This window comes from Hippocampus bargibanti, linkage group LG02, assembly GCF_051943395.1.
Source record: "Hippocampus bargibanti isolate YZ-2025 linkage group LG02, ASM5194339v1, whole genome shotgun sequence".
Taxonomy (NCBI): Eukaryota; Metazoa; Chordata; class Actinopteri; order Syngnathiformes; family Syngnathidae; genus Hippocampus; species Hippocampus bargibanti.
Genome location: NC_142735.1, coordinates 6,996,317 through 7,127,500, shown reverse-complemented (window position 1 = coordinate 7,127,500; position 131,184 = coordinate 6,996,317). Strand labels below are relative to the sequence as shown.

At 41.2% G+C, this 131,184-nt stretch overlaps 6 protein-coding genes and 1 long non-coding RNA gene across 14 annotated transcripts in view; 4 read left to right on the top strand and 3 right to left on the bottom strand.

Annotated features, from left to right (window-relative positions):
• rgs14b (regulator of G protein signaling 14b) overlaps positions 1-9,220 on the bottom strand; it is a 12,960-nt gene extending 3,740 nt beyond the window's left edge. Inside the window, exons 1-12 of the mRNA XM_089023021.1 lie at positions 9,075-9,220; positions 7,663-7,684; positions 7,363-7,514; positions 7,189-7,281; positions 6,873-7,016; positions 6,605-6,781; positions 6,418-6,490; positions 6,236-6,333; positions 5,369-5,429; positions 2,059-2,225; positions 1,819-1,892; positions 1,236-1,380 (exon numbers count right to left, since the gene is read on the bottom strand). Coding sequence (XP_088879147.1) covers positions 1,236-1,380; positions 1,819-1,892; positions 2,059-2,225; positions 5,369-5,429; positions 6,236-6,333; positions 6,418-6,490; positions 6,605-6,781; positions 6,873-7,016; positions 7,189-7,281; positions 7,363-7,514; positions 7,663-7,684; positions 9,075-9,119 — 1,251 coding nt within the window. The 5' untranslated portion in view covers positions 9,120-9,220. The remainder of the gene's footprint in view (positions 1-1,235; positions 1,381-1,818; positions 1,893-2,058; positions 2,226-5,368; positions 5,430-6,235; positions 6,334-6,417; positions 6,491-6,604; positions 6,782-6,872; positions 7,017-7,188; positions 7,282-7,362; positions 7,515-7,662; positions 7,685-9,074) is intronic.
• A 5,208-nt stretch (positions 9,221-14,428) lies between these two features.
• On the top strand, positions 14,429-24,804 carry arl3l1 (ADP ribosylation factor like GTPase 3, like 1). Its single transcript, XM_089022998.1, has 6 exons — positions 14,429-15,183; positions 16,116-16,259; positions 18,953-19,069; positions 19,154-19,204; positions 24,093-24,278; positions 24,387-24,804. The coding sequence occupies exons 1-6, from the start codon at positions 15,142-15,144 to the stop codon at positions 24,432-24,434; spliced, it is 588 nt and encodes a 195-aa protein (XP_088879124.1). The 5' UTR covers positions 14,429-15,141; the 3' UTR covers positions 24,435-24,804.
• Positions 24,805-27,851: 3,047 nt separating this feature from the next.
• Positions 27,852-45,146, bottom strand: LOC148901382 (soluble guanylate cyclase 88E-like). 6 transcript variants are annotated; one of them, XM_089022921.1, is made up of 19 exons: positions 42,940-45,145; positions 42,657-42,843; positions 42,179-42,319; positions 41,086-41,225; positions 40,678-40,812; positions 39,896-40,019; positions 39,696-39,815; positions 39,448-39,565; positions 38,444-38,530; positions 38,201-38,318; positions 36,550-36,679; positions 36,296-36,442; positions 35,646-35,792; positions 35,407-35,563; positions 34,510-34,619; positions 33,872-33,961; positions 33,029-33,187; positions 28,535-28,672; positions 27,852-28,459 (listed from the first exon to the last, which is right to left on the bottom strand). In XM_089022921.1, the coding sequence occupies exons 2-19, from the start codon at positions 42,774-42,776 to the stop codon at positions 28,307-28,309; spliced, it is 2,334 nt and encodes a 777-aa protein (XP_088879047.1). In that variant the 5' UTR covers positions 42,777-42,843; positions 42,940-45,145; the 3' UTR covers positions 27,852-28,306. The 6 variants fall into 6 exon arrangements, 4 of the variants coding, with proteins under 4 accessions (XP_088879047.1, XP_088879062.1, XP_088879070.1 ...); XM_089022936.1 differs by having other exon boundaries at positions 39,481-39,565; XM_089022944.1 differs by lacking the exon at positions 40,678-40,812 and having other exon boundaries at positions 42,940-45,146.
• LOC148901383 (uncharacterized) lies at positions 34,530-42,698 on the top strand. The gene is made up of 4 exons (XR_016118580.1): positions 34,530-34,649; positions 39,334-39,416; positions 39,520-39,944; positions 42,652-42,698. It is a non-coding gene; the product is annotated as an uncharacterized LOC148901383 (long non-coding RNA).
• Positions 45,147-46,891: 1,745 nt separating the features above from the next.
• LOC148901381 (myozenin-2) lies at positions 46,892-58,217 on the top strand. The gene is made up of 6 exons (XM_089022980.1): positions 46,892-46,958; positions 47,873-47,963; positions 49,947-50,110; positions 50,834-50,915; positions 51,913-52,093; positions 57,555-58,217. The coding sequence occupies exons 2-6, from the start codon at positions 47,879-47,881 to the stop codon at positions 57,736-57,738; spliced, it is 696 nt and encodes a 231-aa protein (XP_088879106.1). The 5' UTR covers positions 46,892-46,958; positions 47,873-47,878; the 3' UTR covers positions 57,739-58,217.
• rbm22 (RNA binding motif protein 22) lies at positions 58,157-62,572 on the bottom strand. Its single transcript, XM_089022966.1, has 11 exons — positions 62,498-62,572; positions 61,577-61,630; positions 61,419-61,448; positions 61,196-61,328; positions 60,999-61,099; positions 60,597-60,769; positions 59,636-59,836; positions 59,405-59,569; positions 59,241-59,323; positions 58,688-58,816; positions 58,157-58,597 (listed from the first exon to the last, which is right to left on the bottom strand). Exons 1-11 carry the CDS (start codon positions 62,549-62,551, stop codon positions 58,443-58,445), a joined length of 1,278 nt encoding a protein of 425 aa, XP_088879092.1. The 5' UTR covers positions 62,552-62,572; the 3' UTR covers positions 58,157-58,442.
• Positions 62,573-72,877: 10,305 nt separating this feature from the next.
• LOC148901379 (bifunctional heparan sulfate N-deacetylase/N-sulfotransferase 1-like) lies at positions 72,878-130,008 on the top strand. 3 transcript variants are annotated; one of them, XM_089022910.1, is made up of 16 exons: positions 72,878-73,107; positions 108,445-108,530; positions 113,294-114,252; positions 116,574-117,056; positions 117,787-117,874; positions 118,555-118,709; positions 119,598-119,783; positions 122,838-122,966; positions 123,660-123,842; positions 124,093-124,189; positions 124,484-124,607; positions 125,812-125,986; positions 126,177-126,347; positions 126,804-126,913; positions 127,951-128,053; positions 128,362-130,008. In XM_089022910.1, exons 3-16 carry the CDS (start codon positions 113,707-113,709, stop codon positions 128,479-128,481), a joined length of 2,670 nt encoding a protein of 889 aa, XP_088879036.1. In that variant the 5' UTR covers positions 72,878-73,107; positions 108,445-108,530; positions 113,294-113,706; the 3' UTR covers positions 128,482-130,008. The 3 variants fall into 3 exon arrangements, with proteins under 3 accessions (XP_088879036.1, XP_088879028.1, XP_088879017.1); XM_089022902.1 differs by lacking the exon at positions 108,445-108,530 and adding an exon at positions 100,983-101,046; XM_089022891.1 differs by lacking the exon at positions 108,445-108,530.
• Positions 130,009-131,184: the final 1,176 nt, after the last annotated feature.

Sequence of the window (131,184 nt, the reverse complement as noted above, 5' to 3'; positions counted from 1 at the left end):
GTGGGGGTAATAGGCCAATCGTTAGTCAGGAATGTAGGAACAATCAGTGGGGCCACAGGGAGGGGTCCCCCGCCCCTCCCAACCTGAGAGTAGGGACCTATCATAGCTGTGTCCGGCGCCACCATGTCTGGACATTAGGGATATATAAATGGGGCCGATACGACCAGTCAGACTTTAGTTCGCTGACGAAGCCTCTTGGATAGGAGGCGAAACGTCCGAAACCTTCACTTTTGTACAGATGACGGCTGAAGAAACCTTCTCATCAATGAGACTAGTAATAATAATAATAATACATTTAATTTACAAGCGCCTTTCTGAACACCCAAGGACACTTTACAACAAAGACAATACACAAAACAGTAAATTCGTGAATAAAACAATAAATAGTAAAACAGCAGATTAAACTAGACCATGAAGACAAGTTTGAACAGGTGGGTTTTCAGGTGAGATTTGAAAGTAGGAAGGGAGTCAATGTTACGGATGTTGGGTGCAAGTGAGTTCCAGAGTTTGGGAGCGGAGCGGCTGAAAACTCTGCACCCCATCGTTGTGAGACGGGCAGAGGGCATATAGAAGTGGAGGGAGGAAGAGGATCAAAACAACATGGTTGAAGGACTGAAATGATCGCCCACAAGCTTGAATGTGGATGCCTGGACTTTTGCCGCATTTGCAGTGTCCATGCCAAAATAAAATAGGTACCACATGAAACCCTTAACTCAATCAAATATTAATGTGAATAGTAAATCAAATGATTATTGGAAATCCGAATCGATACCCAACCCTAGTTGGCAACAATCAACTACACTTGTCCATAGCAAATATTAAATCAGAGATGGTGTACCTAAAATTATTTTTCACACAGATTTAAAATTGCCACTTCTTTATACCACTCAAGTTTCTTGAGATTTTTACTTTTCATTTTTAGGTTTTACTAATAAAAGATCACACAATACAGACTCTACCATGTGTTACCATTCCATTTGAACAGTGATATTTCACGAGAAAAAAAACCCAACAAATATTAGAGACTAAACGGATGGCAGATCAATGCAAAGAACATGAATCACATTTATGTGCATTTACGATGAATACATTTTTTAGTTGTCCAATATTTCCGGCTGGTATTACCATTAAAAAAAGTGAAATGGTAGGAACATTCTGCACCAAAAACTGGAACAGTAATGCCAATGTCTGAAATTAACAAATAAGTAATTAGCACTCCAATACCACTAATTTACATTTAAAGAAATACTTACAATGGTAATCTGGACCTCGTAAGGTTTTAGGCCATGTTTTTGTAACACTGTTGATAGGGCATCCTGTAGCATCTTGCTCGACTTTGCCATGATTCCGCCAGTCTTTCCAGTTAATGCATTTTCCAGTCTGAAACACAAAATCTCCTTAAGAAAAAGCTAGAACCTCTTCTTTTCCTTTCGGCTTTTCCCTTCAGGGGTCACCACAGTGAATCAGTGTCCTCCATCTAACCCGGTTTTGTGCATTCTCTTCTCTCATACCAGCTACCTTCATGTCCTCTTTGACAACATCATTTGACCACCGTTTTATACATTTTTCCTTTCATCCTAGCTGAAACCCTTCTATCACACATTGCAAAAATGTCAGGTGTGATGTGTGATAGAAGGGTTTCAGCTAGGATGAAAGGAAAAGTGTATAAAATAGTGGTGAGACCAGCCATGATGTTTGGACTGAAGATAGTGCCACTGAAGAAAAGACAGGAAGCAGAGCTGGAGGTAAAAAGCTCGAACACGATGTCAAAATGAGTTGAGCGAAGGTTTCAGTCATAAGTCAGGATCATGTACTCACACAAACATCACTCGAAGCTCAAGCAAAACCTGCTGATCTCTTAGTACAGAGCAATCCTGGTCCAGTGATAATGGCTGCAAGAAAACAAACAAAATTTGACTTTCACAAATGGCATCATTCAGACTTCATTTGAAAAATGAATGATGCGTAACAAAATGAAATTCAACTCCTAAAACGTGTCCTAAAACGCAAATTTAGGAGACAAAAAGCTTCTTTGACAGTTAACTGTCATGCCCTCACCTTGTCCTTGCCTTGTAGGTAAATGAAGACATCTTTTAGCGAGAAGCCTCTTTTCTCACATAGGCCGGCTAGCATCTCTCTGATGGGCAGGCCATTAGGAGTCGGAGCCAGAGAGGCACTACCATCAGGCAGGTAGACACAGCAATAGCCGCCTTCCATAACGCCAACTTCCTCCGGGGAGCGAGGACACGATTGCCCATTCTAAAGAGCATGGGGCACGATTAAAAAATAATCTGGACAATATGTTCTGTGAACCCAAACTGGTGATGTGAATAGCATTGTGATTCCATTTGTGTTTGAGGAATTTGAAATTAGCAGTAAAATCCACACATTTGAATAAACTTGAGGGAGTGACCATTTTGCCACTTGCTGTCAACTGAAAATGGCATAATAGTGCCTCAAACTCGAGTAATGAGCACTCACGACTCAATGGTTTTCTGGGCTGAGTCATGTACGCAATGTGATGTCATTTTCAGTTTTGACAGTAAGTGGCAAAATGGCCGCCTCCTGAAATGGCCGAATTGCCACTTTAGCCAGTCTGTAAATGCCACATTGATCAAATTAGAGTGTTTAGACGAGTGGAAGTCAGGCATACTTTTCAAGAATAACTGCCGTTTAACAAAAATACAAGCTGTTAAAGATAATGTCTTTATGTGATATTAGCTATATTTTCAACCACTCACACCCACATTTTACACATTGATAAAACAACGTTGGTTGTATTTACCTGTACTCGTTTTTTTAGTTCCACAGCATAAAAATTGCATAGCTCCATTAAAAAGACACTACAAGATACATTGATTTCTATAGCGCTTTAGCAACAGCTGAAGTATTATCTGTAAAAAAAATAATTACATTTGAGTGTGAATATAGATAAGATCATTTTTAAATGTCGCTACATTTTTGATGGATATTTTATAAGCTTTTTCTAATATAAAATATGTGCCACAGTTCAATAAAAGTTTGGGAAACTAATCAAGCCATTCAATCTTGAAAACCGAACTGACCTCTGCTGCCCTGTAGAGGGAGTAAAGTTCCGCATTACTGCTCGACTTGACAGCTTTATGTTCTCTGTGATAAAGAGAAGCATTGATGAGGGACGAATCTAAGATCAGATAGAAGAAAATACAGTCAGATCAAGTTCAACGATTCATATCAAAGTCTAATTTAGACAAGTAAAAGATCATACCTCCCCAGGACCCTCTTTTTTGTCGCTGTTTGATGCTCTTGCCGACTGGTGAAGTGCCATCAACTGCCTTGCTCTGTTTGAAACAGTAATGATCCTATGAAAAGGCTATTAAAACTTACATCCCGGATCACTTTTGCAAATCAATTCACTGACTTTTGATTTATCTGCTTTCCCTGCCCTTCTCATCAATGAGACTAGTAATAATAATAATAATACATTTAATTTACAAGCGCCTTTCTGAACACCCAAGGACACTTTACAACAAAGACAATACACAAAACAGTAAATTCGTGAATAAAACAATAAATAGTAAAACAGCAGATTAAACTAGACCATGAAGACAAGTTTGAACAGGTGGGTTTTCAGGTGAGATTTGAAAGTAGGAAGGGAGTCAATGTTACGGATGTTGGGTGCAAGTGAGTTCCAGAGTTTGGGAGCGGAGCGGCTGAAAACTCTGCACCCCATCGTTGTGAGACGGGCAGAGGGCATATAGAAGTGGAGGGAGGAAGAGGATCAAAACAACATGGTTGAAGGACTGAAATGATCGCCCACAAGCTTGAATGTGGATGCCTGGACTTTTGCCGCATTTGCAGTGTCCATGCCAAAATAAAATAGGTACCACATGAAACCCTTAACTCAATCAAATATTAATGTGAATAGTAAATCAAATGATTATTGGAAATCCGAATCGATACCCAACCCTAGTTGGCAACAATCAACTACACTTGTCCATAGCAAATATTAAATCAGAGATGGTGTACCTAAAATTATTTTTCACACAGATTTAAAATTGCCACTTCTTTATACCACTCAAGTTTCTTGAGATTTTTACTTTTCATTTTTAGGTTTTACTAATAAAAGATCACACAATACAGACTCTACCATGTGTTACCATTCCATTTGAACAGTGATATTTCACGAGAAAAAAAACCCAACAAATATTAGAGACTAAACGGATGGCAGATCAATGCAAAGAACATGAATCACATTTATGTGCATTTACGATGAATACATTTTTTAGTTGTCCAATATTTCCGGCTGGTATTACCATTAAAAAAAGTGAAATGGTAGGAACATTCTGCACCAAAAACTGGAACAGTAATGCCAATGTCTGAAATTAACAAATAAGTAATTAGCACTCCAATACCACTAATTTACATTTAAAGAAATACTTACAATGGTAATCTGGACCTCGTAAGGTTTTAGGCCATGTTTTTGTAACACTGTTGATAGGGCATCCTGTAGCATCTTGCTCGACTTTGCCATGATTCCGCCAGTCTTTCCAGTTAATGCATTTTCCAGTCTGAAACACAAAATCTCCTTAAGAAAAAGCTAGAACCTCTTCTTTTCCTTTCGGCTTTTCCCTTCAGGGGTCACCACAGTGAATCAGTGTCCTCCATCTAACCCGGTTTTGTGCATTCTCTTCTCTCATACCAGCTACCTTCATGTCCTCTTTGACAACATCATTTGACCACCGTTTTATACATTTTTCCTTTCATCCTAGCTGAAACCCTTCTATCACACATTGCAAAAATGTCAGGTGTGATGTGTGATAGAAGGGTTTCAGCTAGGATGAAAGGAAAAGTGTATAAAATAGTGGTGAGACCAGCCATGATGTTTGGACTGAAGATAGTGCCACTGAAGAAAAGACAGGAAGCAGAGCTGGAGGTAAAAAGCTCGAACACGATGTCAAAATGAGTTGAGCGAAGGTTTCAGTCATAAGTCAGGATCATGTACTCACACAAACATCACTCGAAGCTCAAGCAAAACCTGCTGATCTCTTAGTACAGAGCAATCCTGGTCCAGTGATAATGGCTGCAAGAAAACAAACAAAATTTGACTTTCACAAATGGCATCATTCAGACTTCATTTGAAAAATGAATGATGCGTAACAAAATGAAATTCAACTCCTAAAACGTGTCCTAAAACGCAAATTTAGGAGACAAAAAGCTTCTTTGACAGTTAACTGTCATGCCCTCACCTTGTCCTTGCCTTGTAGGTAAATGAAGACATCTTTTAGCGAGAAGCCTCTTTTCTCACATAGGCCGGCTAGCATCTCTCTGATGGGCAGGCCATTAGGAGTCGGAGCCAGAGAGGCACTACCATCAGGCAGGTAGACACAGCAATAGCCGCCTTCCATAACGCCAACTTCCTCCGGGGAGCGAGGACACGATTGCCCATTCTAAAGAGCATGGGGCACGATTAAAAAATAATCTGGACAATATGTTCTGTGAACCCAAACTGGTGATGTGAATAGCATTGTGATTCCATTTGTGTTTGAGGAATTTGAAATTAGCAGTAAAATCCACACATTTGAATAAACTTGAGGGAGTGACCATTTTGCCACTTGCTGTCAACTGAAAATGGCATAATAGTGCCTCAAACTCGAGTAATGAGCACTCACGACTCAATGGTTTTCTGGGCTGAGTCATGTACGCAATGTGATGTCATTTTCAGTTTTGACAGTAAGTGGCAAAATGGCCGCCTCCTGAAATGGCCGAATTGCCACTTTAGCCAGTCTGTAAATGCCACATTGATCAAATTAGAGTGTTTAGACGAGTGGAAGTCAGGCATACTTTTCAAGAATAACTGCCGTTTAACAAAAATACAAGCTGTTAAAGATAATGTCTTTATGTGATATTAGCTATATTTTCAACCACTCACACCCACATTTTACACATTGATAAAACAACGTTGGTTGTATTTACCTGTACTCGTTTTTTTAGTTCCACAGCATAAAAATTGCATAGCTCCATTAAAAAGACACTACAAGATACATTGATTTCTATAGCGCTTTAGCAACAGCTGAAGTATTATCTGTAAAAAAAATAATTACATTTGAGTGTGAATATAGATAAGATCATTTTTAAATGTCGCTACATTTTTGATGGATATTTTATAAGCTTTTTCTAATATAAAATATGTGCCACAGTTCAATAAAAGTTTGGGAAACTAATCAAGCCATTCAATCTTGAAAACCGAACTGACCTCTGCTGCCCTGTAGAGGGAGTAAAGTTCCGCATTACTGCTCGACTTGACAGCTTTATGTTCTCTGTGATAAAGAGAAGCATTGATGAGGGACGAATCTAAGATCAGATAGAAGAAAATACAGTCAGATCAAGTTCAACGATTCATATCAAAGTCTAATTTAGACAAGTAAAAGATCATACCTCCCCAGGACCCTCTTTTTTGTCGCTGTTTGATGCTCTTGCCGACTGGTGAAGTGCCATCAACTGCCTTGCTCTGTTTGAAACAGTAATGATCCTATGAAAAGGCTATTAAAACTTACATCCCGGATCACTTTTGCAAATCAATTCACTGACTTTTGATTTATCTGCTTTCCCTGCCTGCCGCTACCTTTTTGTCACTTAAGTTTGGGCTTCGATTTGCCACATCATCCCAGGAGACAGTGCGAAAAGGTTCTGCAGAGAGCATAGGTAAACGTTTGCCTTCTACACTTGCCAAAGTGCAGCTTTGGTAGAGAGGAGAGCGCACAAAGCGCCTGTAGCTGTCCATCTTCATCAACTTAAATATCTGCCACACACCAAATCAAAACGAGAGCAACAATAAGTTAAGAAACATTTTCATTGACTCCTTGCATAGTGTCAATGTCGTTTAAACTTACCTGTATTTGAGCCTTGTCAAACATATCAGGAGTTGGTTCATCCAAGTCTTTTTCAGCTTTTTGGGCCGTGTCATCGATGTTGATAGAGTGGGGAGCATTTTCGGACAAGTATGTTTCATAGATGGAGCGAGCTCTCACCTTCAGCTACGAATATATCAGACAGACAAAAAAACATGCATCATATCTTGGATAGTGCACTGTGAGTGTGAGTTGTCTTTTTAAAAGTAGAATCAATGATTTCCATTTGGTGGACTGCTACCTGATCCTCCGACCAACCCAATGTCATCGGCATAAAGGGAGGGAAAGTACATCTTACCTCCTCCAATGATGTAGCTGGAATCTTCTTGAACTTTTCACACGCTTGCCAGAATAGTATGTTCTCTGCACTCACCTCCGATTTCAGAAAGGCCTGCGACAAGTAGACACAGGACAATTTGCACGCCCACCTGGCCAGAGTAAAACCTCCATTTGCTTATGTGTTGCAACCCACAGTAAAGTAATTGACCCCACTGGGGTCTTCCAACAGGTTCTCAAAGGAGACAGCCCAACTTAGCACACTGTTAGCCGTGCAGGCCTCTCCGCCTGGGGTCCCAGGGAGGCTGTAGCTGCTGCCTGTACTGCTGCGAGCAGCCATATTCAACTCTGCACACAACAGCATAGCACACACACACACACCCATTTACCAGCAAGGATAAGCACAACAACAACAAAAATGAGGTTGAATCAGATATGTTCTTGTGTCGTGCATCGACTTGTTTCACTCTGCTATTAGCAGGCACATCATGCTCACCTCCGTCAGAGACTGCCAAGCTCTGTTCAAACAAAGTGAAAGATGATTCAGAAGGGGCAAGGCTTGGGTGGCACGAGACAATTATGATTTCACATTTGCTTTCAAGCAAAACCAAACTAGCGTAAAACTGTCAATGCGATAGAATGGTTTATAGGACGTGAACTGACTCACGACTGTCTGAAGTAGAGATGATCTTACAAAGAACTGTGTAAATGCCTATATGGACTGTCGCAGCTTGGAATTGAAGCAGATTTACGTGGGACAGGAGATATGAGACAATGCTTTCATCACTTTGCTGCTGTGAAATGTACATTTGTCCGTTGCGAGACTAATACATACAAAAATGTCTATCCCGACATCGATACAGCATTTTCCATCAAATTACCTGACATAGACAACGGATGGAAATGACCTTTCCGCTAAATCTGATGGAAGTATCTTGTCATGTGTTGAAATGTTGATTATTGTATGTGCATTGTTCATCAACTAAATACTGTAGATCCATTCCGCATATTAAACCCAAATATTATCCAAGGTACAGCCAGTACAGTACTAGATGCAATTAGGACATTATCTTAAAAAACATGTGCAGATTACCGATCCATGCACACCAAATCCAGCAGACATTTAAACAGCTTCTTCCCCCAAGCCATTAATTCTCTAAACAGTAACAACTCAATTTTTCTTATGATGATACTAGTGAAGCGTACTCTACCGAAGACAAATTCCTTGTGTGTTCTACATACTTGGCAATAAAGAAGATTCTGATTCCGAAGGGCAAAACCATGTTCAGTGATTTTTTTAATCTACTTGCAGTAGAAAGAAATGGGCTGCACAGGAAGAGGTTGTGACACTGATGTTTGGCTCTCCTTCAGCTTGTGGAACTCGAAATTCCCTCAAGAGGAGAACAAACTAAAGCTCACAGTGACAGCATTCGTTTATCGGTGAAGACAACTGTGGAATTATCTTACAGGAGTCCAGCAAAATATTTTCTTAAACACATCACAAGGCATCAGCTCGGGCTCGCTTGAAATGAGCCCAAAACAACACATTTTCTGCACTGCCAATGACAAGAACAGTCACATCGCACAAAATGACAAGCGCCGAGTGGCCCGTTCCAAAAATAAAACTAAACACATCCTGGTCTTTTCCATTACAAAAGCACAACATTAGTCATGATCACACACAACCTACACACGGCAGATTTTGGCAAATAGGCCATGTGCGGTTTCTCACTCTCCTTTTTTTAGTCGCAAGAGAAACTGCCCAAAGACACTTTCACACACACTCATGTTCTGTGCACTATGTCCTAACATCTAAATTGTTCAATATGGACATCTAAGGCCTCCTCAGATCCTACTAATCGAATCAAACTTAAAACAAAATACTAATTGTTAGTCTTATTAACTCACCATGTGGCCAACAGGAATCCCTCGAGAATTACCATTTTTTGCCATGTTAGCCAAGTCACCACACGTTGATGTTCAAGTACAACACAATACGATATGATGCCCACAGTGCCTAAAGACACAATGAAGGTTTCCACCTAAACACCCCAAACCTCTTCACTTAGGTTCCCCCTGGTCACTTCCTGCCTGGAAGTCTTGCCATAGCAACAGGCCACAAAAGAGGAAGTAATGTTACCATGATCACATCACACTGTTCTCGTGCAACATCTTGAGAAATAAACTCAAAGGCAATGTGTGGTGCTAATGAACAACGGACTCCCTCCAAGCAACCAAAACCATCAGAAAACCACTCAGTGTGTTTACTTTTAATTAGTTTGCCACCCGTAGCAGTTGTATTATTTCTCTCCTGGGAAATTATTGAAACTACATTTTCCTGATGTTCATTCATTTAAGATGAGCGTATCATTGAACTAATGGTATTTAACATGTTTTAAATTGCCGTAATAAATACCTCGTTTGATTTAACTACTTATCAAAATATTTTCTGCTGTGGCTAATACTGTAACACAACTTTCGTAAAAGACTTGACTATTTAGACTAAGAGTGGGAAAAGTACTGCCCTGGGACCATATTTGGCCCTGCTTAATTTTTTTGGCACATTTGTCCTGACATATTTCTTATTTTATTTGATTTCCGACAAAGCCCTGGATATTCACTGCTCACATTATCTATTTGTTGTAGTTATTTTCCATTATCTGCCAATAACCTTGGCTTCTTGGTATTTGTCAGGTTTTTTTCCTCTGACAGGAAATGTCATTAATTGCTTTCGTGGCATATAATAGCATCTTGTTTTTTTGTTAATTGATTGTGTTTTTGCCATCTGTTTTTGTGATGTCTTGCTTTGTTGGGGACCTCTTCATGCACCTTCTACGCAATAAAAAAGTAAAGACAAATGTTCCTGCTTCTATTCATATGCGGATAATATACTTTGATTATTCCCCACTACCAACTAAGATGTCAAAATGCTAAAAAGTGAATGCAAGGGCTTTATGTACGAGCCTAAATCAACTCAACAGTATCCGTTGTACAATTTTCATACACATATTAGGTGTTGACATTGTCTTATAAGCAGGGGCAGACCGTCAAGGCCTGGAAAGCCTTCTCTGCTGGCCTAAAAATATCTGAATCACGGACTGATATTTTGTCCATGAATTCTTATTGAATAATTCCAAATTGTCTTTCACTTCCTTTTTTTATCCTTTTAACTGTTGATCTGCTTCCAGGTGTCTGTTTTCGTATTTAAGAATTTAACCAATCACATTTGTCATCAGCCATCATCTGTGACCAGGGTCAGAAATCTACCTGGACGCCTTCACAGTCAGTTCTGCGGGCCCTGGATCATATAATAAGTGTCGATAAAACTGTTGCTTTAACCCAGGGGTGTCCAAAGTCGGTCCTCGAGGGCCGCCGTCCTGCCTGTTTTCCAGCTCTCCCAGGAGCAACGCACCTGATTCAAATCATCAGGACCATTTTGATGCTGCTTCAGAGCTGGCTGATGAGCTGATCATTTGAATCAGGTGTGTTGCTGCTGGGAGAGCTGGAAAACAGGCAGGACAGCGGCCCTCGAGGACCGACTTTGGACACCCATGCTTTTACCGATCAGATTTCGAGTTGGCACCCCAAGACCTGCTGGAAGGCGCTGGAAATGTCAGAGTTTCCGCTAACTATGATTGGCGAGTCACATGATTGGCTCACTAGCCAATCATAGTATCACTAGCCGCTAGTCATAAGAGCATACTCGCCAGAGCTAGCACACTGTAAAGTTGGCGAGCTGCATAAGGAAATACTGGATATTGTGTTGATTTAATAACAGTTTTGTCAACCCACACTGGCTGAAGGAGAATAAATGGATTTTGGTGGAGATCTACTGTTTAAGCCATTTTCAAGATGGACTTTTCTAGAAAAAATGGACATCATTAAGAAAGGTCGGTCAGTTATTTATTTAGTGGACTTGCAGTAAATCACAACACATTTTTTCAGTCTGGATTGATTCAGACGGAGCACTACTGAAGGCCTTGCGATGAAATCCACGGCCCACCACTGTAAATAAGTAATATGTCCAAGGTCCATTGATTTTGTTTTCTCAGCTGTCTGTTTCATTCATTGTCTTACTTCGTCAATGGCCATTTCTGTCACGACCGCTCGCCACTTGTCATATCTTCTGATCTGCTTGCGACCCATAACCTTGGCCAGTTGGGAGAAGCGATAAAGGCCCTTGAAAGCAACCATGCTGCGTCTGACTGGAAACACAAAGAGAACTGACATGTGCAAAGTGATTGACAGTTTTTTATTCTCCTCAATGCTGCTAATCAAACCTGAAATGCGCACCAGGGTGTTGCAGCAGGTGGAACAGGATAGCATGATTGTGCGAGTTAATCACCACGGCCTGAAAAACAAGTTTGATTTTTTTTTTACATTATTTAGGGTTAAAATGCCCCAATATTTGACCTGTGTCCCAATTATTCAATAGGTTTATTTTACTAACATTGTTAATTTAAAGTTTATTTGTTTTTGTTTGTGATTGTATTGAGGCAGCAGGTTGAAAAGGTCGTTAACAGATTGACTTCACCACTCTGAGATCAGGCATTCCTGTGTAAAATATAAGAACGTTTTTGATGCAAATCACATTTTCAAAGGTAGCTCTTCAGTCTGCCATGAAAAAACATCTGACCACATTTTTTTTGTAACAGTCGTTGCTATGTCTGCCTCACTGTTGTGATGTTTCGCATCTCAAATTTGACCATCCTGTATGTTTTATCTGTGGTTGTATGTTTTCCCCCAGGTTGTGGTTAGCATTACACACCTAAACTAATATATAACGAGTATACTCCCTCATCGCTATTTTGTGGAAGGCAGTTTTGAGATGAAAAGATAAAAGCAGGGTAAAGTTATTTCATGTTGCTTAATTGACTGAGAGACCATTGTCCCTTTAGGGCTGTTACACTCAAATGAATTGCTTGTATACCCTTGACATTTACATACAACATGACTTTTACAACATGCACTTTTTTTGGCTATTAAAGGCGCAAACAGTTGGAGTTTAGTAATCAGCCCCAATGCATACATTTGTGTGAATTGTCAATGTCTGCTGTAAAACAGGCGCGCTGTGCAGGGTAGTGTTCAAATAATTATTGCATGCGAGGCACGTGCATGACCCGATTAAAATAATACACAATATTGCTATCTCCAATGTTGCAATTCGTGATGTATTTTTGTGTGCAAAGGCAGCGTTTGGCACTGCGGGTTGCTTTGACTTCATGGTCAATTTCCCTTGTGGCTCCCGCTTAGTAAAGTATCTTTATGCGTGCGTGTCACTGTGGATATTGGAGTGAAGACGCCTTTAAAAATGCCTACAAATGCGTTGCACCTGATAGTTTTCGGTGAGAGCAATGTGTCTTTGCCACTTGGTGTCGCTGTTAACGGCAAGAAGATTATTTGATCATGCAGGAAAAGGAGGGCATGGAGTGAGATTTGAAGCACGAGTCTCAGTCCGAATCGTTTTGTAGACATGCCAAGCCCTTCAACATAAAGTAAAGAAAGGTTTACTCCCCTCTCCTCCAAAAAACAAGAAAGCTCTAAAAAGCAAAACATGTCAGTACAGTGTTGGACATGAAGTGGCGATGACAAATGTAATTCCATTATGCAGAAGAGACCATCTGTCACTCGTCCTTGTGTACGGCAAGGCTACGCAGCATCTGGTGACTAATACACAATTGAGTCAATTTCGACTCAAGTAATGCAATTGATCAGAGTGTAGTTGAAAGCAAATATGACAAATCAGATTATTTTTAGTCTATACACAACCCGTCCTCTGGCACTATATGCTGAAGCAAATAGGGAAGAAGACACAGAGCAAGACATGGTGGTCCCGCTCCTTTCAAACCACTCCCTGCAGCTCCACTGATATTGTTCCACTCCCACCGGTGGGAGTGGGGCAAATAGGCCAGTCGTTAGTCATGAATGTAGGAACAATCAGTGGGGCCACAGGGAGTGGTCCTCAGCTCCCCCCCAACCTGAGAGTAGGGACCTATCATAGCTGTGTCCGGCGCCGCCATGTCTGGACATTAGGGATATATATAAATAGGGCGGATACGACCAGTCAGACTTTAGTTCGCTGACGAAGCCTCTTGGATAGGAGGCGAAACGTCCGAAACCTTCAAATTTCTACAGATGACGGTTGAAGAAACCTGCTCATCGATGGACCACTCCTGTACGACTGAGAGCTTACACAGACTTTTTACAAGATGAAAAACGTAGGCAGATTGAAGGGATCTCCAAACAGATTACGTCCTGATCAATGCTTTTATCTCCCGTAAATTTTTGTTAGTGGACTCTTTCACACGAACTCAAACAGCTGCATCTTATTTAGAGCATTGCAGTTCAGGTTCTGACCAGAGATGAAAACATATGTTCCTCAAGTGCTAAAGGCTTTCCACTGCCTCATAGACCAAGTTCTGCTACTGAATAATAATTCAGGTAAATGGTTTAGTGATGACCACCTATTCTTGAAAAGTCCGTCTTGAAAATGGCTTTCACAGTATATCTGCAAACAAATCAATTTCTTCTCCTAGTTCAGTCATTGTGCATTGACAAAACCACTATTAAATCAACACAACAATATACGTATTTGCTTGGATAGCTCGCTGCAGATACAGTGTGCTAGCTCTGTCCAGTATGCTCTTCACTAGCGGCTAGTGATAGTATGATTGGCTATTGACTAGCCAATCATGTGACTAGCCAATCATAGTTTGCAAAGGTAGATTTCTGACCCTGGAAACAATTGATGGCTGAAATGTGATTGGTTAAATACTTAAATACAAAAACACACATCTGGAAGCAGCGCAACAGGGAAAAAGCAATGAAAGGAAGCTGAAAGACAATTTGCAATTATTTAATCAGAATTCATGGAAAAAATATAATTCACGTCAGTCTGTGATTCAGATATTTTTAGGCCGGCAGAGAAGGCCTTGCAGGCCCTGATTGCCCACCACTGGATTTTTTCAGGATCGATTTATTTGTAAGCGGCATATCTAATTTTACTTGCACGAGAGCTGAAATAGCAAATGAAAGAAAATATTAACTGGATGCATGACAACACGGTGTTAGTATGTACTGCAAGTGCCTACTGTAGTTTAGATGAACGCTTTCAGCACCATTTCCACAGCACCGTTGAAACCATTGTGCAACATAGCACGGGTCACTCCCACTGAGCACAAAGCTTGTGTAGTTGAGCAAATGAGCCTCAAAATGTTTTAATCCAGACACACAGGCATGCTGAGACTAATCCCACTGAATGCCCTGTTCACAGGAAGGCTCCCTAACAGACACCGAGCGGCTTTAGACAGGCAGCCGTGGAAAAGATACGCGAGATGATGGCGCGATCAGCTCCTCAACCGGAGAGGATTGGATGTGCGAATGGGTTATGAGTCGATGCGTCTGCTCAGGAATAAATTCAAGGATATAATCCTTTTGGGATTTAAAAGTGTTTGACTCTGTGCATACTGTCAATCCTCATCTTTGCTTTTCTGCATTAGCAGCATTCTGCCCTCAGCCATATGGCAGACTGTCCCAACTGGGTGATAATGTGCATGTGTGAATGTTGACTAGGTTCCTTTTGTAGCAGGTGGCTAAGGAGATAATCCAGGGAAAGCCACCGCGAAGGTGGAGATGGAAGGATGGCTTGACGATGGGGGTGGGCGGATGGATAGAGTGAGTGGCCTTTGTATGGACTCCTTGGGCTAATTCTGGCTTCCTAATCCAACTCCTGTTCGCCCTCCTCCTCTTCCTGCTTGCCATCTCCACACTTTTGGGTTGGTGAGATCGATGGCGAGTTAGACTCAAGCATCAAGCACGCACACCTTTAACCTTAGCGGGTTCTCTGAGCAGGAAGGGGGTGGAAAAAAAGAGTTTGTGTGAATCATTGAGGCGAGCCATACTGCAACGCGCATGAGTGCCCCTCACTGGAGAATGTAGCATCGGCCCTCCAGAAGAGCCAAGGATACGCGCCGCCATGGGAGAAGCTCAGAAGGGTAGTGGAGTGATCCAGCCACAGGTTAGCAGTCAGTTTTTATTTCTTAATTTTGTTGTCACTTGTTTTGATAAAATAAATGCAGCATATTTTGCTATATTTCTCTATTTAGGACGTGGTTGTTGAGATTATTATTTTTTAAATAAAATAAAAGCCCAAAACGATACTTTTATGGCCTCCCCTCATGCAATTAAAAAATAACTTTTTTAAAGTGACAGTGCCTTCGTTTCAGTAGCTCCATGTTCTGTTTGGCACACCTTAATGTAGGCTAATCACGTTACATCGTGTCTCACTAAGTGAACGGAGACACTATTCTAAATAAAGCTTGAGATTAGATCTGACAAAACAGTGCTCAGGTGATGTGTGAGCTATGTGTGTTATGGGAGTTTTTGACTTTTGGCCAATGTGTGGATTGATAGATTGAAGAAGAAGATGCATAGTTAAGTGTACTTTTATGTATTTACATGTCCAGTCGGGTTTAAGTCTAGTAAGATTTTGGAAAAAATGTATTTACATGTCCAGTAGGGTTTAGGTCTGGTAAGATTTTGGAATAAACAGTCCCAGTCTGTGTGAGAAAAATGTCATGACTCATAAAAATGTCTGAAAAAGTAGGAATAGTAAAATAATGATAATCATTCTGACTCCTATATTTTGGAACCCATTGTAAAATCTGGGGCTGTTTAAGTGAAGTGCATTTTACTGTTCTGCCCGTCACTATAGGGCACTGGAGGGGATAGATGTTTTTGTAATTGATGATCTCCTTCAACTCACCGAATGGCAATTGGGAGGTAATGTCTAAGTAGATGCAGTTAAAAAAAAGCAAATCAAACCGGTTTTCATTCATTGCTTCATTGTGAATATCTGAATATCGATACTATCCTGTTTGAATCACTTGCCATGCACAAACATTGAATGCAGCATCTTAAAGGCCTCCCCTGCCCTTCGTGTTCATGCAGGGGTTGCTCTCCGTCATTGAGAAACTAAAAGGAACCAGTGAGCAGGAAGTGCGAATAGTTCTTTTGGGTTTGGACAACGCCGGCAAGACCACGCTACTCAAGAGCCTCGCCTCTGAAGATGTCAACACCATCACACCCACGCAGGTGAGGTGACGCATGCCGTAATCTGACTGACAGCTTTAAAGGACAACCGACGTCTCCGGACAAGTTGTGTCCATAATTTGTAAAATCGCTTTAAATGACTTTTACTGAGCATATTTTACAAAGATTCCACCGCATGAAGCTATGTGTATTTTACGTTTTAAGACTCGCGCTGAATATTCCGGAAGTCTTGTTTTTTGAGTTGGTGACGAGTCCTCACCCTACGTCACTGAAGGAACGCCCCTGACTAAGAAAGGACATACCTTGCATCACCTCAATGCATTTTGCGGGACTTTGTTTGGTCTGAAAACTTAGTGTTGATCCGTGTTGATGGCGAAATTAGAAGGAAAACACATAAATAACACGATGATGGTGAATCGTTGTGTGTTGCATCAAGACTTCAACAGTGTATTTGACATTCGCTGACAAAACCTCCCAGGAGACAATTTCCACGTCGCCATCTTCTGCCTTTTTTTGGGTACTGTGAGTACTAAAGAGTTTGTCAGTACATTTCTCTCCAGATGCATCAAAATGACCAGAATAAATTCTTACGATTTGAATTCGAATTCAAACTGTATTTGAATCATATTCATAACTGGATGAGTAACAAGAAAGCATCTTTTCCGAATCTGAAGCCATTGTTTTGATTCTCGAGCAAGGCAAGACGTCTTGGCATGACACCACAAACAAGGGGGCGGGACCTTCTGAAACTGGCCACTTCCGGTTTCATCATGATCTGGTTGGCGACCAACGGATGGCGCTGTCGGCCCCGCCTGCACCTGCACAGGTGTTGGCCGTCCTGATCAGTGGCGGACTGCCACGTTCGGATTGGCGACCAATGGGTAGCGATGTCAGCCCTGCCTGCAGCCTCGCAGGTGCTGGTCGTTTTAATCAGTGACACTTAAAAGGACTCCCGGCACGACCACCCGGTGTCGGTTCATTGTTTGTTGCATGCTTTGTCTGCAATCGCATGCATTGTATGCTGTGCATGTGTTTGTTTAAACCTTGGCGGACTTTTACACTTGGTTTTCTTTTGTTACTTTTTTCTGTTCAGATGATTCTGATGTTTTACATTTTGTTCCTGCTGACCTTTATTTTAATACAATTCGTCAAACAACCTCCTGCTCCCTCCTGCCTGCTTTTTTGGGATCCGCACCCGCCATTACCACCTCGCAAAACGTGACAGGTTTCATATTGAAGCACTTTTTAGACACTTTAAGTCATTTTTATTGGTGATTTGCATTTGACTAAAAATGTCATACTGCGTGTTTTGGGCATTTTAGATGCTATAAAACATTTTTCTGATGTCAGTTAGGAAACAAAAAAGTGATGTCGGTTGTCCTTTAAGTGGCCACGAGAAGTTGGCCACCTAAAGTTAAGTCGTAAGTCGTACGAATGCAATTTATTCCTAAGGGTACTCCCGAAGTTTGTTGCAGAAAATTTGATGTGAACTTCAGCTAGAAAAATCTACATCTGTGAATTTATCAGATACCAAGCAAATTTTTATCTTCAGTCCATGTGTCATATGGGTTGCAACTGGCATGACTAACTCAAACTAATCTGGCTTGACGTTTAACTACAGTACAGCAACATTTATTGAAGGATCACGGATTATCCGATGACATAATCGAATGTGGTTTCTGATGTTGTTTTTCCATAATCCATGTTTATATTTTAAACATTTCTGCGAGTTTGTTCTCAGAACAGAGCATTGTTTGGTACACTGTTGGTATGTACAGTATTCAGTTACTGTGTAGGATTCCGAATGAAATGATCACGTTTTGGTTTGTGACCAACGGGTGGCACAATAGGGCTCCGCCTGCAGCTGCACATGTGTTGATCGTTTTAATCAGTGGCAGTTAAAAGGACTCCCGGCATGACCATTCAGTGTTGGGTCATTATTTGTTTCACCCTGTCAAGGTTGTTGTCATCTTTTACTCACGGTTTTATTTGCTACTTTGAACCTTTTTGTTCTGATGACCTTGTTGTTTGAGATTTTGTTCCTGCTGACTTTATTTGGTACAATTTGTCAAATACATTCTGCTCCTCCCTCCTACCTGTTTTTTTGGGGTCCACCACTACCTTGCAAATCGTGACAGAAATATTATGCGCTATCACAAATAGTGGTTACAATCACACAACTAAGAAAGCGTACACAGTGTAGTTCAAATCGGTCAAAAAGCCATTTGAAAAGATGCAATTGGAAAACGGATTTTCTTTCCCAGTACCAGTGAAAGATCTAATTAGCCACAAACAGATGGACCAGTGCACTCTCCCACGCAAAATAATGATTTTATTCAGGTGATCTTTGGCCTTCTAATGAATGTGCAACAAATTAATTGACAATATGGATTGAATATGCCATTATAAGACCACATTGTTACCGTGTGAGTGCATCCGATTATTTATTATTCAGGGTGGATTCTGAGCCATCAACAATATCAGATTTCAGGTCAAGTTTGGACAGCTTCTCAGATCTGTTCGTTAGTTGTTCGACAACATCAGTTGTGAGCATTGCTGTGAAAAAGCTGCCAATTAACATGGTGAGCGTTCTGGTTAATCCCTTGTCACATTCCTGCTGAGTCACAAACATCCCTTCGTGCTTTTTGAACTTGATGCCGACGTTCGTGTGTTACAGTGCATTGGCCTTTGAAAGTAAACTAATGATATAAGTCCAACGTTGTTTTTCTTTTCAGGGCTTCAACATCAAGAGCGTTGCCTCTCATGGGATGAAACTCAACGTGTGGGATATTGGAGGGCAGAGGAAAATCAGACCTTTCTGGAAAAAGTATCTGGAGAACACTGATCTGTTGGTAAGTGACAACCAAATAGGACGGGAGTGATCATGACAAGCTACGGTCACTAACATGTAAATAGAGAAATTATCTTTTTTTCAGATTTATGTTATTGACAGTGCAGACAAAAAGCGATTTGAGGAAACTGGACTGGTGAGTTGGATTTTTAGACATATTTTGTTGCAAAATGACCGGCACATTGGAACGAATGTCTCATCTGAATGCTTTTATACCTGTTCATTTTATTTATTTATTTTAAGAAATCAAAACAAGCTGCACAGTGTGTGTGCACTGCAATTTCAAGTTTGACATGCATTACACTCACCACCAGCCACTTCATCAGTTACGCATGTACAATTGAATGAGATCCATTCAGTCCAACAGCCACACACAGCATGGAAAACTGTTCTTCAGGTCTACAGCACTATAAACTACAAATCAACAGTAAATGTACTTGAAAATGTGGACATTGAATGCGCCATAATCTCACCAGTCAGTGGTTTTAATGAGAGAGCATTTCTAAACTATACCACGCTACTCAAGAGCCTCGCCTCTGAAGATGTCAACACCATCACACCCACGCAGGTGAGGTGACGCATGCCGTAATCTGACTGACAGCTTTAAAGGACAACCGACGTCTCCGGACAAGTTGTGTCCATAATTTGTAAAATCGCTTTAAATGACTTTTACTGAGCATATTTTACAAAGATTCCACCGCATGAAGCTATGTGTATTTTACGTTTTAAGACTCGCGCTGAATATTCCGGAAGTCTTGTTTTTTGAGTTGGTGACGAGTCCTCACCCTACGTCACTGAAGGAACGCCCCTGACTAAGAAAGGACATACCTTGCATCACCTCAATGCATTTTGCGGGACTTTGTTTGGTCTGAAAACTTAGTGTTGATCCGTGTTGATGGCGAAATTAGAAGGAAAACACATAAATAACACGATGATGGTGAATCGTTGTGTGTTGCATCAAGACTTCAACAGTGTATTTGACATTCGCTGACAAAACCTCCCAGGAGACAATTTCCACGTCGCCATCTTCTGCCTTTTTTTGGGTACTGTGAGTACTAAAGAGTTTGTCAGTACATTTCTCTCCAGATGCATCAAAATGACCAGAATAAATTCTTACGATTTGAATTCGAATTCAAACTGTATTTGAATCATATTCATAACTGGATGAGTAACAAGAAAGCATCTTTTCCGAATCTGAAGCCATTGTTTTGATTCTCGAGCAAGGCAAGACGTCTTGGCATGACACCACAAACAAGGGGGCGGGACCTTCTGAAACTGGCCACTTCCGGCTTTATCATGATCTGGTTGGCGACCAACGGATGGCGCTGTCGGCTCCGCCTTCACCTGCACAGGTGCTGGCCGTCCTGATCAGTGGCGGACTGCCACGTTCGGATTGGCGACCAATGGGTAGCGACGTCAGCCCTGCCTGCAGCCTCGCAGGTGCTGGTCGTTTTAATCAGTGACACTTAAAAGGACTCCCGGCACGACCACCCGGTGTCGGTTCATTGTTTGTTGCATGCTTTGTCTGCAATCGCATGCATTGTATGCTGTGCATGTGTTTGTTTAAACCTTGGCGGACTTTTACACTTGGTTTTCTTTTGTTACTTTTTTCTGTTCAGATGATTCTGATGTTTTACATTTTGTTCCTGCTGACCTTTATTTTAATACAATTCGTCAAACAACCTCCTGCTCCCTCCTGCCTGCTTTTTGGGATCCGCACCCGCCATTACCACCTCGCAAAACGTGACAGGTTTCATATTGAAGCACTTTTTAGACACTTTAAGTCATTTTTATTGGTGATTTGCATTTGACTAAAAATGTCATACTGCGTGTTTTGGGCATTTTAGATGCTATAAAACATTTTTCTGATGTCAGTTAGGAAACAAAAAAGTGATGTCGGTTGTCCTTTAAGTGGCCACGAGAAGTTGACCACCTAAAGTTAAGTCGTAAGTCGTACGAATGCAATTTATTCCTAAGGGTACTCCCGAAGTTTGTTGCAGAAAATTTGATGTGAACTTCAGCTAGAAAAATCTACATCTGTGAACTCATCAGATACCAAGCAAATTTTTATCTTCAGTCCATGTGTCATATGGGTTGCAACTGGCATGACTAACTCAAACTAATCTGGCTTGACGTTTAACTACAGTACAGCAACACTTATCGAAGGATCACGGATTATCCGATGACATAATCGAATGTGGTTTCTGATGTTGTTTTTCCATAATCCATGTTTATATTTTAAACATTTCTGCGAGTTTGTTCTCAGAACAGAGCATTGTTTGGTAAACTGTTGGTATGTACAGTATTCAGTTACTGTGTAGGATTCCGAATGAAATGATCACGTTTTTGTTTGTGACACAATAGGGCTCCGCCTGCAGCTGCACATGTGTTGATCGTTTTAATCAGTGGAAGTTAAAAGGACTCCCGGCATGACCATTCAGTGTTGGGTCATTATTTGTTTCACCCTGTCAAGGTTGTTGTCATCTTTTACTCACGGTTTTATTTGCTACTTTGAACCTTTTTGTTCTGATGACCTTGTTGTTTGAGATTTTGTTCCTGCTGACTTTATTTGGTACAATTTGTCAAATACATTCTGCTCCTCCCTCCTACCTGTTTTTTTGGGGTCCACCACTACCTTGCAAATCGTGACAGAAATATTATGCGCTATCACAAATAGTGGTTACAATCACACAACTAAGAAAGCATACACAGTGTAGTTCAAATCAGTCAAAAAGCCATTTGAAAAGATGCAATTGGAAAACGGATTTTCTTTCCCAGTACCAGTGAAAGATCTAATTAGCCACAAACAGATGGACCAGTGCACTCTCCCACGCAAAATAATGATTTTATTCAGGTGATCTTTGGCCTTCTAATGAATGCGCAACAAATTAATTGACAATATGCCATTATAAGACCACATTGTTACCGTGTGAGTGCATCCGATTATTTATTATTCAGGGTGGATTCTGAGCCATCAACAATATCAGATTTCAGGTCAAGTTTGGACAGCTTCTCAGATCTGTTCGTTAGTTGTTCGACAACATCAGTTGTGAGCATTGCTGTGAAAAAGCTGCCAATTAACATGGTGAGCGTTCTGGTTAATCCCTTGTCACATTCCTGCTGAGTCACAAACATCCCTTCGTGCTTTTTGAACTTGATGCCGACGTTCGTGTGTTACAGTGCATTGGCCTTTGAAAGTAAACTAATGATATAAGTCCAACGTTGTTTTTCTTTTCAGGGCTTCAACATCAAGAGCGTTGCCTCTCATGGGATGAAACTCAACGTGTGGGATATTGGAGGGCAGAGGAAAATCAGACCTTTCTGGAAAAAGTATCTGGAGAACACTGATCTGTTGGTAAGTGACAACCAAATAGGACGGGAGTGATCATGACAAGCTACGGTCACTAACATGTAAATAGAGAAATTATCTTTTTTTCAGATTTATGTTATTGACAGTGCAGACAAAAAGCGATTTGAGGAAACTGGACTGGTGAGTTGGATTTTTAGACATATTTTGTTGCAAAATGACCGGCACATTGGAACGAATGTCTCATCTGAATGCTTTTATACCTGTTCATTTTATTTATTTATTTTAAGAAATCAAAACAAGCTGCACAGTGTGTGTGCACTGCAATTTCAAGTTTGACATGCATTACACTCACCACCAGCCACTTCATCAGTTACGCATGTACAATTGAATGAGATCCATTCAGTCCAACAGCCACACACAGCATGGAAAACTGTTCTTCAGGTCTACAGCACTATAAACTACAAATCAACAGTAAATGTACTTGAAAATGTGGACATTGAATGCGCCATAATCTCACCAGTCAGTGGTTTTAATGAGAGAGCATTTCTAAACTATGAAAGATGCCAATAGTCCCGTTACTTATCAAAACTATGCAGTATGTGTATTTATGAGTAGAAATAAAGTGGGTATTTGCCAAGCCACGGGCTCGTCTACAACAGAAGACCCAAATGTGATTCGGAAAAAAATAATCTTACTAATCGCATTTATAAGCGGCACGGTGGGGAAATTCACTTCCAAAAGCAAAAGGCAGCGCAAGAGATTTAGAATGCTCACAATAATATGAAAAAGAAGCATGACCAAATAACAAGAGCGAGAGAGATATATAGAGAGAGAGAATTAGCTTTTTGCAGTCTCTAGAGGGTAAGTAAAAACAACAACAGCCTTGTTGCTGTTTTAAATACTAAGATGCTACTTATTTACTATTTCCGTTGAATTTCTACCATTTACGAGCATACAGCAGTTGATTGTTGTTTTTTTTAGTAATTTAGTTGTTGAGAAGCACAGTGCAGAGGTACCAGGATCAATTCCAGCTCCGGCATACTTGTGTGGAGATTGTCCTCTACAAGCCTGGGTTTTCTGTGGACTCCGGTTTCCTCCTATGTTTCAAAAACATCCATGGCAGGCCGATTGAACACTTTAAATTGATCCTTAGTGTGAGTATGAGCAGAGATGATTGTTCGGCTGTGTGTGCCTTGCAATTGGTTGGCAACCGGTTCAGGGTGTCCCCTGCCTAGTGCATGAAGACGGCTGTGATAGGCTCCAGAACCCCTTGTGACCTGTGTAGGGTGGATCAGGAAACGGACGCATGGATGGATAGTAGTTGAGAAGTACCCTTCGTAAATACGATTTAAAATGCAATGTTGTCCGTTAATAACAAAACAACTTTCTTTTCATTTGGAAACAATAGAATTGATATAAATTCCCTTATGTTTGTGGTTAATTTACTGCTATTTTCTGCTGCTAGTACTGATTCCAGCAGGCACAACACCAAGATCTCCGGGCTGAGAAAATCATTAGTTTTCATGATTTGACTCATTTTATTAAAACGGTTCTTATTTTTTCAGTAAAAGCAAAGGATGCATGTCGAATCTTAAGGGTTTTAACTACCAGCAGTTTGTTGTAAGCATACAACAAAGGGCAATTGTAAAATATTTCACCAAATGTGCATGCAAATAACAGAGTCATCCCCACTACCCTTCCTGTTTGACCGCAGGAGTTATCTGAGCTGATAGACGAGGAGAACCTCAAGGGCGTTCCAGTGCTTATCTTTGCTAATAAGCAAGATTTGGCCACAGCATCGCCTGCCAGCGAGATCGCAGAGGGACTCAACCTCCATACCTACAGAGACCGCGAGTGGCAGATTCAGGCCTGCTCGGCCGTATCCGGGGAAGGAGTTCAGGTTAGCTGGGGGTGTTGGCTTCCTTTAGTTGTATCTCCTTTTACAAAGCTTGATGAGAGTGCATCTGAAACGTTGCTAAATGCTCCCCATGCGTTGCTTCTCTAACAGGACGGCATGAACTGGATTTGCAACAACATCATGAATAAGAGGAAGTGAATCCAAACAACATGAAGCAGACAACGAGCATCATTATCATATGAAAACACACACACACACACACACACACACACACACACACACACACACACACACAAATGTGAATATTTTGTTTCTGACATGCTATTAGTGTCTAGGCTATGATAAGTAAGTTAGGCTTCTGCAGTGTTTATAATTGCTGAATGTCTCTGGGCCCTCATGTCTAAAATCCTTGTCTGGTGATACTGTCAAATTACGTAAACTTTGCTGAAATTAAACACGTAGGAACTGTTGCAGTCGGTACCATTCATGCTGTAGTTTAGTGTGAGTGTGATGTGTCTTTTGGAGATTTTTGACAATAAAATATTTCGGTCATCTTCTCTTACTTTCATTTCTTGCTAGTGTGAAATATTCTTTGTCTTAAAGGATGAGGCATATGACACAATACCATCCGTTGCTTGTGGGTGAGCTTTGGTCTATTCCACTTTACTTTGGGCAAGAGTAGACCCTGAACTCACTGGTTGACAGACAATCGCAGGAGCTCTCAGGAAGATTCATTGCTGTCTTTAAATCAAATTCCTACCTATTTACTTTCACACATTAGATGTATGTAAGTTTTGATCATAACGAAACTCAAACGCCTTCCCGCTTCTCTGTGTCAAAGAATGATGGGAAATGTAGTCCCAATTCTGCAGTCAGACCAAACTTGAGCTGTTTCTGGAGGCGTTTCTGATCTGAAAATGTGGGACAACATCATTGCAGTCTGTGAGACCGACATGTACATTGCACAGCCAGATTCCAATAGCTAGTTGAGTGCATAATAGTCTATAAATCGAGTGTATGGCTTCCACGGACAGTTAGGACAATGAAAAAAATCATTGTCACCGCCCTACCCACTCACAAGGATTTACACACTGCAAGAATCACGACAAGAGCGTGGAAAATCCTACTGGACCCTCCGCGCCCTGCTCACCACCTTTTCCAGCGACTCCCCTCAGGCAGGCGCTACCGATCCATGTTCACCAAATCCAGCAGACATTTAAACAGTTTCTTCCCTCGTCACCATTAACTCGGTAAAAAGTAATCAAAATATAACTGTGTAGTGCCTCTTTGCAATTTTGCACCACCTTGTGGAACAGCATCCCATTATAATCTTTGTAGATTAGATTAGATTAGATTAGATTAGATTAGATTAGATTAGATTACACTTTATTAGTGTTCTCCGTATTTATTTGAATGTCTGAAGGTTTGACCGTGCTATTTCCTAAAACAGCCATTTGTCTGTCGGAGCTCAAATTTAATGCATCTGTTGTTGCAATCATGTGGGGATGTAATGAGACATATGAAAGCAGTTGAACACCACATCACAGTGTCTGCTTGTCTCCAGATGACGTGTTTGCTTTTAGTATTTATTTTTCGTCTTAATAGGGAAATGGTGAGGGTGGGCGATTTTAGTTACATATTCTGGCACCAAATGGCAACATAAAGTAGAAACAATCCGTGGGTGTGTTTAACTGTTGAAATTGTGTACATGTATTCTTTCAATAACCCAAAGCCAGCTAGGTTTGGCAAGGCATACAGAAAATGGATGGATGGCTGAAAAACCCCACAATCAAAGTGTGATGTCACGTTGTCACACAAGTTTCCATGGCAACTCCTTGTTATTCTCCATCTAGCATCTTCCTCTCTCCTCCAGGCATCCCTGGTGCTACCTATTTCCCTTTCCACGTCGGTCACTTAGTCGTAGTCGCCTTCCTCAAAACAACATCTGGAATACTGGATCCCAACCCATACGCTGGTAAGAACAAAAGACACCTTCATTTGCCTTTAAAAAGATTGTACATTGCCTTATTTATGCTGAGTAATGTCGGTGAATGGTACATGTTCAACAGACGGTTGTATATTTGCTGTAGGGCTCTCGTCATGCCACAAATCTCCCACCCGCCGCCCACAGTCACCTTTCGCCCCCAGACTGCAGCAACGCAGCTTCCGTGGGAGACGGTGCACATGCAAGCGTACATTGTTGTGATTGTGGTGATTTTTTGCGGCGTCTGTCTCCTGCTCCTCCTGGCGTTCTTCTACACGTTCTGCTTTCACTGCTCCATCACCTTGACGTCAACAGACTCCCACAGCGGCACCAGGAGCAGTCCAGATCGAGAGGACGCCACCTTTAAGTGCACCTCGACTGAAGGCCTTTCAATTGAGAATCACATCTGATGATTGTGTTTAATGACATATACATGACATGCCACACTGAGGTGTCTGGGATTATTTAAAACACACAACAACCAAATCAGATAATTAGTTATAACTGCTTAATTTCGCCCTGGAGTACGTGGACAGCTAAAATGAAAGAAAAAGTCACATTTTTAATGTCCTTCCTTTTCAATCTTTTTGCACAAAATTAAATTGCATTAAACTTTTGCGAGTCTAAATGAACTGAAATAAATATCTGAACATGTATAAGTAAAGTCAATAATATTTTCTGTGTCTCATTATTTCCCAAATGTCTTCCAGTGGTGTTGTTAAGGCTCATATTTATTTTACATGGGTTCCAATGTGTTACCTTCCAGACATTACATTGCGCATTGTGCTATATTGTGTGACATCATAATGTTCCATGATTATAATACAATACACATACACAACGTTGTTTGATGGGAGATTAGCTACATTTCATTCCATTAAATCACTTTTTATTTATTTATTTATTTGTTTATTTGTTTGTTTGTTTGTTTGTTTTCAAACATACACTTATTTTAGTGTTCCAAATCACAATGCAATGTCAATTGCCAATATACTTTTTGATTTTTTCTGATATTGCATCGATTCTTATGCCACATAAAAGCTTTCAGGAGTGGACACTGCAAAATGTGAAGTGGCAAAATAAACAAAGACAAAATTATCAGGGGCTGGTGGATGGTTTGCGTGTCAAACTCACAATGTTACGGCCGTGGGTTCAATCCGCGCACCGGCCTCCCTCTAGTCTATGAAGGTAGCATGTTGTCCCCCGCCCTGCATGGGTTTTCTCTAGGTACTCTGGTTTCCTCCCACATTCTCAAAACATGAATAGTAGGCTTATGGGTCCCTTCAAAATTGTCCCTAGGCATGAGTGTGAGCACGGAAGGTTGTTTATCTGTGTGTGCCTTGCGATTGGCTGGCAACCAATTCAGGGTGTGCCCCATCTACTGCCTGAAGACAGCCGGGGTAGGCTCCAGCATGACCCGCAACCAGAGTGAGGATCAAGATCAAGAGGTTCGGAAAATGAATGAATGAATGGATAGATAGATGGATGAATGAATGGAGGATGAATTAATGAGTGAATGAATGAACAAATGAATGAATAAGGGAATGAATGAATGAATGAATGAATGAATGAATGAATGAATGAATGAATGAATGAAACAGATCAGGGATGCACACACCTTTGAAGCGAACTTGCTTTATTTCTACCGATCATACAAACGTGTTATGGAAACATTGTGAATGCGAAAGGAAAAGAATCCATGGAAAAAAATGGGCAAATCGAGCTACGGTGTTCAAATGAATCACCACGCGGTGGAAAAAAGGAACTTCTTTTAAGTTAATTTGTGTTAACTTACAAATCTGGAATAGTGGAAGTTTGATACAGTGTAAAATTATTAAAAGCATTAAATAAACATCGTTAGTTCTATCGTAATGCAATAAAATACCAAAACAAAAGATATAAATTTTGTGTCAATGTAGCCAATGTAGCGTATCACGGCTAGCACCAACTGACCAAAAGGTCAAGAGCAAACACATCTTTTAAACAAAGGGTTATGTTCAGTTTTTAAAGTCACATGCACATTGAGTCGATTACTAGCTGTGAAATCAGAGAAGGTGTTTGACTTTGCCATTTTAATGCTTGTAGCTCACGACAAAGAGCACATAGCACTCTTGGAGCAGGGGGAGTCGCATGAGCTCTCATGTGACTCCATCATGGAATCTCTACCGTCACACTCGGGTGATTCCAGCTCCAGGTGAGTGTCTTCCAAGCAGTCCTGCAAAGTGTCTTTGTAATGGGACTGCGAAAACACAGTGATCATAATTGGAAGTTGAATAAAGGAACCAAATTTTGTTCAATTATGTGTCAGTTTCACCTTATGGACAGACATTTCCTCCATCCGACATTCTTCCACAGACTCCTCCAATGAATGGCCTGAATGCTCCATTTTGATGCGATGAGAGTGAATAGATTTAACATCATCTTCATCCTCACCCGGCACCAGTGGGAAAACCTGCAAGCAAGGATACAAAGTCCAAAATAAATCTCAGGAAGTGAGTAGAAATTTAAACATAAAGTTAGCGATGTTTAATTTTTGGGGTATAATTTCGGGAACTCAATATCTGCTATAAACTTTACAGAACATTTGACCTTCTCTACACCTGTCCAACTGTTTTGTCTTCAGCATGTATTACACAATTTTCTCTTCTCCTAAAAGGAACTGAATAGAAACATTCACAACAGATATTTGATTATCTGTAGTGTACAGACGCTCCCCATCTTACGAGCATTCAAGTTACGAAAAACGGCACATACAAACATTTTTGCGGGTACTGTATGTCGAAAAATGTTTGGACAGAGATGCTGTGAATTAGATTTTATATTGTGCACCTTTTTCCGGCCGAGCTCACTTGCAATTGGCTGCGTACTGTGCTTCACTCACACGCACGCACACACAAATTCGTCTGTGTAAGCTCTCATCGATCTCATCTCATCGGTCCATCGATGAAAAGGTTTCTTCAGCCGTCATCTGTACTTCTTTGAAGGTGTCGGACATTTCGCTTCTTATACAAGAAACTTCGTCAGCAAACTAAAGTCTTCCTGGTAGTTTAGGCCCTATATATATCCCTACTGTCCAGACATGGCGGTGCCGGACTCTGCTATGAGAGGTCCTTGCTTTCAGGTTGGGGGGAGCAGAGGTATACTCCCTGCAGCTCCACTGATTGTTTCATTTGGCAGCCTATCTTTTGGATGCACTAATTAAAAATTAAAAAGGAGAGGAATAGCAGTACCTTACATTGCAGGAGTTTCTGAAAAACTACAAAGAGTCCTTTGGCAACACAAAATTCCTACTTATTTCAAACCGATAAACACTTTCAGGCAAAAAAAATAGTGCATCCAAAAGATAGGCTGCCAAATGAAAAACAAAGTACGTAATGTAGTTTATTCAATGCATTGTAAGAATGAAAATTGTAAAGAGCAGTACATTGGGGAGACTAAACAAATTCTCAAAAAAAGACTTTATCAACATCGCAGTGATAATTCTAGTGGGCCTCAATCAGCAGTACATATGCACCTAAAAGCTAGCCAGCACTCATTTGATGACAATGGGGTCAGAATCTTCGCAAAAGAACATAGATGGTTTGAAAGGGGAGTAAAAGAAGCGATTTTCATAAAACAGCTAAATCCTTCATTAAACCGATATGGCGCAGTGAGGTTCAATTTGGATCGTTCGTACAACAGCCTGCTTAGGCAAAATAGGATTAGTAATACTGATGAGGTGATACCAGTGGAAGTGGGGCAATCAGGCCAGTCGTTAGTCAGAACAATGGGAAAAATCAGTGGAGCTGCAGGGAGTAGTTCTCTGCTCCCCCCAACCTGAGAGCAGGGACCTATCATAGCAGAGTCTGGCACCGCCATGTCTGGACAGTAGGGATATATATAGGGCCTAAACTACCAGTAAGACTTTAGTTTGCTGACGTAGTGCATTATACAATACATTTAATTTCAAGCGCCTTTCAAAACACCCAAGGAAACTTTACAATAAAAACAATAAAACAACGCACATAACAATAAAACCATAAGTAAAATGATAAATAATAAAATAGCAGATTGAACTAGACATTGAAAGCAATTGAAAATAGGGAGGGAGTCAATATTGCGGATGTTGGGTGGAAGTGAATTCCAGAGTTTGGGAGCAGAGCGGCTGAAAGCACTCCATCCCATCGTGGTGAGACGGGCAGAGGGCACATAGAGGTGAAGGGAGAATGAGGATCTGAGAGACCGAGAGGGAATGGAGATTTGAAGCAGGTCAGAAAGATAGGGAGGGGCAAGGTTATGGATGGCTTTGAATGTAAACAGAAGTATTTTGAATTTGATTCGATGTACGAACAGGGAGCCAGTGGAGCTGCCGGAGGACAGGGGTGATGTGGTGAAAGGAGGGGTTCTAGTGATGATCTGGGCTGAAGAATTTTGGACGAATTGGAGTTTATGGAGAAATTTCTGATTGACACAGAAGAGAAGTGAGTTACAATAATCGATGCGGGAGGTGACGAGACTGTGAATAAGGATAGCAGCGGAGTGAAGGGAGAGAGAGGGACAGAGACGGTTAATATTACGGAGGTGGAAATAAGCAGACTGAGTTATGTTATTTATATGGGAGTGAAAAGATAGTGAGCTATCGAGGATGACACCCAGGCTCTTGACCTGAAGGGAGGGGGACACGGTTAAACTGTCAATGGTGAGAGAGAAACTGTTAGTTTTGTGTACGAGGAGATGTTCAGTTTTTTCACCGTTAAGCTTGAGAAAGTTATGGGAAAGCCAGGATTTAATTTCTGAGAGGCAAAGTGAGAGGGATGAAGGAGGAAGAAAGGCGTTTTTGGGTTTGCTGGAGAGGTAGAGTTGGGTGTCAGATAAGAAGCAAAACGTCAGACACCTTCAAAGAAGTACAGATGACGGCTGAAGAAACCTTTTCATCGATGCACACACAAATTGAAAATTTCAAGGGCTGGATGTTTAAGCGACAGACACTAAGGCTAATCAATCAGCGCCTGGCTATGCTCACGTGTTGCCAACGAGTTCAGGCCCCGATACGCCGAACTCGCTTACGATTGCCTATTTATAGTATATGGGCGGGAACAAAATCCCTCATCCCAGTTGACGCTGCGAGGAGGAGGGGCCGAGCTCGTTTTACGATTGGCTGTGTAGAATGTGTGGGCGGGAAGGAAATCCTCAGTTGACGCTCCAGGGTACGCGATCAAAACAAAAAGTAATGGTGGCACGTAATTACTGAATTACGTTCCAGCAGCTTCAGTAATGGCTTACTCAAGCCCCAAGGACATATTTCGTCGTACTACAGTAAGTGTCAATTTATTTTACGACTGTTAGAGCGTCTTTGTTTTATACTTCCCCATTCAGTGTTTGGCTTCAACATACATTCCATACAAAATATAGCACTGACGTAACTTAGGAACAAATTTACTTTACGAATGACCCCTCGGAACGTATCTCTTTCGTTAGTTGGGGAGCGTCTGGAATTGAAAACATAAATTGCCTGCAAAAGGAATATTGTATTGATCCTGAAATTTCACCCACCTCTAATATCTTTTTGGCAGTTGAGTAAGGCCCGCCATTTCTTGAGCGATGTTTAAAGGACAACCGACGTCTGCGGACAAGTTGTGTCCATAATTTGTAAAATGGCTTCCAATGACTTCTACTGAGCGTATTTTAAAAAGATTGCACCGCATATAGCTATATTTTACGTTTTAAGACTCGCGCTGAGTATTCAGGAAGTCTTGTTTTTGAGTTGGTGATGAGTCCGTATGTGACGTCACTAAAGGAACGCCCCCTGACCAAAAAAAAGACACATTGCAGCGTCCTTCCATCACGTCAATGTATTTTGCTGTATTGTTTGGTCTGAAAACCTTGTGTTGCACCTAAAAGTCGCCAGAAGAGGGTGTCCAAGCTCCATATAAGGAATTTATCAGCCTGTGGAAACGGAGGTGGCCACAGGAGGTCGCCATTTTGTGCCTCTTTTCTGGTGATCGTTTCTCCCCAATGTTGCCTCAATATGTCATGGAATAAATTCTTTAATCGATTGCAAACATGTATGCTTCAGAACTATTTGAATCATATTCATAACTGCAGGAGTAACAAGAAAGCATATTCTCCGAAGCCATTGTTTTGATTCTCAAGCAATGCAAGATGTCTTGGCGTGACGTCACAAACTGGGGGCGGGACTTTCTGAAAATGCCCAATTCACAACTCAATTTTTTGCAGATTTTGGACACTTTAAGTCATTTTTATTGGTGTTTTGCATTTGAATAAAAATATCATACTGCGTGTTTTGGGTATTTTAGATGCTATTATCAGTTGAGAAACAAAAAAATGACGTCGGTTGTCCTTTAAAGGACTTTGTATTGGACTTTTGAGGCTCCACATCGAATATACTGTTGTGTACTAATTTATATTGTAATGCAAAAAAACACGGTGCGATTGTCAAGAAAGAAGTTCATGGCCAAGATGAGGATAATAAGATTGTGGATTTTTTGAGAGGCTCTTGGCAATGACCAATCAACACATTCATAGACTGCACTCACGCTTTTTGTCATCACCTTTGCTTTCTAGCCACAGGTACATATGTGATTGTAAATATTGTTATATTTTATCAACAGAATCTACAGTGTTGCTCTTGCCTGTGCTTAAAAGAAGGACAGATTTCATGTGCACTCTTGATTGGCTCTTTAACCTGCGACCGTGTAAAAACGTACAAATGCCCAAGTCGCCGTCTAACGCGTGAAAGTTCCGTTGATTGTGTCCACCTTTCTCAGTGTACAGCTGGCAATCAAGTATGATTTTGTTTCATTCCTACCAGTCCCTCCTCGTCCCCCTCGGTGTTGATCTCTGTAATGGTGGCCTTGCTGATGGCCTTACCGATGGTTTGGGTCTCGAATTGAGGACACGCCGCTTGAGCGTTTCCATCTTTGTCCCGCTTACCTTTCAGCCAGTAGGTCTCAATCTCAACATTGCCCTAAAGGATGAGAGAAAGTAACGACTGTGTGTATATTTTTCACAATACAACTCGTTGTGTCTTTTGACACGTATTATTCAACAGATAAAAATGTTGTTTACACTAGCTAAAGATTTGGCTCATTTCGGCCTAATTGTGTACTTCATTGAGTAACAAAAGGAAAAGTTAAAACAGTTATTTTCACCTTCCTAAAATATAGGTGATAAGAGGATGATGATATAATCAATTGATAACATGTTAGGGTAGTCTGATATGAGCTCCTACCGAGGTAGCCAAATCTGTTTCCTTCGTGGAAACCCCCTTGCTGTTCCCATATTTAAACATTCATAGCTTTTCTCATGAAAGGACATGAAAAAAAGAAAAACATTTCTTATGGTTCTTCCTGACGATTGCTTTGGGACAAAAGGTGACACTTACACACTCTAAATACTAAATGCGTTCGCTGCCCACAGCCAAAACATTGGCAGTTATTTTTGTTTGAACTCATGATATGCACATCTTCCATTTGCACCAACTGTAGCCTCGGGGAAAGGTTTTGTGCTTGCAGATAACATTTATTTACTGCCTACTCTTTTTTTTCCCTAAAGTGCTCTTCACATGTCCTACAGCAATTAATTATGTTGTCATCGTTGATAAATACAGAAAAGCGACAATTTCTGGAGAATGTGTTGTTTTGATTCCAACCTTGATGGTAATGGTGCCCCTCCGTTCAAAAATAAAGTGGCTTCCTTTCAAGTGCTCGTAGGTGGCACTGCTGAGCTGGATATGCATTTCCTAATGAAGACCGGAAAAGACAGACATTCTTGGTCAATTTATTTATGTATTTGTTTGTTTGCTTATTTTCAATTACTGCTTCTTTTTTGAATACCAATACCTCGTGTTTAAATTTAGACTTTCTGTTGCATGCCAATGAACCATCACTGTTTAACTATTCATAGAACAAGATAGCGAGCTACCCATTCGGTCCTTAGGGGCTACCTGGTGACCCCTGGCCAATACAGTGCTGTCTTAATATACGACTGTCTTAAGTCACTGACAGTTTTATTTTTGTTTGGTTTGAGATGTAAACAAACCCTTAGCTCTGAACGCGCAGTAAATTTCACAACATCTGGTCACCATGAATTCACATTGTTTTCCCTCCAGGAGAACAGAAATATCACTTGGTGGTGCTAATGTGCCATTAAGATGATTTGCTGGTTGCCAGTATCCCTCACAGAAGAAATTCGAACCAAACAAAGCATAAAAATCAGTAGAAGTGGCATGATCTTCAGGCAAATGTGGATTTGTGAATATCGAGGTTCATTTAATTTTTCTATTCGTACCTTTCCATTGCTCTCCATTGCTGACGCCGTGTGGACCGTGTCGCCATGCAGACCATAACGGGGCATCTTGTGTCCTACTACACCTGCAACCACCATGCCCGAGTGGATTCCTGCAACCACAACAAAAGAGGTCCATTTACGTAAGGCTTGTTTTCATCACAAGTCCCATTATAGTTACGATTTCCTCCACGGGGGCGCTTATGAGCATAAATCACATCAATGTATAATCAATAAAGAGGTAACCGAAAACAAAATAAGTCATGTTTCAGTGTGGACCTTTTGTTTGAACAAAAAATGGAGCAATAACTTTTTTAAATGAAACATCAACAGTTTAAATACCACCATAACTAGTTTGTCTTCTTTTTAGGGAATGAAAGATGCAACCATAGCCCAATGAACACTCTGAATTATTATCCTATAAATCACTACTGGCATTTGTTACTTAGCTTCTTTCTGAAGAGCCCTTGGAGAGACTGTTAAAATGCCTCTGGAAGTTGCATTTGGACTGTGCTACTTCTTTTTTCTCCCAGTTGTTTCTCTCGTTGCACTGATATTCACATTGGTAAGTCACCTGGTGTTTCAAGTGAGTGAACAAATTTGACATTCTGCCAAAAGCATATTGCCCTGACTATCATTAGCCAAAATCTGACCCGCAGTATGATTGCTTGCAAGTGAGGTGTATGGCTAAAGGGTGTCCCAGTTTCACTCCAGTCTATGTTTGGGAACTCGAATAATGGCATAATGTTTTGATTCTGATCATTTTTATCTCAGATGATTAATTTGGACCAGGGGGAACTTCACAAGAAAAATGGTGGTGTCGTGTGTCGGATCTGGCCTAAATTTGACACTGATGGTGAATGTGGTCGAACAGAAGCATAAACGTGATATCCAACCCACCTACGCGAATCTGTATGTTGTTTCCATTTGAGGGATCTTTCAAGTGATCGATGGAGCGCACCATGTCCAATGCCATGTCACAAATGTTATGGGCGTGATACTTAGTCTTCTCCGGAGCCCCTGCGACCACCATGTAGGCGTCTCCAATTGTCTCAACCTTGCAAGGCGACAGACTTGCTTAGAGCAAACATAAACACACAAAGTACTTATAAACCCAAGAATATACTGTATACCCGTACCTTGAAGACTCTGTGCTTCTCGCTGAGTGTGTCAAACAAAGTGTACATGGTATTGAGCATGGACACCACCTGCAAGGGAGTGATGTGGCTACAAATGCGAGTGAATCCCACCACATCACTGAAAAGAATGGTCACATCAGGGAATACCTAAGAGAAAATCCAGAAGGTTTCATACGTAGTAGTATGATATATAGAAAATCATCATTATCTTTGCTAACTAACTGCTAACAAATAGAATTGGAGTAACGATGTTTAAAGTCAAATGGTGTCTCAAATGCATTTATACAGTCATATATATATATATATATATATATTTACCCTTAAAATGGCGATCTGTGACCAAGATCTGTTGCGATCATGAAGTTGTTTCAAATGATATGGCCTGTTACTGTACAATAGTGACAGATGCTCAATTGGATCTTATCTTTATTTAGAAGGAGTGCTAAAAATAAATCAACGCTTGGGCAGATGAAAAAGAGTAAAAGAGGAGCAATGGACTTTTGTGTTCAACTGTTTGTTATTATGTTTTGACTGTGATATCAGGCATTCAGATTATTTATTTATTTGTAACTCTGGGGAAATTATTTGATTAGAATGACTTGAATGTGCATCATGGGACAAGACAGCTGTTTTTGCCGTCCTTTGCTGACCTCACAAGTGTTTACAGCCGGCTCTCCTTTGCGCAGCCTCTTTGCCACTGGTTTGGGAATCATTCTGTAAAGGAGGTCATCTGTCTTTTTCATCTCATAGTCCAGCATCTTCATGCTTTCTTCGAGCTTACTGGACTTCTTTTGCTCCTGTATTCAGATAGTAACAAGATTACACTACTGTATACACTATTAATTAAATATTGCACAGCAACAGAGAGAGGTGTCATATGAAGCTTTTTTTTTAAAGCGGGAACCTGTATCAGTGCTCTTTTCAGCTCCTCTGACTGCTGCGTGCCTGCCAGGACCAAATCTCTGCTGGAGTCATGCATACTCAGGTCATTGATGTACAGTCCAGTTTTAAACATGGCACCGAGGCTCTCCATCCTACCCATGCAAACAAACACAATGAAGGACAAGGACCAACGCAGTCAATACACTTGGGAAATGTTATAGAATAATAATTAATTTTAGGCCCATTTCCAAACTGCCTTTCATTTCAAAATTGCTCAAGAAAGTGGTGCACATGCAGTTCAAATCTTTCTTGTATGACCATAACATCCTGGATGCACAGCGTCAGCTCTATTACGGGTTTCTAATGACATCTTCCTGACCAATGACTCTGGAGATTATGTATGTCTGGTTTTATTAGTTCTGACTGCAGCATTTGATGCAATGGGTCACAGTATTCTACTGTCTCGTTTGCAGCACTTGGCTAGCATTACAGGTAGTACTCTTGACTGGTTTAGGTCCTACCTAGGTGACAGAATCTTACTGTATGTGTTTGCCTTGGCTGCTCTTAGTCACGTACTGGCCCTCTGTAATGTGGTGTTCCGCAGGGCTCAATTTAGGAGTCTATGTTGTTCTCACTATACATGTTCCCATTGGGTTCCATCCTAAGAAAACTTGATATTTCCTTCCACTGCTATGCAGATGACTGTCAGAGCTTTGTCCCACTGAGCAAAAAAAGACACTTTCTCGTGAAGGCTACTTTCATCTTGCCTACAGGAAATCAAAACCTGGATTGCACAAAACTTCAATGAAAAGAAGACAGAAGTTATACTGTTTGGTCCCAGTGGCCCAAGTACACTTTAAACTTGACCGACAAATTGGTGCTGTTGTTAAATCCAGCTTCTTTCATTTTAAGCATCTGGCTAAAATAAAACCTCTCCTTTGATATGCCAAAAACTAAACGGAGACTCATGGCCTTTTCCGTTGCTGGTCACACTCTCTGAAATGACCTGTCACTGAACATTCAGCAAGCCCCCTTACTGTACTCAAAACTCACTAGTACTCTTTGGCATTTGACTCAGCATGATTCCTACCTGATCTTGGATTTACTCCCTGGTGCTTTCTGCTATCTCTGTGACTGCTTTATTTTTTGTATAGTAAGCGCTTTCTCACCGCTTCAGCTGTTGTAAAAGTGCTATATAAAATTTCCCCATTGCGGGACGAATAAAGGTATTCTGATTCTGATTCTGATTCTGAAATTAATATGTATTGTATTGTATTGTATTGTATTGTATTGTATTGTATTGTAATAGGTTTTGGGGAAGTTATTGTGAGGATGATTCTTTTATTTTAACCAGTAATGATGTCTTTTTTGGTCACATTTCGTATTTTACAGAAGAATGTGAATGTTTTGGTAATGTTCTCTGTGGGGAAAAAACTCGCTGTTGCGAAACAGTCTGATTACAAGCTAATTAGCAGTTCATTTCATGCCTGGCGAGAGCTGCTCGAATGGACCCTTGAACTGATTCCGTGCCCGGCCTTTTAATCGCACGCTTACTGTGGCAGTCCTTGCACTTCATGTTTCGCCATCGCAACAAAAATGTATTCATAAGAGGTTTTGTCCTTTAGTGTGCACTTATTTGTCTATGTGTGTGAGTGCATTTATGTAATCCTTACACAGGTGTTCCAAGAAAGATGATCGACTCCCACTCAGGCATGTATCGCATTTGTCCTTTCAGTTTAAGGCATCGACTCCCGTCACCCCAACTCTCCATGGCATTGGCACTGTTACCATCTCAAATAGGAAAGTGATGATATGCATGTTAATATGCAAGAAAACTGCTGTTTTGCTAGGACTTCCCGAAATAGCTGCTTTTGTGTGTCCACTCTCGCATTGTGCAAAACAGAAGAGATCAAAACCTTTGTAATCGTCTCCAATGATGGACTGAAAAGCCATAAGCTCCACATCCACATCAGCAGATCGATTGGCATTTTCATAGTCAGAATCTGTAAAGTACAAGATGGAGTTTCAAAGAAAACTGATGACAACTCAAAGCCCGCTGTGATTATAGGACTATACACTGAATTCCTGCCGGTATGAACACGTTTTCTTTTGCAATGGAGGGAGAAACCTTTGTCACACTTTTGGCAGATCTTGACCTCTTAGTAGTGAATGAATAAAATCATTACTTTGATGCCATTTTGTGGCATCTTGGTTCCCAACTTTGTAGGATTGAAGTGAGTAGATTCATTTCGACAAAAGTGTTTCTTTTTCATTATCCTGTGGCATCGGCATGTTATCGTTCACAATTCGGAAGGCGTCAATCACATCGGGTTTTCTTGTATTTAACTCATTCACTGCCATTCCCAAATTTATCAATAGCAATAGATTATTGTCATTTCCAGACCTGCATTTAACAGCAGGTCATTTTATATTGTCACATTGGAGTTGGGCTGACATTGTTTTCTAGCGAGGAACTGGTACAAGTGGTCAAGCAGTAACACTGTCTCTTTGGAATTGCAGTGACGTCTCCGACATCATTTGCAACCGAAAACCTTTTGAACCCTTCTCTCCTTGGAGCAAGACTGAAATAAATAAAGTTAATAAAATACATTGGAAATATATTTTATTGAATTGTAAACAACTTATTTGGGAAGAAATTTCCATATGTGTTGATTATGTTGACGAATTGTCACCAAATTGACTAACTAAATTAAGAAATGGTTTATTACCTTTTAGTTTTGACAACATGCAAACAATGATTAAATGTGTTTTCACAATAACTGTGCCGAATTATCCTTCAATTTAGGAAGGATCCATCAGCCCATTTTTCCTCGTCATTTACATGGTCTATGTGTGTATGGCGCTTAAGTGAGCTTGAGAAAACCACATGTAAGTGAGCCCTTGCACAGCAGACACACACCCCTGCGACTGTTTACATGGCTTCCACTCTTACTCTGGACTCGATTGTGAAGATTCCTCTCTCTTTTCACAGGTTCCTTGGACATGATCTCAAATAAGTTGTTGGGATGGGAGATGATCTAGGAACCCACAAAACAAACACAGCACTCTTACATCGTAGTTGACTCGTCCATTCAATGCCCAATTAGTCACGTTGCTTGGTACGACCACAGGGAGGGAGCTATGACCGCAGCGAGGGAGCTACATCACCATATTCCACGTGAACTCCACCAGGGGCCGAGCAAGCAAGAAGGCGTCATTGATCTTCTTTCCATCTAAATCAGGGAAGACTGTCGAAAGTCCTGAGCCGACATTGTGCACCACCATGTCCTGGAGATTCAAAGCAACTATTGATTTACAACGCAGGATCATTCCAGCGTATCAGTGGGGTCCACACCTGCAGCGTTTACCTGTCTGAAGACGATGTTGAAGGGAAAGACCTCAAAGAAGAAATCAGAAGTAATTGGCAGAATCTCCTGCTCTTCTTCGTCTTCTTTCATGATGTAGCGGTAAGCGGAGTTGTCAAAGTTGAGCCTGAACGGAGATAAATGTATCACCAAAGTAGAGTACAGTATTCTCCTTCTAAAGAATATAGTGGTGGCAAGGAAAAGAGTTGGCCGTTAAGACGTGCCATGCGTTCAATAAGACTGTTATAAGTGAAAATTTACACAATCTGAACAAACATTGGTAGTTGCTTGCATTTGACTCTACTTATCCCAAATGGCATGTAAAGCAAGAAGTCAACGAATTGCTAATCATGCATATTTGGCAGGTGTTATATTTTTTTTGCGATGCTGGTCCAACATGGAACGGTTTGAGTGTGCAAAAACGGTTGGAGGCGCTGTACTGTGCTGAAACATTAGCAATGACATCATCGATGAAATGACTTTCATCATATTATAGCTAACTCAAAAAAAAAAAAAAATAATAATAATAATAATATTAATAATAAAAACCTTTGTCGCCCTAGCGCCAGTATACTTGACTATATATTTACTTCCAGTTACAAACTTCAATGAAGCGGTGGTTTGTCAATATGTGCCTTAAAACTCGTTGGTGACTCTTTGAACCAAAGTCAGAAAATACAAGGACGGATGCAACATTCAAATTTCACGCTGCTTTTTTCACAACCCATAGCCAAAAGCTGTACAGTGTTTGCATGTGGTCCTGGTCTGCGGGTCTGCTTGCCTACCTCATGGTGACATGGGAGTAGTCCCCTACCATCTGCTCAGACAAGACCTCGACATGGATGTCAGTGTCATAGAACTGCTTGCCCATTTGCCTCAGCTGACCCATGGCATAGTGCAGATAACCTTTGCGCTTACTCCTGCGGATCACAATGGGAAATGGAATTCAATTAACAAACCGATTTTGTGGGTCCTGGGTGATGCCAATTGGCTGCTGCCGACAAGGGACAAACTGCACCCACATTTTTGGCCTGTGGGCCTAAAATACTGACGGAATCAGTGATGGACCTTCTGTTAGTCTTCCCCCTCTTCTCATTTCCAGCAAAGTCCACAACTCTATTTCGTATTAATCATTTTATGTTTCAGAAAGCAAACAAAAGACAAATGGATGAAACTCCATTAAATCCTCAGACCTGTAGTGGAGGGTGACTCCAGTGGCAGATTCTTCCTGGCAGAAGAAGGTTGGGGGCTGAACCTTGGGGTAACTAAAACGTAGATACTCATGAAGGTTGTCAAGGCCATTGACAAAGTCACGGACATGACGGCCCAGCACCTAGGTGCAGAAACATAATTTAAAATGTCTGTTTAGTCCAATCATACACATATCTTTATCCAGGGTGGCAGGAGGACAGTTGCTGATGAATGTTCGGCACGTGAGCAAGGTCCACGGCATGTTGCAGATTACATTTCGGCGCATGGCAGTCTGTTAACAACAAATTTTCACCGTATGACTACCACAACCACAGAGCTACTAAATTTGAGAATTTAGCAGATAAACGGTTCGGAAAACGAATGGATTTATGGGTATTGTACGTGAGCTACAATTCAACCAAGATTGTTTTGAGGTGGTATATTTCAGCCAGAGCTGGGAGCCGCATCATCTGCGGCGAGACGTCATCGCTTGCATTTCCCAAAGTATAAGACACTTAGACACCATTTTATGAACGCTTCCTTTTGGTCCTCGTGCCAATGTTAAGTCCATCAAAATGGCATTAAATATCTCAAATAGCTCTTTTACTCCTTGAGGAGCTTCTCAGACTTTATGGAAGACATTTGAGGCGCCCTTTCGTCATGACAGAAGTCTTCTTGCCACGCCACACCATTCAGCAAAACTATTTCATGGTGGCGGCCCCTCATCACAAACACAACGAATAGGTTTGTGAGTGGCGCGATGCGCCATGCTGAGAGCAGTGTGAAAAGAGCTTTGGAGTCGATGCCATTAAAAGCAGATAAGATATGTTATTATAGGTTGACATATCGAGTGGTTAAGATCATATATTGATATCAGAGAAAATATAATCATTGGCAGTATAGTTCACAATCAGAATTGTATCATATAAACTTGAAATTAAGAGGCATCATGGGATGTATTGTGATTCACAATGTTATCAAGATATTTCCATAGTTTTTGTATTTCTCGTTCAATAGGGTTTTCATTCAATAGAGGTTTCATAGGTTTGGCTATAAACATCCAACATACAATTTCAATAGGAGATCATTGGTTACCTTGAGGATTCTGTCATAGCCGTACTTGCCCACAAATCCAAGGAAGTAGACACCCCAGGAGTTCATCAGTTCATTGTAGGGCGTTCCTGTCACCCCGCTTGCTGCCTTTGCAATGCGAGGAATCACACTCTCACTGTACACCTACAGGTACAAAAATACACAACAGGTATTTGGGGGGTAAGTAAGACAATTGTCATGATTTTTTTTACAGAGCAAATACAGAATCTACTGCAATAAGAAATTGCCAGCTACTTCAGATTTCAAAAAATATATATACCAGGAAAGAAAAGGCCATGGGTATGGCCATTTATTTCCGTTCCCTCAACCTTCAACATTGAAGTCCACAGAATCTTTGAAAAATAACTACCAAGTTGCAATAGAAAATTCCGGTTAAGTAAATGTTCCAATTCACACAGACAGGTGGCAATTATATTTGCACCTGCAGTATAAATTTGTATAATCCATTTTTTTAGATTACCTGATGTGTGACAAAGGAGTGCAGCCTGACATCTGCTCTTTCTCTGACCAGCTTCCAGACGTCGTCCCCGTACGACTCTTTGATGAAGTCGTGCAGACTCTCACACAATAAACCATACATTATGATAAGTGAGATTGAAAGTCAAACTGCAAACACGGCGTGCTTCCAACAGTATTCCCAAAGGCACCTGCAAGTGAATGAGAAAAGTCCAGACTTCATTTAGTGCAATCATTTCAACAACCATTAATTGCACAGCGCTTGCGTTTGCCATTAACGCTGCTACCTGTGGAGCTCAGTGCTTGATCAGATTAGACACCCCAATAAGGTTTCATTTGAGAGACAACTGCACAAACTGTTTTAAAGGGCCTCTCATTACACAAGTGCTTCGCTACGGTCGGGTGCGCATTGTTCTTGTGTCAGCTGTCAGCACCTGGTGGCTCCTGAGCTCGCCACAAAAGTCATCACTCAAACACAGATGACACCAGCTACAGGAAGTTAACAGCCTTTGCCCTGTATTAGAACAAGCGTGCTCAAATAAAGATCTGAGGAGTTGAAGGGCAACAATTCTTATTTAATAGTTTGCCTGCTGATTTGATTTTTTTTTCCCCCGGCTTGAATGACACCGCATTTTCTCTCACAAGCCGTGGGGCTTTCTAATAAGGGATGGTGGTTTTGTAGAGCTGGGGAGGTGCAAAATCAATATCTAATCTCAACAGAGATAAAAAGAAAAATGTGCTTTTTTTCTAAGATGTCTGCTGTGCTCAATGAATCAATCAGTGCCAGTACATAAAATACGCCTTTAGGACCAAAAGATTCCACAAAGTGAGTCTAACTGTTTGAAACTACATTTAAAATGTCTGCAAGAAAAACAAATAAAGGATGTGATTAAGAAGAATTAGAAATAAGAAATTTTGAATGGATCCACAGAGTCTAATTGGGTCACCAAAGAGGGCAGACTCAATTTTCTCCAATGTGAGACGAATCAGTATCAGAGTCAGAATACCTTTATTCGTCCCACAATGGGGAAATTTGCAATCCACAGCAGCAATTGAAAAGGGATGGGGTAGAGGTAATAAAGGTAATATCATCTCATCTCAATGACCACCCTACTGTTTGTCATTATATTTTGTACTTAAAGGTGAGATGTGATTACCACTGCCCCCATAAGGAGTTGAGGATTAGAAAATGAATGGATGGATATTTTCTCTCAGAGTGTATCTTCACCATAGTTAATAGACCTGAGCTGAACTATGAGACAGACTATGGTGCTTTCTGACATATGCACATGATTTTTTTCATAGTAAGAATGAAACCGTTATTAACAAAGGGCCTCCTGTAGGTTGATTAATACAAAAAGGTTGTACATCAATGAAGCTGTCAGGTGGCATCAGTGGAGAAATAGAGTGACAAAATTGAGCTGATGTATTTTGGTGAAGGATCGTCTCCCACCCCAGAAAAGTGTAGGTTTGATCCGCCATGTGTTGTCATCAATCTCTGAGGGAGAAGTCACTGGGAAGTGTTTTGAGCTCTTTGGAGGTGGAAATGTGTTACACGATTGGAAGATCATTTACCAAGACCAACAAAAGGATGTCAGCCCATTACAATTGCTTGCCATTTGAACTTTACAGAAACCATCCATTCATTTTCTAGAACTGCATGCTTATCCGCCTTCCCAGCTGACTTCAGCACAGACCACAACATCTTTAGTGCTCAAACAGTTTTTTTAATTGTAATTTACATGTAAAATGTATTACATTCAATTTCAAATGCACTTGAATTAATTACAGTCTGTTGGATATAATATAGTTTAGATTAACATCTGCCCTGCGATTCCTTGGCAACCGGTTCAGGGTGTCCACCATCTACTGCCCGAAGACGGCTGGGATAGGCTCCAGCACCCTTGCAACTCTAGAGTGAGGAATGCGCAGTTTGGAAGATGAATAAATGAATGAATGAATGAATGAATGAATAATGTCCCTTCTAGCCAACTAGCTCTCGTTCACACACCGCCATTGGTGTCATCCAATAAGTCACTGCCTCACCGGAATTGTTGTACTGTCGCACCAAAACATAATCATAACAACAGTTTGGTCAATGAAGTCAGCAAGGAACCAAAATGACACCGCGGTTGCATCATGAGGGGAAAAAAAGTTGTGTCTTCAAGTAAATAAGATCTAAGAGCAGTTTGTGCAATTTTACCGCAATTTTAAATTGAAAACAATTTCTTCTGTAAAAAGTGCTGAGGAATAATGTGAATAAAGAGCTGTGAGTTCTGAATAAAAATCTTTCTACTTCTACTCTCTATTCCTCCATCACTCATTTTAAAATAACCCGGTGAGCTAAGAGACTGAGGCATTTCAGGATTGGTTTTATGTCGGCTATTCCTTCTCTGTATGGGCAGTGTCACATTGCTGTGGGGAGGCTTCCTATCCCGATGCGAGATAAACCCCGCAGCCATCCACATCAGCTCTGATACCCCCCCCCCCCTACGCACACACACACACTCATACAGACAGACGACAGGACACTCAGGTAAGACGGCAGATGCAAAATTATTACGGCAAAGACAAATCATTAATCATGGCCTACATACTGTAAATATTTGCTTTTTGCAAGAGTTTGTTGTGTTTACTAGCATTGCAATGTAAGTGCAACAAAATAATTGTGATGTTGAATGGTAAAAGAGAAATGTAATTCGTCAAATGCAATTGCAGGCACCTTTAATGCAAGATGAATATTTCGTTTTATACCATGCATGTGTCCTACTTGTAAAGATAGTGACGAGCCAAACGGATGATTAAATCACAGGATCAAAAGTCATATTGGATTTGATTTGGCTAATGAAATCTATTTTGGAGCACCAGTATTATTGGAGGATAACATTAAACAAGGGTGGGTATCATGTGTTCAAAAATCCAAAGTTTTGTTACTCCATACTTTATAGTTTGCTGATGGACGTTGTGTAAATGATTTTAGTCCATGAAACTACGCTTTTTTGCCATAAATAACCAAGTAAAAAATCTTTGTTGATTTAAGAATATGCAAGTGTATTGAATTATTCCAATTTAAAAATATAGCGAGAACAAATTCCAATTGTCTTTTATTGTACAATAATATCTTTGACGGAAACGGCACATTTACAATACAAGTTCATTCACAACTACTTGTTGCATCACACCCTCTCAAACTAAGTCGGAATTAAATTGTTCCCCCTTACATGCTCGGATATGTCAGTTTTCATACAAAAAATAACAGTAATGTCAGGCTCCCCTTGCAACTGATGTATGCTCTGAGTTCTTCTTTATTATTAAGCTGTAGATTCATCCTTGCAATCAATACATGTCATCAGAACCATTACTTCGATGAATAAGTGAATCAAGAATATTGATTTCGTTTTGCACTAAACCCTGCTTGGTTTCGTTATCTGAGTCATATCTCTTTTAATTCAGAGGGACATGATGTTCATGCAGCCAGGCCTGGATGATGTCACCAAGCAGAAAATGTTGCAGGCTCAGATGTTGTCTAATGAGGCCAGAGGACGTAAGTAATGAATCTGACACTCTTTCAAATGACCCACATAAACATCATACTCTGCTTGGTGGTACAAGTAATGTAAAGGCTGCTGCTCACAGACACGACAGAAGTACACAATTAAATCTCCAACGCACTGCCGTTTTCTCCAGAAATGAATGAATGAATGAATGAATGAATGAATGAATGAATGAATGAATGAATGAATAATGTCCCTTCTAGCCAACTAGCTCTCGTTCACAGACCGCCATTGGTGTCATCCAATAAGTCACTGCCTCACCGGAATTGTTGTACTGTCGCACCAAAACATAATCATAACAACAGTTTGGTCAATGAAGTCAGCAAGGAACCAAAATGACACCGCGGTTGCATCATGAGGGGAAAAAAAGTTGTGTCTTCAAGTAAATAAGATCTAAGAGCAGTTTGTGCAATTTTACCGCAATTTTAAATTGAAAACAATTTCTTCTGTAAAAAGTGCTGAGGAATAATGTGAATAAAGAGCTGTGAGTTCTGAATAAAAATCTTTCTACTTCTACTCTCTATTCCTCCATCACTCATTTTAAAATAACCCGGTGAGCTAAGAGACTGAGGCATTTCAGGATTGGTTTTATGTCGGCTATTCCTTCTCTGTATGGGCAGTGTCACATTGCTGTGGGGAGGCTTCCTATCCCGATGCGAGATAAACCCCGCAGCCATCCACATCAGCTCTGATACCCCCCCCCCCCTTACGCACACACACACACTCATACAGACAGACGACAGGACACTCAGGTAAGACGGCAGATGCAAAATTATTACGGCAAAGACAAATCATTAATCATGGCCTACATACTGTAAATATTTGCTTTTTGCAAGAGTTTGTTGTGTTTACTAGCATTGCAATGTAAGTGCAACAAAATAATTGTGATGTTGAATGGTAAAAGAGAAATGTAATTCGTCAAATGCAATTGCAGGCACCTTTAATGCAAGATGAATATTTCGTTTTATACCATGCATGTGTCCTACTTGTAAAGATAGTGACGAGCCAAACGGATGATTAAATCACAGGATCAAAAGTCACATTGGATTTGATTTGGCTAATGAAATCTATTTTGGAGCACCAGTATTATTGGAGGATAACATTAAACAAGGGTGGGTATCATGTGTTCAAAAATCCAAAGTTTTGTTACTCCATACTTTATAGTTTGCTGATGGACGTGTAAATGATTTTAGTCCATGAAACTACGCTTTTTTGCCATAAATAACCAAGTAAAAAATCTTTGTTGATTTAAGAATATGCAAGTGTATTGAATTATTCCAATTTAAAAATATAGCGAGAACAAATTCCAATTGTCTTTTATTGTACAATAATATCTTTGACGGAAACGGCACATTTACAATACAAGTTCATTCACAACTACTTGTTGCATCACACCCTCTCAAACTAAGTCGGAATTAAATTGTTCCCCCTTACATGCTCGGATATGTCAGTTTTCATACAAAAAATAACAGTAATGTCAGGCTCCCCTTGCAACTGATGTATGCTCTGAGTTCTTCTTTATTATTAAGCTGTAGATTCATCCTTGCAATCAATACATGTCATCAGAACCATTACTTCGATGAATAAGTGAATCAAGAATATTGATTTCGTTTTGCACTAAACCCTGCTTGGTTTCGTTATCTGAGTCATATCTCTTTTAATTCAGAGGGACATGATGTTCATGCAGCCAGGCCTGGATGATGTCACCAAGCAGAAAATGTTGCAGGCTCAGATGTTGTCTAATGAGGCCAGAGGACGTAAGTAATGAATCTGACACTCTTTCAAATGACCCACATAAACATCATACTCTGCTTGGTGGTACAAGTAATGTAAAGGCTGCTGCTCACAGACACGACAGAAGTACACAATTAAATCTCCAACGCACTGCCGTTTTCTCCAGAGTTCTCCAATCAGCTGCATTTGTTCACCAGTGTTACCCCACTAACTCGGCTTTGAAAGACTACTCCCCTAAGCAAAATGGCGACTCCCATCAATGGGTTTCATGACCAGGTCGCTTCTTCAAATGCCCCACCTTCTCCAAGCATTTATCATGTACAGGAAATAAGGCGACCTCCTTCCATCTTCAGATTCCTATTTATATGCCCAGTTACTCTTGCTACCTCGGACAACAACAAATACACACTCTGACATAATCTTGAGGCTATTTCGGTGTCTCTGCGCGGCCATGATAGCATAGAGGAGGTCTATGGATTTCAATTTGGTTATGCGTGACATTATTGAAATTGTTGTTTAGCTCCAGATGGAAGCCGTGGTGGCCTACATTTCGAGTGTAAGCTCAATTCGAATAACCATTAAAATCTATTCATTAATTCAAAGCAGTCTACTCGCTTCATTTCAGCACATTTCTCTTGGCTGCACTGCTTCTAATGAATGTTTTGGATATTAGATGTATTTTTCTGTCCAATGAGGTGTGGGCTTTTGTGCAAGTGTTCCCTCTAAGCTCAGTGCATGAGCAATTGTACACTTCTCTCTTACCCTCTCAACGCACCATGTGACCCTGCCAAGCACAATGCATCCACAATATACAGTAAAGTCTCGTTATATCGATATCGGATATATCGATAGTCCCGGTTATATCGATACTATTTCTATGCACGCACGGAGAAAATTACATGCAAACAGGGTCGGATATATCGATAGTCCCGGTTATATCGATATTTTTTCGGACTCCCTTGAATATCGATATAACGAGACTTTACTGTATTTCTAAATTCATTCCTTCATTTTCAGCTCAGTTTAATCTACCAAAAGCCCACCAAACCATTACTACTTCCCTTATAGTTTCAGCAGTAAGATTTCTTTTTCTTTCTTTTTTTTTACTTTTTACTTTAAGCATACATTGACACACATACACTCCCTCACACTTAACATGGATGAGACCCCTCTGGAAGTCCAAGCATGGCCATAGTTAGAGTCCCTTCTAAGAGATTCTTTCGAGCTTTTCAGAGGCCAGGTGAGGGCACGTTTTTGTGTTTTATTAAATAACATGGTTTCCATGATTTATGAATGGTAACGAATTTGTCTTCAGTAGGACACTGTGCACGAGTATCGTCAGATACAAGGACATGACAAATAAGTATGAAAGGGCATCCCGTAATGAAAGTGAATTTCATGATTGCCATTGATTGGAAATAAAGTGATACCTCAGCTTACGAACTTAATTGGTTCCCAGAAAGTGTGTGTAAGGTGAAAAGTGTGTCTGCATTTATTTCCCATAAGAAACCATTAAATATGAGAATAATCCGTTCCCAGGTCCCCATAAAACATAATTTTCTACTAAATAAGCCTTAAAACTACACAAAATATACCTTATTTTATGTATAATAAATGTGCTATTGTATTGTTTTTAAAGAAATGAACTGTACTGTATAATAGTAGTTTTATTTACCTTTGTGATGGTCGTTGCCGCTTGATGATATCCGAGTGAAGTTGCCGTGCTTTCTCGGCAATAATACCCTCCCTCACAATGTCCCCTGCTAGCTGATTTTCGTTAATCCAAATCAACAGAAGTTCTTCAACCTCTTCTATTGCCTGAGACCGTTGCTTAGTCAACACAGAAACACCCTATGGTATCACTGTACAAAGATGAGGATAAATCTAATGTGGCATCAGGTTGGTGCCACGCTACACATGCATGCATGTGTCCCCTGCAGAGTACGCCCATGTGCAAAAATTGTGTGAATGCTTACAAAAGAACATTTGTCTTATTGGTACCTCAGGGCGGATGAATCTGGGGAAGAAGGTCAGCGTTCCAAAAGACGTGATGATGGAGGAGCTCACCTTGCCGTCCAACCGAGGCTCTCGCATGTTTCAGGAGAGGCAGAGGCGGGCTGAGAGATTCACGCTGGAGAACGTAGCCAACAGTGCTGATAACACCATGAGTGTAAGACACAGGCACACATGACTCACAGCAACTGATTCAAGCAGGAATTAAAAAAAAACATTTGGAAATGAAAAAGAACAGCCTGAGTGGGCAACGAAAAACGATCTGTGAGCTTCGTTAATGTCAAATTAAAGACCTATAAAAATCATTTTGCAAATGAACTATTTTACTGGGCGTCCCCGGTGGTCGAGTGATTAGCACCCTGACTTCCCCGTGCAGAGGTCGTGAGCTCAAACCCCGCTCCAACCTCCCTCCGTGGAGTTTGCATGTTCTCCCCAGGCCCACGTGGGTTTTCTTCGGGTCCTTCGGTTTCCTCACACATTCCAAAAATATGCATGGCAGACTGACGAAACACTCTAAAATGTCCCGAGGTGTGACTGTGAAAGTGACTGGTTGTTTGTCTCTGTGTGCCCTGCTGACTGGATTGGCTGGCAACCAATTCAGGGGGGATTGAGCCTCCGTGCCCAAAGACAGCTGGGATAGGCTGCAGCACCCACCGTGACCGTCGAAAAGATAAAGCAGTCCGGAAGATGAATGAATCATGAATTAATGAATTGTACAATGATATTAGGTAACTCTTCAGTGTCTCGCATGGCTCTTCTTACATAAAGAATCTGAGACAAAGCTTGGATAACCCTTGTCCGTTCATATTTGACCAAACTTTGTAGAACTGTGTCACTCGTAGCTCCGAGGCATGATTAAATCTAATTGTCCCCTTTTCAGGCCCACCCAGTGGCTGTTCCTCCCCCGCAAATCATCCAAAACACTCAGGGAGGAAAAGAAAACCACGCGTTCGCTATCCCTGGTAAGCATAGTCTGGTCATCCTTTAGAAGATGCTAGTCTCAATGTCCTCGCTCCAGATGAATGCTACTGCACTGTACCCAACAGACCCCACGGTGTGACAAGGGTTGATCGGCCAAATGCATATGTAACACTATCTGGAAAAGGCTCATTTTGATACAATACAATACAATACAATACAATACAATACAATACATATTGATTAATATAGCGCTTTAACAACAGCTGAAGCTGTCACAAAGCGCTTAACATGGACAACTACTCTATAGAGGAAATAAAGCAGTCACAAAGACAGTCGAAAGCACCAGGGAGTAAAGCCAAGATCAAGTCCGAATCATGCTGACTCAAATGCCAAAGAGTACCAGTGAGTTTTGAGATGGGTGATCTTGTGAACAGTCACTCAGGTCCACTCTTGAATCCCAAATGAAGGTCACCTCTTTCACGAGTTTTAGTCTGAAGTCCAAAAATTGGTGACTTAACTCCATTATATTTATGTGGCCAATGACATTTTTACACATCTCTGTGTACGTCTGTGTAAGCTCTCAGTCGTACAGGAGTGGTCCATTGATGAGAAGGTTTCTTCAGCCGTCATCTGTACAAATTTGAAGGTTTCGGACGTTTCGCCTCCTATCCAAGAGGCTTTGTCAGCGAACTAAAGTCTGACTATCAGTGGGGCCACAGGGAGGGGTCCTCTGCCCCCCTCAACCTGAGAGTAGGGACCTATCATAGCTGTGTCTGGCGCCACCATGTCTGGACATTAGGGATATATAAATAGGGCCGACACGACCAGTCAGACTTTAGTTCGCTGACGAAGCCTCTTGGATAGGAGGCGAAACGTCCGAAACCTTCAAATTTGTACAGATGACGGCTGAAGAAACCTTCTCATCGATATCTCTGTGTAAGCTCTCAGTCGTACAGGAGTGGTCCATTGATGAGAAGGTTTCTTCATTTTTACATATCCTCATTCAGTACCTATTGTAATTCAGTGTTCTTTCATCAGGACACTCTGCCCCACTCAAGGAGATTCCCCATGAGAAATTCAACACAACAGTGATTCCCAGTTTCTACTGGTCTCCATGGAGGGAAGCTTTGCGCCATGACAAGGAGCTTCTGGGATCCCTAAATGCTCAGCTGCCCTCACCAGAAAGACACCAGCTCACCCACTACAGGTGTTTCAACAGGTAAACTTTGGGAAACAGACCCCGAGACTACCCTAACCCGAATTGATTACAGACTCACGCCAACTTATAATATTCGAGTTACGAAAACGGTACATTCGAACATTTTTGCGGGTATGTCCAAAAATGTTTGGACAGAGGTGCTGTAAGTTAGATTTTGTATTGCACACTTTTTTTCCGGCCGAGCTGGCTTGCAGTTGGCTGGTACTGTGCTTCGCGCGCACGCACATAGACACATTGGCGGTTTTAAGAGCTGGCTGTTTATGCGACAGACAACAAAGTTGACGAATCAACGCCCGTCTATGCTGAAATGTTGCCAACGAGTTCAAACACTTATCCGCCGAGCTCGTTTACGATTGGCTGCGTAGAGATGTGGGCGGGAGGAAATCCGTTTTAGCAGTTGACGCTCTGAAGAGCACGCGCGTAGCTCGTTTACGATTGGCTGTGTACAGTATGTGGGCGGGGAGGAAATCACTCTTCCCAGCTGACGCTCCAGGATCACGCGATGAATAACAAACAGTAATGGTGGCACGTAATTGCTGAATTATGTACCAGCAGCTTCGGTAATGGCTTACTGAAGGCCCAAGGATATACCGTAAAGTCTCGTTATATCGATATCGGATATATCGATAGTCCCGGTTATATCGATACTATTTCTATGCATGCACGGAGAAAATTACATGCAAACAGGGTCGGATATATCGATAGTCCCGGTTTTATCAATATTTTTTCGGACTCCCTTGAATATCGATATAACGAGACTTTACTGTATGTCGTCATGCTACAGTAGGTGTGAATTCATTTTACGTCTTTTAAAGCCTATGTGTTTTATACTTCCCCGTTCATTGATATAGCACGGAAGCAACTTACGAACACATTCACCTTACGAACGACCGCTCGGAACGTATCTCGTTCATAAGGTGGGGAGCGTCTGTCCCGGTAAATGAATATGAGATCTATCTCAACACCGTACACTTCTGTCTGTATAATTTGTGTTTATTAGAATTCGTGTCATTATTAGTAGTGGAAAGAGGTCACCCACAACCTAAAGATGATCTAAGCAGCACAATCATCTGGGCTCTCATCCATGTTTCCACAATGTAAATACGTACGTATTCAGACAGCATCTGCTGTGCACCTCCTTGGACTGCAGCTGCATGATGGCTATTTTCAATCTCGACACTTGAGATGGCCCACTGGTGCTCAGTTTTCAACGCTCTAGCAAGAGACGAAGAATTGAAACCTTGGAAGAGGCTGAAATTAATCCGCACTGTGAGGAAGGACAAATATTGCTTTTTGGCAGATGGTGAACAAGACACAAACGACTTTATGACCTAAGAGGTTCTGGGCAGTCTTGTACATCTGTTTGTGTGTATGTCACCTCCTAATTTGATGTAAAGTAAGTTTCCAATGTTGTAATAACCTTTTTCAAAACAGTCGTTTGACACCATAGTTTGGCAGTATTTGCAGTTTTATATGAAATGCACAAATAGTTCACCGAAAACATTCCCCCTCATCCCCCAACCAAAGTGCACGGTGAAAGCATTTTCTTCACCATTCAGACTGACATGGTTTGACAGATCAGCTTTTTTTCCCACATATAAACTTTTTTCAACTCATTTAATAGGAATCTGGTTGATCTGTTCACTCATTTCGACTCATCTGTGTCAAATAACAAGAAAAGCTCACGTTTGTGGTCATGTTATGAGTTCAAAATGGCGGACAATGCGGCAGTGTTTGCGGCAACGCTCCTGCCATTTCAGCTCTTTTTACTATCCACGATGCTTGTTGTCTTCACAACTGATTGGTTTTCCAGAATTCTGGCTGTGGAAAAGACTTCAAAATCTTTAGCTACTCATAAATTTAGTTTTTTTTATATCTGCTCCCAGTGTTTAAGATTAAAGGGGTTACATTTTAGGGATTGGGATTTCACTGCAATTCAATGGGTATTGATTATTCGCAGGGCAACCTGACCTCTTTACATGGGTTGCCCTGAAGCAGCAGGCCGGACCTGCCCCGTGTCTTATATTTGACACAGATAAGATATGTGGACATGATGTTGCCTTTGTTTCTGCCCACCTACTGTGAAAATGAGCCCTCCGCGTTTGGATCTATTTACATTAGCCGAAATTTTGATGAAATTGTGAAACCGCCATCAAGCCAGAGTTTAAATAATGGGCAGAGCAGCTGGTGATAAACAGGTTGAGTCACCCTGAATCCCATGTGGTCTTTTGCCCCTTATCAGAAATTCAATTCAATCAGAAACCTATCCACAGTACATATTGACTGCATCTGATTGTATTGTGCGAGCAGCATTATGCATTAAAATGCAATTCATGTTTCTTTTGACTTTCAGGTCTCCCATGCCTTTTGGAGGTGCACTGTCCAGCAAAAGACTTAACTCCATTATATTTATGTGGCCAATGACATTTTTACACATCTCTGTGTACGTCTGTGTAAGCTCTCAGTCGTACAGGAGTGGTCCATTGATGAGAAGGTTTCTTCAGCCGTCATCTGTACAAATTTGAAGGTTTCGGACGTTTCGCCTCCTATCCAAGAGGCTTTGTCAGCGAACTAAAGTCTGACTATCAGTGGGGCCACAGGGAGGGGTCCTCTGCCCCCCTCAACCTGAGAGTAGGGACCTATCATAGCTGTGTCCGGCGCCACCATGTCTGGACACTAGGGATATATAAATAGGGCCGACACGACCAGTCAGATTTTAGTTCGCTGACGAAGCCTCTTGGATAGGAGGCGAAACGTCCGAAACCTTCAAATTTGTACAGATGACGGCTGAAGAAACCTTCTCATTGATATCTCTGTGTAAGCTCTCAGTCGTACAGGAGTGGTCCATCGATGAGAAGGTTTCTTCATTTTTACATATCCTCATTCAGTACCTATTGTAATTCAGTGTTCTTTCATCAGGACACTCTGCCCCACTCAAGGAGATTCCCCATGAGAAATTCAACACAACAGTGATTCCCAGTTTCTACTGGTCTCCATGGAGGGAAGCTTTGCGCCATGACAAGGAGCTTCTGGGATCCCTAAATGCTCAGCTGCCCTCACCAGAAAGACACCAGCTCACCCACTACAGGTGTTTCAACAGGTAAACTTTGGGAAACAGACCCCGAGACTACCCTAACCCGAATTGATTACAGACTCACGCCAACTTATAATATTCGAGTTACGAAAACGGTACATTCGAACATTTTTGCGGATATGTCCAAAAATGTTTGGACAGAGGTGCTGTAAGTTAGATTTTGTATTGCACACTTTTTTTCCGGCCGAGCTGGCTTGCAGTTCGCTGGTACTGTGCTTCGCGCGCACGCACATAGACACATTGGCGGTTTTAAGAGCTGGCTGTTTATGCGACAGACAACAAAGTTGACGAATCAACGCCCGTCTATGCTGAAATGTTGCCAACGAGTTCAAACACTTATCCGCCGAGCTCGTTTACGATTGGCTGCGTAGAGATGTGGGCGGGAGGAAATCCGTTTTAGCAGTTGACGCTCTGAAGAGCACGCGCGTAGCTCGTTTACGATTGGCTGTGTACAGTATGTGGGCGGGGAGGAAATCACTCTTCCCAGCTGACGCTCCAGGATCACGCGATGAATAACAAACAGTAATGGTGGCACGTAATTGCTGAATTATGTACCAGCAGCTTCGGTAATGGCTTACTGAAGGCCCAAGGATATACCGTAAAGTCTCGTTATATCGATATCGGATATATCGATAGTCCCGGTTATATCGATACTATTTCTATGCACGCGGAGAAAATTACATGCAAACAGGGTCGGATATATCGATAGTCCCGGTTTTATCAATATTTTTTCGGACTCCCTTGAATATCAATATAACGAGACTTTACTGTATGTCGTCATGCTACAGTAGGTGTGAATTCATTTTACGTCTTTTAAAGCCTATGTGTTTTATACTTCCCCGTTCATTGATATAGCACGGAAGCAACTTACGAACACATTCACCTTACGAACGACCGCTCGGAACGTATCTCGTTCATAAGGTGGGGAGCGTCTGTCCCGGTAAATGAATATGAGATCTATCTCAACACCGTACACTTCTGTCTGTATAATTTGTGTTTATTAGAATTCGTGTCATTATTAGTAGTGGAAAGAGGTCACCCACAACCTAAAGATGATCTAAGCAGCACAATCATCTGGGCTCTCATCCATGTTTCCACAATGTAAATACGTACGTATTCAGACAGCATCTGCTGTGCACCTCCTTGGACTGCAGCTGCATGATGGCTATTTTCAATCTCGACACTTGAGATGGCCCACTGGTGCTCAGTTTTCAACGCTCTAGCAAGAGACGAAGAATTGAAACCTTGGAAGAGGCTGAAATTAATCCGCACTGTGAGGAAGGACAAATATTGCTTTTTGGCAGATGGTGAACAAGACACAAACGACTTTATGACCTAAGAGGTTCTGGGCAGTCTCGTACATCTGTTTGTGTGTATGTCACCTCCTAATTTGATGTAAAGTAAGTTTCCAATGTTGTAATAACCTTTTTCAAAACAGTCGTTTGACACCATAGTTTGGCAGTATTTGCAGTTTTATATGAAATGCACAAATAGTTCACCGAAAACATTCTCCCTCAACCCCCAACCAAAGTGCACAGTGAAAGCATTTTCTTCACCATTCAGACTGACATGGTTTGACAGATCAGCTTTTTTTTCCCACATATAAACTTTTTTCAACTCATTTAATAAGAATCTGGTTGATCTGTTCACTCATTTCGACTCATCTGTGTCAAATAACAAGAAAAGCTCACGTTTGTGGTCATGTTATGAGTTCAAAATGGCGGACAATGCGGCAGTGTTTGCGGCAACGCTCCTGCCATTTCAGCTCTTTTTACTATCCGCGATGCTTGTTGTCTTCACAACTGAGTCCTGATTGGTTTTCCAGAATTCTGGCTGTGGAAAAGACTGCAAAATCTTTAGCTACTCATAAATTTAGTTTTTTTTTAATATCTACTCCCAGTGTTTAAGATTAAAGGGGTTACATTTTAGGGATTGGGATTTCGCTGCAATTCAATGGGTATTGATTATTCGCAGGGCAACCTGACCTCTTTACATGGGTTGCCCTGAAGCAGCAGGCCGGACCTGCCCCGTGTCTTATATTTGACACAGATAAGATATGTGGACATGATGTTGCCTTTGTTTCTGCCCACCTACTGTGAAAATGAGCCCTCCGCGTTTGGATCTATTTACATTAGCCGAAATTTTGATGAAATTGTGAAACCGCCATCAAGCCAGAGTTTAAATAATGGGCAGAGCAGCTGGTGATAAACAGGTTGAGTCACCCTGAATCCCATGTGGTCTTTTGCCCCTTATCAGAAATTCAATTCAATCAGAAACCTATCCACAGTACATATTGACTGCATCTGATTGTATTGTGCGAGCAGCATTATGCATTAAAATGCAATTCATGTTTCTTTTGACTTTCAGGTCTCCCATGCCTTTTGGAGGTGCACTGTCCAGCAAAAGAGTGACCCCCGTTATAAACTTTGAGGCCCAGGAAGCCCAAAACCTACCTAGCGCCATTTTGGGCCGCATGTGTTATCGACCTAATTTTAACAGAGCGCCCATGGGATGGGGAGGTTTTCAGTACCCTGAATCTAATGAACTATGAAAAAGGAGTTATTATAATTAGTTCATGCCTCTGTTAGTTATCAGCAACAGCAGGGGAAAAAAAACCTTGCATGATAAAGTGGTGAGCTGCTACACTCAGTGGTTGTGGGAGCTGAAGAAGCAACAGGATTTTGAAATTAGAATTTTCGCAGTCATGAAGTTGATGAGCACGATGCAGAAAACTGATCAGTCAAAGGCAACACTCATTTGTATAGCATGACTAAATCTCAGATTGCAAACATTGCATTTTAAAAAGATAGAAACGAGTGACATAATTCCTGATCTTAACTTTCCAGGAAATTTTACAAACTTTCCAGAAATGTACAACTCCTTTGTAACACTAACTCTAAATCAACATATTCAACTAATCTTTTTTCTGTCACATAGTTTGATTATGAATGGAAACAGATATTCAATACTGAAATTTATATTTTAATAGGTGAAAGAAATGATCAAATAAATCCTATTAATAGACTAAGTCATAACACAGTGGAGTATAATCATTCTTTAAAAAAAAGTGACAAACTGCACTAGTTCAGTTGTCTGATGCACCACAAATGCAAAATAAACATAATATCCTGCATGATGAATTTTGGAATTCTGTTCAGTCCACAGCAGGTTCTAGGCCCACAAGCAGCATGGAGCCTGGTGTGACAAAAGGGATAAAAACAAAAAACCAATCGGAATAGAGTTTGAGCCTTGTCGCTAATCGCCATGGCGTGCGCCGTGTGCAGCGTGGGCACCCATCCGCTGGGGATCCTGGGAAGGGTAGTGGATTTGACCAGGAGGTCTCATGCCAATGGGTGGAGGCATTGGTGGAGCCATGGGACCCATGGGGTGAAATATTGGTGGGCCAAAACCTATGCAAGAAACGCCCCAAACGGATAAACATTAACTTTTCATACAGAGGCTCGAATTTCAATGTGTATGGATATTGGTTGTGAGTTTACCTGGAGGAGGAGGGTTGAGGCCTGGAGGCGGTGGAAGAGTGAGGTTCATGACAGCTGGAGACGTCCCAGGGTCCAGGTTGAAGTAATTTGCAGGAGCTTCTTCATCAAGAGGCGGTGGTGGAGGTAATGCTGTAAACATTTCAGCGAGATCAACATCATCACCAATCATCCTGTTCCGACATGTCAAATACATGCAGAATTAACATCAAATCAGTGAACACATTAAACCAGGAATTCCCAAACTATAACCAGAGGCCATTAGTGCCAACATTAAATTTAAGGGTGGGTATGAAAGGTGGGGGAGGGAGAGACAGAGAGAATGTGAGAGATAAGGTGAGCGAGAGAGAGACAGAGATAAAGTGATAGATTGGATTTGCCTTTATTAGTCTCACAGTGGAGAAATTTACATTTCACACAGAGACACAAACACGCATAGCATCTGCAGTGTTCATAGCTCTTTGTGTGTGTTTCTGGTTATTTAAAACTGATTTAATGCAGAACGATGTGAACAACCTATCATTTCTCTTGCACACCATCTTTTTATTGTACCCACCTCCCGGTAGTCCCGGCACAGGATCAAGTCTAGTTCCCATCTCAGTAACTCCTTCACCCTCCTTTCCTCTTGCTGCTTGAGATCTGAAACAATTTATAAATACACATTTTTAAGAGTCTTCTGAACTGTTTCATGCAACACTGGCACTCAGAATGATATCTTACCTTCCCCACTTGACGGTGAGTCTCTGACCATTAACAATAAGCTTATTGAATGACTTTTCTGCAGCCATTTCAGCAGCTTGACGTGTGGCAAACTGGATGAAGGCGCACTGCTGCCTTTGTACAATTGTGATGGTTCGAATCTCACCAAACTGGTAAAAGAAGCCCCTAAAAAAAAGCAAAGTCAACATCCAGTCCACTTACAAGTTGTTAAAAAAAAGCAGAAATACACACTTGAGATCTCCATCAGTGACACTTTCACCAAGACCGCCAATGTAGAGGGTGGTGATGGACTTGTCGTCTGGGGGGTCCAGCCGGGGCATGGTCGAGGCCCGCTTCAGCAGCTTGTCAGCAACTGGATCATTAATGCCATAATAACGATCCTTGATATTCTGGTCAGCGAGCGGGTCATCGGGATCGGTGGGCTTCTCGTGCCTGTGAAAAAAAAACAAGGCATCAGGTGGGATGACATTTGACATTGGCTTGACCCATATACTACGTTCCCTGCTGTATCGCAGTTCATGTTACAAGCAATATTTTGTTATTTTGAAGCATATAGCCCTTTCCTACTTGCAGACATGAAACGTATGTATAGAATTTTGATTTTTGAAAGTCCACATTTACATTTACACGCCTTCAGTGTAGCACCATAATGTGCCACAACATACAGCAGTGAAAATTTATTGGTTTTTTTATGTTAATTTAGCAACAAGGTCTTTTGGAAAAGGTACCATGAAGAAGACGATCACTCCTTGGAAACAGTGAGGTACCACCATTTTCTGTTTTTGTTTCTACAGACTACAGAGAATTTATACCTGTGAGCATAGCTTTGTGCTCTGTTTTGTCCCTTGTGTGTTGAAACAAGAGTTGATTGGAGGATGATAATCACTGTAACATTTGGGTATTTCAATATATATTATTTAATTATCTGTTGTTCAATGTGTCAGTTTTACAGTAAACTTCAATTTCTGGTAACAAACACCATGGCACGCACTGTGTGAGTGAGAATGATAACCAAACGGAAAGGACCATTTTAAAACATGTTTTAAAATTCCAAAAGAAAAAATACAGGCATGGTAACTGTCTCGCAGATCATCAGTATGGGCCTGTATCGGCCAAAATAAACATTTAGTCGAGTGCCTCCATAACACAACTGACACCGCAATGGTAGTGTGATGTGTGGAGTGCCATGCACCTGTAGGGACACTCTTCTCCTCTCCTACACTCTCCCTTAACCCAAAAGGAGCAGATGTGCGGACGGTTCCTCTTGTAGTACGGCGTTGTGCGGGCTAGTTTCAGCAACATGTCACTAGAGCTGGTTGCTTTGCCGATCTGACCGCCTGGCCGTGTGCCATCCGAATCGGCGAACTGGGAAAAAGAATGAAAACAGAAGACATATGAGGGCTCAGTCAATAATCAACAATATTTCTGTTATAAATACACACATTTATTTCTAAAATCATAGAAGTTATATGTGTGCGATTCACATTGTTGTGCACCCATGAAAGCGTGGAATTTAAAATAAATAATCCAGCACTGAGAATGTATTGTTTTTATGTTAATTTAACATTGGGCGCAAGTACGATGAATCAAATACCTCTCTTTCCATGTTCTGTGTAAAGTATTCTTTGTTCACATCGGAACGAGGAATATCATCTTTAATGGCGAGGCCAGTGTCTCGAACCTGGATGGGTAAACCTGAGATAAAGACCAAACACGTTGATAAGTAAAACGTCTATGTTAAACCGTACAAACATAATCATAGATATAATAAAACCAAATAGAAACACGAACCATACTCCAGATCCAGCAGGCATGTCTGACAAACATTTTTCATTTTACTGCAAGTCTGACAGACTTCAGTCTTCTTGAAACGCATACGTGTCCCTGGACACCAGCGAAACACGGTAAAAGGTCGAGCACAGATCTGTGGGCAAAACATACAATCGGTACTGCAGTGAAGATAACATGTTTAAACTTAAGTTGCCTTTGCTGCTTTTAGAGTATGGAGTTATACCTTGCATTCTTTTCCATATTTCTCTTTGGTCTGGTGGGAGGGGACAAAAAGCAGGGAGAAAAGTGAGATTGTACGTGTGTGAGTAGTTATGAGTGCACCATAAACCATATAAAAACACAGAATGATGTGATTCATTGAAGATTAAAATGCTCACTCACCATTCGAATGTAAGGGTTTTCTCCTAAACATGTCTGACAGAGAATAGGGAAATCCTGTGAAGAAATGTGATTAGAGTTTTAGAAGCAGTGGTGGGAAGAAACATGCTACAAGAAACGTTTTATACTTTGGTTGAATGATTGATGAGAATTTTTGGGGGGCAAGATTGTTTTCTTTCATTCCCTACACAGGCATATGGAAACAAATATCTGTCCTTTATAATGTTTTGCCAAAACGGGCTTGTCTTTATTTATATATTTTGTTGGTACATGAATTGGAAAATTACCCAAAGTGCAGTTTTTATAACGTTGTTGGACCAATTTATTTAAACGACAAATGTATATGAGGAACAGTAAGAACATGTTATTCTTTGTAATTAAGTACACAGCAGTCTTATCAGGTGTACGTTTGCTCAAGTACAAGGGTTTCATTAATACTTTTGACGCAGTCTTTTTTTTTTTTTTTACAGCAGTACATCCACTTATACTTTAGTTTGTTACCACATTTATCCGGGGAAGCAATTACTTCATGAACCAAGTGAGGACTTCGTTGACAGTCAAAATTGGCAACGTCAGTCTGCTCACACTTGGCTCATTTCAGTAATCGTCACATCCACACTGCCTGATGGTGGTTAAGTATGACTTTTTCACCAGGTTGCCAACAGTCGATTGATCGCAGATAATTCTATTAAGTGGTTTACTAGTATGAAGATTCGACATTTTGGGCCACTGTTCAGGCACACGTGAAGAAAGGTTAGCATCCACATACTAGCCGAGACCATAAGTTAGCTTGCTAAAGCTAACTATCCGGGTGAATATCGAATATCGTCGTGGTGTAATGGGTCTTCTTTTCAATCTGAAGTTCCATAAATAAAATCTCCAACGGAAGCGTTAAAAGCGATAAAATAAGTGAATAAAACGTACCGCGTCTTCCCAGTTCTGTCTATTGTATGTGTTGGAGCCGAGGGACGTCGCCATTTTGCGAGTTATGATGTCAGACCGCGGTGCACTGTGGAAGTACCTCGTTTCACCGCAGCGTGTCGCCTTTCCTCAAGTGGACCTGTCCAGTGTCTACGAAAAAAGCACACGTAAATGCCTTCGCCAAACAACAAATTAAGGTTATGATTGATCAAATTCACTTCCAACTAGAAAAATATCGATATTTAAAAGGTACAATTCAAACGGCATGCTTTCTCAGGCGTTTGATAATTGGAATCTCTGGTTTCTATTCCTTGATTCGTCACAACAAACTTTTTTTCAACCTCCACAGATGACAAGATGATGGAGGGGCGGGGGAGATGTAAGAACCATTAACGAAAATGACTCGAAAGATTAAGAGAAGTAAAAGTGCTGTATTCCCCAAACATAACTTTACAATTAAGAGAATAGTTTGATGTTGTCAGTAACAGGAATGATTTGTGGCTAATGTGTATTTGTCTGTTTCTTCTTTTACTTTCGGCTTTTCCCCTCAGGGGTCGCCACAGCGAATCAATGTCCTCCATCTATCCCGGTTTTGTGCATCCTCTTCTCTCACGCCAGCTACCTTCATGTCCTCTTTGACCACATCCATAAACTTCCTCTTTGGTCTTCCTCTCGGGCTCCTGCCTAGCAGTTCAAGGCTCAGCATCCTTCTCCGGACATAGTCACTCTCTCTCCTCTGGACATGTCCAAACCATCACAGTCTGGCCTCTCTGACTTTCTCTCCAAAGCCTCTAATATGAGTTGTCCTTCTAATGTACTCATTCCTGATCCTATCCAACCTGGTCACTCCCAAAGAAAACCTCAACATCTTCAGCTCTGCTACCTCCAGCTCTGCTTCCTGTCTTTTCTTCAGTGGCACTGTCTCCAGTCCAAATATCATGGCTGGTCTCACCACTGTTTTATACACTTTTCCTTTCATCCTCGCTGAAACCCTTCTATCACACATCACACCTGACATTTTTCCATTCTCTTAGCAAAGTCAACCACGATCTGTCCTTCAGCGTTCCTCATCTGGAGTCCAAACCTGCCCATCACCTCCTCATCATCTTTGATTCCTGCGCCAACATGTCCATTGAAGTCTCCACCAATTACAACCCTCTCACTTCTCGGGATTGTCATGATCTGGTTGGCGACCAACGGGGGGCGCTGTCGGCCCCGCCTGCACCTGCACAGGTGCTGGTCGTCCCGATCAGATTGGCGACCAGCGGGTAGCGACGTCAGCCCTGCCTGCAGCCTCGCAGGTGCTGGTCGTTATAATCAATAACACTTAAAAGGACACCTGGCACGATCATCCGTTGCCGATTCATTGTTTGTTTGCTGCTTGGTTGCAGCATGCATCGTGTACGTGTTTGTTTAACCTTGGCGGGCTTTTACTTTTGGTCTTCTTTTGCTACTTTGTATTTTTTCCATTCAGATCATTTTGATGTTTTACATTTTGTTCCTGCTGACTTTATTTTAATACAATTTGTCAAACAACCTCCTGCTCACTCCTGCCTGCTTTTTGGGACCCGAACCCGCCATCACCACCTCGCAAAACCGTGACAGAGATGTTCTGTATGACTTCATCAAAGTCCAACCAAATTTCTCCTTCTCCGCCAGCTCACGTCCTACTTGTGGGGCATACCCACAAACAACATTGACACTTCAATTTCTAGCTTCAGACTCATCATTCTATCTGATACTCTTTTTACTTCTAAGACATTTCTAACAAACTCCTCTTTTAAGATAACCCCAACTCCATTTCTCTTTCTGTCTTCACCATGATAGAACAACTTAAACCTTGCACACTGAAAGAATCCAAACTAAGGCGCGGAAAATCCTACTGGACCCTCCGCACCCTGCCCACCACCTTTTCCAGCTACTCCCCTCAGGCAGGCGCTACTGATCCATGCGCACCAAATCCAGCAGACATTTAAACAGCTTCTTCCCCCAAGCCATTAACTCTTTGAACTCTTTCAACAGTAGCCAAACTGGTACTGTATAGTGCCACTTAGCAGTTTTTTTGACGACGATTCTAGTGCAGCGTGTTCTACCGGAAACAAATTCCTTGTGTGTTCTACATACTTGGCAATAAAGATGATTCTGATTCTGACCCTAAGCTTCTAGCCTTGCTCCCTTTCCACCTGGTCTCCTGGACACACAGTATGTCTACCTTCCTTCTCTGCATCATGTCAACCAACTCTCAACCTTTACCTGTCATTGTTCCTACATTCAAAGTTCCTACTCTTATATGGTTCTATATTCTTGGCGTTCCATTTCCCGCTTTTCCTCCGGGCACACCTCCCTCCTCTCCTTCTTTGACCAACAGTAGTCAATTTTCCACTGGCACCCTGAAGGTCAACAGTACCAATGGCGGCCGTTGTTAACCCGGGCCTCGGCCGATCCGGTATGGGATTCAAAGGTTTGATTCGCATATTTGTTTTGGCAAAATTTTTTACGTCGGATGCCCTTCCTGACACAACCCTCTGTATTTATCCGGGCTTGGGACAGGCACAATAAGACACTGGCTTGTGCCCCCTTGTGGCTACATTTATTTGTATTTCTCTAATAATTAATAATTAATAATTAATAATTAATAATTAATAATTAATAATTAATAATTAATAATTATAATTAATATTTAATAATTAATAATTGGTGTATTTGTCTGTTTCCAGCTTCAAAATTAGGACATTTTGGCGTTTTAAAATGGAAAAAAATGAGAAACTAACTAATAAATAATAACTGCAAAATACACCACCTCTTTTGTTTTTTTCACAACATCAGGGAAATATTGCTTTGGTGGTTTTAGTTTTGGTAGTTTTAGTAGTTTTTGTTTTCTTCTCACCACAAAGAAGTAGATTGCATAGCTATAAAAGATGTAAACTTTTATGTGCAGAGATTTGATTGGGGAAAGAGTTATGGTGTCAAATCTATAATACTTTAAATATTTGTCCTTATGTACATTCCAAATCCAATCCAATCCAATACAAATCTTTACTTTTACATATGGTATATTTTACTGTACTGCGATTTGGGAAAATGACACACTTTTGCCTCCTCTGCCAACAACATTGTCCAATATAATGCTGTTGTTTTCTTTTAGTCAAGTATTTATATCAGAAAACTATTTGAATTCCAAACGAGTAAACACTTGGTTACGGAGGCAATAGACGACTAAAAAAGAACAGGCTCTGTGGGGTGTCTGCTCCTGCTAGTTAAACGCCTCCAAGCCACGTCTGTTAAAAACAGAATATCGAAAATATAAGAAAAAGCTGCGGAGCATGTTGTATTGTGAAAGTTAAAAAAAAAGGGAGAGCAAGGTGTAGAAAAGACAGAAGACTGTTTGCCCCCGTCTGTTAATCACATGGACAGAGTCAAGAGTGTCTGTGTGTGAAATATATGGCAATATATGTATAGGCATGAAGGTGGGGTAAAAACATGCTGAAGAAGCATGCAGTATATGGATAAAAGTGAAATACAGGTCAGTTGTATATATGTTGAAATTGTGTAAATGCAAAAAAAAGGAAAAGAGCAAGAGTGTATTAATAGATGCACAATAAGCCCATCCCTTTTGTCTGCTTACAGAAAAATATCGATATTTAAAAGGTACAATTCAAACGGCATGCTTTCTCAGGCGTTTGATAATTGGAATCTCTGGTTTCTATTCCTTGATTCGTCACAACAGACTTTTTTTCAACCTCCACAGATGACAAGATGATGGAGGGGCGGGGGAGATGTAAGAACCATTAACGAAAATGACTCGAAAGATTAAGAGAAGTAAAAGTGCTGTATTCCCCAAACATAACTTTACAATTAAGAGAATAGTTTGATGTTGTCAGAAACTGGAATGATTTGTGGCTAATGTGTATTTGTCTGTTTCTTCTTTTCCTTTCGGCTTTTCGCCACAGCGAATCAATGTCCTCCATCTATCCCGGTTTTGTGCATCCTCTTCTCTCACGCCAGCTACCTTCATGTCCTCTTTGACCACATCCATAAACTTCCTCTTTGGTCTTCCTCTCTGGCTCCTGCCTAGCAGTTCAAGGCTCAGCATCCTTCTCCGGACATAGTCACTCTCTCTCCTCTGGACATGTCCAAACCATCACAGTCTGGCCTCTCTGACTTTCTCTCCAAAGCCTCTAATATGAGTTGTCCCTCTAATGTACTCATTCCTGATCCTATCCAACCTGGTCACTCCCAAAGAAAACCTCAACATCTTCAGCTCTGCTACCTCCAGCTCTGCTTCCTGTCTTTTCTTCAGTGGCACTGTCTCCAGTCCAAATATCATGGCTGGTCTCACCACTGTTTTATACACTTTTCCTTTCATCCTCGCTGAAACCCTTCTATCACACATCACACCTGACATTTTTCCATTCTCTTAGCAAAGTCAACCACGATCTGTCCTTCAGCGTTCCTCATCTGGAGTCCAAACCTGCCCATCACCTCCTCATCATCTTTGATTCCTGCGCCAACATGTCCATTGAAGTCTCCACCAATTACAACCCTCTCACTTCTCGGGATTGTCATGATCTGGTTGGCGACCAACGGGGGGGCGCTGTCGGCCCCGCCTGCACCTGCACAGGTGCTGGTCGTCCCGATCAGATTGGCGACCAGCGGGTAGCGACGTCAGCCCTGCCTGCAGCCTCGCAGGTGCTGGTCGTTATAATCAATAACACTTAAAAGGACACCTGGCACGATCATCCGTTGCCGATTCATTGTTTGTTTGCTGCTTGGTTGCAGCATGCATCGTGTACGTGTTTGTTTAACCTTGGCGGGCTTTTACTTTTGGTCTTCTTTTGCTACTTTGTATTTTTTCCATTCAGATCATTTTGATGTTTTACATTTTGTTCCTGCTGACTTTATTTTAATACAATTTGTCAAACAACCTCCTGCTCACTCCTGCCTGCTTTTTGGGACCCGAACCCGCCATCACCACCTCGCAAAACCGTGACAGAGATGTTCTGTATGACTTCATCAAAGTCCAACCAAATTTCTCCTTCTCCGCCAGCTCACGTCCTACTTGTGGGGCATACCCACAAACAACATTGACACTTCAATTTCTAGCTTCAGACTCATCATTCTATCTGATACTCTTTTTACTTCTAAGACATTTCTAACAAACTCCTCTTTTAAGATAACCCCAACTCCATTTCTCTTTCTGTCTTCACCATGATAGAACAACTTAAACCTTGCACACTGAAAGAATCCAAACTAAGGCGCGGAAAATCCTACTGGACCCTCCGCACCCTGCCCACCACCTTTTCCAGCTACTCCCCTCAGGCAGGCGCTACTGATCCATGCGCACCAAATCCAGCAGACATTTAAACAGCTTCTTCCCCCAAGCCATTAACTCTTTGAACTCTTTCAACAGTAGCCAAACTGGTACTGTATAGTGCCACTTAGCAGTTTTTTTGACGACGATTCTAGTGCAGCGTGTTCTACCGGAAACAAATTCCTTGTGTGTTCTACATACTTGGCAATAAAGATGATTCTGATTCTGACCCTAAGCTTCTAGCCTTGCTCCCTTTCCACCTGGTCTCCTGGACACACAGTATGTCTACCTTCCTTCTCTGCATCATGTCAACCAACTCTCAACCTTTACCTGTCATTGTTCCTACATTCAAAGTTCCTACTCTTATATGGTTCTATATTCTTGGCGTTCCATTTCCCGCTTTTCCTCCGGGCACACCTCCCTCCTCTCCTTCTTTGACCAACAGTAGTCAATTTTCCACTGGCACCCTGAAGGTCAACAGTACCAATGGCGGCCGTTGTTAACCCGGGCCTCGGCCGATCCGGTATGGGATTCAAAGGTTTGATTCGCATATTTGTTTTGGCAAAATTTTTTACGTCGGATGCCCTTCCTGACACAACCCTCTGTATTTATCCGGGCTTGGGACAGGCACAATAAGACACTGGCTTGTGCCCCCTTGTGGCTACATTTATTTGTATTTCTCTAATAATTAATAATTAATAATTAATAATTAATAATTAATAATTAATAATTAATAATTAATAATTAATAATTAATATTTAATAATTAATAATTGGTGTATTTGTCTGTTTCCAGCTTCAAAATTAGGACATTTTGGCGTTTTAAAATGGAAAAAAATGAGAAACTAACTAATAATAACTGCAAAATACACCACCTCTTTTGTGTTTTTCACAACATCAGGGAAATATTGCTTTGGTGGTTTTAGTTTTGGTAGTTTTAGTAGTTTTTGTTTTCTTCTCACCACAAAGAAGTAGATTGCATAGCTATAAAAGATGTAAACTTTTATGTGCAGAGATTTGATTGGGGAAAGAGTTATGGTGTCAAATCTATAATACTTTAAATATTTGTCCTTATGTACATTCCAAATCCAATCCAATCCAATCCAAATCTTTACTTTTACATATGGTATATTGTACTGCGATTTGGGAAAATGACACACTTTTGCCTCCTCTGCCAACAACATTGTCCAATATAATGCTGTTGTTTTCTTTTAGTCAAGTATTTATATCAGAAAACTATTTGAATTCCAAACGAGTAAACACTTGGTTACGGAGGCAATAGACGACTAAAAAAGAACAGGCTCTGTGGGGTGTCTGCTCCTGCTAGTTAAACGCCTCCAAGCCTAGAAAGACAGAAGACTGTTTGCCCGTCTGTTAATCACATGGACAGTCAGAGTATCTGGAGAAAATATATGGCAATATATATATATAGGCATGAAGGTGGGGTAAAAACATGCTGAAGAAGCATGCAATAAAGAGTGAAATAACAGGTCAGTTGTAATATGTTGAAATTGTGTAAATGCAAAAAAAGGGAAAAGAGCAAGAGTGTATTAATAGATGCACAATAAGCCCATCCCTTTTGTCTGCTTACAGTTTAGCTACCAACCTGTTCTCTTCAGGCCAGGGTGTCTTTGTGTGTGAAGCTCCAATTAGTAGGGCACAAGATGTTTGCCATATCGGATTGGTAATAAGCCCCTGATGTTTAGTTAAGTTTAGGATGAGGTTGTGGAGTCAAATGGATGAGGATTAAATGGTGGATCTCTTTCTCGGTGTATATGTGTCAATATTCAGGATATCCTGATGCATATTCAGCTGTGTCTACAGTCATTTACATGACAAACTGACAAAAGTGTCCGATTCATGTTTTCCTTTCAGAGTAATGTGCAGTAAAACATGTTTAGAGTAGTTCTGAGACATTTAATGAGGCGTGTGACCCTGTCTTCTCTGTCATGTGACAACCAAAGCTGTTTTGAAGGACAGCTTTGTTTCGGATTTAGCCACTACCTAATGAGAATCACCACAACCCCATGAGTCACAAGGTCAGGGGACACCAAGGTGAGCAACATCACGGTTGCTCCAAACATGATTAATCTGTGGTTGCCTAGAAATTTCAGCTAGTGTTTATATCATGTTAGCAATGATTTTCATTCAGAAACTGCTTCATTAGGTATTCATCACTGTCTGGTTAGTGGTAATATCCAGGGCTATTTTTAATACAATGCCCCTCATAGGGTAGCACAGTGACTGACTGGTTAGTGATTTCCTGTGTAGAGTTGGTATGTCTTCGCTGTACCAGCGTGAGATTACTTCAGACACTCCAGTTTCAAACTCAAAACATGAGCACGGAGGGACGGACGGATGGACAGATGGATAGATAGATAGATAGATAGATAGATAGATAGATAGATAGATAGATAGATAGATAGATAGATAGATAGATAGATAGATAGATAGATAGATAGATAGATAGATAGATAGATAGATAGATAGATAGATAGATAGATAGATAGATAGATAGATAGATAGATAGATAGATAGATATTTTAAAAGTGTTTACTTCAAACGTGAAATTCCCATTATCCAGAAGTTAAATTTAACACTGCAATGTAGCGAGTGAATGAGTCATTTTAACAGCTCTTGCACTCTAGTCTTTCAAAAGTATCATAAAATAGGCTAATCCCAATAACACTGCATGCTTATTCCCATGTAGTGGGGATAGATATACACGAACTCAAATACAGTTCATCGCGGTCAGTATAATCTCTTGACCGAAGTGCACAGATTCATTTAAGCCCCGTCAGGAATACGCACACACGCATCGTTTCTTTGCGGACTTGGGCACCAGGCATGTGTGCAACCCGGGTGGGGGTATGGATGATCCAAAGCAGTGCCCTCTATGGATAGTTATGGAGCACTGCGGGTGCAGGGAGCTGCAGAAAGAGAGGTCGCATTCTCAGATTTCCCGACTTCTCCCAGCCGTTCCACCGCTTCCACATCACCGCGGCGAACCGAGACGACATGCGTCCAGCTCGCCTCATTTCCGAGGCCATTCCTCAAAACAACGCACGATAACGTTTGCTGTGGCTCAAACCGAGGTGAGTGCATCGATGCCGAGCCGCTTAGTCGCGGTGATTTCGCACATGTTCGCCCCGCCGACCACTCGCTCTCCCAAGCTAGGCTAGCTGTGTGTTGTTTGGCGCAGGCGGAGACCGAGGCCAGCCTTCGGCCTCTCAAAGCTCCCCCGGGTTGGAAAACGGCAAGCCCGGGCAGTCGAGCGGCTCCCTTCGCCGCTTGATGCGACTCTATTTTGGAGACTGTAACGGGAAGGGGCTAGCCATATTATCGATGTGCGGTATGCGCTATGCGCTTGCATAGCGGGATCGAGTCCCCGTTTATTCCGCAATGGAGCCGATCCACCACAGACGATAACTTCGTCTTCCAACTTTGTAGCTTCTGCTGCGGTTGATTTAACTACACAGCCGCGAGACCATTGCGGTAACTCGGCACAATCGGGAGTCGCAATTGACCTACAAATGTCACCCTATCATGTCTGTTTTGCTCTCGAGAATATAAAAGGCCAAACCAGTTTGTGCGTAAATGATATAAAGGTCAACATGGCTCTCTGAGTTAGGTGGATAAACATGAGAACGTAGCGGCTGGTTTACGATTCATTTTCTCCAAACAACAATGGGGGTCGCTCAAGCATGGTAGACTGAGGTGATGCTTCAGACCATTTTGTAGGTAGCTGTAGAAATTGTTTCGTGGGATTTTGTTTAAGTAGAAAAATTCTGCTCATTCACATGGCACAATCATTGGGTTAGCTGTTAAAAAGTACAGCTATCAACAGCCCAATGCATTAATATATTCACGCTGTGTGTTTTGGCAAGCATGGTGTAATGTTCCATCGTTGTATATTTCGTTTGTCTAACAATGTCACTTTGATTTGTTTTGTCTCATGGTGTGAGGTGAGAGCACACACCTACCTTTCCATTAGACCTTATAATCAAGTATTTATAAACATTAGACTTTACACAAACAGTAAAGAGGCAGTCCAGACTTGCCTGAAATGTCTTGCCCCTAGGTGTGCATGTGTGCATCATAGAAGGATTGCAAAAAAAGCAACCACTCACACACAGGCTGTTTGCCAAAGTCCCTGCATTTTACATTTTTTTGCTCCAGATCTTTGTGTTTTACATAAACGATTTAATTTGCATCATGGATTTAAAAGAAATGTCAAAAATTATGGTGGGCTGAATCTTTCCGTTGAGCTATGTGTATCTTTGCCAAATATTTGTGTGGTTGTTCTTGCGTTCCATCTGACTGCTCACGCTGGCTGCCAAACTAGCTGTGATCTAGCATGTCGACTTGATGAAGGATGCCACAGTGTTTTATCACAATCTCTTACAGTTAGATACCTGTACATGCCTGTTAAACGTTGCAGCTCCTTGCTCATAATGCCTCGTATAAGCCCCGTAAAGCACACAAGGGATGTCTGATCAAATGGTGAAGACACTCCAGTGTCTGAAGTAAACTCAAAACATGAGCACGGAGGGACGGACGGATGGACAGACAGATAGATAGATAGATAGATAGATAGATAGATAGATAGATAGATAGATAGATAGATAGATAGATAGATAGATAGATAGATAGATAGATAGATAGATAGATAGATAGATAGATAGATAGATAGATAGATAGATAGATAGATAGATAGATAGATAGATAGATAGATAGATAGATATTTTAAAAGTGTTTACTTCAAACGTGAAATTCCCATTATCCAGAAGTTAAATTTAACACTGCAATGTAGCGAGTGAATGAGTCATTTTAACAGCTCTTGCACTCTAGTCTTTCAAAAGTATCATAAAATAAAATAGGCTAATCCCAATAACACTGCATGCTTATTCCCATGTAGTGGGGATAGATATACACGAACTCAAATACAGTTCATCGCGGTCAGTATAATCTCTTGACCGAAGTGCACAGATTCATTTAAGCCCCGTCAGGAATACGCACACACGCATCGTTTCTTTGCGGACTTGGGCACTAGGCATGTGTGCAACCCGGGTGGGGGTATGGATGATCCAAAGCAGTGCCCTCTATGGATAGTTATGGAGCACTGCGGGTGCAGGGAGCTGCAGAAAGAGAGGTCGCATTCTCAGATTTCCCGACTTCTCCCAGCCGTTCCACCGCTTCCACATCACCGCGGCGAACCGAGACGACATGCGTCCAGCTCGCCTCATTTCCGAGGCCATTCCTCAAAACAACGCACGATAACGTTTGCTGTGGCTCAAACCGAGGTGAGTGCATCGATGCCGAGCCGCTTAGTCGCGGTGATTTCGCACATGTTCGCCCCGCCGACCACTCGCTCTCCCAAGCTAGGCTAGCTGTGTGTTGTTTGGCGCAGGCGGAGACCGAGGCCAGCCTTCGGCCTCTCAAAGCTCCCCCGGGTTGGAAAACGGCAAGCCCGGGCAGTCGAGCGGCTCCCTTCGCCGCTTGATGCGACTCTATTTTGGAGACTGTAACGGGAAGGGGCTAGCCATATTATCGATGTGCGGTATGCGCTATGCGCTTGCATAGCGGGATCGAGTCCCCGTTTATTCCGCAATGGAGCCGATCCACCACAGACGATAACTTCGTCTTCCAACTTTGTAGCTTCTGCTGCGGTTGATTTAACTACACAGCCGCGAGACCATTGCGGTAACTCTGCACAATCGGGAGTCGCAATTGACCTACAAATGTCACCCTATCATGTCTGTTTTGCTCTCGAGAATATAAAAGGCCAAACCAGTTTGTGCGTAAATGATATAAAGGTCAACATGGCTCTCTGAGTTAGGTGGATAAACATGAGAACGTAGCGGCTGGTTTACGATTCATTTTCTCCAAACAACAATGGGGGTCGCTCAAGCATGGTAGACTGAGGTGATGCTTCAGACCATTTTGTAGGTAGCTGTAGAAATTGTTTCGTGGGATTTTGTTTAAGTAGAAAAATTCTGCTCATTCACATGGCACAATCATTGGGTTAGCTGTTAAAAAGTACAGCTATCAACAGCCCAATGCATTAATATATTCACGCTGTGTGTTTTGGCAAGCATGGTGTAATGTTCCATCGTTGTATATTTCGTTTGTCTAACAATGTCACTTTGATTTGTTTTGTCTCATGGTGTGAGGTGAGAGCACACACCTACCTTTCCATTAGACCTTATAATCAAGTATTTATAAACATTAGACTTTACACAAACAGTAAAGAGGCAGTCCAGACTTGCCTGAAATGTCTTGCCCCTAGGTGTGCATGTGTGCATCATAGAAGGATTGCAAAAAAAGCAACCACTCACACACAGGCTGTTTGCCAAAGTCCCTGCATTTTACATTTTTTTGCTCCAGATCTTTGTGTTTTACATAAACGATTTAATTTGCATCATGGATTTAAAAGAAATGTCAAAAATTATGGTGGGCTGAATCTTTCCGTTGAGCTATGTGTATCTTTGCCAAATATTTGTGTGGTTGTTCTTGCGTTCCATCTGACTGCTCACGCTGGCTGCCAAACTAGCTGTGATCTAGCATGTCGACTTGATGAAGGATGCCACAGTGTTTTATCACAATCTCTTACAGTTAGATACCTGTACATGCCTGTTAAACGTTGCAGCTCCTTGCTCATAATGCCTCGTATAAGCCCCGTAAAGCACACAAGGGATGTCTGATCAAATGGTGACAGTCGAACAGTGCGTGGTGAACATCGCAGCATCAGATTGCAGTTTTTGTGCTTGAGTGAAAAGGGGGAAAAAAAACCAAAATGTTGCTTTTTGTCAGTCGCAGTTTTGATTGTGTTGGTCTGACTGATATTTCCTTGAAGATAAATTGAATTGCTTTACAGTTATTGTGCCATCTCGTATTTGAAACTGCTGTGCCAAATATGACACCTGTATTTTTTCCACATCTTTGTTCCTGGTTGCCACACTTGTGTGTGTGTGTGTGTGCTGAGGGTTGAATTAATACAAAAAATAACTATGAAAAAAAGACAAAGTACAGGGCTGAAGGCATTTTTCCAATACTAATGTTGTATTACCCCTCAACTGTCTCCACTGGGCATAAACACTGAATTGTACCTCACTATTGTCTAATTTAAGTAGAGATCATGCACAACTGACATTATAGAAGATCCTGCATTAAACCGCCAGTGACTTTTACACAGATTTCCAAATTGCCCCAGCTGTGCGCGCTTTCACATGTCGATAGATCAGACTCCAATGCCAGCATTGCACACACATACGGCGTCCATCCTTCATTTCAGGTTTGATGCGACCTTTAATGCCGGAAAATTCAGATACTTTGTCCTCCTGTTTCAGACTAGTGCCGGGTGTTATTTCAATAGAAAATGGAAAATGTTAAATTTTGCAGGCAACATAAAAGGGCTTCTATCTCCCTGGAGTACTCACTCATGTTCTATTTTAACAGTATTTTCCAGGGGAATTTGACCACAAAGAAGAGATTGGCAAACAGTATAAAGTTTGGACGATCAGGAGGTAAAAGACACTGCAGGTGCTTTATAATATTGCATAAACTGAGGCCATTCCCCCTACCGGACTGTTTTAAGTCGACAAATTATTATGTTTGGCTGGGACTACATGATCTCGATTGATGTTAGTGTAAGTACATTTTAAACATCAACACAAAACTAAGTATTAGCAAATGATCTGTTAGCATTTGTAATCCTCTGGAAAACCTGGACAGTGGCATTTGAATGGTGCAAGCATCCATGAGATTATTGGCAGACAGTGAGGGTATGCACATGTGTGAGTGGCTGGACAGGCAAGCGATGCAGCTGAATGCTACAGTATGTATGCGGGTCAGATTACTGAACGATTAGCCATGACTGCCTATCCCGGCCCAAGGAAATGATTTTCCACTGTCGTAGCTCCCAAGGCAGACTTCCACAGGCTGGCGAGTCAGAGATACTTAATACCCCAGGCCCTATTATTGCACACTGCTATGCTACTCTTTGACTGGTTTACCATTGTTAGAGCCGAGAAGTCATTTGAATTGGGGTGTTTTGTAGCAAGAGGAAAGGAATGTACAAAACATGAGTCTGTGGTGGCAAAAGTTTGATTGCACCTATGGAGCTTTACCCTTTACACTTTGGGATAAATGCGTCATCAGCCAGTCAAAAAAGTGTGCTGAAACAGGAAACTACCCTTCATATTCCATTGTGACACACAAAATCTCACTGTGCGTGAAGGCCTTTGGTGGAATTTGGTTGAATTTAAGCTTTGACCGATAGCTGAAGGTAGGGGTGTGTTTCCAAGGTGCATAGCCCCTGAGGCTGGCATACATTCCAGTGGTTCCCCTATTCAAATGAGCAACTGCGACAAGGCGTCATATTTCATCTGATGGCACATGATTGCAGGTTAAAAATAGAGGGTAGTCAAAAATTGTGGTACTATCACTTATGTATTGTCTGAGGAGAAAATACATTTATATCCTTACTTTACATCAAATCGTTGTCATTTTGGTTTCTCTTTTGTAATTTCGTATTAGTTAGGCATTATGACCAACAACGACATTAGTTAGGCATTGTAGCCAACAATGAGCAATATAACCCCACACGCGTGCGCCTGCATGCGTGCGCGTGTGCATGCGTGTGCATGCGTGCGAGAAAATTCCAATGACTGCATCTGTCTGTTGAAAAACAATAAAATACTTGATAATGCCTTCAATCTGCCTCAATAATGTAATTGATTGAAAATGAAAACCAGGGGTTTCTCTGCAGTTTTAGATGACATTAAAATATAGATTAATTACAACAATTAATTACATATTTTATTTAATTAATCTCACTTTTTTATTAATCATTTGATAGCACTAGAATGCGTACTTGTGCATTATTCCACCTTTGTTCAATAAAGTGAGTGAAAGTGTACCAGTGAGTTGATCCCTAATTTTGGGCATTTTTTTTCTGCACGTTTAATGCTTGGCAAAAACAGCTGGTGCATGTAGAAAGTAATCACTGCAAAATTCAGTGACAAAATGTACAATGTTATATGTGCAGCATCAAAACTGTAAAAGGGGAAGCTAGATTTGTGGTTTGATTGTATGGTGGATTATAATAAAATAAGAACCCTTTATTAGATCATTATTTTAGATTTTAGATTTCCAATCCTGTGAGAAAAGGAATACTGCCTTATTTAATTTTCATCCCCGGTCGGCCTCTCACTGGCGAGTCCACCTGTTTTGGACAATCATTTTAGTTCTATGTGGCATTGTATTGTTTTTTTATTCACTTTATTTTCAGTTTGGCACACAGAGCTAACATAGCATAAATTACTTTTTTCCTTTAAAATGGTTGTACAGATACTTTGAATTGCATTTATTTATCCACTGAATTAAAAATATATTAATCTAAAATGTGTTCTTAATTAAAAGAAAATTACTATTCCTTCCGCGACCAAATGTATATTCTTACCTGGACATGAAATTTACTAGTTTAGGATGTTAAATAGACCATATCGCACAGCAATACCGTAAACTAAGTGTTGTTTTATTTAGGTGACAAAAACAAGCAGTCCGCAAATAATGGACTTCATCTCAGCCATGCGCGTGGACTCTTGAGGGACAGTGTGTTTGCTCTCTTGGTGAGCTCTTGTCTCGGTAATGAACCCCTTTTCAGAGATGTTGACCGGCAGTAATAAGAATGCACCACTTCACTGGAGGATATTCTAACCCTGTACGCATCATAGGTGCAATAAGTCATCATGTATGACTGATGGCACACACAAACAACTCTCATCTCCATTTTGCCATTCAGCAAATGCTTTCCCAAGGTTAGCCTTGTTTGTGGAAATGGACATTTTGTCTTTTCAAACATTGTCTTCTTCCTTTGAATGTGTATGATGGTTAAAAGGCTAATCTAATCTAAATCTTGAGTTGGTCCAAGATTATTTTTTCACAGGTTGCCCATGTCCCCTGTTATATAGCTTCTGTTGTTGGTTTTGGTCTAATGATTGTTGCTCACCAGTGTGACCAAGGGGGCAGACAGGTGGGCATGATTTGGGGTTGGGGGTGTCTGCATGTTTATCCAGTTGTCCAGTGGGCCTGGCTAAGGCCACACACATTCTCCAACTTCCTGTCCACATTAACGATTGGCATTTTTAGCTTTTCACTGCTGACTATGTTTATGTGCAGTCAATAACCCTCCCAAAACCAGATTATTTGCAGTATTCAGATTTTCTTGAATTGGGAGGTGTTGGTGCTGAGACTGGAATGATCCAAGATGGGTTGATCGAGGACAACTCCATTTTAGCTAGAGGGGAAGGGTGTTCTTGTTGAGGTATTAACACTTTAATTTGGCTAAAAAAAAAAAAAAAAAAAAAAAAAATACCTCCCTCCACCCCCACTACCCAAAAAAAAAAACATGAGCTGCAGCTAATAATGTAACCAAAAAGTGTCCAGCCAGTGCGCGACATCCCCATAATGTTTGTGCATTTACTGCACTGTTACAGCCAATCACAGGGCACACAGGGACAAACAATCATTCACTCTCTTGCTGATACCTCGGGACAATTTAGAGTGTTAAATCAGCCTGCCATTCATGTTCATAGATTTTAATAACAACTTGACTACAGTTACTGGTCCACCGTGTCTCCGTTTTGAATTGCTGAAGTGGAAACATTTGCATTGTTGCCAGTCACAGGTTTAGCTACTGGCTGCTGAAAGTGTACCCTTCACTGATCCGAGGCGCTGCCCTGTCTGTCAATCTTGTTTTCCCTCCTCCTTTATGGGTCATGTCTGATGTGTGTCCCACTGGACAGGACAGGTGTCAGAAAACCAGAGGCTCAGTACGGACATCCCAGTGGCACCCAGACTGGAGGGTGACTCGAGATTGCAAATGGATGAGCTTTGTTTTGCCACTTCTGTTCAGGATATTTGAACAGTCGTTTGTGTGGGGGTTTCGGTTGGTTGCTTCCAGTGGGATGCGCTAAAGCTGGGAGCTCTACAGTCTGACAAAGGGGCTTAGAATATATTTGAGAATAGAAGCAAAACCATTGCAAAGCACCACAGTAACATACACAAGGCCAAAAACACAAACCATGCCCCCACTGTTTAAGTATTGAAGTGCCCGGATGTGTTGAGTGAATGGGAGACACAGGTGTCTGGGTCGTGCTGTATGTGCCTGCTGACCAGAGGTCTGTTTTTCTCTTGCGGCAACTTGACCCACGCCCAGGGGCTCCATTGCCTGAGGGTGGTCCACTGTCATTTCTTGTCCTTCACTGTAGCGCTTGAGCAATTATAGAGTGTGAAACCAATTCAGAAAAATCACAATATTGGCCATTTTATGTCACAATAACCATATGTCAAAATACAGTTTTAGTTATTATATGAAACATACTATGAAAGCTTACCTTTTTCTCGCTTTATTTTGTAGGAACGTATATCAAATGAAAAATACAACCTACAGTAGTACAGTGATACCTCGATTTACGAACTTCTTGGCTTACGAACTTTCCGGTTTACGCATGTTAAATTTATGAAAATTTTACCTTGGCATACAAACTATTTTTTGGGATACACACGGAGCTGCCACAATGAGTGATGTGTCGTTCGCGAATGAGCCCGTTCTCCTAACAAGAAAATGGCACCGGCTTGTTTTGGTCTTCTATTCCCCACGCCCAGTCTTTGGTTAAAGCCACGTGATTAGTCAAGAACGCAGCAGTGAGGGGAGGTCGTTTAAACATTAAAGAGACAGGCAGACGACAGAGAGAAAGTGAGAAATGGATTTCAACTTTGATAGTTCAAAGACAAAGTGTAGATTGCAAGGTTAAAATTCCAATCAATCAGGCCAATAAATCCAATCAATCAGGCTCCACAAATAACCCACACTTCTATTGTGTCTGCTTGTATCTGTTGCTGTTGCAAAATCATAACTTCCAAGATCAACAGTAGCCAAAATGGAACTGTATAGTGCCACTTAGCAGTTTTTTTGACAACGATACTAGTGCAGCGTGTTCTACCGGAAACAAATTCCTTGTGTGTTCTACATACTTGGCAATAAAGATGATTCTGATTCTGATTCTGATTCTGATGTACAACCCAGAGCTCCTTGAGACACTTCATGCAAAAAGCTATCCATTCCATCAAGCCATCGACCTACACAAAGGTAAATAAAACGACTTTATCATATAGTACAATTCATTTCTTCAATTATAATACCATATCACATTTATTATACATAAAATAATTTATATTTTGTGTAGTTTTAAGGCTTAGAAAATTAGAAAGTAGAAAATTCTATTTTATGGGGACCTGGGAACGGATTATTCTAATTTTAATGTTTTCCTATGGGAAATTATTTTTCGGGATACACACTTTTCACCTTACACACTCTGTCTGGGAACCAATTAAGTTCGTAAGTCAAGGTATCACTGTACTTCTATATAAAATTATTTAACAAAGTCCATGAGACCAGAGGTCCCCAACCTCCGGGCCGCGGACCGGTACCGCTCCGGGGGTCATTTGGTACCGGGCCGCGCAGAAAGAATAAATAATTTACATAATTTCCATTTTATTTATTATCTGCATCTGAACTATGTATTCAATTTTCAATTTTTGAAAATTGAAAAGTCACCGCTTGCAGCTCATTTCCGTGACGAGGAATGGGTCGCAAAGCTCGCTTACTTGTGCGACATATTCAACCTGCTCAATGAACACAATCTGTCACTTCAGGGGAAAATGACAACTGTCTTCAAGTTGGCTGATAAAGTAGCTGCATTTAAAGCCAAAACGGCGCGTGAATAGCAGTGTATTTGACATGTTTCAAACATTGGCAGGGTTTTTGGAAGAGACTGAGCCCGAGCCTTCATTCCCCCAGCTGATGCACAAGCACCTGTCTTTGCTTTTAAAAGAGTTCGAGCGCTACTTCCCAGCCACAAAAGACCCACGAACTGCCAAGGAATGGATCCGCAACCCATTTGTCAACAAACCAGGTGAATCCAAAATGCCCGTGCAAAAGGAAGAACAACTGCTGGAGTTCACAAATGATGGCGGACTTAAAAGTATGTTTGAGACAACAACTCTGCCGGTGTTCTGGATTAAAGTGATGGCAGAATACCCCGAGATCGCCATAACAGCACTGAAAACCCTGTTGCCGTTTCCGACGTTTTATTTGTGTGAAGCGGGGTTTTCTGCTGTGACAGCAACCAAAACAAAACTACGGAGTAGACTGGACATAAGCAAGACACTTCGGGTGTCATTGTCTCCCATTATCCCTAGATGGGACCGTCTCAGGGGTCCCACTGATTCAGTTGTAGTGAGTTGTATTTTTCATGCGCTTTGTACTAGTTTTTGTGGTGCATCTTATTTTGAAGACACGTTTAAACATTACCATGGTGACCATAGAGCGTTAAGGGGCAGAGATATTACATATGTTGTTGTTGGCGCGATGTTACCAGGACTCTGCTAATAAAGTTCTATAAAAATACACAATGGATTCACGTTTATTATTATATTTAAAAGAAAGGGAAAAAAAACAGTTTCCATGCCTGTCGTATCATTTTATTTTGTTGTATTTATCCGCCGGTCCGTGAAAATATTGTCTGACATTAAACCGGTCCGTGGCGCAAAAAAGGTTGGGGACCACTGCATTAGACTACATATTTTTACACAAATGTACACATCAATCTAAATAAAAGAAAATATGTTTGCATCTGGGAAACGTTTAAACTTTTATGTCTTTGACTCTGTTTTAGCTTTTGAACTTTGGTGAGGCTAAAAATTCAAACTGATATGCAAGTCTTTAGAACACAACAATACCCAGAAGTCCTTGAGGCAGAATTTCTATTTGGGAGTTCAAAATATGATGTGGAGCACCATTCCCGAATTTGTTCGGGTTTTGGTTTTTCTTGGGGCTGGGGATTAAGTGCTGGTCAGACCTCTGGCAATGTTTTTCCCGCCCACGAGGGGGCAGCATTTGTCTTATGTTCTTTTGCCACCACTTGCATCTCATATTACTCTAGACCAGGGGTGGGCAAACTTTTTGACTCGCGGGCCGCATTGGGTTCTAAAATTTGACAGAAGGGCCGGGCCAGGAGCATTTGGAGGGAGTGTTTGGGCCGGAAATACTCCGAACAAGTTATGTCCATAATTTATAAAATCACTTCAAATGACTTCGACTGAGCGTATTTTACAAAGATTCCACAGCATATAGCTATAGTTTACGTTTTAAGACTTGCGCTGAATATATGAAGTCTTGTTTTCGAGTTGATGACGATCCCCATGTGACGTCACGTTTGGACCGCCCCTGACCAAGAAAGCGACACACAATGCATTTTGGGTACTTTGTTTGGTCTGAAAACTTCGTGTTGATCCGTGTTGATGGCGAAATTAGAAGGAAAACACATAAATAACGCCATGGTGAATCGTTGTGTGTTGCACCAAGACAACTATTTGATATTCGCTGACACAAATTCCCAGCTGACAAATCAGCCCATTTCCAACGGAGCTTGGGCGCAATCTTCTGCTTTTTCTGGGTGCTACATTGCTGTCATTGACGGCTCGAATTGATATGGGAGGACTCCTTGAATCAATTGCAAACATTTATGCTTTCCTCTTCAGAAGAACACGAACAAGAAAACATCTTCTCCGAATCTGAAGCCATTGTTTTGATTCTCGAGCAAGGCAAGACGTCTTGGCGTGACGTCACGAACAGAGGGGTGGGACCTTCTCAAACTGACCATTTCCGGATTCATTTTGAAGTCATTTTTATTGGTGTTTTTCATTTAAGTAAAAATATCAGCCTGCCTGATTTGGGTATTTTAGATGCTATGAACGTTTTTCTGATGTCAGTGGGAAACAAAAAAAAAAAAAAATGGTGCCGGTTGTCCTTAAAATGTAGTATGTACAAACCTCATAGCACAGTAAAAACACTACAACCCAATTTAGTAACTGTCTTTCAAATGTGAAAAATATCCCTGATCAGTTAATAAATTTGTCTCAAGGAATATGCAAGATATGGCATTTACAGACTATTTCGCAGATACTTGGAGGAGGAAATGGAAATAGATTAAAATAACATATGCACTGTGATTTATCAAGATTGCGTCTGTTTTTAAGTTTCCATCGAAGGGGCAAAGAAATCAACATTTATTGAAAAATGGAATCACTTTCAACATTCAAAACATATTATTACACAACGAAATATTCAAGCTCAATAATACCTACTTGTGTTAAATTCCGCAAAATCATAGATGGTTTGTCCTGACCGCGCGCTCAACAAACTCCTCACTGACGCTCTCGCCGTCACGCGCAAACAATACACGAGTACCGTCGCCGAGCACACAAACATAGACTACCTGCAGTTGAAATTTGCATACTCGGCTCGGCAGCCAATCAGAAGCCTGCTTCTTTCTTCCGGACTTTCGCAAGCGTTACAAAGTCGTGCAATTGCATGTCATTTTCCAAAATAGATGCACAGAACCTCAAACTAGAAGAAAGATTCAAAAGAAGCTAACAACATATGTGACGCTACAAAACGTAAATTTACATTAAACCGTGACTGTAAAGTGTACGTGAGACTTATGAAAGGGGCTTAATGGCTCGTAGGAATCAATGCAAACGTTGCATTGTGCACCACGATGACAATCGACTACTGTAGCAAAATTTACAGCCATGCGCATTTGATGTAAATTAAGCAAGGTAGCATTTGAAGTTGGTGCATTCTTGATTAAAAAAAAACTTTATACTTTGTGACAATGTTTCTTATTGGGATTGGTCTCATTTTGCTTCAAGCTGGGAAAAATGCGGCAGGCAACTTTTCAGTTATCTGCCCTGTTGTTCGCTAGCTTTTTGTCATGAGTTTTAGTCACTGTTTGTACTATAATTTGGGCAAGATCGGCGGGCCGGATTGAAAAGCCTAACGGGCCGTATGTGGCCCGCGGGCCGTAGTTTGCCCATGCCTGCTCTAGACCCACATAACCGAGGAATTAGCTCTTTTTTCTGATGAAATAAGAGAGTCTACGGCACAGGTGTCAAAGTCAAGGCCCGCGGGCCAAATCCGGCCCGCCACATCATTTTTTTCGTCCCGCGAAAGCAAATCAAACTTGATCAAACTTGAAATTCCATGATGAGTGCTAAAATCTGAGCCAAAATTTCATATTTTTGCATGTCAACCACAATAAAAGACGTTATTCTTGACTTCATATTTGAAAACGAGTTATTCATTAATTTGCTGTGCTCTATATGTAATATTTGAAGGGATTTAAACATTCTAATGGGTTCCCCAAATTCATAACGGCCCTCGAGAGCAAACCATAACTACAATGTGGCCCGCGGCAAAAAATGACTTTGACACCCCTGGTCCACGGCTTCTTATGCCTCATTGAATGTTTATGTAGTCCTAAAACTCAATATTCTCTGGGTCCTGGAATTTGTGTGAAAATGACAAAAACCCTGGCACTGGAGTGGACACATTTTTTGCACGGCGAGCAGTGAATGAGTTAATACTTGTTTTTTTTGTAGTGACGTCATACTTTCCCAAATTTTACACTTTCTTTTTTGTGTTCACCCACGTTGCTGTTCATTCAAATTTATTGCTGCTTTATGTTTCTGTGTGATGCTTTTGTATTATGATTTAAATCCCCGTGTTGTTTTGTCTGCCCCTTGTGTATTTTGCTGAGTTGCAAGCCAGATGTATGGATTTGTCCATTGCGTATTTAGGTGTTTACGTGGGTTTGGATGACTGAAATTGCAGATCACAATCAGTATTTGGCTTTTGGCTTTTGGTGATTGGCTGTACGTAAATGTCAAGGCAGGTGTCAAATGATAAGAGACATGATATGGAGAAGTGACACTTTTAAATCGTCTTCCGGGTATTTATCGTTGTATCGTCCATCTCTGCCTTCATTGAGCAGGGATCTGGTCAAGAATGTAATCATGAAATTCAAGATGCCCGACAACAAAATGCTGGTTATACATTACATAAAACAAGTCCTACTGCCGAGATTTCTCTCCCTTTCATATTTTCCATTATCTGTCGGTTTGTTCTATCTGGCCCAGCAAAGCAGGTGTTTGAAGTTGTCAAGACTGCGACTTTACTGTTGAGTCCTCAAAGAGATTCATGTGACAGGTATAGAAGGGCCGGAGGGCAGTAATATGACTCCCACATAGTCCACTGCCTTTCCAGGCTCCATCCTCCACGCCCAGCTCCCACTTTGTTCCCACACACAGCCTGTCTCCCCAATGATGTCACACTGCAGAAGTCGCCTTTGTTGAGTAGTCACCCGAAGGTATTCTTGGGCCCCAAGGAAAACTTGCAGGGTGCCGCCACAGCCCCACTCAGATCTCTTTTTGGGAATGAAGCAGTCTGAGGTAAGTCGCTTCAATGTTTTCGGCGATGGCTGCCTTCTCCACCATAATGTTCTTGTTTCAGTAACCCCTTCTGGCCGCTCCAGATGGCCTCGCCTCAGAGCAGGTTAATCATAAGCATCCACTTAATATCTGGGCAACAGAACAAACTCACAGCTTCCTCTCTTCCCTTGTATTCAATCACCCCGAACTTGTTCTCGTTTTTCTTCACTCCCCCTGTGCAATTGTCTCCGATGCTTTCTCAGTGGTGCCCCGATTTTTACTTTCTTTATTCTTTCCATTCTTGTAAATTTTTAAGAATCCATTTCTTTTACCCCAAGGCACAATGGGTGATGGCAAGAGATGCTTGTGGCAAATTAAGAAAATGTCTCCCTTGTTTGCTCCAGTTGGATGTTGTAGCAATGGCAGATTGAGCAAACAGCAGCAAAGAGAGCCTGGGGAACCGAGGGGAAAACTCTATTTCCTCTACATTCTCTTTCTTGGGATGTATGGTGGAGTATCACCTTCCCCATTTTTTCTCTTTATTAAAATCTCTTGATTATCCCTCCCCTTTCTTTACTCCTCCCCACCTCGCACACACTGCTACATGCCCTAACTAGAAGATCTCTGCTCTTTCTCCCTTGTATGCGGACCTAATTTATTAGTATGGATCTCGTGAATCATTAATTGACATTATCTAACTGCCTGTAATGATTCAGCTGCAATTCGAGTCGCTGAGAGTGTCGAAATCATTGTTGTTCCTGTAGCACACACTTGTATTTGAATACTGGCTTCTTGCAATCACATCTCATGTTCAAAACCCAAAACATGTGCATAATAGGTGCACTGTACACTCTAATATGTCATGATGTCAGAATACAATACAATACAAGGACTAAGTGCACTGAATGCAAATTAATCATGGGCAATGGCAGCAGTTGAATAGTGTTGGGTTGTGGGTGAGGGGGAAAGCTAATAGTGCTGGCAAAAAGAAAAAGGTAGGAGGGAGGCAGCCATCGCTGGGCCCATTCATCATGCCAGGCCTGCTGAGATGAGCTGGGGTCAGCCCTGCACAACACAATTACAGGCTGTCCTGGTGTGTTGTGTTGAGTGTCCACCACGTTCTGAGTATGTTCTATTGTCGTTTGTCTCCTCCGTTCTATATATTGTCAGTGTGTTCTGTTGCGTGTTTTGAGTCTCAACTCAGGGTTTGGCCCCCCTGATCTGCTGCATCTCGCTTAGCCAATATGGGTTCGTGTCTTTTTACCTGATACAATAAACAACCAACTTTTTTTAACCCGCCATGCATATTTTGGAATGCGGGAGGAAACCGGAGGACCCAGAGAAAACCCACACAGGGAGGGCGGATGGTGAAAGTCCATTAAAGTGACGTGCCAACCACTCGACGACCAGACCACCGTGATATTGATTCGTAAAACCATTAATCGACACATGGTAGATTTTTCCCATGTTCGCTGCATGACTTGTTTTTGTCTTTGCAAGAACGAAGTGTTTCCTTCAAGTAATTTGATTTGAAATACAGTCAAACCTCAGTAAAAAAACACATTTTTTTTATCAGCAATTTTAAATTAAACTATACACACGTAATAATAGAGCACGTCATTTTAAAATACTATAAAAACAAAAGTAATATTTTTTTCATAAATTTTAACATTAACATTGAACAGAAAAACATCGCTCTCTGTCACGGGGCGTGTTGGCACCCATCCCAGCTGTCGTTCGGCAGTACACCATGGACCGGTTTCTAGCCAATTGTAGGGCACACCGACTTTGCAAACCATCCTGTGGTTGCTTTAAAATCATACTCTTCAGGACCAATGCTCATATCTTTGCTTTGCCACAAATCATATCTTAGCTTAGACTGTCTCCTGCCAACTGTTTCCCATTGATGAAAATAAGCAAAAGTTTCTCCACTTCTTCTATTATTTGTGGCCTTTGTTTGCTGAGAACACAAGATCCTTTAGCCACACCACTGACTTTCTAATGTCTTTCTTTTTTAAGGATGCTTTTGATGGTCAATGTCGGCATCCCAAAGTCCTTAACAAACACAGACACAAGCACACCTGACTCATATTTCATGATCAAATTCTATAGTTTTGCACACTATTTTCCTCTTTTCTTCACCACATTTACCACTCCCACTTTCTTTCTTTGGTGCCGTAATTAGGGGCTGATGCACGATGCAAAAACAACAGTCCGATATTATGTAGTTCTCACCAAACAAGTCGACTTTTCTTCCCCCCAAAAAATTGACCAATACAAACATGTTGACTCACAATGGAACGCTGCATGAGAATAAAGTCCGATTTGCGGAGATCTCAACCAGACACGGTCACTTTTTTAATAATCTTGATTGAACAATACAAACACACTTGCTCACTATGGAACACTACACGAGGATAATGCCCGTTTTGCCAAATACGTCTGTTTTTCTCATTGAAAAATCTTTATTCAACAATAGTAATGCGTCAGTCACAATGAGACGACACATGAGGAAGTGACGTATAAGGAAGTGGAGGGGAATTGAGTGGGGCATTCGGGTGTCATTAGTTTGGTCCAACTGATTTTTGGGCGTTAACCAAGATATAAAAAAAACCCAAAATTTTTGGTTGAAAACCAAATTGGTTAAGTTCAGAGGCGTTTGAAAACCGATGTTTGACTGTACTGCCGGACATATTTGGATAAATGGGATACAATGAGGCCAAATTAACTGACCAGAAAACATCCTTAAAAAACAAAACTCTTGACTCCTCGTCATTCTCCGCATAAACTTGCTGCTCAGTAAATAGCCGGTGTACATTGGGGATCTGGCCTTTTGCTAACATTGCAGCACATTCAAATATGTCTGAAGTTGTTCAAACATTTCTAGAACATTTGAAACGGATAAAGCTCACACCCAAAGGAAATGAATCGTTTGCTTGCTCACTATGAGGTCTTTTGGCACTGACAAGAATGGAAAAGGAAGACCCATGATAGAATGATAAAATGGGTCAGAAAATGTAGAATAGCGTCTGGAAGTCATTTGAAACAATAAGATGCCTTCAACTGGCTCCATTGCTCTCACTGTGAGAATGATTCTCATTTTTGGCTTTGTTCAGTTTTGGTCTCGAGTGGCAACTTTGCATAGGTAGCATTTTTGCAGATTTTCTCTTAAATTCACCTCACTCCATATGCACATTTTTTGGAAATAGCACAAATGGGAAAACTAAATGTTTGATTTTTTTCCCACCTTTTTAAGCATACTACCTGCGTTAACACCGTAATTTCCGGACTAAACAGTGCGTCTGATTATAAGCCTCACCCAGTACATATTTAAAGGAAGCAACATTTTGTACATGCATAAACCGTACCTGTCTATAAGCCGCTTGTTTATAAAGAAAGACGGTACACAGGAAACATTTTCAAAGCTTTAATAATATACCTTAACTTTTCTTTCAAAACAGTGCAAAAGCATTACGTTTGTAACAGGTGGTGGTTAACTGAGCAGGTTAAAAAAACATGCCAGTAAGTCACTGAGACACGGCAGTAACATAACAAAATGTTAGCACTCGCTAACAAGTCTGGGTACAAAAACATACCAAGTCACTGAGACACGGAATAAATATGTTAGCACTCACTAACAGGGCTGGTTACAAAAACATAGCAAGTTGCTGAGAGCCGTCCTCATCTTCCTGTAAACTGAAACCATGGACATCTTCCTCCTGCGTGTCAGATTGGAATAGCATCAGATATTCCTCGCCACACACGCAGTCATTCTCTTTGGTTGTCGCTCTAAGTGTCACTTTCATCCTGAGGTAAAGTCACTCCCGAGCTTGTGCTGTCCCCTGCGTCACACAGCAGACCGGCTTTTTGAAACCCATTGGTGATGGTTGATTTTTTTTTGTCACACTGCTCCACGCTGTCAGGATCCACTGGCAGACTTGTGCAAAAGTTGCTCTTAGCATCACCGCTGGTCATCCAGGCCTCCCATTCATCTCGGAAGGCCACTTTAAATGCACGATTCACACGTGAAGTTATGTTAAACTTGCGTCTTACTTGGCATATATATTCGATCTGTCTCACGCATAGCTTTAGTGCTCGAGCGCCAGTAGCGGTCGTTAGAAAAAAATCATAAATTGGTCGAATCGTTGCATAACCCGCAGGATTGAAAGCTTGTGACAAAAATTGTCTCATACTCTGGAAATTACGGTATATTTGATGGTTTATTGAATAATATAGCAAATTTGAGATTGGGTTCGTATTACAGCTGGTTCCCGCTATTTGCAGGAGTTTGAAAAGCGAATAGTGAGTCAACCAGTAGTCAACCAATGAAATATGTCAGGAATTGCTGATGACTCCTTCAAAAAAGTTGATACATATCCATTTTGTTTTGCATGAAAAACCGGTTGTCAACGTCCTTCTAGCCTTTTGGTTCTGTGAATGATTTGGATATTACCAGAGATATACCAACCGTGAAACCTTCATTTGTAAAAAGCGTGTACACACACACACTAATAATGTAAAAAAAGCATCACTCAGAAGTGCCATCATTGTGGTGCTACTATCCTTACTTTTAGACACACATAAAAGGACTGTGGCGATTGACTGTATAGCAAGTGAGTAAATGTGAAGATTGTTCTACCAAAAAGGACAGAGAATTAACCTCATTCAAGTCTGCCAAATAATGTGCACTCTATAAAGTTGTATTGTTCAAGGAATGTGGGGGGTGCATTCTGTAACTATGCCAATATAACAAGACACTAGAGAATGTGAAACATTCTATTTAATTTGGCTGAATAAAAGCTCAGATATAGTGTTGACATCCAATATAAATCACAACCTAGATTGAGTGGTGGGCCCTTTACTCAAAATTAAACAATGTAGACTAGAAAATCAGGCTTGCAGATTTTAGAAATTAACAGAAACCAATTTCCAGTTCTGCCGGATTACCCAATGGGAAACCATGGCAACAAATTTTGGGTTCCATAAATGTCCATCATGGGAACCCATTTTTCAATTTCTGACTGATATTCATAATCAAGAATTCTAGTATTCTCAAGGTTCAAAATATCTAAAGAGTACGTTTTAGAAAATTGCATTGCATTAACAATGACCATTATCAGCAGATTTGTACTCCAGTTTTATCCAATAAAATATATGGACAAAATCTGTTGTTTAACACTTTTCTTGTGTTCAACAAAAGTGTTAAACAAACAAATCCAGAAGCCTCAGGAAATCCAAGAAATTTGCCATGATTTAAGCAGTACCACAATCTACAAAAAAAAAATCCAAAACAAGAACTAATATTAAGCAAAGGATTGTATCTGTAATAGATGTTAATCTGTGGAATAATTTTGAAACTGACCTGAAGACGAGTGACTCGCTTGCTCAGTTCCAAAACATACTCGAGAATAGTACACAAAAACTACACTAATCAGAATAAAGTTTATAAATTTCAAATATTTATTAAATACAATAATCAATTAGTTTAGTTGATCCATGTATTCAATGTAGTAATGACGTCCAATAAAACATTGTGAATATAGGGGAAATCGACACATAAATATGCTAGAGTGTGCATGAACCGTATTTTCCAGTGTATAAGGCGTAAAAGCCTTGATTTTCTTCAAAAGAGGACACTGGGCCTTATACGCAGGTGCGCCTGATATGTGTAGTAATATTAAGCCAGAACGGGTCTCGCAATGACTGTCAGCAGCCACTGTCTCCATTTCCTCCTGTCGAAGAAGTTGTGCATAACCGCAGCCTCTACTCTAGCGCCTTATAATGTGGTGTGCATTATATTTGGAAACCTTTTATGTATTTCATATATTTAGAAAACATTTTTCATTCATTGAAGGGTGCGCCTTATGATTCAGTGCGTCTTATTTATGGAAAAAGTTTGAAAATACACCATTCATTGGGGGTGCGCCTTATAAATACCGTAAGGAGAACACTTATTAGAGTTAAAGCTTTTATTTGAATGCTTACCTTTTCCTCTGCTTTTCTGGTTGGTGTAAAAAGAGGTATTTATATATTAATACATAAACAGGGGTAGGACTGTATTTTTGTTTTACTTTTTCCTATTCCTTTGAACATGTACTGTATGATGACTGTTTTCTTTTCCATGTTTACAATTTTACTTTGCTTTACTTTCTATCAATTTATTACCGTATACAGTATATTAGTATGTTCATTAAACACATCAAACACATTTATTGGCAATTGGATCATTGCAATTACACTGTCAACCTCTAACTAATTACCAACATTACAAAGCCGAATGTGTGGTTTTGGTCAAACACGTCAACCATATTTTTGTTCTTGTTGAATAGAACAAGACCTAATGGAGGCTGTTTTCAATTTCAGGTGACCTTTGAGCTCGTTTATATTCTTCCTCTGCGCAATAAACCCGTCTGTATTATCTTGCACAAGTTCTAACAGCGTCCCGTAGCAACAGGTTGATGGCTAAATACACCTCATGCTCTTCGTCTTGCCAAGTCGACTTTTGTGTGTCTTGATAAAGCAGTGGCGCACCAGTGACATTTCACTCTACGGTGTAGAGTGAAATGTCACAATTGCGTGGAGTCGACACAATTGTGCTGATAGCAAGGCTGTGGTGTGTATGCGTGTGCGTTTAAATATGGCTGAACTTCGGGATACCAACCCTCTCTCCACCATCAGCCCTTAAAAAAGACTCGGCTTTGGACCTTTGTTTTTTTTTTTACTGAAACTGTAGAAAGCCCTATCTTGTAATTTTAGGGCTGCATGGTATGTTCCACACAGCAAATTGACTGTTCTCGCAATTGTTCATTATTTCCCAGAGTTACGCGAGTTATGTAGATTCCCACAGTAACCCCAAGATTAGTCTCTTTTTCACACATTAGCCAACCGCAGTGGTCATTCGACACGCCGCTCACACTTGCTAGCCTTTCTCCTTTTTTGGGGGGTGCGCATCTCTTTCCTTCCTTTGGAGTTATCTTCGGTTGTCAGACCATGTCATTTGTGCAAAAACTGAAATGGAGAGCATAAGCTATTTTGGCCGTGTTATCACAATGTCAATATTTGGACTTTAAAATGATCTCCGTATAAAGTACTGTATTTTCCGGTGTATAAAGCGCACCTAAAAGCCTTACTTGTCTTCCAAAGATGATCCTGCGCCTTATGCACAGGTGCACCTTATATGTGATGTAATATTGAGCCACAGCAGGTCTTGCAACTACTGTCGGCAGCCGCAGACTCCATTTGCCCCTGTAGAAGAAGTAGTGTGTTAGGGCAATTCGCTACACGAACACATTTTAAACTGCTTATAAATGAAATGTATTATTATTATCTTTTCTATTTCCTTTCACATTGTTTTATTTTCTCGGACTTCTTGTCATCATGTCACATTCTATCTAGCTTTACATGATGTCACATCCTGTCAGTCTTTATAAAAGCTCTCCCAACAAGCCCCTCCCCTCTCCTTTCTCTTCCCTCTTGGCTCTTCTCCCCTGCTTGCCCCTCCGGGTGGGCAGTCACATTTCGTGCCGTCCCAAATATCAAAGAATCTTTTTGTTTTTACTTTTGATTGCTGCTTAATTAATAATGACCCTAACATAATGCTTAACCCTAGCCTCTACTATAATGTGGTGTGCCTTATATTTGGAAAACCTTTTCATTAATAATAATACATTTAATTTCTGATCGGCATTAATTGAAGGTGCGCCTTATAGTCCGGTGCGCCTTATATATGGGAAAAGTTTGAAAATACACTATTCATTGGGGGTATGCCTTATACTCCAGTGCGCCTTATACACTGGAAAATACAGTACCTTGTTATTCATACTAAAATTGTACTGTGGCACAAACTTAAAACATGAGTAAAAGCAGAGAAATCATAGATGGAAAAACTATAACTTATTTGCATTTTTAATTATTCAAAATGCTAATATAAAACAACACTCACTAAACGTATTTAATTTATGCAAATCCTGTACCCGCATTGCCTCAAATTTTAGGGGCAAACTATGTCCATTCTTTCTCTCTGAACATGGCCATCAACTTACTGTCCATAACATCATCTGCGGAATTCCAGGTGTCATATGTAAATACTGGCCAAACCTTTTAAGTCTTCATCTGCACACTCTGCAGTAACCGACTGGAAGCTGCATATTTCAGGACTTGCCGCTGCTTGAAAAATTAAACAAATGCATGTCAATTAGCTTTTGCTACTTTTTGTATTTCAATATTACATATACAGTAAAGTCTCGTTATATCGATATTCTCGGGAGATATACAGAATTAAATGATCCATTGATCCAGCGGTCGCAGTGCATAGGTCGTGGGTTCAATCCCCGCTCCGGCTTCCCTCTGTTGAGTTTGAATGTTCTCGACGGAGCTGCATGGGTTTTCTCCAGTCGTCACACTTTCCAAAAACGTACATGGCAGGCTGATTGAATACTCTAAACCAGTCATGTTCGACTCCGGGCATGGAGTGCCACTGTCCTGCTTGTTTTCCAGCTCTCTAGCTGCAAAACACCTGATTCAGGTGATCAATCACCCATCTCTGAAGATCAGATGTATGCTCCTGAGAGTGCTGGAAAACAGGCAGGACCCCTTGAGGACTGAGGTTGGAGACCCCTTCTCCAAATCGTCCCTCGCTGTGGGTGTGAGCACGGATTTGTGTTTGTCTCTGTATGCCCTGCGATTGGCTGGCAACCAGTTCAGGGTGTGCCTGCCCTCCTGCCAGCAGACAGCTGGGATAGGCTCCAGAACCTGCTGCGAGAATAAAGCGGGTTGAAAGATGAATGAATGAATCTACATAACTCCTGTCATTTATTAATTTCTTTTAAAATATATGCCCTGTTAAAATTTCACTCTTTCGTCCTATCACTTGTTTTCAAGGGTAGGCTACTCGGAAGGATTGCGGAACCACTGTTCCTCAATATTAATGGATGAGATAAAAATAATTGGAAATTGCACACATCAAATGGTGTTGTGTGGTACAATAATGTAGCGTTTGATTTTCCCCCACAAGGGAATCTGCGAGGAGTTTTTGAGTGACTGGGGCGTGAAGCCACTGGCTCTCAATTAGACGGATGGCAAGTCTTCAGAACCTTGCCAATGGAAAATCAGAAGCGCTGAATTAGTGATAACCACGTAAAAGAAAACATTAGAGTAGCTTTTAGAAAGACATGGTCTCCTTTTCCATGTCATGTAGTGCCTTCATCAAAAGCAATTCATATTGAAGCCTTTGGGTTTATTTGTCCTGTTCCCCCCAGTCGAATAGTCTTTCTCCATGTCTCCTACTGTTAGTGACATCAAAATTACCTAATCATAGGCTACCTGTTCTTGATTGACCAGGAAGTCATTTTGCCTGAGGGTTGGGCAATTGTTCGGCAGTCAAGTGTTCGGAACCTCTCTGGGGCTGGTGATGCAATATGACTGCATTGCTTCAAGGTGCAGGGATCAAATATTATATTGGGCTCATGTTGCCAGCCCCCGCAGCCTGCTTGAGTATGTTTTGCTGTGTTAGCAAAAATGCGTTGTCGACTAATACAGCTAGACTGCCTCAAGTGTTTTAAAATTATTTTTTGTGTGTCAGATCCTGGCCTACTGCCAGTGACAACCATAAGACTTCCCTCCCACTCCTATTGATGGCTATTAAAACACATTGCTGCATCCCAAAGCTATAATTTTTTATGATATTTTTCATACTGTCAAAAAGCCTCACCTTTATGTTTGGCAAATAGAGTAATGCCTTTAGATTAGAGTGCCCTAACCTGTTGATGTTAGAAATTCAAGGTATTGCCTGGCCAATTTTTGGGGCTTAATGCCCAAACATCATAAATAATACAATATTTTTGCATGAATCTCATGAAACGATAATCATCAAAAAGATTATATTGTTGGACAAAAACTTACAGTATTATAAAAAAATGATATCACAGTGGAAGAAAATGAGCATTATTTTTGTACATAATAGTAGGGATAAAGAAATGGGCTTTGTCAGTCATTGTGTTGTCATTTGTTCCTTTTGGCTTAGCAATGTCAAATATCATCGTCTTTATAGTTGTCTAATTGCAATGTTTTTTTAAATGGAGACCTGCTGCTTTTAATATCTTAATATAATGGCGACAATATACAAGAAGATAGATGAGTTAGTTTTGTACAGTGTGCTCCATTCAGTGTCAGAGTGAAAATTGCTTTTGTTGCTGAAACCGCAGATTTGATGGGATGGATGGCTCGCTCGCAACCACACAAGCATGAGAAATACTTTACTTTTCTGCTTTGTCTCTTATCTATATTACATACAAAATAAAAATTTCTGAGAATGCCGCTTTACCTGCATGAATGGGCTCATTATAGCACACGAAACTAATAAAAGTTGAAGAATGTAAAAGTGGCCGCTGCATAATTTTTTTGTATGCCCTTGGTAGAAAGTTTGGAGACACCCGGTGAATGTTTGAGTCCATGTACAGTATATCTATCTAGCTATCTACATGGCATACCTCATAATGTCCATCTCTTGTGTTCTTTCACGAGGAACAAATTATATTTAGGATACGTTTATTCTCTGAGGTCTCTGAGCTCCGAAATGGGTACAGCTGTATAATCTTCAGCAGAGCAGGAGGGCTCTGCTTGACTTTGCTTCTGTTATATTAAAAAAGCAGGGTGAACTCTGCTAATCTGAATTCTTCATAAAGTTGTAGTGTTGCCAAATTTTACATGCATTTTCTTGGGGGTAACTTCCCATTACGTAGAATTGCATCACAATACAAAGTATCATTGAAAGAGCGTAGTATTGTTTCTTTGAACGGGTAGTTTTATTACCCGTCTTAAAAGTTTACGTTTTTGCGTGCATTAAAATCATAGTGATTATAGATTATGTTTTCATTATAAATAGCAAAACATTTAACCCAACTTTGGGTCTGAGGAAGAACAATTGCTATTAAAGCAAAGATTTAAAGTACAGATTACCAGTTTGGCCCAGATATTGTAAATATACTTACACTATACACGAGGCAATAATATGACGTCATTTTGAGAAGACTGTTACGTAATGTTATCTTAATTGGACGTCTTCGTTAAATGAAGAGAAAAATGTCGCCTCATTTCCCCATCATAATTCCACCACCCTTCACTGTTGATGGGAAACGATAAAAACATGCCCCCTGGATATTTGCTGCTACGTATAGTTGTCTTTTTCATGTGTCCCTCAATGTTGAGCTCTGCGCACCAGCACGTCACCTTATGGATGTGTTGTTTTGAAGAAGAAATATAAACTAAATAAAAGTAGCTTATTAACCAAATTATTACAATTCTGAGAGAGTTGAGAATACGTTTCTCATCTAGCGGCCATCATCCTACTTTTTTGTGGCCTTGCTTTTCAGTTGATGGATGACATCATCCCTTCATGATGAAATTCAACCTTTTCTCCTGTCCACCTAATCAGCCTCTTGCACTAATTAGATGTGTGAGCTCAATAAAGTTTTCCTCTTACTCACTCCATTAGTTATATTAACACTTGCCATTGCAATCTTGGCATCATACATCTTTTTATCTATCCTTTTACCTTTCAGTGAGGAAGCCAATGCTTTTTCCTCCTCATGGATCTGTGTTAACCTAGTTACTGAGGCCCAGCAGGGAGGCCAATCAATTAATGAACAAAGGAGCCCCCTCACTGAGCAGTGGTGTGAGTCTGGGTGTGCTAAAAACATAGTGCGCTTGTCTGATTAGATGTTTTTTTCTGTGTTTTTGCTTTTGTGTCCACTTTTATCGTTTTTCAAAGCTACCTCTTTAGTAAGCATAAGAGCCTTACAGTACTTTAATACATCAAGCGCATTCGAGCATTAGGGGAAAAGGCAATTTATCCATGTCAAAGCATAATTGATATTACCATCTTTTTGCAATCACAGTTATATATATGATAACCGCCGCTGCAGATGCTACAGATTTACATATCACAATGATTATAGGAGTTATCAGTTTAATCATAAAGGTACCCATTTAAATGCATTTAACCTCCCGGCCACTTTATTTTATTTTTTTATTTTTTTAGCATTGCATTCTTTGAAAATGCGATAAATATTCAATTTAAAAATGGTGGGTGGGGGAACAAAAGCGTTGGATTTTTTCTCAAAATGTAAAATACATAAATTAAAATAACAAAGATCCAAATACATGAGTAAAACCACAAATATATAGGGTGCAGTATCCAAACAAAAATCACAAATACACAACAAAAATGTATTGCGACCACATTTATTTATTTTGAATACAATCAAATCAACAGTCACCTCTATCAAAGCGACCCATTACACCAATCTTAATGTATAATGTAAGTATCAAATATGATTACAGGACCCAGTAATCAATGAGTATCCATACAGAATTGGGGGGGGGCTCTCCTCCCTCCTCACCCATTTTTGTTTTTAAAATGCATTTACACTATCTACACTAAAGAGGAAACGTGGAGCAGCATTTCCGGGCCGTTGATTAAAAACAAGTCCCGGCAGGTACCGTTCTCCACCATGACTGGTTAAAAATGTGTTTGTTGCTCACCATCAGCACCTTAAGTCCTGGCTGCACCCATGGCTGATTCCATTCAGTACATGTCATTAACATAAAGTAAGGACAAAAATGTGTCCCGAGTTGTATGGTGCACCTTTGGTTCTTCATACAGTTATGCAAGCTACACAGCATTACATTTTTGGGGCTTCTACGAAGCAAGTTGTGCTTTGGCTTACTTTGCTTAATTTGCAATGAGCACACAATTGTAAGATGGAATTAGCCATTTTCATAAACAATTAATGTTTCATCAAATATTTATACACAGCAAAAGGATGAAAACATAGTAGCATTTTTTTTAAGAATCGTCATTTTCATTCATTGCAGCCCACTGCTCGTGTTTGTTCTTGTTTTTGTTACCATGTTGATAAATTATTCCTCTGTTCAGTTTTGAAAGTCTTGAAAATGAATTATGTCGAGAGAGAGGAGGACAAAAAAAGAAAAAAATCCCAAATGCCCATATTTAGTCATTTTTCTCCCTTGGCAGCAATCTAGCTTTGACAGACATCCACCCTTTTTTCGCTGCACCTCACCCACCTGTGTTGGCTCTGTCTTTCACCACTTCTTCATCCCTCCTTTTGCTCAATACATCTTTTCATCCCCTTTCCACGTCTGTTTTTTGTGTTTGTTTTCATCCCTCAGATCTTCCCCTCATTCTATTATCTTTCTTCTCTTATCTTCAGCCACTCGCCCCATCATCCCATTTTCTTAATCCAGCTAACGTCCCTATGCTTCCTTCCCTGGAGTCTCCATTGCTGTCTCTCAGCGTAAGAGATCAGGGAGCGGGCTGTTTTAACAAGCTGCTGAATAATGTAAGCGCAGGGCTATAGGCCAGGGTTTCAGTTAACCCTTTGATATCTGATCACACAACGGGTGAGTTGGACAGACAAATGATGGGCTCAACAGCAGGAGGAAACAGCCCAAAGGCCTTTTCTGCTTCCGTCTGTCTACATCGTCCAACCTTCACCTAAAGTCGAACACCCCCCACTCACACCTCATCTCCCGCTTTCTGTATCGTGGCCTTTGTAAGGGGCATCGCGTTGACATCTTTGCCCTTGTTATTCCTACCATTGATGTATAATTAAACAGGTCGAAAAGGCGATGTTTAATAATTGATTGTGCAGCAAAAATGTCATTGCATCTTTAACCTCATCATACTACTCCCTAGTATTTTTATTCAATAGTGGGATTAAAGATTTACTACTTTGCTTTTCTTTCCGACCATCGACTTCTGTTATTGCTGATTCATTGTGGCACCCAGTGCTCTGCTGGCACTGAGGAGCTGTGGTACATCTGCTGCTCCCGACCATTTTGCATTAAGTCTGTATCAGCAGTTGATTTGAGCTTGTGTTGCCAATTTTGATCAAGTTGACAGTTTTCAGTCATCAGACAAAAAAAAATCATCGCCTGCTCACTAGATCCAATTAACCCTTGGCAATCAATACAGGCTTTGCTATCCTCTAAGTGCCTCTACTTGCTTTTAGAGACCTATATCCCAAGGCTCTGGTGTATAGATCTGCAGGACTGATTGGATGCTTCTCTTCAGGCGATGGTTAGCAGGGGAGATCTTGGTATGTGTGTAGAAAGAGTGGGTGTTTATGGCTGGATAATCTTACCACTACCTGCCCCCACTTCCGCGACCGCACCTGTCAAACCAAAGTGAGCACCACATTGACACCCGTGATGTGCGTGAGAGAGCACGAGTGTGTCCGACCCCATTGATCGTCTGTTGCAAGTGCGCTGCAAAATGTTAGTGTGCTCAGTAAATCTCTGTAGAGTCTCATCAAATGTGAAATGTTACAAAATGTTTATCCCGACGGTGCATAGCACAAGCGACGTTGGCAGCTGTCGCTCTGTTGTGAACGAGCGATGCAAGACTGTGTTCATATTTTTACATGGCTAACACTTTTTGGATCGTGTTTGGGCTTGTTACCTACCACTGAAATGCCTGCACGCAGTCATTCTGTGAACCAAGGGCGTGAAGCTGAAGGGGCAAGCACGTTTGGTTGAATGTTTAAAAGAACGGTTGATCCACTTTGAATCAGTTGGTGTTGTCACTTATGCTGGAGATGTATTACTTTTGTTAAATTTGATATCTCCTGCATGTCCCGTTTTCCAGTGTTTGTCATTGAGACAACTGCAAAGACGTGCAATATATTTATATTCCACTGATGGAGAATAAGAAGTTATCATGTTTAAAAGTGCCGTGCTTAGCTGGCCAACCAAACAATAGGCCCACAGTCAAGGCACAGATGGCCACAGTAAATCTGAGTGAAACAGACCCAGCACAGTTAAACTGTTACCTTCATCGAGAAGATCTGGCCTTGGAACTCCCTCACAGGAAGGAGGTCATTAGCCAGGTTAAAAATTTATCAGTTCATGGAAGACAACCAATTAAAAGACAAGGTTTTATTGCTTACAGCTGTTGGTGCTCAGAACGTCCAGAGACAATCTTTCTGGTTTCAATCTCTGTCCACAGTGTCTGACTGTCATATCTCTGACATCCACCCAATAAGAGAACAAATGCCATTATTGTCAGTAAATAATGGTGAGTGCCACACATGAACACGTTACATTTATGCTCTTTTCATATTTCTGGTAATCTGTTTGTGTGATTCAGATTTACTTCTGTTATTTTCAAGAGTGAACTGACCGCTCTGTACCCCAAATCAATACATGATTTCAATTTTACATGTTCGGCACTGCAGGTCGACACGATCCCAGGCAGGATGACTCACAGGCATAACCAAACCCCAGCCCAAATGTATGTCTGTGTGTGTTTTTGCCATTGGGGTACGATTGACTGCAGTTGTGGAGATGACTTTGCTGGGTAGAGAGCAGGAGGGGAAATGGAATGAGCTAACACACTAGACAGAGCTCAGTTAGACCTGTCAGATCTATAAAAGTCACACATGCCTCAACCTCGGCTTCAGCACTAGAACTGCATGTTTGAGAAGCGAACAGCTTATATTGTATCTTAATTCACAGCTAAGTGAGGCATAGTGGGTCTTGAGTTCAGTTTATTTTGGGCAACCAGTGAGATAGCCAATAAAAGACCTGGCAGGCATGGTCTACCCAAGACATTACAGTCATAATTTGGTTAGCCTTTTCAGCACCGAAAAATCGAAGACTCAAATGATGACAGTGTTGTCTAGAGAAACCAAAATGCCGAAAGTCTATGTGCATGATGAGATTTATTTTTGCTACATTGGATGGACTAACACTGTTTACAGATCTGTCAAGATGCATCTCCCAGAGCAGTGCTCACTTATACAATTTTCTTCTTCTTTGGCAGAGATAGCTGAATGAAGTTGGATGCACAACCTTGCACAGCAACCAACTTAGCATAGAATGATCAGGTATAATGACACAAGTTAAGAATTAATTTATAAAATACAAGTTCACACTGTTAAATGTCAAATTCCCACAGCATAACTCACAATATATATTTGCAACATGAAATGAAATATCAGAGCTTTAACAAAACGTGAAACTAGACACAATCTCAATGGAGTTAACGAACCTGTACAAATGAGCCTACTGAAGTATAAAGTATACCATCTGGACAACATATCAAACACATCTTTATTCATTTAGCAGCGATTATGCTTTCAACTAGACATTTTCATGTCATTGATTCAGCTCTTACCTTTCATCCTATCAATCCAGGCTTCTAAAGGTTTGACTTTTTTGGCAAGGGTTGGGGATGCTTGCACTTGCGGAAATATGAAGCAGTATGGTGATCTTGATTACAATTCCTATTTGTTCACATTTTACTCATTCCTTTCACGTATTTTTTTTAAACTGTGGATTGACAGTTCTGAAAAATAACAGAAACAAAACCTCACTAGCAGTTTCAGTAGGGAAGCCCAGACTTCGCTCTGTCCAGCCCTTTCTTTCAGCTCTTCCTGGAAAATCCCCAGGTGTTCCCAGGCCATCTGGCTGACATAGTCTCTCCAGCGTGTCTTGGGTTGTCCCTGGCATCTTCTGCCTGTGGGGCATGCCCGGAACACCTCACCAGGGAGGCGTCCAGGAGGCATCGTAATCAGATACCTGAGCCACCTCGTCTCACCTCTCTATGTGGAGGAGAAGCGGCTCGACTCTGAGCCCCTTCTGGATGACTGAGCTTACCTTATCTCTAAGAGAGATCCCAGCCGGACACCCTACGGAGAAATCTAATTTTGACCGCTTGTATCCAGGATGTTATTATTTCAGTCAAGACTCATAGGTTGTGAGCATAATTGAGGGTTGGGATGTAAATGGACCAGTTAATTGAAAGTGTGGCTCTTTGGCTGAGCTCCTTTTTTTTTTTTACCACAACAGACAATACAAATCTGCATCTCAGAAGACGCTGCACTGATCCTCCTGTCAGTCTCTCGCTACCTCCTACCCACATTTGTGAACAATACTGCAATAATCTTGGAGTCCAAGATACTTAAACTCCTGGGGAAAGATCTTCTCCCGACCCAGAGAGGGTACTGCACCCTTTTCCGACTGACCACCATTATCTCAGATTTGAAGGCCCCAACAGTACAACATCATCTGCAAAATCCAGAGATGCTATACTGAGGCCACCAAAACGGACCGCTTGAATGGTTTGGCTGCGCCTAGAAATTCTGTCCATAAAAGTTATGAACAGAATCTGCGACAAAGAGCAGCCTTGACGAAGCCTAACACTCACTGGAAATGATTTGTACTTACTGCCGGCAATGCGAACCAAACTGACATCGGTTGTATAGGGACCGAACGGCCAGTGGTTTCTGTACTCCATACTCCCGAAGCACCCACTACAGAACTCCCCGAGGGACAGGGTCAAATGCCTTCTCCAAGTCCACAAAGCTAATAATATGAATACTACTACAAAATAATAATTGGATTGGATTTGCCTTTATTTATTAATAATAATAATTATTATTATTATAATTATGTATCATCATTATTATCATCGTCATAGATAATCACCCATACCTAATTTGAACTGTTTTGAAAGGATCACATTTTGCAATTTGTCCGAATATGTAATGGGATTTTTATGAATCGGATGCTGCATTCCGATTAAAACAAATAAGACTGAATTGGAATGTTGGGACTAAATTTGGGATTGTTATTAGAATTTATGATATGGTGTTTAAAAACACTGTTGCTGTTATTCAAAATAAGCAGCACTGAATTTTGTTGTCTTTAAATTGAAAATCCCTAGTGGGCTCAACGTAACTATGATCTTACATTGATCTTGGAACCAACGCTTTATACTTGGCAATAGTACAAATTTTGACTGAGTTTTGAATTAAATGATTAAATTACACCTTTTGTTGCGTTCAGATTAAATTTTCAAATGTGAAGAAGAAGAAGAAGAAACAAGTTAACAAGTAACTTTTTATATAATCCCAGACGTCTTGTGGTGGTAAATTCTGTTCAGATGAAGAGTGGCCATTATCTGATCTTAAATTTATGTGGAATTGATGATGTGTTAAAGGAATTGATTCAATAGAGTTGATTAGATTCAGTAGCAACCAGTCTGTGGACTGAAAAAGAGTGACACATCAACCAACCAGGTCTTGTAATCATGGCATAAAAGTGGATTGTTCTGCTCAGTACAACACTAACATTGATATAAGAGTTCAAATCAGTCAAAAATTCTTATTGAGAAAAAAGTCAATCAAGTGATTATGACTAGTCCGTTAATGCCATTCGTCAAATGCCTATACCAAGTTCAGATTTTCTGTGCCAAGTGCTAATACGCTAGTTCGTAGTATGGGCGTTATTTGTCCCCATTTAGCTTCTACAACTACCGCAATGTAGACAGTCATCAAGTGTATATTGTTTACATAAACCCTGCTTCAAACCATTTTCTGTTTTACCCTGATTGCTTTGAAAATAGGCTTGCAATTATGAGCACATTTTAAAGCAGTAGGAAAAATCCTATCTGTTTGGTTTCCGATGCTTAAATATGGGCAGCACAACAAGAATCTATCTCATCTCTTGTGTCAGCTCTTCCACCGCAACTTGATATTCTCATGAGAATGCTTTTCTGCTGTGCAAATCGGTCAGATCATTGTAGGCTGCCTCTTATCGGAACATGAGGTGAAGTGGGGATGGGAGAGGCATGTTTCCCCACTAAGGAATAATATCTGAAGTCTCCTTGGCGGACTATGAAATCTCATCATCATTTTGTGATGAGGTTCAATACCTATTGCTCATACAGTCCAAAATATTTCCCTACATTTCTTCCTTACGATATTCCATTTCGATTGCCTAGATTAGTCGCTGATGTGTAAACTGTAGTGGTACTCCAGCATGTCTCGGGATTCAATTAGTTTAGCTTGAATTTATCTGTGGACATCACAAGGTCTTGGTTTTGATAAAATCCCTGATTCATGCCAGCTCATCAAATCTGTTTTGGCTGTTGTGCCGCAGGTGTCAAAGATAAAATGGGAAATCGATGAGAAGGTTTCTTCAGCAATCATCTGTACAAATATCGTATCGGCCCTATTTATATATCCCTAATGTCCAGACATGGCGGCGCCGGACACAGCTATGATAGGTCCCGACCAGTCAGACTTTAGTTCGCTGACGAAGCCTCTTGGATAGGAGGCGAAACGTCCGAAACCTTCAAATTTGTACAGATGACGGCTGAAGAAACCTTCTCATCGATGAACCACTCCTGTACGACTGAGAGCTTACACAGACATAAAATGGGAAAGTGTCTCTTAACTGAATTGACATTTTGATTGGATTGGGAACACCTTCCTGGACAATGCCATGCTTATAAGAACTGCTTCTATCTACTTGCGCCTTTCACCCACCTACCCCACACAACTTGCCTTGTCCACCAGTTGTATGACTTTCTCCCATGAGTGATGTCTCTTGTCCACATGGTGAGAGAACCATTAAAATCTCCAGGCCCCAGTGGACACATTGTGCCGGTCGCTACGCTCGCACTTTGTCCTTCGCCAGCATCATGAGTTGACAGTGGATAAACAATGGGAACAAACAGTCACTCCCACCAGCATCGATCTAACTCCCTCACTGCCGCCTGTTTTTTTTTTTTTTTTTTTTTTTTTTTTTGGTCAACAAACACCACGCTGATTCCACAGACACATAATTTATATGAAAGCGCCCGTGTGCCCTCACCCCCCTTTAGCACAACTGACAAAAAAATGATAAATGACCTACCACTTCCTCCTCTTGCAACCAGCTCTCTGCGTTGGCTGTCCGAGGCACTGGAAGCCTATTTCACCCCAGAAAATACCAACAATGTGTGTTTCATGCCTTGAAATGGTACATTTTATTCTTTACAGGAAGGGGAGGAGGCAGGTGGCTGGCAAATTTATTGCTCATGGCCCATCCTTTAATTTCTACACGTAAATGTGCCACTGGTGTAAATTCACCCATGGAAGATCCACTGTATGCATGACTCTCAATTTATCGTTGACGACGACTGTCGATTGTTTTCTAATCGTGCGCAAAATAAGGCCTCCCTCTCCCACGGTATTTCTGCACTGCAGTGCCACTCAGAAGATTAAATCAAACCACACCACATCCAAAGTGGGGTCAATTATTTCTCCTTTGCCATCAGTCTGTTCTTTTGTTTTGTATCTGATGAAGTTGTCCTCCATGTAATCATGCAGATAAAATGACTGACGATTTTCACATGACAATTCGCAATTGGGATCGGTCGCTATCTGCATTTGATAATGACTTGGTGTTCATTTCTGCTCTTAAGCATCTCTCGACTGCAATTGCTTGTCCTACTGCTGCCACGCCATACAAACGTCCTCAAGATACTAATTTTCCAATCGGTTGCTAATGTTGATCTAATCTCTATATGACTGTAATTTCAGAACATCATCTCTATAAATAGACCGCACTCGGTTGGCCAACTGATAGGGGGAGGGTGCTATGTATGTGTTGATAGGACTATTTTATATATGCACATTCTAAAACATTAAATGTTTATTATTATCCACTCATTTATATCAACTCAACTTTGATCCAACAGTGTGATATGTTTTATTAATTGCATAGAGGTGATCAAGGCTATTGATGAAGGTGTTTGGCTCCTTCTTGCCGCTCTCCCCACACACCCAGAGGAGAAATATCACTGAGAAATGCCTTCATTTCACCTCTCGGCTCCACCATTCGCTAATGACCCCTACCGTGCTTGCTCTTCCTCTCCGCAGTGTTCCCATCACCCCTAAAGCTCATCCACTCAGCTTTTCCCACTGTGAGGTAATCCATTTTACACTTGCACTTCCCAGATCCTCCCAACTATGTAGCTTCTGCTTGAGCTTGACGGCCTAGCGTAGCATAAACTATTGTGAGATAAGCGGTTTTGTCTTCATCTTGGCGCTGGATATTATGGTAGACATGGTTCTGCATGGTATTTTTGTTTGGGATTGTTTTTATTTTTGCATTGATGAAATCTTACAGGATTAAATCCAATATTCGTTTAGGATGAGCACCACCTTTGCAGAAGAAGAATTTTACTGCCCTGCCTGCCTGGTTTTTCCAAAGTCGCACATAGAAAATGATTTTGTTGGAGTGGCAAAGATTTCTATTAAGGTCAAAGTGGTCTGAAAGTGTATTCAGTTTAGTAAGTTAATTCCTGCTATGGCATAAAATGAAAAACTGCAAAAGAAGTTGTGGTGTAAATATTTGCAGCTCAACTGAAGCAACTGACTTGTGCATTCAGTTTGTCAAACTGGTGTGGGAAGCTGGAGTGGGACTTTGGTGCAGTGTTCCATGCTGTTTCGCAGCCCTAAGCCTTTAATCACCGCAGTCTCAATGGATGCACAAAATGGAATGCACTTTTCTAATTGATTCATTATTGATGAATGACACGGTTGTCTGATATATAAAAAAAAACAAGTCCTCTGAAAGTAACCTTTTAAAAAGCAGACTAAATTAGGAGCATGTTTGTTTCTCCAGGTATGCTTAAAAGTGATATTTTCAATGAAACAGTAGGGGGCAGAATAAGAATGCTCTTGCTTTTAATATTTATCATGGATGGTCCTGCACCTTGACAATGGCCCTCATCATACCATATCGCATCATTTTACAGTTTCCCGGAATTCTCTGCATCCTTCTTTTCAAAACAACTCACAATTACACACCTGGCACACACTAATTTGTTCCCGTTGACAATGACACAAATAACAGGATTATACATTGCCGTTTGAATGATTCTGAATGATTTAACCGTGACCCAAGCACACTTGCAACTAAAGTAGTTTTTGTTTCAGTGTTTGTCCACCATGCACTATTCACGAATATTTGCAAAGTACACTGAACAATAATTTAAACACATTTTGTTGTTACTCCCATTTTTCTCAAAGGACAACCTACGTCTCCGGACAAGTTGTGTCCATAATTTGTAAAATGGCTTCAAATGACTTCGACTGAGCGTATTTTACAAAGATTCCACGGCATCTAGCTATATTTTACATTTTAAGACTCGCACTGAATATTCCGGAAGTCTTGTTTTTGAGTTGGTGACGAGTCCTCACCCTACGTCACTGAAGGAACGCCCCTGACCGAAAAACGGACACATTGTAGCAGTCCTTCCATCACGTCAATGCATTTTGCTGTACTTTGGTCTGAAAACATCGTGTAGGACCAAAAAGGGGCAGAAGAGGGCAGGAAAGCACCATGTCAGGAATTAATCAGCCTGTGGAAACGGGCTGATTAATTCCTTACACGGCTTTGTCGCCATGTTCTGCCTTTTTTGGGTGCGACATTACCCACCCCTGATGCCTCAAAATGACACGGAATAAATTCTTTAATCGATTGCAAACATGTATGCTTTCTTCTTCAGAACTATTTGAATCATATTCATAACTGGATGAGTAACAAGAAAGCCGCAGGTGTCAAAGCCATTGATTTGATTCTCGAGCAAGGCAAGACGTCTTGCCGTGACACCACGAACATGGGGGCGGGACCTTCTGAAACTGGCCACTTCCGGTTTCAAATTAAAGTGCTTTTTGGACACTTTAAGTCATTTTTATTGGTGTTTTACATTTGACTAAAAATATCATACTGCGTGTTTTGGGTATTTTAGATGCTATAAAACGTTTTTCTCATGTCAGTTAGGAAACAAAAAAGTGACGTCGGTTGTCCTTTAATTGGATTCATACAGCTCAACATTTTATGAACTGTTGCTTGTTTGTGAACTTATAACGAATAATGAGTTATTAAAGGGTCTCTTTTGAACCAGTGGATATTTTTTTTTATCATGGCTTTATTTTTAAGATCGTCAAGACAATACAACATTGCAACAATTTTAGATCGTGTGCTGATTCACCGTGATAGTTCAAGTTTAACTTGTTGGTACTCAACATACCTACCCGATTCTGACTTCACGTCCACATCTGCATTAATTACGAGTCAGCTGCTCTGTGGTAAGACATCAGATGATGCATAGAGCGACCGTTGCATCTAGTGGTTTTGGCAGGGGAGATCAGCAGGAAGGGCCCAACACGCATGCAGTTTCCACTGCGACCTGTGCGAAGATGTCAAAATCCTAACAATTCCGGGAGAACCGGAATATTAGTCCTGGTTCCACTAGATTCCTGCCACCGTACTTATCATATATAGACATTGAACCCCGCCTTTGAATTGTTGAATATGTGTGTCAAGGCAAAACAAGCTTGAGGGAGTCAAATTGTGGTCGGATTTGGTTTCTTGTGTTAAATAAACACGTAATTGAAGATCAGATAGAGGCGCATTTTACGTTTTTCTGTTTCAAATTCTTAAAGGAGTAGATGACTCATTCCCGGTTCACTGGCGACAACATCCCTACCTTCGAGCAGATGTAAGAGGGATCATAGAGATGAAGAGAGAGGTAAGGAGTAGGGTGGGGGGGATATCACGCTAACATTGTTCGTCTACTGAAATGCGTTCGTCTACTGAAATGCGTGTGCCCAGTCATGTATTCGCCAACATTGAACAATTTGCATACAAAATTGAATATTTTCACCCAGTGTTCTGTCCCAGTGCTTTTCGCGTCGACATCATAGTACAGCGGTCGTGTCTGGAGTTTGCATGTTCTACCCTGGCCTTCATGGGTGTTCTCTGTGTCCGCCGGTTTCCTCCCACATTCCAAGAACATGCATGGCAGGTTAATGGAAGACTCTAAATTATCCCAAGGTGTGAGAGTTAGCGGGGGTGGTTGTTAGTCTCACGGTGTCCCGCATTTTCAAGGTGGCCACGCCTACTTATTTGTGTGGCTCAAAAGCACATGCAAATCACAAATATACATATGTGAATAGTTTTGAGACAATATCTTTCCATGAATATCACCGCAGATGTTCATACGCCCTTGGGATAACCATCAAGTGTAGGGCTAAATCAGCCCAAGCAAGGCCAACGATACAGGGGGGACTGCATATCATCCAGTCACTTTGGTAAATACAGACACTCCCCAATTTACAAACGAGATACGTTCCGAACGGTCGTTCGTAAGGTGAATTTGTTCGTAAGTTGCTTCAGTGCTATATTTTCTATGGAATGTATGTTTAAGGCTTAAATAAGTATTGATGAATAGGTTTCTTCAGCCATCATCTGTACTTCTTTGAAGGTGTCGGACGTTTCGCTTCTTACCCAAGATGCTTCTTCAGCGAACTAAAGTCTTACTGGTAGTTTCGGCCATATATATATATATATATACAGTAAAGTCTCGTTATATCGATATCGGATATATCGATAGTCCCGGTTATACCGATACTATTTCTATGCACACACGGAGAAAATTACATGTACATATTACATATAACGAGACTTTACTGTATATATATATATAAAACGAGACTTTACTGTATATATATATATATATACAGTAAAGTCTCGTTATATCGATATTCAAGGGAGTCTGAAAAAATATCGATATAACCGGGATTATCGATATATCCGACCCTGTTCGCATGTAATTTTGTCCGTTCGTGCATAGAAATAGTATCGATATAACCGGGACTATCGATATATCCGATATCGATATAACGAGACTTTACTGTATATATATATATATATGGCCGAAACTACCAGTAAGACTTTAGTTCGCTGAAGAAGCATCGTAGTTTCGGCCATATATATATATATATATATATATATATATATATATATATATATATATATATATATATATATATATATATATATATATATATATATATATATATATATATATATATATATATATATATATATATATAGTTTCAGCACACTTTAAGTCATTTTTATTGGTGTTTTGCATTTGACTAAAAATATCACACTGCGTGTTTTGGGTATTTTAGATGTTATAAAACGTTTTTCTGATGTCGGTTAGGAAACAAAAAAGTGATGTCGGTTGTCCTTTAAGTCTTGTACAAGTAACCTGTATTGGTTTTGTACTAAAAAAATAAACATTTAATAAAATACGCTCTATAACGATATGTATGTGTACAACTGTGGAGAATACTACATATGTTACTACAAAAATTTTCATATGCACTGTTGTTCGTAACTCAAATGTTCGTAAGTAGGGGAGCGTCTGTTTGTGCACAATCACCCAATTCGCCACACCTCTGAATGCAATGTAACTCCAGCATTGCCATGGAAAACAGGGGCGAGTAAACATATCATGGCAGTTCTTTTTTTTTTCTTGAGAAAGGCAGTGGTTGGGTCAGGTGTGCTTGGTAAGAGAGCAGGAAGCAAACTGGCCAGTTTGATTCAATGGATTGTAGAGGTCCAGAAATCCTTTTGATATTTTGGTAAATACTATTAACCAACTAGCCTGACAATGCATGATTGGATTAATGCATTGACTTTCCTTTCAAGGCCTGGAATACTTGGCTTTATAGACACATTAACAAAAGTGCAACAGCAGTGTCAGGATGGGTGCTTATGGGGGTGGGGCGGTCGACTACATATGCCCGAATCAAGCATTGTTTACTGTACTCTGAGTTGTTAGAGCTGAGGACCAGACCCCACCTCCCTGTTATTCATCACATCTCATTAATCTTGCTGTGTACCTCTGGCCTACTTCCTTCCCAGGAGATAAAGGGAGCAGGTTTGAGCGGCCTCCTCGTCTGAGTTGATGTCATTTATCTCTCCTCTCTGCTATCACCTGCTTCTTTTTATCCAACATTTGCTTCTGTCACCAATATGTTTTCGCATCGTCATTCATCGCCGTCTTTTTAAAAACAAAAGATGTTTGCTTGCTGATGCGCATTATCGCTAATCTGCCTTTGTGTATGTGTCACAAAACGGTGGCTGATTGGCAGCCTAAAACACTGGTATCTCTGCATCTTTAGGTTTCTCTTTATTAGGGCTACATCCGAAAAAAAGTATGGATGTTGATTATAACAATATTTAACCTTTACCAAAAGAAATGACATTTTTATTATCGTGCGTTTTTTTTTTATCATGCATCGAGATAAGAAGGTTCAATGTGTTCTTTGCTAATTAATTATAATTTCCCTTGAGATTAGGTGGCAAGGCACATTTACATTTTTCTCTGACAGCTCAACTTCAGACAAAAGTATACTGTTGTAAATGAAAATTATCACATGATGTTAGAAAGCACAGATTCCATTCGCCATTATAGCAACATTGATATTTTTCTGACATACTGTGTAGCCCTATGCATTAGTTTATAGGTACAGCTGCATTTTGCTTTACCTTCACCCCACTCTCTCCAGCTAGCTTTGGGTCATCATGATCTGAAGGTCAATGCCCCTAGACAAATATCAACACTGTGACCTGGAAAAGGTGTGTTTGTGTGTTCCAACTCTGTGTATCTTGTGTCATGATATAGTCTGCTCTCATGGCCCCGCATACCCTCTCCCTGCAATTTTTAGACATGTGTTCCATGTAGCACATTAAAAAAAAAATAATTAGTTGGAGACCTTGACATATGATCAAAGGCTACAGTAGTGATGCACGTTAGATTTCATGAAATGGTTTCTCAACATGAGACGCATTGTTGCAAAGTGCCTGTTCTCGGGGGGTGGATGAAATGTCAGGTTGTTAAACAATTACTGCAGGCACATGTTGACACAGCCTCCTGGATTGAGCAGTTTCAACAAATCCTCACACATGCAGTCCACAGTGAAAATACTACATCTGAAATAATTTGTTCTAGTTCTTATTTCCTAGCAATCAGAAGTGATTTGTTTCACTGCATACGCCCATTTGGGCTCGATGGAATTGCTTTGCATCCGAACCTACTTTGTTTTTAATGTTGCTTATGGCTTTTTTCCTCATCGATGTTTAACTTTGAAAAGCATTCTGGGAACGTTATCACCAAGTGATGCAAATACAGTAAAGTCTCGTTATATCGATATCAGTTATATCGATAGTACTGCTTATTACGATACTATTTCTATGAACGCAAGGAGAAAATTTACATGCCGCAGGATCAGATATATCGATAGTCCGGTTATATCGATATTTTTTCCGACTCCCGAGAATAGCGATATAACGAGACTTTACTGTACATCGACGTTTTGTTTTTCTGAAAAAGAAATCCAGAACTTTTCTTTCTGGCATTCAATCGCCTCAAGGAAACAACTTTGTCAAATCAGAAGTTCAGCTTTGATGTTTATGTTTGGTTATGTTTTTTTTTTAATTTTGGGGAGGCGGAGGGGGGTCACCTCTTGAATAATTGGAAGAGGGTACGTACATTTTTGAGAAGAACATTTATTTTTCTAGAGTTATAGATGGATAATCAAAAATGTTACATTAGGTAGGAGTAAGTGCCAGACAATTTGACTTTATTTGCCTGGCAGAAACACAATTCTGGTATCTGGTAAGAAAAAATCTTTCATCAGATGCAGACCTGATGTTGATCTTCGCTTCAAGGCTTGGGGGAGAAAATTGCATGTCTGTTGACCTTGATCACTTCAAATGGAAACTGCTAGCTCCCTTTCCCATACCCGATAGTCTCTGTAAAACGATAATCATCATTATAGAATTCTGTTATCATCTGTGTTGTGTTTTGCTGCCCTCAGTTGTGGAAAAATCAATGTATTGATTGTAGCTGATGGGCGACATTGTGAGTGTTTTGCTACGTTGTGTGTCTGGGATCTAGCTTTTAACGTGAACCAATTTTTAATTAAGCTCCTCTCAAACAATAATAATGTTATCACTTCAATATTGTGGATTTTTTTCGGTGACTGTTAATGTTGTGGATTTTTTTTAAGTGATGACCTTGTGGTTTGTTTGTAGCGTGATAGTGAACGCTTGTTGTGTTTCATTATTAAAGTAATGATGCCCAGTCTCATTTCGTCAAGAGACTACTAAATAGGGAACTATTTTTTTCATGTACAATTTGAATAACACTCCAGTCTTTGTTTCACTCACAATGTGCATGTGAATTATGTGAAGCCTGCATTTCGTTGGGAGTTTGCCTTTGTCTCCTTGGGATTAGGTGTTTGCGTAGGGGGAATTGGCACCTCTTTGCTTTTGTGTAGGTGAGCACAAGAGTACTGTGTAAAGAACCTTCGGCATGTAGGCACAGGCAGTGTAAACTTCTCCCACAAACTGATAAACCCACACAAAAAACTGATGCCAAGTCATTATTTTTATAACAGGTTGTGCTGGATAGTTATTTTTTGTCTTGTTTTTCAGATATTCTGCTGCCAGGATGACATCATTTATCTCATGAGATCGTTCTCCAATCACGAATATTAATCAAAAGATACGAAGGACATGGTTGGGAAGCTTGCATGATGAGCAGGTGATGGAGTCGTCCATCATTTTCACCTGCCACTGACTCCTCCTGTCAGCTTTCCCTCAGAGGCAGAAGTGTGTACCTGCGATCCAAGGCCTTCCACATCTCTGCCATGGTGACATAAGCAGCGTTGCAATATGAGGGAGAGTCACCGTGAAACCATCTCATTTCTTTCTCCAGTAGCTGATGCAGCTGCCACTTCAACACTTTTTGTGGGTTCTTCCAAAAAAAGACTGATTTTTCGTTCGTGAACAGTCGCAGCTCACCGTTGTCAACCCTCCCGTGGAGGGGAGCGGTGTGGCGAGAGACGATGCTGGGATGTGTGACTCGCCTCCGTCGGCTGGTCCGTCTCCTCCCTCTGCAGATGTCCCTCCTCCTCCTGTTTCTATTCTGCACTGTCAGCGTCTTCATCTCGGCCTACTTCCTTTATGGCGTCAAGCGGGAGCTAGAGCCATCAGCGGTGGGCCTGCCGGGGGCGGAGGGCGCCTCGGCCGACTCAGATGACCTAAGGGTCACACCATCTCGGCTTTTACCGCTGCGTAGTGTCTCGGGAGGCCCCGGAGTGGATCCTGCTGGGGCCAGGACAGACCCCGTCGTTTTGGTCTTTGTGGAAAGTCAATATTCTCAACTGGGCCAGGAGATCGTGGCCATTTTGGAGTCTGGCCGGTTCCAGTACCGGACTGAGATATCGCCCGGGAAAGGGGACATGCCAACATTGACAGACAAGGAAAGAGGACGTTTCACACTGGTGATTTATGAGAACATTCTCAAATACGTCAACCTGGACGCGTGGAACCGAGAGCTGCTGGATAAGTACTGTGTGGAATATGGAGTGGGCATCATTGGCTTCTTCAAGGTTAGGACATTAACACCACAGTCTCTCTTCCGCCTCCCCCCCTCCCCTTCCCCTGCCTCCCCCCCAGCTTTGACTCACACCTCCTGCCTCCATCTGGCGCAGATGGGAGTCATGGGGCTGGAAAAAAAATGTGTGGTTCACGAACACTTAGCTCCCCTTTTCTTGTTTGGTTTATCACTCTTTATTTGGAAGTCTGACACCTTCTCTCTCTCCATCTCCATCTTTATCTATCTGTACCTTTATCTCTCTCTCTCTGTTTCTCTTTATCTCTCTCTCTCCATCTCCATCTCTATCTATCTCTTTATTTCTCTCTCTCTCTCTCTCTCTCTCTCTCTCTCTCTCTCTCTCTCTCTCTCTCTCTCTCTCTCTCTCTCTCTCTCTCTCTGTCTCTCTCTGTGTGTGTCTCACCCCTCGTCCCCCGCCATTCTTGCTTTGTTATACAGGTACTTTACTCCTAAAAACACTTTAGTCCCCAAAGTCCGTGAGCCCAAAGGCAGTTATCACATCTTTTTTTTAACTCCCGAGGCATTAAAGAAAGAGTGAGGGAACAAAGTATGTGTGGTGTGCAATGATGTTAGGTGTAGCCCCATCGCTAGCATTGTGTGTGACTGTCAAAGTGATGCTGCATCAATATGGTCAACACAACAAAAAGGCCGGTCGCACCAATGTGTCATAGAATGTTACTATTTTTTCCTCCAGTAAGCGGTTCAAATATTAGCACCATGGGTAGTTAGTATGTACATTTTAGTTTAGAAATCTATTGAAACAATTTGCATTGCGGAATAGAAAATATTCAACCATTTATTTTCAGTTATTGTACATAACATTAGTCATATCATGTTCCCGCTTAGATAATCTGAAAAATTGTGAATACTAAAACAGACATGCTGACATGTTTATGACTGACAGGATTTTTAGTTTATATTAAAACGTATAGTACAACTACATACATTTTCCTGCCAAACGAATGTCATTTAATATTCTCATCTCATCTCATTTTCCGTGCCGCTTATTCCTCATTAGGGTCGCGGGGGTTGCTGGAGCCTATCTCAGCTGTCTTCGGGCACGAGGCGGGGGACACCCTGAATTGGTTGCCAGCCAATCGCAGGGCACACAAAGACATACAACAGTCACTCTCACACTCACACCTAGGGACAATTTGGAGTGGTCAATCTGCCTGCCATGCATGTTTTTGGAGTGTGGGAGGAAACCGGAGGACCCGGAGAAAACCCACGCGGGTCCGGGGAGAACACGCAAACTCCACACAGGGAGGCCGGACCGGGACGCGAACCGCCGACCTCTGCACTGTGAAGCCGGTGTGCTAACCATTCGGCTCCCGGGCTGCCCGTCATTTAATATTTCATATATTAAATAATTCACAGGAAGACGATGTGCAAAAATGTGTCCACTCCAGTGCCAGGGTTTTTGTCATTGTCACTCAAATTCCAGGACCCACTGAATATTGAGTTTTCGGACTATATAAAAATTAAATGCAGCGTAAGAAACCTTACACTCTCTTCTTTCATCAGAAAAAAAATATTCGTAAATTATATGGTTCTGGAGTTGTATGAGCTTGAAATGCGGCTATCCAAACTACAAGACCATACATACATGTTGATTTACATAGCGGTTCAACAACAGCTAAAGCTGAACAAAGCGCTAACACTAAAAAAGGGAAATGCTGTGCCCTTGTGCAAGGGAAAAAAATTGGCAGAGTGCTTACCAGTGCTTCATCGGCAATCCCCTCAAGAAAAAACAACCCGAACAAATTCGGGAATGGTGCTCCATGTCATATTTTCAATTCCCGAATAAATTCAGTAATGGCAGTGAATGCGTTAATAATATTTCGACTCGGCAATGAAACTGGGGAAAAGCACCTACTCACTAAACTAAACCCATTCGGTCTGTATAGGTGTACCTAGGTTAGTGGAGTATTAGAATGTATGACAGTTTATTAAAAAACACCTCAACACACAAAAGCATAAAAATGGAAATTTGCATGCACGGCAATATCGATGTGAGCAACCTGGAGAATGGGAATTTTTCTTAAGAGGAATTTTTCAATGAATAAGCGCTGAACCTCTCTGTCTTTGAATGCTAAAGGACACAGCAGGGGGTTTATTCATTTTGTCTGCAGTCTCAGATCAGAGCAGATTGAGCATAGCAGGTAGAAGCTGCCTCCTGCATTCACATTTGAGAAGGCCTGACATCTCTTATTTCACACATGACGGGAGAAATCTGGGAATTTTCCCTCATACATATCTGTCCTCATCACTGTGCCGTGTGATGAATTAATGTGATTTTGCTCTTCTTTTGATCAGGCCAATGAGAACAGTCTTCTGAGTGCACAGCTGAAAGGATTCCCTCTCTTCCTCCACTCCAACTTGGGTCTCAAGGACTGCACGGTCAACCCCAAGTCACCCCTCCTCTTTATCACCCGATCCGGGCAGCCGCTGCCCGGGCCTCTCCCTGGAGACGACTGGACCGTTTTCCAATCCAACCACTCGACGTACGAGCCCGTGTTGCTGGCCAAGACCCAATCGGCGGAGAGCATTCCGTCCATGGGACAGAATGCTGCTCTGCTCCCGTCGGTGGTGCAGGACTTGGGCCTTCATGATGGCATCCAGAGGGTCCTGTTTGGGAATAACTTGGTCTTCTGGCTCCATAAACTGGTGTTTGTGGATGCCGTGGCCTTTCTTACCGGGAAGAGGCTCTCGTTATCCCTAGAACGCTATATCCTAGTAGATGTGGATGACATCTTTGTGGGAAAAGAGGGCACCCGCATGAAAGTGCCTGATGTCAAGGTGAGTGTGCAGGCGTTTGCACGTGTGTCATTCAAAGTGGAAAAACTTAATCAGATAAAAAAAATCAATTCACTTTTAAAATGTATCACACAGTAGCTGTCAACCATCTGTTTGCCGTAATAAAAAGTTACCTCTCGGTGGCGTACTGTGCCAGTCATATTGACAGCTCCTCTTCTCCATCGACTTTTCCTTTTGAATGCGTTTGTCTCTGTAGGCCGCTCAAAGCTGACAAGCCCGAACGATCACACAGTCACAGACGCTCCACGGCGATGAATATTTCAGGGACAGGGAGACAAAAAGAATTCTGAAAAGCTCCCGAGCCTGTCCCCTCGCGGTGGAACAGACCACCTCACAAGTTGAGGCAGAGGATGTAGAAAAAGTTACGGCGGATGCATCAAGTCGTCCTCGTGGGCGACGCCGCCGCAGCAAAACTTTTAGGAATATATCACACCGCGACAACATGGTGAAATGTGTGTGCTGGGATTCTCAACTAGCGAACAGATGAAATGAAACAAACGGTAAAAATCAGAGCAAAATATCAGACGGAATGGTTGGAGAAAAGTGAGTGAGACAACCGGGAGGCGATGGTGGATGTTTACTGAAAACAAGCTACAGGATGAAATATGCATGCGGGCCTGTGTGCGTCGTGATCTTTGTGACGCCTCATTAATGTGTCCATGCGCCAACTCACTCCTCTGCTCACACTCCTCTCCTCCCACTGTGTGTTTAGGCCCTGCTGGAGACGCAGAGGGAGATGCGCACCCATGTTCCCAACTTCACCTTCAATCTGGGCTTTTCAGGGAAATTCTTTCACGCTGGTAAGACTGCTTGTGTGACGAGCACGAGCATAACACTGAATAAAATAACACATTGAGAGTGTGATTTGGGGATCATAATACAGTGGGGCCTTGGTTTACGAACACCTTGCCTAACGAACTTTTCGGTTTACGAACGTTACATTTCTGAAAATTAAACCTTGGATTAAGCACTATTTTCGCGATACACACCCCCCACCACGGCTGGCGCAGTAATCTGCGGTGGAAAAACACCAAAGCACACGACTGAACAGCGCCCCAGCCGGCCTACCTTTCCACACCCCCTTTCTATGAGTGCACACGTCGATCGTCTTCAACGATACTTTTGCCGTTATGGGACCGAAAAAGGCTCGTGTTCAGCCAAAGAAGACACAAAACACAATTACAGTCGAGGAGAAGATGGAGATCATTGAGAAACACGAACGAGGTGTGCGTTTGTGGCGTCACAGGTACACCAAGTACTTACAAGTCAGAAAGCAACAGGTGTCAATTAAGAGCCATCAACGACCACTCTACATCCTGCCCCACTAACATTTCAACTATGCTGTGCTGACTCAATCACTTGTTAAATCACTCACCCTATTACACCTTCCCTTTTTCTTCCATTTCCGCCCCTATTTTTATCACTTCCTCTTCAACTCCCTTACCGTCCTCCCCACCTGCCTCCTCCTCTGACTATCCAGGATCAGATGAAGAAGACCTTGGCGATGACCTGTTGCTTTCCTATGTGAAGGAGTTCTGGTGGTTCCCGCACATGTGGAGCCACATGCAACCCCATCTCTTCCACAACCAGTCTGTGCTGGCTGAGCAGATGCTACTCAACAAAAAGTTTGCCGTGGTGAGCTGAAGTGGGACGGTCGGGTGCAGACCATGCCATTACGAAAACGAAGACTGTCGCCTGAGCGTTGTGCCTTGTTTAGTTTTCCTTATCTAATCTCAAACAGTTGACTTGAATCTACAATCACGAATATCTCAATTCTCATCCTCTGTTTCCAAGTGACCGACGAGGAAGTTGTTGCTTTTTAAACACATTGGGGAAAAAAAGTACATGATTATTTGTTTACACACCTTTAACCCTCATGTTGAAAAAAAATCACGTAGATTATGGTGTGGGTCATTTTTACCCGTACGTAAAAATCCACACAAAACAGTCAAATAATAGGTAACCGCCAGCTATCTAGCTAGCTCTCTATTAGTTATCTGGCTAGCTAGCAAGCTTTCTATCCGGGTTGAGTGAATGCTGCCGCGTGTGGCTGCCGCGTGTGGCTGCCGCTGCTCACCCTCAGAAAAACTTGGTGCTGCACGTCATATTTTCAATTCTCGAATATATTCGGGAATGGCAGTGAATGAATTAAGAAATATTCCACCGCGGAACCGAATTAGTTTATGAAAAGTTGGTGTCCGTGATCTCAATAGGAAGGGCAAACAACAATAGTTTCCATCTGACTGAAACATCGCCTCATAGGGTAAAGTTAGAAATTGTTGTGTTGAAAATTTCCACCTCTTCCTCTTAACAGGAACGACATGCAAGGATATATATATTTATAGGGAACAAGTATTTTCCCTTCTTTGTACATTTGAATTTTAATGAATATCTGTGGATTATTTTTTAGCATTAAAAATCAAATTTAGTCGAAAGAGAAGCAATCATACAACAGTGTGCCTTTTAATTCTCCCAGTGCAGAGACCTGAACCGCTTTTCTCAGCTTGTTCCCTTGACATCCAGGAGCATGGAATCCCTATCAACATGGGCTATGCTGTAGCACCGCACCATTCGGGCGTCTACCCTGTCCACCTGCAACTGTACGACGCCTGGAAGAAAGTTTGGAGCATTAAAGTGACTAGCACCGAGGAGTACCCGCACCTCAAGCCGGCCCGCTTCCGGCGAGGTTTCATTCACAGCAGCATTAGCGTAAGTTGTACATTTCTTATACACCCAGACGTCCACGAGGCCTCATTAACTCGTTACCTCTGGCGTCTCACGATCCATCAACATTCTCCTTTACCGTTTACATACTCAATCCTTTCATTAATGGTCCCCTTCTCGACCTCTTCCAGTTATTTTGCATTCACATCTTTATTGGCCAGCAATATATCTTCATCCCGTACAGTATTCTTCGGCACGCAAGATGACAGTGTAGCCTTGCATGAGACATTTGCCTGATTACTGCTGTTCAGTGTAGCGAAGACTGGAATCTCTTCATCACCAGCTGCCCCGACAAAGCTGCACTAAATCTCCATCACTGTGTTGAATAAAGTGGGGGCCCACCATTGGCGCCGTGTAGGAACCTTGCCCGAATGAAGAATTCCCTCAAATAAATGACATACAACACATAGAATGGCTTGCAGCTATATGACACTACAGTACCTGCATGTACACATCAACAATTATGATGATCGATGACACACACACACACACGCACAGCCTGTGGACAGCATTTTGCAGCAAACCTTTTAACTCATTCACTGCTGGACGATTCAACCATGTATTCAACAGTTTTACATTTGAATTTTGAAATGAGGAAAGTATTTATTGTTTTCACAATGTTATTTTCACAGGTATAGAAAAATATGCATGAAAACCTACTTGAGAACCTACTTAACTCATTCACTGCGACACATGCAAAAATGTGTCCACTCCAGTGCCAGGGTTTTTATCATTGTCACTTGAATTCCAGGACCCACAGAATATTGACTTTTGAGACTACATAAACATTCAATACAGTGTGAGAAACCTTACTCTCTTCTTTCATCAGTAAAAAGAGTTAATTCGGAAGTTATATAGGTCTGGTGTTATGTGAGCTTAAAATGAGGGCGGCTGTCCAAAATACAATGCAATACATACCCGTATTGGTTTATATAGCACTTTAACAACAGCTGAAGCTGGAACAAAGTACTAACATGGAAAAAAGGAAAATGCTGCCCCCTTGTGGAAAATTAAAAACATTGCCAGAGGCCATGCCCAGCGCTTTATCGACAAATTTGGGAATGGCGCTTTACGTCATACAGTAAAGTCTCGTTATATCGATATCGGTTATATCGATAGTCCCGCTTATTACGATACTATTTCTATGACCGCAAGGAGAAAATTACATGCGCGCAGGGTCGGATATATCGATAGTCCCGGTTATATCGATATTTTTCGGACTCCCGAGAATATCGATATAACGAGACTTTACTGTATTTTCAATTCACGAATACATTTGGGAATTGCAGTGAATGAGTTAAAGCCCAAAGGCATTTTGTTTTTGTCACATAACAGAAAATCATGAATTGTTTACCAGCTACTAGCTGAAAATGTTTTTTTTTATATATTTCTACAAATCGTTCAATTCATCGTTCAACAAAACGCAATTATACGAGGGTCCACTGTATTCAAGTTCCAAAGCAGAATAAGAGCTGAATAAATTACATTCAAAAAGTTCAAAAGGAATGAAAATAATCTTATCTCATTCTCTCCCTGGTTGACCTTCATAGCTGATGGAAAACTGTGCAGCCTCAGTCCGGTTTCTTTGTAGTCTTGGCATTCAGCGGGCCTGTGTGGTCTCTGCGCTGTCCTCCACGTCCTGGAGATCGTTTGAATGGTCTCCCCTGCTTAGCGATGATTGATATTCAGTACCCCAGACACATCAAACTATAAATTCAGTCCCATCAATTTCCATCTAGACACTGGTGCGAATAAGAGGTTTTCTTTGGCCAGATGAGTGGCATAACATGGATGTTATTGGAAGCAAACAATATACAGTGGGACCTTGGCTTACGAACTTAATTGGTTCCCAGACAGAGTGTGTAAGGCGAAAAGTGTGTATCCCAAAAATTAATTTCCCATAGGAAACTATTAAAATGAGAATAATCCGTTCCCAGGTCCCCATAAAACATAATTTTCTACTTTCTAATTTTCTAAGCCATAAAACTACACAAAATATACCTTATTTTATGTATAATAAATGTGCTGCAGTATTATGATGAAAGAAATAAACTGTACTGTACAATAGTCATTTCATTGACCTTTGTGATGGCCGTGAATGGCTTGATGGAATGGAGTGGTCGGTTTCCTCAGCATTAAACACTTGAGTAACAGAGGTTTCTTTCACCATCTTGAGGAATGATCCCTTGTAGGTGCTTTCTCTGTGATACTTGGATCTAGTTCTTCATCAATTGTGATCTGTTTAGCAGGGTTGATAGCTTTTTGTATCAAGTGTATAGATGACATGTGCGGGTTATTTCTGGAGCCTGATTGATGGGATATTTTAGCCTTCCAGTCTACACTCTGCTTTTGAATTTTCAAAGTTGAAATGAGATTTTCGAACCTTTTTTATGTTGTTTCTTTTATTTTTTGTTTTTGTTTTTTTTTGTTTCAAACTCTGTCATCTCCCTTTCGTGTGTGTGTGTGTTTTCTCTCACTCTCGGCCTGCCTGTCTCTTTAATTTACAACCCCCACCCCCACCCCCACCCCACTGCTGGGTTCTTGACCAATCACGTGGCTTTAACCGAAGACGCCATTTTGTTTTTGGGAGAACGGCCTCACTCTCTGTCTGTAACCCCATCACCCACTTCTGCGTTCTTGACCAATCATGTGGCTTTAACCGAAGACTGGGGGCGGGGAATAGAAAGATAAATGCAGTCGGCTGCCATTTTGTTGTTCGAAGAACGGGCTCGTTCACTCATTGTGGCAGCTCCGTGTGTATCCCGAAAAATAGTTCGTATGCCAAGGTAAAATTTTCATCAATGTAACGTTCGTAAACCGAAAAGTTTGTAAGTCAAGGGGTTCGTAAACCGAGGTCTCACTGTATAGGATTGCTGCCAGCAGTCCACGCTGCACGTCTCCTCATCTCAGTGGAGGGCTGAGAATGTATTTTTCCAGTTGAAAGAAAGCATTTGGTGTGTTTGTGTGCGTTCATTCATGTGTGTTTTTTATTTCATTTTCCCCATTTGCTTTGTTGACTTAATGTGTGTGTTCTCACAGGTGCTACCCAGGCAGACGTGCGGTCTGTTCACACACACCATCTTCTATAAAGACTACCCAGGCAGCCCCAATGAGCTGGACAAGCTTATCAACGGGGGAGAACTCTTCCTCACCGTTCTTCTCAATCCGGTAATTCCAAATGCAGCCTTAGTCTGACACATTTGGGAACTCGTCTAACTGGTGATGTTAATCTGAATTTAAATAAGGGGGAGAAAAATGATTGGCCGGTGAGTCATCCAGCGCTATCTTTGTGCTTAGCTGTGAGATATAGTCATCTCTTGTGTGCTTGTTCTGACTCTTACTTGTTTTTCACCCCATTTCGCACAACTATGCATCCTGCTTATCTTGCCTTTTGATCACATAAACATTTACTGCTAGCATTAAAAGTTGCAGTAGCAGTTGCATATTTGCTGTTCTACTATGTTGATCACATCCCAGCTGTTTGACTTTCATTAGGCATACGTCATCCTGAAAATTGTTTCCAGTCTGTGTCCTTGTGGCGTCTCGTCCAGTATTACAGAGAAAACCCCTTCTCCAACTGTAATTGATTTCATTTGCTCTCCGAGCTTATTATTTATGTAGCGATAGGGTTCCAATGCTGCTGAGCGTTTTTTTTTGATTCCACAAAATGAAGAATGTTGTCTTTTCAGAACATGCTTGATTCTCAAAGCGGCTGAAAAACATCAGCTTTTCCATTGTATGAACCTTTTATGAAAGTCCATGTGTTAGGTCATTTTGGCTGACCTTTTCTGACCTCCACAGCTGTTTTTTTCCATCATGCTGCTCACTCTTCAGTTCTGACAGCGACTCCTCTCCCAACAGATCAGCATCTTCATGACACATCTGTCCAACTATGGGAACGACCGTCTTGGCCTGTACACCTTTAAAAGCCTCATGATGTTTGTCAAGACATGGACAAATTTAAAGCTACAGACCCTCCCGCCAGTGCAGCTGGCTCAGAAATACTTCAGCCTGTTCCCATCTGAAAGAGATCCACTCTGGCAGGCGAGAATCCTCAGTGCTAATTTGAGATCCATTTGTTGACTTCACTTTCACTTTTGCTAGTGTAGTATTAACTCATTGTGTTTTTGAATGGGTGAAATTCAGTAAATGACAAATTGGTAAGGATGTAATTATTGGAACCTATTGTTTTAATGCAGACATTAAACTGCGCGTAAACATTTTCATTACTTTTCCATTTTCATGTTGCTGATTTTTTGAAACTATTTTATGTTATTCTTTTCGCCGCCTACAGGATCCATGTGAGGACAAAAGACATAAAGACATCTGGTCCAAAGAAAAAACATGTGATCGCTTTCCCAAACTACTTGTAATTGGCCCGCAGAAGACAGGTGAGAAGCTGTACTTCATCCCCCCCCCTACAGGTTGCAGAGATAATGTCGCTGTATCGTCTTGTTGGGTCTCCTTGTAGGCCTCCGATTAGCTTTCAGGAAATCAGATATGTATTGCTTTTTGGTGGGTACCGATTTGTTCAGGTCGGAATGCTCCATTATGCAGTTTCCTTACACAACTGTTTGTTTTCACTGTACGAGGTACAAAATAATTGGATTTTCCTGTGCCTAATCCTGATGCTCTTTATTTCCTCCTAACTGTCAACTTCTTGCTGTCTCTTGCAATCCTCTCAGGCACAACGGCCCTCTATTTGTTCCTGAGCATGCACCCTGACCTGACCAGTAACTACCCCAGCAAGGAGACTTTTGAGGAGATCCAGTTCTTCAATGGCCATAACTACCACAGAGGCATTGATTGGTAAGTAAGCATACCCAGGTCACGGTGCAATTAAGCTCTTGGTGAAAAGAGGCATTGTCAAATGAAATAGTGTCATTTTTTTTAAGTTAGACGATTCAACCATGTATTCATCAGTTTAATATCTGTCGGTGTGTCAAGTTAACTCATTCACTGCCAGACGAGCAAAAATGTGTCCACTCCAGTCCCAGGGTTTTTGTCATTGTCACTCGAATTCCAGGGCCCACAGATTATTGAGTTTTCAAACTATATAAACATTCAATACAGCGTTAGAAACCTTTGACTCTCTTACAGCAGAAAAAAGAGGTAATTGCTAAATTATATGGGTTTGGAGTCATATGAGCTTGAAAGTAGGGCTGTTCAAAATGCAATGCAGTACATACATATTGGTTTATACAGCACTTTAGCAACAGCTGAAGCTGGAACGAAGCGCTAACATGGGAAAAAGAAATGCTGCCCCTTGTGGAAGGGAAATAACATTGCCAGAGGTCTGGTCGGCACTTTATCAGCACCCAAGCAAGGAAAAACAAAACCCAAACTAATTCGGTAATGGCGCTCTACATCATATTTTCAATTCCCGAATAAATTAATTATTAATCATGAAAAGTGCAATAATTGGCCTCTATGATCATACTGAAGAATATTTACTGAACTTGTAAAAAAAAAAGGTCTGTCTTTGAAATGATGCACCACTGGCTCTTTTCAAAGAGTTTATTTTGGATATAAAAACCGACAGATGTGCCAGAGACTAGTCAATTGTTATTGTGCCACCAAGGACAATTTGATTGCAGCCTCGTGTTTAAAACTTAATTGGTAAGACAGCATGATGGCGCTTGTCTGCAAATTGTTACATTTCACAGTGAAAATAATCCAAAGCAACGCAATGATGTTTATGAGCGAATTTCTTTGCAAATGATACATTAAAAATGCAAATTTATACCAGGGAGGATCGCAACAAACGCACTCATGACTGAATGACACCCCCAAGCTCAGTTATATTTATATCTGCCCACCGCCACACATTCCCATGGAATTTCAAGAGGTTCAACGAGAACAGCATCAAAGAGAATTCAAGATTGGAAAGAAATCTTTTCCTTGTGGGTGCGTCAAGCCATGTTTGCATAGAATGACAACAGCCATGTCCACGGAGAACAAATTGCAACTGATCAACTGTGACCGCCATTAACTCCTGTTTGTGTGCTGCCAGGTACATGGAATATTTCCCTCTGCCCTCCAATGCGAGCTCTGACTACTACTTTGAGAAGAGTGCCAACTACTTTGATTCTGAGGTGGCTGCTCAGAGGGCCGCGGCGCTCCTGCCCAAAGCTAAGGTTGTCACCATCCTCATCAACCCAGCTGATAGAGCGTACTCTTGGTACCAGGTGGGTAATCCTGAAGAGGTCACACATCATTAGATCCAGTACAACATTGGAACACCTGAGCACCTTTTACATCATTAGATCCAGTACAACATTGGAACACCTGAGCACCTTTTGGTTCAATGATGAACATTTTGGCATCTCCGCTGGAGCCGCACGGTTTGTAATGAAACGATAAATTCCACACTTACAGCACCAAAGAGCTCATGATGATCCGGTAGCGCTGAAATATTCATTCCATGACGTCATCACTGCCACTCACGAGGGTCCGGGCAAGCTACGGGTCCTCCAGAATCGATGTCTGATGCCAGGCTGGTATGCCATGCACCTGGAGCGCTGGCTCAACTACTACCATTCCGGCCAGGTATGTATATGGAGTCTTTGGTCGAGCAACTAGCAGCCCTGACTGATTTAAAGAGGGGAAAAAACATGTGGGACATCCACATCACTGTGCAGAGGTGTAGATTTCGATTCCATGCCTTCCTGTGTGGAGTTTGCATGTTCTCCCCGCTCCCGTATGCCCCTTTCTCCCGGTCTCTGGTTTCTTCACACATTTCAAAAAACATGCCTGCCTGGTTAACGGAACACTCTAAAAATGTCCCTACGTATGATTGTTGAGTGTGAATGGTTGTTCGTCCATGTGTTCTCTGCAATGGGCAGTTCAGGTTGTAACTTGTATACTGCCTGAAGACGGTTGGGATTGGCTCCAGCATTCCCGAGACCCTTGTGAGGATAAACCATTAGAAAAATATATTAGAACCATTGTGGTGTGCAACAACATGACTTTTCAGTTCTAAATTGTTTGCATCATCTTTCCCAGCTGCTGGTCTTGGATGGGCAGATGCTGAAAACTGAACCCGCCTCTGTTATGGATAAAATCCAGAAGTTCTTAGGCTTAACCAACATCATCAACTACCACAAGATCCTCGCGTGAGTATGCACCAGCTTGAATCCCTGCCGCTGGAACTTCTCAGGTCCAAGTCGACCGTTGATTTGTATGAATTTTTAAATGGTTTGGGTGGAAAAGTAGAGCGTAGAGCGCCATTCCCGAATTTGTTTGTTTTTTCATGCTTGGGTGCCGATAAAGCGCCTCTGGCAATGTCTTTTATTTTCCACAAGGGAACAGCATTTCCGTTTTTTCCACGTGAGCACTTTGTTCCAGCTTCAGCTGTTGTTAAAGCGCTATACAAGCCAATATCATACCTACCAACTACTCCGGTTTTGCCTTAAAACCTACAGTTTTCATTATCCCATTCCGGGTTACGGGTTATCATGAAAATTACGGAGGGTTTCCAAGAAACACAATAAATCCAAAATCGTCAAAATAGTCACTCAACGTTAATTCAAAACACGAGAACCGGCGATCGGCACAGTGCTAGCTGTTAGCTTCCTTTAAATGAATTGTGCATGCGCGAGGTACTGGATTATTATTTTTTCTTTTTTATCTTTGTAATGGCATCTGCTGGAGAAAAATCAACAAAAAAGTGAAAAGTAAAAGAAAACTACAGTCGTTTCGTGAGGAATAGTCCCCAGCATTTCCAGGAGTTAGACTTCGCTCAAGAAAAGGTGAAAATGACACAAGTTTGAGTTTCATACAGGTCAATCTTGGCTAATAGCTGCTCATATAAATTATTACAATTCCCGTATAAAACTCTTTTCTGATGAAAGAAGAGAGTCTAAACTTTCTAACGTTGTATTGAATGTTTATGTAGTGCTAAAACTCGATAATCTTTGGGTCCTGGAATTCCAGTGACAATGACAAAAACCCTGGTACTGGAGTGGACACATTTTTGCACGTCTGGCAGTGAATTAGTTAATTGAAATTAAATTATATGCCAATACAATAGGCACATTTGATGGGGTTTATGAAGAGTGAAAAAGTAGCTCGCTGGCCAAAAATTCATTGCACTTTTTGTCATGCTGGAATGTATCATAATGAAAGTTTTTTTTTTGTGTGTGTCATGCAGATTTGACCCGAAGAAGGGTTTCTGGTGCCAGCTGCTGGAGGGTGGGAAGACGAAATGTCTGGGGAAAAGTAAAGGGCGCAGGTACCCTGATATGGACCCTGAGGTACGAAAATTTTAACCTTAACTTTCAACTACACGACATAGACAAAAGTATTTGGACTCCTAGCTGGTTAAAGTTGCGTGAAAAGTGGGGTTGTCACAAATGATTTTTTTTCCAGGTGACTCGTCATCAAAATTGCAGTATTTGTTATTTGAAAATGACATACCATTATCATGCAATGTGTATTTGAGTTGGATTAATAGTTTAGCCCGAATTGAAAGAATAAAATTGTCCAAAAAGCCTTAATAAGATCAAGATGCAGGAAGCGCCCAGCTTGATTGCTTTTTAACTGATCCACCCCTCTCCTTCAGTCTTCAGCATTCCTCAGGGAATACTACAGGGATCATAACATCGAGCTCTCCAAGCTGCTGTACAGAATGGGCCAACCGCTCCCCAGCTGGCTCAGAGAGGAGCTGATCCACACCAGGTAGCAACCCAACCGGGGAGAGAAAAGCAGTCCGGCACGATACCACCTCGGCGCCACCATCGCGTTGAAGGAGATCGTTATTCGACACCTGTTTGAGGATGGGATGCCCAGCTGGAAGTCAGAATAATCACTTGTGCATTCTGTCATCTTCCAAAAAGTGTAGGAGAGTAATGGCTTTGTGAGCACAAGGAATCACAGATGAAACTTTGCTGTCTCTGAGTTTAGAGATGCTGTGAACCTTTCAGTATGATGAGCCAAGACATCTCAAAGTCCTCTTCAAATCCTGAGGAGGAGGAACTGCATTGCCCCCCCATGGTTGAACCTTCATGTGAAACAGATTCCGACTTCATCGTTTCAGTTCTGGAAGAGGACCGCACTCGAAGCCAGTGCCTCAGCGCTGATGTTTCAAGCACAGAACTTTACGCTGAGGGACAGAGAGACATTTGTTTGACATTTGGCGTTGAGGAAGTTTGGACATTTGGTTGCATGTGGCGGCCTTTTTTGATAGGCCTTGCTAGAATCTTGGAATTTCATTTACAGGTGCCAGGGCATAATCTCCATTGGACTATTACCATTTGGTGTTTGTTTGTTTTTTTAAAGATTGTTTTGTTTGTTTTTCAGAAATTGCTCTGTAGCATCGTGATACTTGTAGAATGTACCGAAACTAAATATCAGATTCCTACTTCAGGACAAATGCAGAGGACATCAAACTGCTGCCTGCCGTCACTTCACCACTGAATGGGCAAAAGCAGGAAATCATGGACTCATGTCAAAAGCACAATATTTAACGATACTCAACATACATCAAACTGGATAGCACACGAGCATTTGGTTAACCAGCCCAATCTGTGAAGATCATAAGCTAGCTGCTCTGTCAAAAATCACAGTGGAAGGAACATGTTTTCCCATACTTTTCTAATGTTTTTTTCTTCCATTTCATGGAATAAATAAATAAGCCCCGGAGTGTAAAAACATCTCTCTTGGAAAAAGTGTCAAGTTGCCATGGCAAACCTTCCCACAACAGGCCCAGTTGCACCACACCAGACTTGTTTTGTTCGGGGTTTAAAGGTGTTATCACTGAAACTACATGTCAAAAATAGAAAACAAAAAGCTGCTCTTGCTGCAATAGTTTTGTACAAGGTTCTGACGCAAGGAAAAAAATGCACACAGCAGTCTTTCTTGTTTCTTGACTGTAAATGTACATAACTGGCTCCCATTTGGTAGACTTAAATTATTTGAATGTGTTTGGCTCTCCATTGCTGTGCGACGTCAGTGTTGTTGGGAAAAATCAAAGCGATTGTTTCCTCCAATGTCCTCTCACTGCCAACTGTTGTCTCCATATAAAGTATTAACGTGATAATGCATAACAGCAATGATGGTACTAATAATAACCTGGACTGTATGATAAAGATTTGTAATTGTTGTCAATAATTTTTACAGTGTAACTAATATTGTCGGTGCTTTTTAATTTGCAAATAAAACACCACTGTATTTTTCACAATTTGGGTGTTCCCGTGCTCTACTCTTTCACTTCTGTCTTTTATTGCAGCGGAATGCATTTTTTTGTTTCAGTTTGATTAATTTGAAGATCTCTGTTTCCCTGAAATTTGAGTCATGTTCTATTTAATTACATACAGTATAGCCCTAGCAAAACGTCACATTTGGTAAATCTATTTTTTCTTCCTTGCAACTTAAAACATGTAATTATTGTATGTTAAATGCAAATGTTAAATACAGTATATATTTTCAGAAAAAGAAGTCCCTGTGAATACTTATTGTTAGTATTTCCCAAACCATCTATAACAAATGTTGTAGAGCAGAGATGTTCAACTGGCATTACGGTATATATCCATCCATCCATTTTCCAAACCGCTTATTCCTCATTAGGGTCTCCGGGGGTGGGAGGAAACCGGAGGAGAAAACCCACACGGGCCCGGGGAGAACATGCAAACTCCACACAGGAAGGCCGGACCGGGACGCGAACCGGCGACCTCTGCACTGTGAAGCCGGTGTGCTAACCACTTGACTACCGGGCCGCCTAGTACCGTATTTTTTGGATTATATGTCGCTCCGGTAGGTCGCACCAGCCAAAAAAATGCATAATTAAGAAGAAAAAAACATACAGTAAAGTCTCGTTATATCGATATTCAAGGGAGTCCGAAAAAATATCGATATAACCGGAACTATCGATATATCCGATATCGATATAACGAGACTTTACTGTATATAGGTCGCACTGGAGGATAAGTCGCATTTTTGGGGAAAATTTATTTGTGATAGAGATTTCTGATAGAGAGGCGTTTGCGTTGCATGAACCGGTAACACCAAGAAGGCCCTCCTGCAAAGCCGTTTATATTCATCTCTTTGGCAACGACCTGGGCGTATATATATATATATATATATATATATATACAGTAAATATCTAAAGTCGTTATATCGATATTCAAGGGAGTCCGAAAAAATATCGATATAACCGGGACTATCGATATATCCGATATCGATATAACGAGACTTTACTGTATATATATATATATATATATATATATATACTATATATATATATATATATATATATATATATATATATATATATATATATATATATATGTATATATATGTATATGTGTGTGTGTATATATATATATATATATATATATATATATATATATATATATGTATATGTATGTGTGTATATGTATATATATGT

Excerpts from the sequence above, each read along its gene's own strand:
- arl3l1 (XM_089022998.1), top strand. The coding sequence starts at position 15,142 with ATGGGAGAAGCTCAGAAGGGTAGTGGAGTGATCCAGCCACAG. Across the intron at positions 15,184-16,115 it reads GTGGAGTGATCCAGCCACAG|GGGTTGCTCTCCGTCATTGA; the intron begins GTTAGCAGTCAG and ends GTGTTCATGCAG. Across the intron at positions 19,070-19,153 it reads TGGAGAACACTGATCTGTTG|ATTTATGTTATTGACAGTGC; the intron begins GTAAGTGACAAC and ends TCTTTTTTTCAG.
- LOC148901382 (XM_089022928.1), bottom strand. The coding sequence starts at position 42,776 with ATGTATGGTTTATTGTGTGAGAGTCTGCACGACTTCATCAAAGAGTCG. Across the intron at positions 34,620-35,406 it reads CAACATACAGATTCGCGTAG|GAATCCACTCGGGCATGGTG; the intron begins GTGGGTTGGATA and ends TTGTGGTTGCAG. Across the intron at positions 33,962-34,509 it reads CAATGGAGAGCAATGGAAAG|GAAATGCATATCCAGCTCAG; the intron begins GTACGAATAGAA and ends GGTCTTCATTAG.
- LOC148901381 (XM_089022980.1), top strand. The coding sequence starts at position 47,879 with ATGATGTTCATGCAGCCAGGCCTGGATGATGTCACCAAGCAGAAAATG. Across the intron at positions 50,916-51,912 it reads CCACGCGTTCGCTATCCCTG|GACACTCTGCCCCACTCAAG; the intron begins GTAAGCATAGTC and ends TTCTTTCATCAG. Across the intron at positions 52,094-57,554 it reads CACTACAGGTGTTTCAACAG|GTCTCCCATGCCTTTTGGAG; the intron begins GTAAACTTTGGG and ends TTTGACTTTCAG.
- rbm22 (XM_089022966.1), bottom strand. The coding sequence starts at position 62,551 with ATGGCGACGTCCCTCGGCTCCAACACATACAATAGACAGAACTGGGAA. Across the intron at positions 59,837-60,596 it reads GGAGAAGAGTGTCCCTACAG|GCACGAGAAGCCCACCGATC; the intron begins GTGCATGGCACT and ends TTTTTTTCACAG. Across the intron at positions 59,324-59,404 it reads CTCACCGTCAAGTGGGGAAG|ATCTCAAGCAGCAAGAGGAA; the intron begins GTAAGATATCAT and ends AAATTGTTTCAG.
- LOC148901379 (XM_089022891.1), top strand. The coding sequence starts at position 113,707 with ATGCTGGGATGTGTGACTCGCCTCCGTCGGCTGGTCCGTCTCCTCCCT. Across the intron at positions 122,967-123,659 it reads TCACCGTTCTTCTCAATCCG|ATCAGCATCTTCATGACACA; the intron begins GTAATTCCAAAT and ends CTCTCCCAACAG. Across the intron at positions 125,987-126,176 it reads GAGCGTACTCTTGGTACCAG|CACCAAAGAGCTCATGATGA; the intron begins GTGGGTAATCCT and ends CCACACTTACAG.